Source organism: Triticum urartu, chromosome 2A, assembly GCF_056163025.1.
Source record: "Triticum urartu cultivar PI428250 chromosome 2A, HENAU_Tu73, whole genome shotgun sequence".
Lineage (NCBI taxonomy): Eukaryota > Viridiplantae > Streptophyta > Magnoliopsida > Poales > Poaceae > Triticum > Triticum urartu.
Window position 1 is genome coordinate 699,941,096 of NC_141874.1, and position 143,851 is coordinate 700,084,946.

General features: G+C 46.4%; 9 protein-coding genes and 2 pseudogenes across 10 annotated transcripts; 6 read left to right on the top strand and 5 right to left on the bottom strand.

Annotated features, from left to right (window-relative positions):
* Positions 1–25,669: 25,669 nt before the first annotated feature.
* On the top strand, positions 25,670–26,368 carry LOC147986900 (uncharacterized). Its single transcript, XM_087540191.1, has one exon. The coding sequence runs from the start codon at positions 25,685–25,687 to the stop codon at positions 26,285–26,287; it is 603 nt and encodes a 200-aa protein (XP_087396317.1). The 5' UTR covers positions 25,670–25,684; the 3' UTR covers positions 26,288–26,368.
* A 7,855-nt stretch (positions 26,369–34,223) lies between these two features.
* LOC147986901 (uncharacterized) lies at positions 34,224–34,575 on the bottom strand. The gene has a single exon (XM_087540192.1). The coding sequence runs from the start codon at positions 34,494–34,496 to the stop codon at positions 34,224–34,226; it is 273 nt and encodes a 90-aa protein (XP_087396318.1). The 5' UTR covers positions 34,497–34,575.
* Positions 34,576–35,410: 835 nt separating this feature from the next.
* Positions 35,411–53,571, top strand: LOC147986902 (uncharacterized). The gene is made up of 3 exons (XM_087540193.1): positions 35,411–35,488; positions 35,588–35,731; positions 52,960–53,571. Exons 1-3 carry the CDS (start codon positions 35,411–35,413, stop codon positions 53,569–53,571), a joined length of 834 nt encoding a protein of 277 aa, XP_087396319.1.
* Positions 53,572–54,548: 977 nt separating this feature from the next.
* LOC147986903 (uncharacterized) lies at positions 54,549–56,607 on the bottom strand. Its single transcript, XM_087542195.1, has 4 exons — positions 56,370–56,607; positions 56,083–56,297; positions 55,025–55,975; positions 54,549–54,941 (listed from the first exon to the last, which is right to left on the bottom strand). The coding sequence occupies exons 1-4, from the start codon at positions 56,605–56,607 to the stop codon at positions 54,549–54,551; spliced, it is 1,797 nt and encodes a 598-aa protein (XP_087398321.1).
* Positions 56,608–56,723: 116 nt separating this feature from the next.
* Positions 56,724–58,896, bottom strand: LOC147986904 (uncharacterized). Its single transcript, XM_087542196.1, has 3 exons — positions 58,661–58,896; positions 56,851–58,135; positions 56,724–56,741 (listed from the first exon to the last, which is right to left on the bottom strand). Exons 1-3 carry the CDS (start codon positions 58,894–58,896, stop codon positions 56,724–56,726), a joined length of 1,539 nt encoding a protein of 512 aa, XP_087398322.1.
* Positions 58,897–60,743: 1,847 nt separating this feature from the next.
* On the bottom strand, positions 60,744–63,187 carry LOC125537986 (importin subunit beta-1-like). The gene is made up of 2 exons (XM_087542197.1): positions 60,951–63,187; positions 60,744–60,846 (listed from the first exon to the last, which is right to left on the bottom strand). Exons 1-2 carry the CDS (start codon positions 63,185–63,187, stop codon positions 60,744–60,746), a joined length of 2,340 nt encoding a protein of 779 aa, XP_087398323.1.
* Positions 63,188–68,245: 5,058 nt separating this feature from the next.
* LOC147986905 (uncharacterized) lies at positions 68,246–68,815 on the top strand. The gene has a single exon (XM_087542198.1). It carries the CDS (start codon positions 68,246–68,248, stop codon positions 68,813–68,815), a length of 570 nt encoding a protein of 189 aa, XP_087398324.1.
* A 3,373-nt stretch (positions 68,816–72,188) lies between these two features.
* On the bottom strand, positions 72,189–75,233 carry LOC125539849 (uncharacterized; annotated as a pseudogene). Its single transcript, XR_015617461.1, has 4 exons — positions 73,957–75,233; positions 73,746–73,838; positions 72,781–73,658; positions 72,189–72,676 (listed from the first exon to the last, which is right to left on the bottom strand). The product of XR_015617461.1 is annotated as an uncharacterized LOC125539849 (transcript).
* Positions 75,234–84,262: 9,029 nt separating this feature from the next.
* Positions 84,263–85,653, top strand: LOC147986906 (zinc finger BED domain-containing protein RICESLEEPER 2-like; annotated as a pseudogene).
* Positions 85,654–138,958: 53,305 nt separating this feature from the next.
* LOC147986907 (uncharacterized) lies at positions 138,959–139,630 on the top strand. The gene is made up of 2 exons (XM_087542200.1): positions 138,959–139,177; positions 139,331–139,630. The coding sequence occupies exons 1-2, from the start codon at positions 138,959–138,961 to the stop codon at positions 139,628–139,630; spliced, it is 519 nt and encodes a 172-aa protein (XP_087398326.1).
* Positions 139,631–139,843: 213 nt separating this feature from the next.
* LOC147986908 (uncharacterized) lies at positions 139,844–142,390 on the top strand. Its single transcript, XM_087542201.1, has 4 exons — positions 139,844–140,209; positions 140,453–141,205; positions 141,283–141,913; positions 142,197–142,390. The coding sequence occupies exons 1-4, from the start codon at positions 139,844–139,846 to the stop codon at positions 142,388–142,390; spliced, it is 1,944 nt and encodes a 647-aa protein (XP_087398327.1).
* Positions 142,391–143,851: the final 1,461 nt, after the last annotated feature.

Here is a 143,851-nt window from a genome sequence, read left to right on the forward strand (position 1 = left end):
AACGTCCTCAAGACCCTGCCGCCGGATGCTGATCTGGAGGCGCTCAAGACCCTTGTCGCACCCATTGTGGATAAGGTGAGCGGGATCAAGAGGATTGAGGGCGATCGCGTAGACTAGGCCGCCCGTTTTCTTCTTTTCTTGTCGCTGCTGGTCATGTTATGAGAACAATCTGTTAGAGCCGCGACAAGCTACCTTGTAATATAATTCTATTCCGGGTAATGATTGCAATGTTATTCCCTTTACTTGATTCCTCCCTTTGTATGTTTTTGCCCTACGCTTTTAGGGAACTTGCCGGTGCAGGCACCTTAGCCACGAGCGCTGAGTGCGGGACGTCAGCTGCCTGCTGGCGGTGCCGCTACCGACAAGAAACCTTGTCGCAACTAGTCACAGCTCACTTAAGTTGTTGAGCGGACTCGAAACAAAGTAAGGGCTCAACTAGCTACGAGTTGGTTCCTCCGCGCACAGGTTTTCCATACAAAGTGCGGTCGTTCAAGGGAGATAACTTAAAAATTTTAAAAAATCTGATTGCTCAAACTTTGGCAACTTAGCTTTTCTGTTGTTTGCTTCCCGGTAAGGCGAAACTTTCTTGAACGACGCCTGGTCCATACCATTATCTTCTCCTTTCCCCCCCGGCAAACTTGTGGGCGAGGGAACCTTCCTTTCCTTGAGAAAGAAGAAAGAGGAGAAAGTAAAGATATGGAGCCTTACGGCTCGTTATTCCTTACCGGGGAGTAGGTGCTGCACAAAGTGTCAGATCACATATGCAAAAAATAGAAAGCATGAAATTGACAAGATGTGCGGAGCATATGAGCTTTACTTATGCACGGGTCTACGCTCGGCTTTGTACAAAGGATTACATGCAACAGCGGCAAGACTTGTACAAAAGGTGGTTGCCGGAACAGGTTCTGGCAACCGCGCCTTACGGGTAAAACTTACGAAGATGCTCAATGTTCCAGGAATTGCTCACCGGAATGCTATCTTCGGTCTCAAGGCGGACAGCGCCAGGCCTAGTGACTCGTTTCACCCGGTAAGGGCCTTCCCACTTCGGCGTCAACTTGTTGGAATTCTTGGCGGACTGAACACGCCGAAGAACAAGGTCGCCTTCCTCGAGACTTCTGGCGTTAACTTTGCGGCTATGGTAGCGGCGCAAAGCTTGCTGGTAGCGAGCAGCTCGTACAGCAGCCTGAAGACGGTCTTCCTCAAGGAGTAGCGCGTCATCTTGTCGCAGCTGCTCTTGCTCAAGCTCATCATAAGCGAGCACTCGAGGGGACCCGTATACGAGTTCCGTGGGGAGAACTGCCTCTGCTCCATAGACTAGAGTGAAAGGTGTCTGGCCAGTGGCTCGATTTGGCGTCGTCCTGATCGACCAAAGAACCACCGGCAGCTCCTCGATCCAGTTTCTTCCGCACTTGTGCAGCCTGTCGAAAGTCCTGGTCTTGAGCCCACGCAGCACTTCAGCATTTGCCCTCTCCGCTTGACCGTTTCTTCTCGGGTGAGCAACAGAAGCGAAGCAGACCTTGGTGCCAAGATCTTGGACGTACTGCATGAAGGTGCGGCTCGTGAATTGCGTACCGTTGTCGGTGATTATCCTGTTAGGGATCCCGAAGCGGCAAACAATCGACCTGAAGAACTTGACTGCTGACTGTGCTGTCACCTTCCTCACTGCTTCCACTTCCGGCCACTTTGTGAACTTGTCGATTGCAACGTACAAGTACTCAAAGCCCCCGACTGCTCGGGGAAAGGGGCCGAGGATGTCGAGCCCCCAGACCGAAAATGGCCAGGATAAAGGGATCGTCTGGAGAGCTTGATTTGGTTGGTGTATCTGCTTGGAATGGAACTGGCACGCTTCACACTTGGTTACTTGTGCAGTTGCATCCTGGAGGGCTGTCGGCCAAAAGAAACCTTGCCGGAATGCTTTGCCAGCAAGTGCTCTTGCGCCAATGTGGTGACCACATATGCCTCCATGTATCTCTGCCAACAGCTTTTGTCCGTCTTCCCGGTGAATACACTTCAATTTCACACCGTTGAGTCTTCTTCTGTACAGTGTGTTGTCGACAAACTGGTACATACTTGACTGCCGGGCTACTCTTTCCGCTTCTTCTTGCTCTTCGGGAAGTTCTCCTGTCTGAAGGAAACGGACAATCTGCTGTGTCCATGCTGGAGCTTGTGGCTCGACAACAAGGACTAAAGGCAAATCTGCTGCTGCGGGAACATCCGCTTCTACGGCGAGAACCTGCGGCTCTGCCGGAGCTTGACGTTCCCCGGCAAGCTTGCCGGAGCAAAACTTGTCGGGAGTTTGTGCTTCAACGGAACAAACCCTAGGGCTTGCCGGATCAGACTGCTCCTCAGCGCTCTTGGCGTTGATCTTGGGGACCTTCTTGGCGGCGGCTTCGGGAAGCTCTGCCAGAAAATAGTCACCAGAAATCAACTTCCTCTTCTTGCTCTGTCCAGTTGATGGCGTTACAGACGGTTGAGTCAGCTTGAGCACAAAGATCCCTGGTTCCACAGGTAACTTAAGTGCGGCGCACTTTGATAGGCCATCGGCAATGGCATTCTGAGCTCTTGGAACATGCTCCATCTGTAGGCCGTCAAAGTGCTCTTCTAGCTTTCTCACTTCGTCGACGTAGGCTTCCATCAACGGACTATGATAGCTCTTGTTCACTTGGCGGACGACAAGCTGCGAGTCACCCCTGACAATGAGCTTCTTGATCCCAAGGTCTGCCGCGATCCTGAGACCGGCAAGCAAGCCTTCATACTCTGCAGTATTGTTTGTTGCTTGCTCCTTGGGAAAGTGCATCTGGACTACGTACTTGAGGTGCTCTCCGGTGGGTGCGACAAGCAGCACGCCAACGCCGGCACCTTGCAGCGAAAAGGCACCATCAAAGTACATCAGCCACTCTTTGCTTGCTTCCTCGATGGGGATGCTCGTTTCTGGAATTTCTTCATCCTTGTCGCGGCCGCGGGGAGGTCTGTCTCCTTGCCGCTGCTTGGCCTTGCCGCGGCGTCCTCCCTAGCCGGCGCGCTTCTTGCCGGATTCTCCAGCGCCTCCTTGGGCGCTCTCCTTGTCGCGTTGCTCGTATTCAGCCTTTTGCTGCTGGACAAGCTGCTCGACCTTCTTGCAGCTCTGGAGGTCATGGCCCTTGGTGCGGTGGATCTTGCAGTACTGCTTGTCGGTGCCGTCCTGCTTGTCGGCGACCGCCACAGTCTGGCAGTTGGTGCATGCGGCAATCTCCTTGCTGGAGCTAACAGCTTTGGCTTTCTTGGCGCCACCTTCGTTGCCGGACTGCTCAATGACTAGCACATCTTTGCCTTTCTTCTTCCTGTTGTTCCGCCGCCGGTTTTTCTTTGCCGGGGCAGCATCCTCGCTGTCAGATCCTACTGCTCCTGTATTTTCTCCGGGGAGTTTCCTCCCTTCCTCAGCACGTGCACACTTGTCGGCCAGGGCATACAGCTCACTGACGTCTCTGATCTTGCACATCGCCATCTCCTCCCGCATCCTGCGGTTACGCACGTTCTGATGGAACGCGCTGATGACCGCGGCAGGGTGGACATCTAGGATGTTGTGCTGTACACGGCTGAATCTCTGAATGTACTTGCGCAGGGGCTCTCCTTCCTTCTGGGCGAGCAGATGAAGGTCACTCTCTTGGCCATGAGGTTTGTGGCCGCCTGTAAAGGCGCCGACAAACTGGCATAGGTCTGCCCAGGAGGATATGGAGTTGTCCGGCAAGTGCATGAGCCAGGACCTGACGTTGGGCTTGAGCACCAGCGGGAAGTAGTTGGCAAGGATCTTGTTGTCCCGCCCCCGGCAGCCTGCACCGCGATGGTGTAGATGCTGAGGAACTCCAACGGATGCGACTTGCCGTCGTACTTTTCTGGTACGTCTGGCTTGAAATTCTTCGTGCTGGGCCACTGGACTTGCCACAGCTCACGAGTAAACGCAGGGCAACCTACCGCGTACGGCAAGTCGCCTGGTTCCCCTGGCGCATGCATGTCGACAGAGGGCCCAGCGCGCTGGTCCGATTGACGTCGCGCTTCTCTTCGGCGCTCGATGCGAGTACGAGCGTCTTCTTGCTATCGTTCGTGAAGAACTTGGCGCTGATCGCGACGAGCTTGTGGATCTGATGACGCGGTGGAGTCGCTGTCGAGGTGGATCCGGCGAGTCGGCGATCTTGGCCTTCGGGGCGGAGAGTGCACAGTGGTTGCACCCCCACCGGTCTTGTCGCCACCGGCTCGTGCCTGGCTGACTTGCCGCGGCTGCGACGTGCTCGGCTACCGTTGAGTGTCGCCGTTGGCGAAGCCGATGAGACTCTGAATGGTGGCCCTCCAGTCGTCGATCTTGTCTGCCGTTGGAGGGTAGTCCAGGAGCAGTTGAGCTCGCGCCAAAGCTTCTGCTGTAGTGGCGGGTGGCGGTGGCGAACGGTGCGAGGAGCGGGATATGCTCGGACTTCTAACTATGTTAGAAGGAGCAGTATCCCGTCCAGGCGACCGTGCATCGCTCGTGCCAGCATGTTGGCGTGCATGCTGGTCTTGAGCACACCGAGATCCACCAGCTCGATCTTGGTCCAGCAAACGCGTGGTACCGTGAGTACCATGACGCTGCCGGTCCCGCGCCTCCTGAGATGGGCGCGGTGCATGTACGGACGCCGAGGTCTTGGAGTGCGCCCGGTCGTTGTGGGAGCCGGCTACGCCGCCGATGGGTAGCGCAGCCTTGTCCTTGGACCTGGCAGCACTGTGAGCTCCCTCGTCGACGCCCGTTCTTCTGCCGGCATCTGCCCCATCAGCCATTTGCTCCGGCGGTGGTGGGTTCGGCGCGGACGGAGCAGCCGCCTCCGAAGCCTTCTTCTTCGGCGGCATGTCGATGAAGATGATGAAGATCTAGCTCGTGTGAACGCCGGATCTGGTTCACACAACCTCGACACCCCTACCTGGCGCGCCAAGGATGTCGGGGGACTAATCCACGAGCACCTATGGGACCGGCGGACCGAGTCCCTTTCGGTTCGGCGGGGGCGAGGGTCGCACGAAGAGCGGATCGAGGCGAAGCACACGAGCAGTTTACCCAGGTTCGGGCCGCACGGATGCGTAAAACCCTACTCCTGCTTTGTGGTTTGTATTGAGTTCTTGCTCGGGAGCGCGGAGTGCTACAGTACACCCCAGCAGCTAACGAGACCGAGCGTGAGTGTTCTCTTCCTCCCCCCCCCCTCTACGTTGCGCATGGGCCTCCTTTTATATGCTCAAGGGGTCACCGACAGGTGGCAACATAGACAAGGGTAGAAATGGAAAGGTGTTGCGGTTGGTACAGCTACCTGCTACAGTGTATCATACCTAACCCTGACGGCGGGGGACCAGGGCATTAAATGCCCGTCTGCGTCGCCAAAATAGTGCAAAAGGGACCGTCAGGGATGCCACCGCTCGCCACGATGGCAATCTTGTCAGCGCCGCTTGCCACCGCGCACCGCTGGCTGCACAGCCTCCCGCCACGTACGCCTGGAAGGGTCCCAGAGCGACACGTTGGTGGATGTGCTGGAGCGCGGACACAGAGTGGCGGCTTGCCGCGGCAAGCGCCTTGCCGCGGTCGTTGTCTTGTCGCGTCCGGGAGCTTGTCGCTCACCGGGCCTTGCCGGGACGCGTGGCGCGTCGCGGCAAGTTCCTTGAGATGCCTTGGTTGGCCTTCCCGGCAAGCTCCTCTTGCCGGGGTCTTGTCTCCTTGGCTTGGATACTTTATCCTTGAATGGCTCCAAAGGAACCACGGAGGACCTTGGCGGTCACCCGGCAAGCCTTGCCGCGGGATGCTGCGACTGCCCGTGCACAAGTTCGGGATACTAGGGTACCCCTACTCTAGTACACCGACAACGCGGTTAGTCAATATGAATTTAATTTCGAAAATCTCTACTGTCAAAGGCTCCAAGTGCCAAGTATGTGTGCAAGCTAAGCAACCTCGCAAGTCACATACGACTGTAGAGGCAAGAGACTTGGCGCCACTAGAGCTTATACATTCTGATCTTTGTGAGATGAATGGCGTGTTGACAAAAGGTGGAAAGAGATACTTCATGATGTTGATTGATGACTCCACTAGATATTGTTATGTGTATCTTCTGAAATCAAAAGATGAGGCTTTGACTTCCTTTAAAAACTATAAAGCTGAGGCAGAGAACCAACTTGATCGAAAAATTAAACGGGTTAGGTCCGATCGTGGTGGAGAGTATTTTTCCAATGAATTTGATCTGTTTTGTGCAGAACATGGTATAATCCATGAGAGGACGCCTCCCTACTCACCCTAGTCAAATGGGGTAGACGAAAGAAAGAACCGAACTCTAACTGATATGGTTAACACCATGTTAGACACTTCGGGTCTATCCAAGGAATGGTGGGGGGAGGCGCTAATGACTACGTGTCATGTCCTAAATCGAGTTCCCACAAAGCATAAGACCATGACTCCATTTGAGGAATGGGAAAGGAAAAGTTTGAAACTCTCTTACCTACGTACTTGGGGTTGTTTGGCGAAAGTCAACATACCAATTCCCAAGAAGCGCAAGCTTGGACCAAAAACCGTGGATTGTGTTCTTCTAGGCTATGCTTTTCATAGCATCGGCTATAGATTTTTGATAATAAAATCTGAGGTATCCGACATGCATGTTGGTACGATTATGGAATCAAATGATGCAACTTTCTTTGAGGACATATTTCCTATGAAGGATATGTCGAGTTCATCAAATCAGGAGATACCTACTCCATCTAGTGAGGAATTCACTGTAATTCCTGAACCCACCATTGCGATGGATCACGTTGAGAATCCTGTTGAGGGTAACAATGGAACTCCTATGAGGAGTAAGAGACAGAGGACTGCAAAGTCCTTTGGTGATGATTTCATTGTGTACCTCGTGGATGACACACCCAGGACTATTTCAGAAGCCTATGCATCTCCTGATGCTGACTACTGGAAGGAAGCTGTACGTAGCGAGATGGATTCCATCTTAGCTAACGGTACCTGGTAGATCACTGACCGTCCTTATGGGTGCAAACCTGTAGGATGTAAGTGGGTGTTCAAGAAGAAGCTTAGACCTGATGGTACGATTGAAAAGTACAAGGCACGGCTTGTGGCCAAGGGTTATACCCAGAAAGAAGGTGAAGACTTCTTTGATACTTACTCACCCGTGGCTAGACTGACCACAGTTCGGGTGCTACTATCACTGGCTGCCTCACATGGTCTTCTCGTTCATCAAATGGACGTTAAGACGGCTTTCCTCAATGGAGAGTTGAAGGAGGAAATTTACATGGATCAGCCAGATGGTTTTGTAGTACCTAGTCAGGAAGGAAAGGTGTGCAAGTTATTAAAGTCTTTATATGGTCTTAAACAAGCTCCTAAGGAGTGGCATGAGAAGTTCGAAAGAACATTAACTGCTGCCGGCTTTGTAGTAAACGATGGTGACAAGTGCATGTACTATCGCTATGGTGGGGGCGAAGGAGTTATTCTTTGTCTGTATGTCGACGACATATTGATCTTTGGAACCAAACTTGATTTAATCAAGGAGGTTAAGGATTTCTTATCTCGCTGTTTTGAGATGAAGGATCTAGGAGTAGCTGATGTTATCATAAACATCAAGCTGTTGAGAGATGAGAATGGTGGGATCACACTGCTTCAGTCTCATTATGTGGAAAAGGTCTTGAGTCGTTTTGGGTATAGCGACTGCACGCCTTCTCCAACTCCATATGATGCTAGTGTGTTGCTTCGAAAGAATCGACGGATAGCTAGAGATCAACTGAGGTATTCTCAGATTATTGGCTTGCTTATGTATTTGGCGAGTGCCACGAGGCTTGACATCTCTTTTGCTGTGAGCAAGCTGAGTCGGTTTGTGTCAAAACCGGGAGATGATCATTGGCATGCGCTTGAGAGAGTTATGCGCTATTTGAAAGACACCGTGAGCTATGGGATTCAGTACACCGGGTATCCAAGAGTACTGGAGGGTTATAGTGACTCAAACTGGATATTTGATGCTGATGAGATTAAGGCCACAAGTGGTTATGTTTTTACACATGGTGGTGGCGCTGTTTCCTGGAAGTCTTGCAAGCAGACCATCTTAACGAGGTCAACTATGGAAGCAGAACTCATAGCATTAGACACTGCCACTGTTGAAGCAGAGTGGCTTCGTGAACTCTTGATGGACTTACCTATGGTTGAAAAACCAATACCCCCTATCCTGATGAACTGTGATAATCAAACTGTGATCGTCAAGATAAACAGTTCTAAGGACAATATGAAGTCCTCAAGGCATGTGAAGAGGAGACTAAAATCTGTCAGAAAACTGAGGAACTCCGGAGTTATTACGTTGGATTATATCCAAACGTCGAAAAACTTGGCAGATCCCTTCACAAAGGGTCTATCACGTAATGTGATAGATAATGCATCGATGGAGATGGGTTTGAGACCCACCGCATGAGTTGTCCATAGTGGTAACCCACTCTATGTGATCGGAGATCCCGTGAAGTAGAAGTGGGAGACAAGCTGTTGGTCAGCTGGGAGGAGAGTATCCCTATATTAATTATCCCACTCCGTGAAGATGCAATACTCTCCTGATCTGCATGGCAGGTTGATACTTATCTTAATGTGTTCCAAGTGGCTTATTCGGGTAAGCAGAGATGTTGTCCTGCAGAACATCTTCTGAGGAACACACCTATATGAATTTGACTGTTAACGTTGCAGTCTGTGAGAATTGGGTGTTCTCTAATAAATTCATGAAAGGCCCTGGAGTATGATGTATACGCTCCACCCGCGGGAAGCCTTGCGGCAGCCCAGTATCGGTCAAGAATTTGTGTGAAACTAGTTTCATAGAAAACTTGTAGTTCAAGGCATAGTCCACTATTCAAGTTGTGATCTAGTGTAGCATAAATTTCTAAGTGGAAGTTCAACTTCACAGTCTCCACTAAGCACCGATATATAAAACAATGTTTTGGAACTAAATGATGAGATGTGCCAATGAGACTTTGTGGGGGGATTGTTGGAATTTTGCTAGTAGGCCTTTGGCCCAAAGCCCAACTAAAATTCTGAAATTCTCTTGGTCATTCATGCACACATGTGAGTGGAGTGAGTGAGGCTAAAGTTTAGTCCCACCCCGGAAGTTGAGAGAGAGTTGCACCTCTTTATAAGGTGAGCTCTTCTACCACTTGTATGAGCATGAGAAGAGGAGGCATACATGCGCGCTCATCCTCCTCACTCGCCTCACCACGCCACGCCACACCTCGTCACGACGCGCCACCGGTTGCGGGATTGAGTCGAGGACAGAGCTATGCACGTTGTCTATATTTTTGCTGCATGGGAAAATTAATGAGTCATTAATTAATAATTAACGGACGCGTTAATTACTGAACCGTTTCCGATTCTTTTGGATCGTGACGACTCGGACGTGGGGTTTACTCCCATGCCCTACCCGGCCCGCACTATATAGTCAGGCAGATGTCTACCCTAGGCGCCGCCGCTTCGTATGGTTTCTCACCACCGTTCCAGATCATTGCGCCGCCAAGCAAGTCTTCTCCATCCCTCCTTTCGGCGTGCACCGCGAGAAGGGACAGCAGGCCTCCGGAACCCCGCCTCTCGTGAACCTGTACGGGAGAGGGGCGATCAGGTTTTTGGGGAGCGCACTCGCGCGACTGCTGGCAGCGACGACTTCGCGAACGACAACTTCTTCCCCGACCTCGGCAACCTCGTCCTCGACGACATGGGCGACAACGTCAACGCCGGCGGTGCTGCACCCGCTGCACCGTATGTATTCTACCCTTCCTGTTCGATATCGTGGTAGAATTCATTCTTCTAGTATGTGCCCTAGATGTGATATGTTCATCTGCTATGCTAGTTCGCATGATTAGTTTAATCTCTGCTGTTGTGGTCATGATTTATCTTCTGTTTATTCGGATTAAATCTCGTAGTAATTTGCTCATATTTCCAACAATCCAAAAACCTGATTATAGGCAATTTACTCCGAGTGGTTTTGCTGCATCTGAAGCCGCCTGCCTTTAAGGGGGCGCAATATAAGAGGTGGCGCACGAGAGCAGTCTACTAGTTTCAGACCATGGGCTGCTATGATGCCACCAAGGGCAAGCATGAGGGCGATCTTAATCCAGCACAGCTGGAAGCTTTTGAGAAGATCGATACCCTCTTTAAAGGCACTCTTCTGAGTGTTCTTGATGACTCCATTATGGATTCGTATATGTCGTTTGACAACGGCAAGGACATGTGGGCTGTGCTCGAGGCCAAGTTTGGTGCCTCGGACGCCGGCAGCGAGTTGTACGTCATGGAGCAATTCTATGACTACAAGATGACTGATGAGCGCCCTGTTGTACAGCAGGCTCATGAGATACAGTCGCTCGCAAAAGAACTTGAGTACTTCAAGTGTGTGTTGCCGGACAAATTTGTTGCCGGAGGCATCATTGCCAAGCTTCCACCTTCGTGGAACAATTTTGCTACTTCCCTGAAACACAAGAGACAGGAGTTTTCCATTGCGGATCTCATTGGTACTCTTGATGTTGAAGAGAAGGCGAGAGCAAAGGACACACGTGCTCGAGTTGCTGAGGGAGGTTCTAGTGCCCACATGGTACAGAAGGAGAACTCCCAGCCCAACAAGTTCAAAAACAATAAGAACAAAACTCAGGGCAAAGGCAAGTTTGATACAAAGAACAAGCCATCACATTCTACCAACTTCAAGAAGAATTCTCATAAGAAGGGGAAGGGACTTTGCCATGTCTGCGGTGATCCTAATCACTGGGCTCCGAAGTGTCCTAACCGCTTTGAGGAGCGCGAACATGAGAAGAGCGGCAAGTCCGCTAATGTTGTCATCAGTGATACTGATATGAAGGAATCAGGGTACGGTATTTTTCCTACCATCCTTTCAGTATTTCAATCCCCTGATTGGTTAATTGACACCGGTGCCAATGTACATGTTTGTGCTGACGCCTCCATGTTTCTTCTTACCAGGCAACAGGGACTTCACCTGTGCTGATGGGGAACGGGTCACATGCCATCGTTCAAGGTATTGGTACGGTCGATCTGAAGTTTACTTCGGGGAAGATTGTGCGTCTGAAGAACGTTCATCATGTGCCGTCCATCAATAAAAATCTCGTTAGCGGTTCCCGTTTATGTCGAGATGGTTTTAAGTTGGTTTTCGAATCCAATAAAGTTGTAATTTCTAAGTGTGGACAATTTGTTGGAAAAGGCTATGAGTGCGGAGGCTTGTTCCGCCTATCTTTGTCAGATATTTGCACTAAAGTTATTAATAATGTTTGCCACAATAATGAGTCTGATATTTGGCATTCACGACTCTGTCATATTAACTTTGGTTGCATGACGCGGTTAGTCAATATGAATTTAATTTCGAAAATCTCTACTGTCAAAGGCTCCAAGTGCCAAGTATGTGTGCAAGCTAAGCAACCTCGCAAGTCACATACGACTGCAGAGGCAAGAGACTTGGCGCCACTAGAGCTTATACATTCTGATCTTTGTGAGATGAATGGCGTGTTGACAAAAGGTGGAAAGAGATACTTCATGACGTTGATTGATGACTCTACTCGCAAGTATTGACTTTCTTTAAAAACTATAAAGCTGAGGCAGAGAACCAACTTGATCGAAAAATTAAACGGCTTAGGTCCGATCGTGGTGGAGAGTATTTTTCCAATGAATTTGATCTGTTTTGTGTGGAACATGGTATAATCCATGAGAGGACGCCTCCCTACTCACCCCAGTCAAATGGGGTAGCCGAAAGAAAGAACCGAACTCTAACTGATATGGTTAACACCATGTTAGACACTTCGGGTCTATCCAAGGAATGGTGGGGGGAGGCGCTAATGACTGCGTGTCATGTCCTAAACCGAGTTCCCACAAAGCATAAGACCATGACTCCATTTGAGGAATGGGAAAGGAAAAGGTTGAAACTCTCTTACCTACGTACTTGGGGTTGTTTGGCGAAAGTCAATATACCAATTCCCAAGAAGCGCAAGCTCGGACCAAAAACCGTGGATTGTGTTCTTCTAGGCTATGCTTTTCATAGCATCGGCTATAGATTTTTGATAATAAAATCTGAGGTATCCGACATGCATGTTGGTACGATTATGGAATCAAATGATGCAACTTTCTTTGAGGACATATTTCCTATGAAGGATATGTCGAGTTCATCAAATCAGGAGATACCTACTCCATCTAGTGAGGAATTCACTGTAATTCCTGAACCCACCATTGCGATGGAACACGTTGAGAATCCTGTTGAGGGTAACAATGGAACTCCTATGAGGAGTAAGAGACAGAGGACTGCAAAGTCTTTTGGTGATGATTTCATTGTGTACCTCGTGGATGACACACCCAGGACTATTTCAGAAGCCTATGCATCTCCTGATGCTGACTACTGGAAGGAAGCTGTCCGTAGCGAGATGGATTCCATCTTAGCTAACGGTACCTGGGAGATCACTGACCGTCCTTATGGGTGCAAACCTGTAGGATGTAAGTGGGTGTTCAAGAAGAAGCTTAGACCTGATGGTACGATTGAAAAGTACAAGGCACGGCTTGTGGCCAAGGGTTATACCCAGAAAGAAGGTGAAGACTTCTTTGATACTTACTCACCCGTGGCTAGACTGACCACAGTTCGGGTGCTACTATCACTGGCTGCCTCACATGGTCTTCTCGTTCATCAAATGGACGTTAAGACGGCTTTCCTCAATGGAGAGTTGAAGGAGGAAATTTACATGGATCAGCCAGATGGTTTTGTAGTACCTAGTCAGGAAGGAAAGGTGTGAAAGTTATTAAAGTCTTTATATGGTCTTAAACAAGCTCCTAAGGAGTGGCATGAGAAGTTCGAAAGAACATTAACTGCTGCCGGCTTTGTAGTAAACGATGGTGACAAGTGCATGTACTATCGCTATGGTGGGGGCGAAGGAGTTATTCTTTGTCTGTATGTCGACGACATATTGATCTTTGGAACCAAACTTGATTTAATCAAGGAGGTTAAGGATTTCTTATCTCGCTGTTTTGAGATGAAGGATCTAGGAGTAGCTAATGTTATCATAAACATCAAGCTGTTGAGAGATGAGAATGGTGGGATCACACTGCTTCAGTCTCATTATGTGGAAAAGGTCTTGAGTCGTTTTGGGTATAGTGACTGCACACCTTCTCCAACTCCATATGATGCTAGTGTGTTGCTTCGAAAGAATCGACGGATTGCTAGAGATCAACTAAGGTATTCTTAGATTATTGGCTCGCTTATGTATTTGGCGGGTGCCACGAGGCCTGACATCTCTTTTGCTGTGAGCAAGCTGAGTCGGTTTGTGTCAAAACCGGGAGATGATCATTGGCATTTTTGGAAATATGCCCTAGAGGCAATAATAAAAGCATTATTATTATATTTCTTTGTTCATGATAATTGTCTTTATTCATGCTATAATTGTATTATCCGGAAATCGTAATACATGTGTGAACAATAGACACCAACATGTCCCTAGTAAGCCTCTAGTTGACTAGCTCGTTGATCAACAGATAGTCATGGTTTCCTGACTATGGACATTGGATGTCATTGATAACGAGATCACATCATTAGGAGAATGATGTGATGGACAAGACCCAATTAAACATAGCATAAAGATCGTGTAGTTCGTTTGCTAGAGTTTTTCCAATGTCAAGTATCCTTTCCTTAGACCATGAAATCGTGTAACTCCCGGATACCGTAGGAGTGCTTTGGGTGTACCAAACGTCACAACGTAACTGGGTGACTATAAAGGTGCACTACAGGTGTCTCCGAAAGTGTCTGTTGGGTTGACATGGATCAAGACAGGGATTTGTCACTCCGTATGACGGAGAGGTATCACTGGGCCCACTCAGTAATGCATCATCGTAATGAGATCAAAGTGACCAAGTGTTTGGTCACGGGATCATGCATTACGGTACGAGTAAAGTGACTTGCCGGTAACGAGATTGAACAGGGTATTGGGATACCGACGATCGAATCTCGGGCAAGTAACATACCGATTGACAAAGGGAATTGCATACGGGGTTGTTTGAATCCTCGACATCGTGGTTCATCCGATGAGATCATCGTGGAGCATGTGGGAGCCAACATGGGTATCCAGATCCCGCTGTTGGTTATTGGCCGGAGAGCGATCTCGGTCATGTCTGCATGTCTCCCGAACCCGTAGGGTCTACACACTTAAGGTTCGGTGACGCTAGGGTTGTAGGGATATATATATGCAGTAACCCAAATGTTGTTCGGAGTCCCGGATGAGATCCCGGACGTCACGAGGAGTTTCGGAATGGTCCGGAGGTAAAGATTTATATATGGGAAGTCCTGTTTCGGGCATCGGGACAAGTTTCGTGGTTATCGGTATTGTACCGGGACCACCGGAAGGGTCCCGGGGGTCCACCGGGTGGGGCCACCTGTCCCGGGGGGCCACATGGGCTGTAGGGGGTGCGCCTTGGCCTACATGGGCCAAGGGCACCAGCCCCAAGAGGCCCATGCGCCTAGGGTTTCAAGGGAGGAAGAGTCCTAGGAGGGGAAGGCACCTCCTAGGTGCCTTGGGGAGGAAGGATTCCTCCCCCTTGGCCGCACCCCCCTAGGAGATTGGATCTCGTAGGCCCGGCGCCCCCCCCTTGGCCCTCCTATATATAGTGGGGAAGGAGGGCTTTCATCTCACGCCTTTGGTTGCCTCCTTCTCCCTCTCCAACACCTCCTCCTCCTCCATAGCGCTTGGCGAAGCCCTGACGGAGTACTGCAGCTCCATCATCACCATGCCGTCGTGCTGCTGTTGGTGCCATCTCCCTCAACCTCTCCTTCCCCCTTGCTGGATCAAGAAGAAGGAGACGTGGCTGTTCCGTACGTGTGTTGAACGCGGAGGTACCGTCCATTCGGTGCTAGGATCTTCGGTGATTCGAATCACGTCGAGTACGACTACCTCATCCACATTCTTTGAACGCTTCCGCTCGTGATCTACAAGGTAAGTAGATGCATCTAATCACTCATTGCTAGATGAACTCCTAGATGGATCTTGGTGAAACCGTAGGAAAATTTTTGTTTTCTGCTACGTTCCCCAACAGTGGCATCATGAGCTAGGTCTATGCGTAGTTCTTCTTGCGCGAGTAGAACACAATTTGTTGTGGGCGTAGATGTTGTCAACTTTCTTGCCGCTACTAGTCTTATCTTGCGTCAACGGTATTGTGGGATGAAGTGGCCCGGACCAACCTTACACGTACGCTTATGTGAGACCGGTTCCACCGACTAACATGCACAAGATGCATAAGGTGGCTGGCGGGTGTCTGTCTCTCCTACTTTAGTTGGAGCGGATTCGATGAAAAGGGTCCTTATGAAGGGTAAATAGAAGTTGACAAATCACGTTGTGGCTTTCACGTAGGTAAGAAAACGTTCTTGCTAGAACCCTACTTCAGCCACGTAAAACTTGCAACAACAATTAGAGGACGTCTAACTTGTTTTGCAGCAAGTGCTTTGTGATATGATATGGCCAAAGTTGTGATGAATGATGAATGATCTATATGTGATGTATGAGATGTTCATGCTATTGTAATAGGAATCACGACTTGCATGTCGATGAGTATGACAACCGGCAGGAGCCATAGGAGTTGTCTTTATTTTATATGACCTGCGTGTCATTGAGAAACGCCATGTAAATTACTTTACTTTATTGCTAAACGCGTTAGCCATAGTAGTAGAAGTAATAGTTGGCGAGCAACTTCATGGAGACACAATGATGGAGATCATGATGATGGAGATCATGGTGTCATGCCGGTGACAAGATGATCATGGAGCCCCAAGATGGAGATCAAAGGAGCTGTGTGATATTGGCCATATCATGTCACTATTATTATTTGATTGCATATGATGTTTATCATGTTTTGCATCTTGTTTACTTAGAACGACGGTAGTAAATAAGATGATCCCTTACAACAATTTCAAGAAGTGTTCTCCCCTAACTGTGCACCGTTGCTAAAGTTCGTCGTTTCGAAGCACCACGTGATGATCGGGTGTGATAGATCCTTACGTTCACATACAACGGGTGTAAGACAGTTTTACACATGCAAAACACTTAGGGTTAACTTGACGAGCCTAGCATGTACAGACATGGCCTCGGAACACAGAGACCGAAAGGTCGAACACGAGTCGTATAGAAGATACGATCAACATGAAGATGTTCACCGACGATGACTAGTCCGTCTCACGTGATGATCGGACACGGCCTAGTCGACTCGGATCGTGTAACACTTAGATGACTAGAGGGATGTCTAATCTGAGTGGGAGTTCATTAATAATTTGATTAGATGAACTTAATTATCATGAACTTAGTCTAAATCCTTTGCAAATATGTCTTGTAGATCAAATGGCCAACATAGTCCTCAACTTCAACGCGTTCCTAGAGAAAACCAAGCTGAAAGACGATGGCAGCAACTATACGGACTGGGTCCGGAACCTGAGGATCATCCTCATAGCTGCCAAGAAAGATTATGTCCTACAAGCACCGCTAGGTGATCCACCCGTCCCACAGAACCAAGACGTTATGAACGCTTGGCAGACACGTGCTGATGACTACTCCCTCGTTCAGTGCGGCATGCTTTACAGCCTAGAGCCGGGGCTCCAAAAGCGTTTTGAGAGACATGGAGCATATGAGATGTTCGAAGAGCTGAAAATGGTTTTCCAAGCTCATGCCCGGGTCGAGAGATATGAAGTCTCCGACAAATTCTTCAGCTGTAAGATGGAGGAAAATAGTTCTGTCAGTGAGCACATACTCACTATGTCTGGGTTACATAACCGCTTGACTCAGCTGGGAGTTAATCTCCCGGATAATGCGGTCATTGACAGAATCCTCCAGTCGCTTCCACCAAGCTACAAGAGCTTTGTGATGAACTTCAATATGCAGGGGATGGAAAAGACCATTCCTGAAGTATTTGCTATGCTGAAATCAGCAGAGGTAGAAGTCAAGAAGGAACATCAAGTGTTGATGGTGAATAAAACCACTAAGTTCAAGAAGGGCAAGGGTAAAAAGAACTTCAAGAAGGACGGCAAGGAAGTTGCCGCGCCCGGCAAGCAAGCTGCCGGGAAGAAGTCAAAGAATGGACCCAAGCCTGAGACGGAGTGCTTTTATTGCAAAGGGAAGGGTCACTGGAAACGGAACTGCCCCAAATACTTAGCGAACAAGAAGGCCGGCAACAACAAAGGTATATTTGATATACATGTAATTGATGTGTACCTTACCAGTACTCGTAGTAACTCTTGGGTATTTGATACCGGTGCCGTTGCTCATATTTGTAACTCACAACAGGAGCTGCAGAATAAACGGAGACTGGCGAAGGACGAGGTGACGATGCGCGTCGGGAATGGTTCCAAGGTCGATGTGATCGCCGTCGGCACGCTACCTCTACATTTACCTATGGGATTAGTTATAAACCTCAATAATTGTTATTTAGTGCCAAGTTTGAGCATGAACATTGTATCAGGATCTCGTTTAATACGAGATGGCTACTCATTTAAATCCGAGAATAATGGTTGTTCTATTTATGTGAGAGATATGTTTTATGGTCATGCTCCGATGGTCAATGGTTTATTCTTAATGAATCTCGAACGTAATATTACACATATTCATAGTGTAAATACCAAAAGACGTAAAGTTGATAATGATAGTCCCACATACTTGTGGCACTGCCGCCTTGGTCACATAGGTGTCAAACGCATGAAGAAGATCCATGCAGATGGACTTTTAGAGTCTCTTGATTATGAATCATTTGACACGTGCGAACCATGCCTCATGGGTAAAATGACCAAGACTCCATTCTCAGGAACAATGGAGCGAGCAACCAACTTATTGGAAATCATACATACTGATGTGTGCGGTCCAATGAGTGTTGAGGCTCGCGGTGGCTATCGTTATGTTCTCACCCTCACTGATGATTTGAGTAGATATGGGTATATCTACTTAATGAAACACAAGTCTGAAACCTTTGAAAAGTTCAAGGAATTTCAGAGTGAGGTTGAGAATCAACGTGACAGGAAAATCAAGTTTCTACGATTAGATCGTGGAGGAGAATACTTGAGTCACGAATTTGGCACACACTTAAGAAAATGTGGAATATTTTCACAACTCACGCCGCCTGGAACACCTCAGCGTAATGGTGTGTCCGAACGTCGTAATCGCACTCTATTAGATATGGTACGATCTATGATGTCTCTTACAGATTTACCGCTATCTTTTTGGGGCTATGCTTTAGAGACTGCCGCATTCACTTTAAATAGGGCTCCGTCGAAATCCGTTGAGACGACACCGTATGAATTATGGTTTGGGAAGAAACCTAAGCTGTCGTTTCTAAAAGTTTGGGGATGCGATGCTTATGTCAAGAAACTTCAACCTGAAAAGCTCGAACCCAAGTCGGAAAAATGCGTCTTCATAGGATACCCTAAAGAAACTATTGGGTATACCTTCTACCTCAGATCCGAAGGCAAGATCTTTGTTGCCAAGAATGGGTCCTTTCTAGAGAAAGAGTTTCTCTCGAAAGAAGTAAGTGGGAGGAAAGTAGAACTTGATGAAGTATTACCTCTTGAACCGGAAAATGGCGCAACTCAAGAAAATGTTCCTGAGGTGCCTGCACCGACTAGAGAGGAAGTTAATGATGATGATCAAGATACTTCTGATCAAGCTCCTACTGAAATTCGAAGGTCCACAAGGACACGTTCCGCACCAGAGTGGTACGGCAACCCTGTCTTGGAAATCATGTTGTTAGACAACGGTGAACCTTCGAACTATGAAGAAGCGATGGCGGGTCCGGATTCCGACAAATGGCTAGAAGCCATGAAATCCGAGATAGGATCCATGTATGAAAACGAAGTATGGACTTTGACTGACTTGCCCGTTGAACGGCGAGCCATAGGAAATAAATGGATCTTTAAAAGGAAGACAAACGCGGATGGTAATGTGACCATCTATAAAGCTCGGCTTGTCGCTAAGGGTTATCGACAAGTTCAAGGAGTTGACTACGATGAGACTTTCTCACCGGTAGCGAAGCTAAAGTCCGTCCGAATCATGTTAGCAATTGCCGCATTCTACGATTATGAGATATGGCAAATGGACGTCAAAACAGCATTCCTTAATGGTTTCCTTAAGGAAGAGTTGTATATGATGCAGCCGGAAGGTTTTGTCGATCCTAAGAATGCTAACAAGGTGTGCAGCTCCAACGCTCGATTTATGGGCTGGTGCAAGCATCTCGGAGTTGGAACATTCGCTTTGATGAGATGATCAAAGCGTTTGGGTTTACGCAGACTTATGGAGAAGCCTGTGTTTACAAGAAAGTGAGTGGGAGCTCTGTAGCATTTCTCATACTATATGTAGATGACATACTTTTGATGGGAAATGATATAGAACTCTTGGACAGCATCAAGGCCTACTTGAATAAGAGTTTTTCAATGAAGGACCTTGGAGAAGCTGCTTATATATTAGGCATCAAGATCTATAGAGATAGATCAAGACGCCTCATAGGTCTTTCACAAAGCACATACCTTGATAAGATTTTGAAGAAGTTCAAAATGGATCAGTCCAAGAAAGGGTTCTTGCCTGTTTTGCAAGGTGTGAGATTGAGCTCAGCTCAATGCCCGACCACGGCAGAAGATATAGAAGAGATGAGTGTCATCCCCTATGCCTCAGCCATAGGTTCTATTATGTATGCCATGCTGTGTACCAGACCTGATGTAAACCTTGCCGTAAGTTTGGTAGGAAGGTACCAAAGTAATCCCGGCAAAGAACACTGGACAGCGGTCAAGAATATCCTGAAGTACCTGAAAAGGACTAAGGAAATGTTTCTCATTTATGGAGGTGACGAAGAGCTCGTCGTAAAGGGTTACGTCGATGCTAGCTTCGACACAGATCCAGATGACTCTAAGTCACAAACCGGATACGTGTATATTTTGAATGGTGGGGCAGTAAGCTGGTGCAGTTGCAAGCAGAGCATCGTGGCGGGATCTACATGTGAAGCGGAGTACATGGCAGCCTCGGAGGCAGCACATGAAGCAATTTGGGTGAAGGAGTTCATCACCGACCTAGGAGTCATACCCAATGCGTCGGGGCCGATCAAGCTCTTCTGTGACAACACTGGAGCTATTGCTCTTGCAAAGGAGCCCAGGTTTCACAAGAAGACAAGGCACATCAAGCGTCGCTTCAACTCCATTCGTGAAAATGTTCAAGATGGAGACATAGAGATTTGTAAAGTACATACGGACCTGAATGTAGCAGATCCGTTGACTAAACCTCTCCCTAGAGCAAAACATGATCAACACCAGAATTCCATGGGTGTTCGATTCATCACAATGTAACTAGATTATTGACTCTAGTGCAAGTGGGAGACTGTTGGAAATATGCCCTAGAGGCAATAATAAAAGCATTATTATTATATTTCTTTGTTCATGATAATTGTCTTTATTCATGCTATAATTGTATTATCCGGAAATCGTAATACATGTGTGAACAATAGACACCAACATGTCCCTAGTAAGCCTCTAGTTGACTAGCTCATTGATCAACAGATAGTCATGGTTTCCTGACTATGGACATTGGATGTCATTGATAACGAGATCACATCATTAGGAGAATGATGTGATGGACAAGACCCAATCCTAAACATAGCATAAAGATCGTGTAGTTCGTTTGCTAGAGTTTTTCCAATGTCAAGTATCCTTTCCTTAGACCATGAGATCGTGTAACTCCCGGATACCGTAGGAGTGCTTTGGGTGTACCAAACGTCACAACGTAACTGGGTGACTATAAAGGTGCACTACAGGTGTCTCCGAAAGTGTCTGTTGGGTTGACATGGATCAAGACAGGGATTTGTCACTCCGTATGACGGAGAGGTATCACCGGGCCCACTCAGTAATGCATCATCGTAATGAGCTCAAAGTGACCAAGTGTTTGGTCACGGGATCATGCATTACGGTACGAGTAAAGTGAATTGCCGATAACGAGATTGAACAGGGTATTGGGATACCGACGATCGAATCTCGGGCAAGTAACATACCTGTTGACAAAGGGAATTGCATACGGGGTTGTTTGAATCCTCGACATCGTGGTTCATCCGATGAGATCATCGTGGAGCATGTGGGAGCCAACATGGGTATCCAGATCCCGCTGTTGTTTATTGGCCGGAGAGCGATCTCGGTCATGTCTGCATGTCTCCCGAACCTGTAGGGTCTACACACTTAAGGTTCGGTGACGCTAGGGTTGTAGGGATATATATATGCAGTAACCCGAATGTTGTTCGGAGTCCCGGATGAGATCCCTGACGTCACGAGGAGTTCCGGAATGGTCCGGAGGTAAAGATTTATATATGGGAAGTCCTGTTTCGGGCATCGGGACAAGTTTCGGGGTTATCGGTATTATACCGGGACCACCGGAAGGGTCCCGGGGGTCCACCGGGTGGGGCCACCTGTCCCGGGGGGCCACATGGGCTGTAGGGGGTGCGCTTTGGCCTACATGGGCCAAGGGCACCAGCCCCAAGAGGCCCATGCGCCTAGGATTTCAAGGGAGGAAGAGTCCTAGGAGGGGAAGGCACCTCCTAGGTGCCTTGGGGAGGAGGGATTCTCCCCCTTGGCCGCACCCCCCTAGGAGATTGGATCTCCTAGGGCCGGCGCCCCCCCCTTGGCCCTCCTATATATAGTGGGGAAGGAGGGCTTCCATCTCACGCCTTTGGTTGCCTCCTTCTCCCTCTCCAACACCTCCTCCTCCTCCATAGCGCTTGGCGATGCCCTGACGGAGTACTGCAGCTCCATCATCACCACGCCGTCGTGCTGCTGTTGGTGCCATCTCCCTCAACCTCTCCTTCCCCCTTGCTGGATCAAGAAGAAGGAGACGTGGCTGTTCCGTACGTGTGTTGAACGCGGAGGTACCGTCCGTTCGGTGCTAGGATCTTCGGTGATTCGAATCACGTCGAGTACGACTACCTCATCCACATTCTTTGAACGCTTCCGCTCGCGATCTACAAGGTACGTAGATGCATCTAATCACTCGTTGCTAGATGAACTCCTAGATGGATCTTGGTGAAACCGTAGGAAAATTTTTGTTTTCTGCTACGTTCCTCAACAGGCATGCGCTTGAGAGATTTATGCGCTATTTGAAAGACACCGTGAGCTATGGGATTCACTACACCGGGTATCCAAGAGTACTGGAGGGTTATAGTGACTCAAACTGGATATCTGATGCTGATGAGATTAAGGCCACAAGTGGTTATGTTTTTACACATGGTGGTGGCGCTGTTTCCTGGAAGTCTTGCAAGCAGACCATCTTAACGAGGTCAACTATGGAAGCAGAACTCATAGCATTAGACACTGCCACTGTTGAAGTAGAGTGGCTTCGTGAACTCTTGATGGACTTACCTATGGTTGAAAAACCAATACCCCCTATCCTGATGAACTGGGATAATCAAACTGTGATCGTCAAGATAAACAGTTCTAAGGACAATATGAAGTCCTCAAGGCATGTGAAGAGGAGACTAAAATCTGTCAAAAAACTGAGGAACTCCGGAGTTATTACGTTGGATTATATCCAAACGTCAAAAAACTTGGCAGATCCCTTCACAAAGGGTCTATCACGTAATGTGATAGATAATGCATCGATGGAGATGGGTTTGAGACCCACCGCATGAGTTGTCCATAGTGGTAACCCACTCTATGTGATCGAAGATCCCGTGAAGTAGAAGTGGGAGACAAGCTGTTGGTCAGCTGGGAGGAGAGTATCCCTATATTAATTATCCCACTCCGTGAAGATGCAATACTCTCCTGATCTACATAGCAGGTTGATACTTATCTTAATGTGTTCCAAGTGGCTTCTTCGGGTAAGCAGAGATGTTGTCCCGCAGAATATCTTCTGAGGAACACACCTATATGAATTTGACTGTTAACGTCGCAGTCTGTGAGAATTGGGTGTTCTCTAATAAATTCATGAAAGGCCCTGGAGTATGACATATACGCTCCACCCGCGGGGAAGCCTTGCGGCAGCCCAGTATCGGTCAAGAATTTGTGTGAAACTAGTTTCACAGAAAACTTATAGTTCAAGGCATAGTCCACTATTCAAGTTGTGATCTAGTGTAGCATAAATTTCTAAGTGGAAGTTCAACTTCACAGTCTCCACTAAGCACCGATATATAAAACAATGTTTTGGAACTAAATGATGAGATGTGCCAATGAGACTTTGTGGGGGAATGTTGGAATTTTGCTAGTAGGCCTTTGGCCCAAAGCCCAACTAAAATTCTGAATTCTCTTGACCCATTCATGCACACATGTGAGTGGAGTGAGTGAGGCTAAAGTTTAGTCCCACCTCGGAAGTTGAGAGAGAGTTGCACCTCTTTATAAGGTGAGCTCTTCTACCACTTGTATGAGCATGAGAAGAGGAGACCTACACGCGCCCTCCTCCTCCTCGCTCGCCTCGCCACGCCACGCCACGCCACGCCTCGGCACGATGCGCCGCGGGTTGCGGGATTGAGCCAAGGACAGAGCTATGCACGTTGTCTATATTTTTGCTGCATGGGAAAATTAATGAGTCATTACTTAATAATTAACGGACGCGTTAATTACTGAACCGTTTCCGATTCTTTTGGATCGTGACGACTCGGACGTGGGGTTTACTCCCACGACCTACCCGGCCCGCACTATATAGTCAGGCAGACGTCTACCCTAGCCACCGCCGCTTCGTATGGTTTCTCACCACCGTTCTAGATCATTGCGCCGCCAAGCAAGTCTTCTCCATCCCTCCTTCCGGCGTGCACCGCGAGAAGGGACAGCAGGCCTCTGAAACCCCGCCTCTCGTGATCCTGTACGGGAGAGGGGCGATCAGGTTTTTGGGGAGTGCACTCGCGCGACTGCTGGCAGCGACGACTTCGCGAACGACAACTTCTTCCCCGACCTCGGCAACCTCGTCCTCGACGACATGGGCGACAACGTCAACGCCGGCGGTGCTGCACCCGCTGCACCGTATGTGATTCTACCCTTCCTGTTCGAGATCGTGATAGAATTCATGCTTCTAGTATAGGCCCTAGATGTGATATGTTCATCTGCTATGCTAGTTCGCATGATTAGTTTAATCTCTGCTTGTTATGGCCGGCCGGCTTAGGCCCGCAAGTTATCTTAGTTTTTATTTTCAGATTAGGCAAGTTATCTTAGGCAAGTTATCTTAGGTTGATTCTTCTACAAGTTATCTAGGATATAAATATAGGTTGTAAGACTCTTTTTGAAGGCAAGCAATAAGAAGAATATTATCTCCTATTGCCCGGCTCCCTGAGGAGCCGGAACCCTAGCCGCCAACAGCCCTCGCCGCCGCCCTTCTCCTAGCCGCGACGGCGCTCTGCCGCCGGCGCGCCCGATCCTCGCCACGTCTCCCTCCATCCTTCCCTTACCACCTACGCCCTAGACCTGGTAGAGTACTTGATCCTACCAATTTGGTATCAGGTAACCGGGTTTCGACCATGTCTCCGCCAATTCCACCGCCACCACCACCGCTGCCCGCCAACTCCTCCACCACCGCCGCCTCTGCGCCGGGCGTCACGGCCTCGCTCTCGGCGGGCACCACTGCGTCGCTCTCTGCGCCGGTCCTAACGGCACCCGGCACCACGCCGGGCCAAGGGCAGCCACAGGCCCCCATCCAACACTCGCCGCCGCCATCACCTCCCCCGCAGCCGCAACAGTTCACGCCGAAGGCCATGGCGGGCGTCCTCAACGACCTCGTCACCGCGGTTCAAGGGATCCGCCTCTACCTGGCAGGTCCGTACGGGCCGCCCCCACCACTCCATCCAGCCATGGCCGCGGGTCAGCAGGCGCTTCCGTGGTACTCGGCACCGGGGGCCATCACCGGACTCCATCCAGCCATGGCCGTGGGTCAGCAGGCGCTTCCGTGGTACTCGGCACCGGGGGCTGTCACCAGAGGCTACCCGGCGCTCCCCGCCCCAGCGGCCGCACCGCTGCCTTGGGCGCAGTGGCCGCCGCAGATCGCGCCGGCAGCCCCGCCACTTCTCGCCACCACGGGGCCGCAGTGGCCCACCTGGACCGCGCCGGCCGCGCCGTCCTCCGTCGCGCCCTACCTTCCAGTGGCCTCGAAGCAGGGTCCTCCACCGGCCCCGCCCAGCCCTAACCTGGGCACCGGCGCCTCGGAGCAGGGCCAGACCCAGCAGCTTCTTCCGGCGTCACCGCCGGCCCCCACGCCGCAGGCGCTGGTGCAGCTCCACCAGGCGCCGCCGCCATCGACAGTACCACCACCCGCGCCTAGGGCTACGGGTCGGCCCTTGCACCAGGTGCAGTTTCCACCGTCACCATCGCCGATCCCCGCTTGGGCGACCGGCTCGTCTTCGGGGCCGGTCTACTCCACGGCGCCGGAACACCCGACGCCCTCCCTGCGGTTTGATCACCCCTCCAGCTCGGCGAACTACGCCCCGGCGCTTCCCGACCCAGCATACGCGCCGGCGGCAACTACGGCCGCCCCCGGGCACGGCGGGCCGACACCCCCTCGCTTCGCCAAACTGGACTTCGCCACCTACGAGGGCACGGAGGACCCCCTCAACTGGCTCAACCAATGCGAGCAGTTCTTTCAAGGGCAGCGGACGCTCGCTTCGGATCGCACCTGGCTCGCGTCCTATCATCTTTGAGGCGCAGCGCAGACCTGGTACTACGCCCTCGAGTAGGACGAGGGCGGCATGCCACCATGGGAGCGCTTCCGGGAGCTCTGTCTCCTCCGGTTCGGGCCTCCTATCCACGGGAGCCGACTGGCGGCCCTCGGCCGCTTACCTTTCACATCCACGGTGCAGGACTACGCCGACCGCTTCCAGGCCCTGGCGTGCCACGCGCCGGGCGTCTCCGCCACTCAGCGCGCCGAGTTATTTGTGGGCGGTCTACCGGACCATATCCGCATGGACGTGGAGCTTCGGGGACCCCAGGATCTCCAGTCGGCCATGTATTACGCCCGCGCGTTCGAGTGCCGCACGGTGGCCATCCAGCAGGAATCACCGTCCCAGACTACTGGGTCGCTACCCGGACCAGATTCCGCGCAGGGTCGGCCTGTGCAGGCTTCTGCGGCACCCCTCGCCGCGACCGCGGGGCGCTCGTTCCGCCGGCTCACCCCAGCTGAGATACTCGAGCGTCGCCGCCAAGGGTTGTGCTTCAACTGCGACGAACCCTACAAGCCCGGCCACGCCTGCCCGCGACTCTTCTACCTGGAGGTGGCAGACTACATTCCGGAGGACGTCGTCGCCGCTGACCTGGCCGCCCCAGATGTCGAGAAGGTGTTTGACGCTGGTTGATTACCTCAAAGAGTTCAAGCAAGCGCTTCCCCACCTTGCAGCTCGAGGACGAGCTGTTTGTGCAGGCGGGGAGAAGTGTTATGGCCGGCCAGCTTAGGCCCGCAAATTATCTTAGTTTTTATTTTCAGATTAGGCAAGTTATCTTAGGCAAGTTATCTTAGGTTGATTCTTCTACAAGTTATCTAGGATATAAATATAGGTTGTAAGACTCTTTTTGAAGGCAAGCAATAAGAAGAATATTATCTCCTATTGCCCGGCTCCCTGAGGAGCCGGAACCCTAGCCGCCAACAGCCCTCGCCGCCGCCCTTCTCCTAGCCGCGACGGCGCCCTGCCGCCGGCGCGCCCGATCCTCGCCACGTCTCCCTCCATCCTTCCCTTACCACCTACGCCCTAGACCTGGTAGAGTACTTGATCCTACCACTGCTGCTGTGGTCATGATTTATCTTCTGTTTATTCGGATTAAATCTCATAGTAATTTGCTCATATTTTCAACAAAATGCAGACTTGTTTCAGATTTATGAACCAAGAACGTAGTATTTAACCTTGAAAATGCTTGCTGTAACACGGATTACTCTCCGTATTAAGCTGGTAATTCTTAATCCGGCCTTCTTTGACTGACTGAATGGTGGCTGTCTGCTATACTATGTCTTTTATTTGCTGGTTTGGTCTGGTCCAATGCCCAATGAAACTGATACTTTGCTTTCTGAGCCATGACATGTTGATGCCATCATTCAGCAGAGAAAAAAAGTAGCATCTGTACAATCTTTTTCCATGTCAAATTTTATCTAGCATGCGCCGGTTTTGTTTCATCGTCTTTTTTAGTATTCTGATATGCACTTCACTGTTTAGTATTCTGATTATGCTTAGAAAATTATATCTACTGCTATATGTTTGTTCTTTCCCCTTTTGATTTATTTGCCCTTATTCTCGTAAGGTTGATTATCTTTATTACTAAATCATGTAGCTGACCTTTATTTCACAAGGAAAATTTTCAAATTGGAAAATGTATGGGACTTTGTTAGATTAATCCAAATGATTTTACTGTATTAGTCCTAGAACGATTTGTCACGGACGCTGATACTAAGCAATTACTTGTTGAGCCCGTATAGGTTTGCTTGAGTTCACTTTAGTAAGTTAGGAGTCTTGCATGCCATGGTTATAGAGTTTGTATCAGTTTTGAGTCAAGTTTGTGCCGAAGCTGTAACCTGCATAGCTTCACCTATATAAGCAGCTGCAGGTCTGTTTAGAGCACCAGAAGATGAGAAAAAGATATAAAGAAATGCACAAGACGTGCCTTTTGGCACGCTCGGGATTTGCTGACTTGAGGTGGCTAGGTTTGTGCGCATGTGTTCGTGTGAATTTTGATGTGCTCGATCTGTTGGACAAACCCAACAGACTAAATCATGATCAACTGACGAAATAAGTCGAAATCTTTTACATCGATCATTAATTGTGAGAACTAAGCCATGAAGATGGCATGAATTAGTCTTCATAACATCCCTTACTCTTCAGTCCTTGCATATCTGATGTTGTATATTTTCACAAAATTACATGTGATGCTTATATAAGCTTAAGCTTGGCTGTTGAAGCAATTGTTCTTTAGGTATCTTCCTTTACATTTTCTTTATAAGATTATTGATCTAGCCGAAATGTCTCACCAGTAGTGTTCGGTTTTCTTGGGACAAAACCTTTGCCTGACAAATGGTAGGCATGTATGTGAAATTCCTTCATCGGTTTTGCAAACATTACTTGCCCAGTATCTTCTGATCAGCAGTTTAGCTTTATTGGTGCTTATATGCTTGCCGGCTGCAGCAACAATCATGCCCTGGAAATTGTTTCCGTGCAATGCTAATTTCCATTATCACTCAGTTTAGGAGTACTCCAGCTGATTGTTAATGTTCTGCATCAGCTTTTGAATTTCTGTTGTAAGAAGTGTTAAGCTTCATGCACTAGTCAACACAACCAAAAGACCGAACTCAAGACCTTAGGCCTTGGTACCATGTTAAGCTTCATGCAGTAGCCAACACAACCGAAAGTCCAAACTAATGGAGAGGGCTAGGTAATCCACACATACACTTCAACAATAATAGAGTTTTAATTGTGGATATTGTAGCTGAATTTTATTTTTGATTGTTGCACACTTAATATCCATTCTGGCTCACATTTGTGATATGTGAATTGAGAAAAACCTTGGAGAGCTCTGCACATCAACAACTGCTGACCTTATATGGCGTGTGGTAAGACTGGTCCTCCCTGAACATCTGGAGGGATCCATAGCTGATCAGGATATCCACCAGAAGATCCAGCTCATTTCATGGTAGAATCTTTGCTGCGGAAAATAGAGGAGCTTACTAATCTGATCACACGACAGTGTGATGTGCAACCTGTTGGAAGACACCTTCTGCTTGAGTGAGCAGATTGATGACTGGCTGTATGGCTTGGCATCCGGATAGAATAGGGATTTTTTTGCTGTCAAGTCTGCTTATAAACTGGGTATTGAGATGAGAGAACATGTGATCATAATCAACGCGGACTCCTTGGCCTCGCTCACCAAGATATGGCAAATGAAGGTCCCCAACCAGGTGAGCATGTTTTATTGGCAGCCTGCTTTGAGGACAATTTTTAAGAGGCGAGGTGTGTATCTGGACACTCAATGTGCGGTTTGCTTGTGCTTTGCTTCGATGAGGGTGGCTGCCATATCTTCCTCAGACATAAGATGGTCTGTCGATGTCGGAGCTACCTCAACCTGGAAGATGGCTGTTTTCTCTTTTGAAGTGCAGTATTAGGAATGAATTAGTTAAAGAAGTGTGGAAGCTTTGATCATGAGCCGCAACTGAAGATCTGGGTCCTGCTCTGGGCCTGGTGGAATCACAAGAAACAAGTTGAATGCAGAAGGAAATGGGAAAGGCCCGAATGAGGTTTGCCTGCCATCAGGTATTCAAAATTGTGGAGCCAAAGGAGCATCAATGTAGTGCCTGCAGCAGGGTTTCCCGTGCCCGATTCTCCCAGATGATTTCATCAAGTTGGACTGTGATGGTGCGACAGCGCAGCAAGTTGACGCTTCACTAGATTAAAAGATTTTATTATACTGTTAGCCATTTGTGTGACCAAACAAACCAAGTTCCAAATTAACTGCCTTTGCTTGTATAAATGCTTGTCTGTAGCCAAAGCACCTGCTTCTATCTGTCAAAATTGCATTGACAGTCCATCAGGGTATAAGACCAAACAAATCAAATTTTCATCGTTCCAAATTCTCACTGCTTTAGGATTGTACTTGCTAATATATAATCACATGATGACTTGTACTTGCTAATATATATAATCACATGATGACTTGTACTTGCTAATATATAATCACATGATGAATTTCACGATGTTATTGTTTGCAGTTTAAGCCTATATATGCACTATACTTTCTCCGTGTCATAAGAATATATGCCGGTACAGATCCACATTTCTGTTCTGTAAAATACACTACGTCGCATACCTGTGATGGTCAACAAATTTATAATGTCATTGTTTTGGAAATACACCTTAGCCTAAACCCTGATAAGCTCTAGGTTGCCATCACATCCGTGTCTGTTTTAATTTTGTAAAACACACTACATTGCTTACTTGTGATACATCACTCTGAACTTTCATTTCTGCTCGGTCAATATGGCAAGAAAAAGAAAAAGCTCTGTTAGCTGCACCTACAGTTCCATTAGCTACAACTGTAGTTAACTGTTATTTTTAATACTGATGCTAGCACCATGTCTAATTTAAAATTATGTTATTCAATGATTTTACCGCTTAACAGAGACATAGTAACCTACTAATAGTGCCATTTCAGGAAAGCTTTTGCAGCCAAGCTATATTTAGTATATAAACATGAAGTAGCAGATATTGTTTCTATCTGTTGCTGATGTACCACCAACCAACAGACTATTTATTTTAGCTCTGTAATTTGGCTAGATGCACAATTAAAATGGACAAGTTGTCACGGCCTCCTTGTTTCCCAATGTCGGTATGTTTGGCAGTAGTATTTTGATATGATAACTTTGAGAGCAGTTGCCACAGTGAGACTGGTGACGCTGGAAGATGATAATAGGACATAATGCTGCTCTTGGAAAAACACAGGAAAGATGCGAGTGAGCATAAGTATGTGCTGAAGTATACTATATACTTGGAGTAGCAAAGTGTCTGAGAGCTGAACTGCAAACTTAGGCGACGTTGCAGCTGCTGGCATTTGTGTGAAACTGACGGTAAAAGATGAGAAGCGTCCAAGCCATCGATCTCAGGAAAGAGAGGGTGCTAGTGTAGTGTTGCTGTATCCAAGTTATTTTTCTTCTGAAGGCAGACCTTTTGTAATTGGTGGCAACTTTTTTCTAGATAATTGGTGGCTACTTTATTTTTTGAGATGATAATTGGTGGCTACTTTTGTCAAACCTGTAGCTGATATTTGAGTTGTATATCTGTAGTGGGATTATATGTATTTTGTGTGTAGAAAATGATCGTAGCAGTGCTACTTCTCTAGAAAATATGTCTGTCGTGTCAGTATCGCGTTAACATTATAATTCTGGTCAGTCCAGTCTTTATGATTGAAACTTCAGAGTACAGGAAATTTTTGAAGATATAATAATGTCGGTAGTTTGGTTGCTGACCAGTTTAGAGTCTGCTTTTTCGTTATGTTTCATGTTGCAAGTTTCTTACTACTCCCTCCGTCCGAAAATACTTGTCATCAAAATGAACAAAAAGGGATGTATCTAGAACTAAAATACATCTAGATACATCCCCTTTTATTCATTTTGATGACAAGTATTTCCGGACGGAGGGAGTATGTACTTGCAAATATTCGCTCCTTATGTTGGGATTTTTCTCCCCATGTAGTTTGGAAGTCCTACATCAGTTTTTACTGTGTTTTCAGCAATACATGTCACAACTTGTATGCCATGGCCAGCTCGATGGAAGTGGTTAACTGCAGGGATGAATGACTCTTGTCTTGATGCTTGGCTTTAGTCCGTAAGTTATAGCTGAACTTTGTAAGAAAGGGATGCGTCGCCGAAATCCCGAATTGTGTGGCAGAGCCTAAATCGTAGCTAATGAAGATTAGTCATGAGCCGCTGCAATATCAACTTATTATCAGTCGAAACTGTGCGGAATTTTTGAAAGAATAATCATTGTTGCACGCACCCAGTTTAATGTAAGTCTTTTGTGTGTCAGTGTTCATAGCAGAATTAGTTTAAGTCTTTTGTGTATTTATTTGCCCCCTCCTTTTGTAACTCGTTTTGTGTGATTTGCCAGGGAGTTTCACCAGCAAAGATAGCTGGAGTCTGTGTACCCTGGACTGGACCTTTGACAGGAGAAGTAGCATCTGTAGGTGCAATGGGTGACAGCTGCTGCTTGGCTCCTGAACTGAAGGTTTTCAGTACCGGAGTACACAACACCAGTACGTAGTAATCTATGTAGAGATATGCAAAGCAGATGTCTTGCATTTTTAGCTCCATCACAGTGAAAGCAACACACGACGAGGTAACAGCACCAGCAAACCACATCTATCAAAGAAGCTTGGCCGTACCATATCTATCAAACTGAACTTAGGCCTTGTTCGTTTAATCCTCCTCCCAAGGGGATTGGAGTGGATTGGAGAGGATTTTGGCTTGTAGGAGATCTAATCCCCCTCAAACCCTGCCATTCTCCTTCAAAATCCACCTCAACCGAACAAGGCCTTAAGGTTTTCAGTACGACCAAGCTGGTTCAGGAGTTCCGAGAGGGGCAGGCACCTGCACAAGTACATTATATTCTCTATATAACGCTGTCAAAAGTTTTATTAAGCACACTATTTCCAGTAGATTATTCAACACCTTATTCTCTCAGTCAACACACAATACCAGTAGTAATAGGCAGGGCTGATGAGTGGCCCAGGACGAAACCTGCAGTAACTGAAGAGCCGGCAGAGCAGATTGAAGAGTCAGGAAGTATAGAGATAGTTTGGGGGCTAAACCTTGTGCATCAATCAAGATGCAGATGGCCCTTCATTCTTTTTCTCTGTCAATGTGAGCATTCGAGCTACGAAGATTGGTACTAGGCGGAGGCTCTCGCGAAACCCTTCCCTCCCCAGGCCGCCACCCGCGAGGCGGCCGGCGAGGGCCCTCAGATCCGCTTGCCGCGAGCCTCCCCTCCTCCCTCGCTGCCGCCAGGGGGCACGGCCGGGCGAAGCCCGACCGGCGCCGGCGCCGGCGAGGCCTGTTCTTCCCCCGGCACAACAGGGCGGCGCGGGCCGCTTCTTCGGGTGCGGGCGCGGGGCATCGCGGCGTGGCGGCGCGCGGCCTTCTGGCGGGCGTGGCGCGGCATGGCCGGCTGCGCGGTGGTGCGCGCCTCGCCGTGGCGCCCGGATCCGTCTGGAAGGCGGCGCGGGCTGCGGCTGGGGTCCGGCTTCGGGCCCCCGGCGGCGGTGTTGGTTCCTCTCCGTCGCGGGCGTGCGGTGGTGGTGCGGCTCGGCCGATGGCGGTCTGGCAACCTGGTGGTGGTTGCCGGCGGTGCGCGTGGAGGTGGTGCTTCCACTTGGCGGCTCTCTGTGCGGGGAGGCGGGGGCGGCTTGGACAGGGGCGGCGGCACCGAGGGCGTGCCGGCTGCAGCGCGAAGGCAGGAACTTTACGGGCCTCGGAGATCCCGGACGGGCCTGTGCGGCCACGGGCCTGGTTTGTTTCTGCTATTGCGTCCGGTCAACTATTGTCTTCGGCGGTGGAGGCGGGGCCCTCCCACGTGCCGACGGTGCTGCTGCCCTTGTCCCGGCTCCTCTTCTTCATTGTGCAGGTCATTCTTCACGGTGTCGTGGCGAGACAGCGTGGGAAACTTCCTGGTCGGGTTTGCGCAGGATGGTGGTCAGTTTGGTGGCGAGCTCTGGAGTACCTGAGGTGAAGGTTGGGATCGGGAGAAATCCCTGTTGGCTTGGCCGACACCGACGCGGTGGCGCATGAGGGTGTCGCCGGACCTTCCTGGAGGGCGTCGGGGCTACCCTTCCTCTCTCCTCACCGCGTACCGGGGGAAACCCTTGGCAGCAGCGTCGTCATTGTCGCGTCCCTTCTTGGAGGTGTTGATTGGTACCGGTGCTTCAGAGGCCCAGAGCTTGGTGGGCGATCTTCGGTGGATGCAGCGGCCACGAGGCTTCTTCGTTTTTGTCAATCCGTAGTTGTCGGCATTTGTTTCTCTTGTATTTTCTCTTTCTTTTCTTTTGGGTGTGACTGTGCTGCTTCCGCCACAGCACCTATCGTTGGCTGTCTCGGTTGGTTGCTTTGTATACAAAGCGGAGGGAAATCCTTTTTCAGTAATCCTCTTGATAAAGTTTATTATCAACGCGATGATGCCGAAATCTCCCTTAGCTGAGTATTGTATCTAATTTTGATGATGAAAACATTGATTTATACTACATGGTTTTTTCAGGACTCGAATAGGAAAAACAATTAGCATTGGATCAGTGATATATGGCCTCTTTAACCCTGTGGGATATCACTAGGATCCCTTGCAAAACCACAGAAATTTAGATTTTACAGCACAGGAAAACAATTGATTTGTAAAGAGATTTGGGTGGATGGCAATTTTCTTTTAAAATAAAGTGCAAAACCTAGGAATTCACGGATCCAGATCCTCAAAAAAAACATGTAAATTTCTTTGAACCGAGCCCTATGAAGAAGTGAACAAGAATCATATTCAAGTGGAAAAAAAAACAAAAAAAAAATCATACGAAATTGCTATGGGTCGAGCCTCAGAATAAGGGAACAGGAAAAGGAAAAAAAAGAGCTCGTCTTCGATATAATCACTGGACTAATTTATAATCGACTCAAACACAATATACAGTTCCTCGAGTTTAATCCAAGACCTCAACTTTCACAACTAGTACTAATATATACTCCCTGAAACAATATATAGGCCGTCTATAGACGACGGTGGCGATGATCTACTGCGACTCGACGAACGGCGGCGTGTTGGCGGTTGAGCCGTGCTCCTTGGCGCCTCCGCCGAAGATTGGCTCGGCGAACATGGAGCTGACCTTGTTCTTGAGGCACTCCCAGTGCTCGCTCGCCCCCGCCTCCGTGAACTGCTTGTACTGGTCCTTGGCCCGCTCCATGAGCGACGCGCCCTCCCCCACCGTCCACTTGAAGCACGGCGCCGGCGCCTGCGCCTCCTTCTCCGGCACCGCCGCTCCCGCTGCTGCCCCCTGGTTCTCCATCAAGCTCGAAATCTGAGACTGAAAACTTGTCTACGTGAAGAGATTTAGACGATGTCGCCGGTTGTTGCCGTGTTGCTTTGGTGGCCATGGGGCTGCGGGGACGTGGCTACTTATATGCATGGGAATATGGGATCGAGGTCGGGGTGCCTTAGGAGGAAGCCGGGTCCGTCGCGGGCTTCGAGTAGTGGAAAACTACCGAGTCCGGATCATCATCATCATGGAAGAAAACAAGTAAACGCGGATTCTGGGCCGGACTGGATCACAAGTGAAAACGGACTCTTTTCTTCTCCGATGAGATGATGATTTCCCAAGCGCAAACGGGAACGGGAACTACTCCTTTCTCCCTGCTCCTTCCTTGTTTTAAGTTTTAACCCCCATCGTTAACAATTAGCCAAGTGCAGTCTAGCTAGGACGTAGTAGATTATTTTTCTCCGTCAGTTCAGTGATGCATTGATCACCTTGAAGAAGTTTATCGATGCGATGATGCCGAAATCTCCCCTAGTTGAGTGATGTATCTAATCTAATCCGCGCTCCTGGTTGAACGCTTATTAATCGTTTCGTTTGTTGGAGTGAATTGCAAAAAACCACCACATTTGGGGCATCGATTGTAGAAAACCACGAGGTCGTTAATCATTTGCAAAAAACACCGCACATTCAGTAAACTTTTTGCAGTGTGCACTGATCGACCGATTTGCTTCGTTTGAGTGCGTTTCCGACAGATGGGGCCCGGTTTCCCCCTACGTGGCATAACGGACGGCAAACGGCGCCGTCTGGTCGAGACGACTTGGTCGGCTCGCGTCGGACCGGCCGACCGCGCCGCCCCCACTCCACTTCTCACTCACTCGCTCCTCTGCTCTCCCTCCCGCTCTCAACCTTGCTCTGCCTCCTCTCCTCTCCGCTCGCTGCCGGCCGCCATGGTGTCTTGGAGCGACGGCTCGAGCAGTGAGGACTCCGAGGTGCAGATCATTTCTTCCTACGACTCCCCTATTAAGGTCAGTTGGTTCCACAGGGACTGGATTTAGGGTTTTGATTTGGGCATTTTGGATTTAGGGTTTCAGCTCGATTTGAACCAGTACATTTGTGTTGCCCAGATCCCACCAACAATGGATGACCCGTTGTTCACTGGTTCTGCTGACGATTTGAGGGTGATGTGCGAGCATGGCAAGCCAGGGAAGAAATGTGTTGCATTCCAGGGGATAAGCACTGGGAGGAGGTTCATTGCCTGTGCCGTACAAGTTGTTGGGGAACGTAGCATAAATTCAAAATTTCCTACGTGTCACCAAGATCTATCTATGGAGTCATCTAGCAACGAGGGAGGAGTGGATCTACATACCCTTGTAGATCGCGCGCGGAAGCGTTCAAGAGAACGGGGTTGATGGAGTCGTACTCGTCGTGATCTAAATCACCGATGATCCTAGCGCCGAACGGACGGCACCTCCGCGTTCAACACACGTACGGAGCAGCGACGTCTCCTCCTTCTTGATCCAGCAAGGGGGGAGGAGAGGTTGATGGAGATCCAACAGCACAACGGCGTGGTGGTGGAAGTAGCGGGATTCCAACAGGGCTTCGCTAAGCGCTGCGGGAGGAGGGAGATGTGTCACGGGAGGGAGAGGGAGGCGCCAGGCCCTAGGTATGGTTGCCCTCCCTTCCCCCCACTATATATAGGGCCAAGGGAGAGGGGGAGGGCGCAGCCTTGCCCCTTCCTCCAAGGAAGGGTGCGGCCAAGGGGGGGGGAGGAGTCCATCCTCCCCAAGGCACCTCGGAGGTGCCTTCCCCCGTTAGGACTCTCCCCTCCTCTTGTCCCTTTGGCGCATGGGCCTCTAGGGGCTGGTGCCCTTGGCCCATGTAGGCCAAGGCGCACCCCCTACAGCCCATGTGGCCCCCCGGGGTAGGTGGCCCCACCCGGTGGACCCCCGGGACCCTTCCGGTGGTCCCGGTACAATACCGATGACCCCGAAACTTGTCCCGATGGCCGAAATAGCACTTCCTATATATAATTCTTTACCTCCGGACCATTCCGGAACTCCTCGTGACGTCCTGGATCTCATCCGGGACTCCGAACAACTTTCGGGTTACCGCATACTAATATCTCTATAACCCTAGCGTCACCGAACCTTAAGTGGGTAGACCCTACGGGTTCGGGAAACATGCAGACATGACCGAGATGACTCTCCGGTTAATAACCAACAGCGGGATCTGGATACCCATGTTGGCTCCCACATGTTCCATGATGATCTCATCGGATGAACGCTGATGTCAAGGACTTAATCAATCCCGTATATAATTCCCTTTGTCTAGCGGTATTGTACTTGCCCGAGATTCGATCGTCGGTATCCCTATACCTTGTTCAATCTCATTACCGGCAAGTCTCTTTACTCGTTCCGTAACACATCATCCCGTGATCAACTCCTTGATCACATTGTGCACATTATGATGATGTCCTACCGAGTGGGCCCAGAGATACCTCTCTGTCACACGGAGTGACAAATCCCAGTCTCGATTCGTGCCAACCCAACAGACACTTTCGGAGATACCTGTAGTGCACCTTTATAGTCACCCAGTTACGTTGTGACGTTTGGTACACCCAAAGAATTCCTACGGTATCCGGGAGTTGCACAATCTCATGGTCTAAGGAAATGATACTTGACATTAGAAAAGCTTTAGCATACGAACTACACGATCTTTGTGCTAGGCTTAGGATTGGGTCTTGTCCATCACATCATTCTCCTAATGATGTGATCCCGTTATCAACGACATCCTATGTCCATGGTCAGGAAACCGTAACCATCTATTGATCAACGAGCTAGTCAACTAGAGGCTTACTAGGGACATGGTGTTGTCTATGTATCCACACATGTATCTGAGTTTCCTATCAATACAATTCTAGCATGGATAATAAACGATTATCATGAACAAGGAAATATAATAATAATCAATTTATTATTGCCTCTAGGGCATATTTCCAACAGTCTCCCACTTGCACTAGAGTCAATAATCTAGTTCACATCGATATGTGATTAACACTCAAGGTCACATCCCCATGTGACTAACACCCAAAGAGTTTACTAGAGTCAATAATCTAGTTCACATTTACCATGTGATTAACACTCGATGAGTTCTGGGTTTGATCATGTTATGCTTGTGAGAGAGGTTTTAGTCAACGGGTCTGAACCTTTCAGATCCGTGTGTGCTTTACAAATCTCTATGTCATCTCCTAGATGCAGCTACCACGTTCTATTTGGAGCTATTCCAAATAACTGTTCTACTATACGAATCCAGTTTACTACTCAGAATAATCTGGATTACTGTCAAAGTTTGCATCGGCGTAACCCTTTACGACGAACTCTTTTACCACCTCCATAATCGAGAAAATTCCTTAGTCCACTAGTTACTAAGGATAACTTTGACCGCTGTCATGTGATCCATTCTTGGATCACTCTTGTACCCCTTGACTGACTCATGGCAAGGCACACTTCAGGTGCGGTACACAGCATAGCATACTGTAGAACCTACGACTTAAGCATAGGGGACGACCTTCGTCCTTTCTCTCTATTCTGCCATGGTCGAGCTTTAAGTCTTAACTTCATACCTTACAACTCAGGCAAGAACTCCTTCTTCGACTGATCCATCTTGAACACCTTCAAGATCATGTCAAGGTATGTGCTCATTTGAAAATACTATTAAGCGTTTTGATCTATCCTTATAGATCTTGATGCTCAATGTTCAAGTAGCTTAATCCAGGCTTTCCATTGAAAAACACTTTCCAAATAACCCTATATGCTTTCCAGAAATTCTACGTCATTTCTGATCAAAAATATGTCAACAACATATACTCATCAGAAATTCTATAGTGCTCCCACTCACTTCTTTGGAAATACAAGTTTTTCATAAACTTTGTATAAACCCAAAATCTTTGATCATCATCAAAGCATACATTCCAACTCCGAGATGCTTACTCCATTCCTCAGAAGGATTGCTGGAGCTTTGCATACTTATCAGCATCTTTCAGGATTGACAAAACCTTCCGGTTGTATCACATACAACCTTTCCTCAAGAAAATCGTCGAGGAAACAATGTTTTGACACCCTATCTGCAAGATTTCATAAATAATGCAGTAATCACTAATATAGTTTCAACAGACTCTTAGCATCGCTACGAGTGAGAAAGTCTCACCGTAGTCAACTCCTTGAACTTGTCAGGAAACTTCTTAATGACAAGTCGAGCTTTCTTAATGGTGACATTTACCATCATTGTCCGTCTTCCTTTTAAATCCATCTGTACTCAACAGCCTCACGACCATCAAGTAGTTCTTCCAAAGTCTACACTTTGTTTTCATACATGGATCCTCTCTCGGATTTTATGGCCTCGAGCCATTTATCGGAATCCAGGCCCACCATCGCTTCTCCATAGCTCGTAGGTTCATTGTTGTCTAGCAACATGACTTCCAAGATAGGATTACGTACCACTCTGAAGTAGTACGCATCCTTGTCATCCCACGAGGTTTGGTAGTGACTTGATCCGAAGTTTCATGATCACTATCATAAGCTTCCACTTCAATTGGTGTAGGTGCCACAGGAACAACTTCCTGTGCCCTGCTACACACTAGTTGAAGAGACGGTTCAATAACCTCATCAAGTCTCCACCATCCTCCCACTCAATTCTTTCGAGAGAAACTTTTCCTCGAGAAAGGACCCGATTCTAGAAACAATCCTTTATTGCTTTCGGATCTAAGACAGGAGGTATACCCAACTGTTTTGGGTGTCCTATGAAGATGCATTTATCCGCTTTGGGTTCGAGCTTATTAGCCTGAAACTTTTCACATAAGCGTCGCAGCCCCAAACTTTTAAGAAATGACAGCTTAGGTTTCTCTAAACCATAGTTCATATGGTGTCATCTCATCGGAATTACATGGTGCCCTATTTAAAGTGAATGTGGTTGTCTCTAATGCCTAACCCATAAACTATCGTGGTAATTCGATAAGAGACATCATGGTATGCATCATATCCAATAGGGTACAGTTATGATGTTCGGACACACCATCACACTATGGTGTTCCAGGCTGTATTAGTTGTGAAACGATTTCCACAATGTCTTAATTTTTGTGCCAAACTCGTAATTCAGATATTCATATCTATGATCATATCATAGATCTTTTATCCTCTTGTCACGACGATCTTTCAACTTCACCCTGAAATTACTTGAACCTTTCAATAATTCAGACTCGTGATTCATCAAGTAAATATACTCAACATCTACTCAAATCATCTGTGAAGTAAGAACTGTTGGAAATATGCCCTAGAGGCAATAATAAATTGGTTATTATTATATTTCCTTGTTCATGATAATCGTTTATTATCCATGCTATAATTGTATTGATAGGAAACTCAGATACATGTGTGGATACATAGACAACACCATGTCCCTAGTAAGCCTCTAGTTGACTAGCTCGTTGATCAATAGATGGTTACGGTTTCCTGACCATGGACATTGGATGTCATTGATAACGGGATCACATCATTAGGAGAATGATGTGATGGACAAGACCCAATCCTAAGCCTAGCACAAAGATCGTGTAGTTCGTATGCTAAAGCTTTTCTAATGTCAAGTATAATTTCCTTAGACCATGAGATTGTGCAACTCCCGGATACCATAGGAATTCTTTGGGTGTATCAAACGTCACAACGTAACTGGGTGACTATAAAGGTGCATTACAGGTATCTCCAAAAGTGTCTGTTGGGTTGGCACGAATCGAGACTGGGATTTGTCACTCCGTGTAAGCGGAGAGGTATCTCTGGGCCCACTCGGTAGGACATCATCATATGCGCAATGTGACCAAGGAGTTGATCACGGGATGATGTGTTACGGAACGAGTAAAGAGACTTGCCGGTAACGAGATTGAACTAGGTATTGGATACCGACGATCGAATCTCGGGCAAGTAACATACCGATAGACAAAGGGAATTGTATACGGGATTGATTAAGTCCTTGACATCGTGGTTCATCCGATGAGATCATCGTGGAACATGTGGGAGCCAACATGGGTATCCAGATCCCGCTGTTGGTTATTGACCGGAGAACGTCTCGGTCATGTCTGTATGTCTCCCGAACCCGTAGGGTCTACACACTTAAGGTTCGATGACGCTAGGGTTGTAAAGGAAGTTTGTATGTGGTTACCGAACGTTGTTCGGAGTCCCGGATGAGATCCCAGACGTCACGAGGAGTTCCGGAATGGTCCGGAGGTAAAGATTTATATATGGGAAGTCCTGTTTTGGTTACCGGAAGAGTTTCGGGGTTTATCGGTAATGTACCGGGACCACCGGGAGGGTCCTGGGGGTCCACCAAGTGGGGCCACCTGCCCCGGAGGCTTGCATGGGCCAAGGGTGGTGAGGGACCAGCCCCTAAGTGGGCTGGTGCGCCTCCCACAAGGCCCAAGGGCAGCTAGGAGGAAAAAAGAAGGAAACCCTAGGCTTAGATGGGCCTTAAGGCCCACCCTAAAGGCGCCATCCTTCTCTCCCCCTCTTGGCCGCCACCCTTGATCCCCATCTAGGGCTGCCGGCCCCCCCCTAGGGGTGGGAACCCTAGAGGGGGCGCAGCCCCTCCCCTTCCCCTATATATATGAGGCCTAGGGCTGCCCATAACACACACGTGATTCGATCTCTGGTTGGTGCAGCCCTGCATCTCTCTCTCCCTCCTCTTTTGTGGTGCTTGGCGAAGCCCTGCAGGATTGCCACGCTCCTCCATCACCACCACGCCGTTGTGCTGCTGCTGGATGGAGTCTTCCTCAACCTCTCCCTCTCTCCTTGCTGGATCAAGGCGTGGGAGACGTCACCGGGCTGTACGTGTGTTGAACGCGGAGGTGCCGTGCGTTCGGCACTTGATCATCGGTGATTTGAATCACGACGAGTACGACTCCATCAACCCCGTTCACTTGAACGCTTCCGCTTAGCGATCTACAAGGGTATGTAGATGCACTCTCCTTCCCCTTGTTGCTAGTCTCTCCATAGATAGATCTTGGTGACACGTAGGAAAATTTTGAATTTCTGCTACGTTCCCCAACAGTGGCATCATGAGCTAGGTCTATTGCGTAGATTCTATGCACGAGTAGAACACAAAGTAGTTGTGGGCGTTGATTTTGTTCAATATGCTTGCCGTTACTAGTCTTATCTTGATTCGGCGGCATCGTGGGATGAAGCGGCCCGGACCAACCTTACACGTACTCTTACGTGAGACCGGTTCCACCGACAAACATGCACTAGTTGCATAAGGTGGCTGGCGGGTGTCTGTCTCTCCCACTTTAGTCGGATCGGATTCGATGAACAGGGTCCTTATGAAGGGTAAATAGCAATTGGCATATCACGTTGTGGTTTTGCGTAGGTAAGAAACGTTCTTGCTAGAAACCCATAGCAGCCACGTAAAACATGCAAACAACAATTAGAGGACGTCTAACTTGTTTTTGCAGGGTATGTTATGTGATGTGATATGGCCCAAAGGATGTGATGAATGATATATGTGATGTATAAGATTGATCATGCTCTTGTAATAGATGATCATGGAGCCCCAAGATGGATATCAAAGGAGCTATATGATATTGGCCATATCATGTCACTATTATTTGATTGCATGTGATGTTTATCATGTTTATACATCTTATTTGCTTAGAACGACGGTAGTAAATAAGATGATCTCTCATTAAAATTTCAAGAAGTGTTCTCCCCTAACTGTGCACCGTTGCTACAGTTCGTCGTTTCGAAGCACCACGTGTTAATCGGGTGTGATAGATCCTTACGTTCACATACAACGGGTGTAAGACAGTTTTACACATGCAAAAACACTTAGGGTTAACTTGACGAGCCTAGCATGTACAGACATGGCCTCGGAACACAGAGACCGAAAGGTCGAGCATGAGTCGTATGGTAGATATGATCAACATGAAGATGTTCACCGACGTTGACTAGTCCGTCTCACGTGTTGATCGGACACGGCCTAGTTCACTCGGATCATGTAATCACTTAGATGACTAGAGGGATGTCTATCTAAGTGGGAGTTCATAAGATGAACTTAATTATTCTGAACATAGTCAAAAGGATTTTGCAAATTATGTCGTAGCTCACGCTATAGTTCTACTGTTTAGTTATGTTCCTAGAGAAAAATTAGTTGAAACTTGATAGTAGCAATTATGCGGACTAGGTCCGTAAACTGAGGATTGTCCTCATTGCTTCTTAAAAGGCTTATGTCCTTAATGCACCACTCAGTGTGCTGAACCTCGAACGTCGTCTGTGGATGTTGCGAACATCTCACATACACGTCTTGATAACTACGTGATAGTTCAGTTAAACGGTTTAGAGTTGGGGCACCTAAGACTTTTTGAAACGTCACGGAACATATGAGATGTTTCGAGGGCTGAAATTGGGATTTCAGGCTCGTGCCCACGTCAAGAGGTATAAGACCTCCGATGATTTTCTTAGCCTACAAACTAAGGAGAAAAGCTCAATTGTTGAACTTATGCTCAGATTGTCTGAGTACAACAATCGCTTGAATCGAGTGGGAGTTGATCTTCCAGATAAAATAGTGATGGTTCTCCGAAGTCATTACCACCAAGCTGCTAGAGCTTCGTGATGAACTATAATATATCAGGGACATGTATGATGATCCTTGAGATATTCGCGATGTTTGACACCACAAAAGTAGAAATCAAGAAGGAGCATCAATTGTTGATGGTTGGTGAAACCACTAGTTTCAAGAAGGGCAAGGGCACGAAGGGATACTTCATGAAACGGCAATTCAGCTGCTGCTCTAGTGAAGAAACCCAAGGTTGAACCCAAACCCGAGACTAAGTGCTTCTGTAATAAGGGGAATAGCCACTGGAGCAGAATTACCCTAGATACTTGGTAGATAAGAAGGCTGGCAAGGTCGATAGAAGTATATTGGATATACATTGTGTTGATGTGTACTTTACTAGTACTCCTAGTAGCACCAGGGTATTAGATACCGGTTCGGTTGCTAAGTGTTAGTAACTCGAAATAAAAGCTACGGAATAAACGGAGACTAGCTAAAGGTGAGCTGACGATATGTGTTGGAAGTGTTCTCAATGTTGATATGATCAAGCATCGCACGCTCCCTCTACCATCGAGATTGGTGTTTGCGTTGAGCATAGACATGATTGGATTATGTCTATCGCAATACGGTTATTCATTTAAGGAGAATAATGGTTACTCTGTTTATTTGAATAATACCTTCAATGGTCTTACACCTAAAATGAATGGTTTATTGAATCTCGATCGTAGTGATACACATGTTCATGCCAAAAGATAGTAATGATAGTACCACCTACTTGTGGCACAGCCACGTAAGTCATATCGGTATAAAACGCATGAAGAAGCTCCATGTTGATGGATCTTTAGACTCACTCAATTTTAAAAGTTTGAGACATGCGAACCATGTCTATTGGTGTGTATGCATGAAGAAACTCCATGCAAATGGACCGTTTGGACTCACTTGATTTTGAATCACTTGAGGCATGCAAATCATACCACATGGGCAAGATGACTGAAAGCCTCGGTTTCAGTAAAATGGAACAAGAAAGCAACTTGTTGGAAGTAATACATTTTTGATGTGTGCAGTCCAATGAGTGCTGAGGCATGTAGTGGATATCGTTATGTTCTTACTTCACAGATGATTTGAGTAGATGTTGAGTATATTTACTTGATGAATCATGAGTCTGAATTATTGAAAGGTTCAAGTAATTTCAGGGTGAAGTTGAAAGATCGTCGTGACAAGAGGATAAAAGATCTATGATATGATCATAGATATGAATATCTGAATTACGAGTTTGGCACAAAAATTAAGACATTGTGGAAATCGTTTCACAACTAATACAGCCTGGAACACCATAGTGTGATGGTGTGTCCGAACATCATAACTGTACCCTATTGGATATGATGCATACCATGATGTCTCTTATCGAATTACCACGATAGTTTATGGGTTAGGCATTAGAGACAACCACATTCACTTTAAATAGGGCACCATGTAATTCCGATGAGATGACACCATATGAACTATGGTTTAGAGAAACCTAAGCTGTCATTTCTTAAAAGTTTGGGGCTGCGACGCTTATGTGAAAAGTTTCAGGCTAATAAGCTCGAACCCAAAGCGGATAAATGCATCTTCATAGGACACCCAAAACAGTTGGGTATACCTCCTGTCTTAGATCCGAAAGCAATAAAGGATTGTTTCTAGAATCGGGTCCTTTCTCGAGGAAAAGTTTCTCTCGAAAGAATTGAGTGGGAGGATGGTGGAGACTTGATGAGGTTATTGAACCGTCTCTTCAACTAGTGTGTAGCAGGGCACAGGAAGTTGTTCCTGTGGCACCTACACCAATTGAAGTGGAAGCTTATGATAGTGATCATGAAACTTCAGATCAAGTCACTCCCAAACCTCGTGGGATGACAAGGATGCGTACTAGTTCAGAGTGGTACGTAATCCTGTCTTGGAAGTCATGTTGCTAGATAACAATGAACCTACGAGCTATGAAGAAGCGATGGTGGGCCCGGATTCCGATAAATGGCTCGAGGCCATATAATCCGAGAGAGGATCCATATATGAAAACAAAGTGTAGACTTTGGAAGAACTACTTGATGGTCGTAAGGCTGTTGAGTACAGATGGATTTTAAAAGGAAGACGGACAATGATGGTAAATGTCACCATTAAGAAAGCTCGACTTGTCGTTAAGATGTTTTTTGACAAGTTCAAGGAGTTGACTATGATGAGACTTTCTCACTCGTAGCGATGCTAAGAGTCTGCTGGAATTATATTAGCGATTACTGCATTATTTGTGAAATCTTGCAGATAGGATGTCAAAACATTGTTTCCTCGACGACATTTTTTGAGGAAAGGTTGTATGTGATACAACCGGAAGGTTTTGTCAATCCTGAAAGATGCTAATAAGTATGCAAAGCTCCAGCAATCCTTCTGAGGACTGGAGTGAGCATCTCGGAGTTGGAATGTATGCTTTGATGATGATCAAAGATTTTGGGTGTATACAAAGTTTATGAGAAACTTGTATTTCCAAAGAAGTGAGTGGGAGCACTATAGAATTTCTGATGAATATATGTTGTTGATCGGAAATGATGTAGAATTTCTGGAAAGCATATAGGGTTATTTGAAAGGTGTTTTTTCAATGGAAAGCCTGGATTAAGCTACTTGAGCATTGAGCATCAAGATCTATAAGGATAGATCAAAACGCTTAATGGTACTTTCAAATGAGCACATACCTTGACATGATCTTGAAGGTGTTCAAGATGGATCAGTCAAAGAAGGAGTTCTTGCCTGAGTTGTAAGGTATGAAGTTAAGACTTAAAGCTCGACCACGGCAGAATAGAGAGAAAGGACGAAGGTCGTACCCTATGCTTAAGACATAGGCTCTACAGTATGCTATGCTGTGTACCGCACCTGAAGTGTGCCTTGCCATGAGTCAGTCAAGGGGTACAAGAGTAATCCAAGAATGGATCACAGGACAGCGGTCAAAGTTATCCTTAGTAACTAGTGGACTAAGGAATTTTCTCGATTATGGAGGTGGTAAAAGAGTTCGTCGTAAAGGGTTACGTCGATGCAAGCTTAACACCTATCCGGATAGCTCTGAGTAGAGATAACGGATACGTATAATGGAGCAACAATTTAGAATAACTCCAAGTAGAACAGTTATTTGGATTAGCTCCAAATAGAACGTGGTAGCTACATCAAGGAGATGACGTAGAGATTTGTCAAGCACACACGGATCTGAAAGGTTCAGACCCGTTGACTAAAACCTCTCTCACAAGCAACATGATCAAACCTAAAACTCATTGAGTGTTAATCACATAGTGATGTGAACTAGATTACTGACTCTAGTAAACTCTTTGGATGTTGGTTACATGGTGATGTGACCTGTGAGTGTTAATCACATGGCGATGTGAACTAGATTATTGACACTAGTGCAAGTGGGAGACTGTTGGAAATTTGCCCTAGAGGCAATAATAAATTGGTTATTATTATATTTCCTTGTTCATGATAATCGTTTATTATCCATGCTATAATTGTATTGATAGGAAACTCAGATACATGTGTGGATACATAGACAACACCATGTCCCTAGTAAGCCTCTAGTTGACTAGCTCGTTGATCAATAGATGGTTACGGTTTCCTGACCATGGACATTGGATGTCATTGATAACAGGATCACATCATTAGGAGAATGATGTGATGGACAAGACCCAATCCTAAGCCTAGCACAAAGATCGTGTAGTTCGTATGCTAAAGCTTTTCTAATGTCAAGTATAATTTCCTTAGACCATGAGATTGTGCAACTCCCGGATACCGTAGGAATGCTTTGGGTGTATCAAACGTCACAACGTAACTGGGTGACTATAAAGGTGCATTACAGGTATCTCCGAAAGTGTCTGTTGGGTTGGCACGAATCGAGACTAGGATTTGTCACTCCGTGTAAGCGGAGAGGTATCTCTGGGTCCACTCGGTAGGACATCATCATATGCGCAATGTGAGCAAGGAGTTGATCACGGGATGATGTGTTACGGAACGAGTAAAGAGACTTGCCGGTAACGAGATTGAACTAGGTATTGGATACCGACGATCGAATCTCGGGCAAGTAACATACCGATAGACAAAGGGAATTGTATACGGGATTGATTAAGTCCTTGACATCGTGGTTCATCCGATGAGATCATCGTGGAACATGTGGGAGCCAACATGGGTATCCATATCCCGCTGTTGGTTATTGACCGGAGAACGTCTCGGTCATGTCTGTATGTCTCCCGAACCCGTAGGGTCTACACACTTAAGGTTCGATGACGCTAGGGTTGTAAAGGAAGTTTGTATGTGGTTACCGAATGTTGTTCGGAGTCCCGGATGAGATCCCGGACGTCACGAGGAGTTCCGAAATGGTCCGGAGGTAAAGATTTATATATGGGAAGTCCTGTTTTGGTTACCGGAAGAGTTTCGGGGTTTATCGGTAATGTACCGGGATCACCGGGAGGGTCGCGGGGGTCCACCAAGTGGGGCCACCTGCCCCGGAGGCTTGCATGGGCCAAGGGTGGTGAGGGACCAGCCCCTAAGTGGGCTGGTGCGCCTCCCACAAGGCCCAAGGGCAGCTAGGAGGAAAAAAGGAGGAAACCCTAGGCTTAGATGGGCCTTAAGGCCCACCCTAGGGGCGCCATCCTTCTCTCCCCCTCTTGGCCACCACCCTTGATCCCCATCTAGGGCTGCCGCCCCCCCCTAGGGGTGGGAACCCTAGAGGGGGCGCAACCCCTCCCCTTCCCCTATATATATGAGGCCTAGGGCTGCCCATAACACACACGTGATTCGATCTCTGGTTGGTGCAGCCCTGCATCTCTCTCTCCCTCCTCTTCTGTGGTGCTTGGCGAAGCCCTGCAGGATTTCCACTCTCCTCCATCACCACCACGCCGTTGTGCTGCTGCTGGATGGAGTCTTCCTCAACCTCTCCCTCTCTCCTTGCTGGATCAAGGCGTGGGAGACGTCACCGGGCTGTACGTGTGTTGAACGCGGAGGTGCCGTGCGTTCGGCACTTGATCATCGGTGATTTGAATCACGACGAGTACGACTCCATCAACCCCGTTCACTTGAACGCTTCCGCTTAGCGATCTACAAGGGTATGTAGATGCACTCTCCTTCCCCTCGTTGCTAGTCTCTCCATAGATAGATCTTGGTGACACGTAGGAAAATTTTGAATTTCTGCTACGTTCCCCAACAAGAACATAACGATATCCACTACACGCCTCAGCACTCATTGGACTGAACACATCAAAATGTATTACTTCCAACAAGTTGCTTTCCAGTTCCATTTTACTGAAACCGAGGCTTTCAGTCATCTTGCCCATGTGGTATGATTTGCATGTCTCAAGTGATTCAAAATCAAGTGAGTCCAAATGGTCCATTTGCATGGAGTTTCTTCATGCATATACACTAATAGACATGGTTCGCATGTCTCAAACTTTTCAAAAACGAGTGAGCCCAAAGATCCATCAACATGGAGCTTCTTCATGCGTTTTATACCGATATGACTTACGTGGCAGTGCCACAAGTAGGTGGTACTATCATTACTATCTTTTGGCATGAACATGTGTATCACTACGATCGAGATTCAATAAACCATTCATTTTAGGTGCAAGACCATTTAAGGTATTATTCAAATAAACAGAGTAACCATTATTCTCCTTAAATGAATAACCGTATCGCGATAGACGTAATCCAATCATGTCTATGCTCAACGCAAACACCAAATAACAATTATTTAGGTTTAACACCAATCTCGATGGTAGAGGGAGCGTGCGATGCTTGATCATATCAACCTTGGAAACACTTCCAACACATATCGTCAGCTCACCTTTAGCTAGTCTCCGTTTATTCTGTAGCTTTTATTTCGAGTTACTAACACTTAGCAACCGAACTGGTATCTAATACCCTGGTGCTACTAGGAGTACTAGTAAAGTACACATCAACACAATGTATATCCAATATACTTCTATCGACCTTGCCAGCCTTCTGATCTACCAAGTATCTAGGGTAATTCTGCTCCAGTGGCTGTTCCCCTTATTACAGAAGCACTTAGTCTCGGGTTTGGGTTCAACCTTGGGTTTCTTCACTAGAGCAGCAGCTGAATTGCCGTTTCATGAAGTATCCCTTCTTGCCCTTGCCCATCTTGAAACTAGTGGTTTCACCAACCATCAACAATTGATGCTCCTTCTTGATTTCTACTTTTGTGGTGTCAAACATCGCGAATATCTCAAGGATCATCATATATATCCCTGATATATCATAGTTCAACACGAAGCTCTAGCAGCTTGGTGGTAATGACTTCGGAGAAACATCACTTTCTCATCTGGAAGATCAACTCCCACTCGATTCAAGCGATTGTTGTACTCAGACAATCTAAGCACAAGTTCAACAATTGAGCTTTTCTCCCTTAGTTTGCAGGCTAAGAAAATCGTTGGAGGTCTTATACCTCTTGACGTGGGCACGAGCCTGAAATCCCAATTTCAGCCCTCGAAGCATCTCATATGTTTCGTGACGTTTCAAAACCGTCTTTGGTGCCTCAACTCTAAGCCGTTTAACTGAACTATCATGTAGTTATCAAAACGTGTATGTCAGATGTTCGCAACATCCACAGACGACGTTCGAGGTTCAGCACACTGAGCGGTGTATTAAGGACATAAGCCTTCTGTGAAGCAATGAGGACAATCCTCAGTTTATGGACCTAGTCCGCATAATTTCTACTATCAACTTTCAACTAAATTTTCTCTAGGAACATATCTAAACAGTAGAACTGAAGCGCGAGCTACGACATAATTTGCAAAATCCTTTTGACTATGTTCAGGATAATTAAGTTCATCTTATGAACTCCCACTCAGATAGACATCCCTCCAGTCATCTAAGTGATTACATGATCCGAGTCAACTAGGCCGTGTCCGATCATCACGTGAGACGGACTAGTCATCATCGGTGAACATCTTCATGTTGATCGTATCTACCATACGACTCATGCTCGACCTTTCGGTCTCTGTGTTCCGAGGCCATGTCTGTACATGCTAGGCTTGTCAAGTTAACCCTAAGTGTTTTGCATGTGTAAAACTGTCTTACACCCGTTGTATGTGAACGTAAGGATCTATAACACCCGATCATCACGTGGTGCTTCGAAACGACGAACTTTAGCAACGGTGCACAGTTAGGGGAGAACACTTCTTGAAATTGTTGTAAGGGATCATCTTATTTACTACCGTCGTTCTAAGTAAATAAGATGTATAAACATGATAAACATCACATGCAATCAAATAATAGTGACATGATATGGCCAATATCATATAGCTCCTTTGATCTCCATCTTGGGGCTCCATGATCATCTTGTCACGTCATCGACATGCAAGTCGCGATTCCTATTACAAGAACATGATCAATCTCATACATCACATATATCATTCATCACATCCTTTTGGCCATATCACATCACATAGCATACCCTGCAAACACAAGTTAGACGTCCTCTAATTGTTGTTTGCATGTTTTACGTGGCTGCTATGGGTTTCTAGCAAGAACGTTTCTTACCTACGCAAAACCACAACGTGATATGCCAATTTCTATTTACCCTTCATAAGGACCCTTTTCATCGAATCCGATCCGACTAAAGTGGGAGAGACAGGCACCCGCTAGCCACCTTATGCAACTAGTGCATGTCAGTCGGTGGAACCAGTCTCACGTAAGAGTACGTGTAAGGTCGGTCTGGGCCGCTTCATCCCACGATGCCGCCGAATCAAGATAAGACTAGTAATGGCAAGATAATTGACAATATCGACGCCCACAACTACTTTGTGTTCTACTCGTGCATAGTAACTACGCATAGACCTAGCTCATGATGCCACTGTTGGGGAACGTAGCATAAATTCAAAATTTTCCTACGTGTCACCAAGATCTATCTATGGAGTCATCTAGCAACGAGGGAGGAGTGGATCTACATACCCTTGTAGATCGCGCGCGGAAGCGTTCAAGAGAACGGGGTTGATGGAGTCGTACTCGTCGTGATCCAAATCACCGATGATCCTAGCGCCGAACGGACGGCACCTCCGCGTTCAACACACGTACGGAGCAGCGACGTCTCCTCCTTCTTGATCCAGCAAGGGGGGAGGAGAGGTTGATGGAGATCCAACAGCACAACAGCGTGGTGGTGGAAGTAGCGGGATTCCAACAGGGCTTCGCTAAGCGCTGCGGGAGGAGGGAGATGTGTCACGGGAGGGAGAGGGAGGCGGCAGGCCTTAGGTATGGTTGCCCTCCCTTCCCCCCACTATATATAGGGCCAAGGGAGAGGGGGAGGGCGCAGCCTTGCCCCTTCCTCCAAGGAAGGGTGCAGCCAAGGGGGGGGAGGAGTCCATCCTCCCCAAGGCACCTCGGAGGTGCCTTCCCCCGTTAGGACTCTCCCCTCCTCTTGTCCCTTTGGCGCATGGGCCTCTAGGGGCTGGTGCCCTTGTCCCATGTAGGCCAAGGCGCACCCCCTACAGCCCATGTGGCCCCCCGGGGTAGGTGGCCCCACCCGGTGGACCCCCGGGACCCTTCCGGTGGTCCCGGTACAATACCGATGACCCCGAAACTTGTCCCGATGGCCGAAATCGCACTTCCTATATATAATTCTTTACCTCCGGACCATTCCGGAACTCCTCTTGACGTCCGGGATCTCATCCGGGACTCCGAACAACTTTCAGGTTACCGCATACTAATATCTCTATAACCCTAGCGTCACCGAACCTTAAGTGTGTAGACCCTACGGGTTCGGGAGACATGCAGACATGACCGAGATGACTCTCCGGTTAATAACCAATAGCGGGATCTGGATACCCATGTTGGCTCCCACATGTTCCACGATGATCTCATCGGATGAACCACGATGTCAGGGACTTAATCAATCCCGTATACAATTCCCTTTGTCTAGCGGTATTGTACTTGCCCGAGATTCGATCGTCGGTATCCCTATACCTTGTTCAATCTCATTACCAGCAAGTCTCTTTACTCGTTCCGTAACACATCATCCCGTGATCAACTCCTTGATCACATTGTGCACATTATGATGATGTCCTACCGAGTGGGCCCAGAGATACCTCTCCGTCACACGGAGTGACAAATCCCAGTCTCGATTCGTGCCAACCCAACAGACACTTTCGGAGATACCTGTAGTGCACCTTTATAGTCACCCAGTTACGTTGTGACGTTTGGTACACCCAAAGCATTCCTACGGTATCCGGGAGTTGCACAATCTCATGGTCTAAGGAAATGATACTTGACATTAGAAAAGCTTTAGCATACGAACTACACGATCTTTGTGCTAGGCTTAGGATTGGGTCTTGTCCATCACATCATTCTCCTAATGATGTGATCCCATTATCAACGACATCCTATGTCCATGGTCAGGAAACCGTAACCATCTATTGATCAACGAGCTAGTCAACTAGAGGCTTACTAGGGACATGGTGTTGTCTATGTATCCACACATGTATCTGAGTTTCCTATCAATACAATTCTAGCATGGATAATAAACGATTATCATGAACAAGGAAATATAATAATAATCAATTTATTATTGCCTCTAGGGCATATTTCCAACAGAAGTAAGTTAGTAAATTAGTTGCAATGTGAAACCTCTCCTGTGTAGTACAGTTCATCTGTTCTAGGGTTAACTGTTCATGTTCTAGGGTTTACTGTTCATTGCTCATAGTTCCTGTTCATGGTTCATTGATATTGATTTATGTTCATAGTAACTGTTCATGTTAGGAAACATGCTCACAATAATTGTTGTTTAGTTTTTTGAGTTGAATTGATCTAACTGAATCTGCACCTTAACTGTAACCTGAACTTAACTGAAAATGTAACATGTGACAACATGTTTGAACTACTTTATTTTGTATTGCAGGGAGTTAATAATTGTGGATTAGTGCAATGGGTAGATGAGGAGTGGCCAGATCATCTGCAGAATGCACTCCACAAACCGTGGCTTATGTATGAGGATAGCATTCAGGCCAATAAGATGGCATGCCTTGAGCATTCATTTACTATGCACAATCTAGCACAACAGAAAAAAGAGTTGCAGGAGACTTATGAGAAGCTTGTTGAAGATGTGAACAACCTCTTGGATTCTCAGGATAATCTGCCACATGAAACTGATATGAATGTTGCTGACAGCAGCATGGAAAAGGATGCTGAGATCAAAAAATTGAAGGCAGTTGTTGATCAGTTGAAGTGCATTCATGTTGCTCAAGCCAATGTCATTAGGAATTTGAAGTTCAATCATCTGAAAGAGAAGGAAAAGATGAGCTCTGATAAGAGGACTTTGGAGTTTAGCTTTGCTGACCTAAAGAAAGAGAAGGAGAAGCTGGATTGTTACATTGCTGAGTTGACTAAAGAGAAGGAGAAGTTGAGCATTGAGAAGAGTACTTTGCAGTGTGCTGTTGCTGACCTGAAGAAAGCAGGTGAAAGTAACAAGAGGAAGCTGAAGGAAATCAAGGGTATTTGTGGTGAAGAATAAATTGTGCTGTCATATGACCATGTGGGTCATTGTCTTTAGTTACTAGCTTTGAACTATGGCTTGTAATGTGTTAAGTTTGAATCTGTTGAACTAATTTACTTATGAAGCATTGAACTATGGCTTGTAATGTGTGCTAAATTTGAATCTGTTGAACTAAGCTGTGAAGTATGGCATGGCATGTAATGGGTTTAGCTTGGCTAAGCTGTGAACTAAGCTATGAATCTGTTGAATTAAGGTTGGTCGACGCCGAGACACCCTAAGTGATAAATTTGCTTCACTTAGGGGTTGGTCGACGTCGAGCCACCCTAAGTGACAAATTTGCTTCACTTAGGGGTTGGTCGACGCCGAGCCACCCTAGGTGACAAATTTGCTTCACTTAGGGGTTGGTCGACGCCGAGCCACCCTAAGTGATAAATTTGCTTCACTTAGGGGTTGGTCGACGCCGAGACACCCTAAGTGATAAATTTGCTTCACTTAGGGGTTGGTCGACGCCGAGCCACCCTAAGTGACAAATTTGCTTCACTTAGGGGTTGGGCGACGCCGAGCCACCCTAGGTGACAAATTTGCTTCACTTAGGGGTTGGTCGACGCCGAGCCACCCTAAGTGACAAATTTGCTTCACTTAGGGGTTGGGCGACGCCTAGCCAAACTAAGTGACAAAAATGGTTCATTTAAGATTGGTCGACACCGAGCCACCCTAAGTGATAAAATCCTAAATAGCTTGATGCAACAAAGTCTAAATGACAGCATCATATTCAACATAATCATTATCATAGTCTACTTGACATCCTCATGCATAAAAGTCTTGATCACAACCATAATTAGGTAACTTACATAGTGCCATCACAAAGTAGCCAAAATAGGCTGAATTAAACTGGTTTGAACATGACAAACTCACAGCTGTTTTGAACATCACAAACTTGAAATTGTTTTCAACATCAAAAACTTGAAATTGTTTTCAACATCACCATCATGAAATTACTTCTTCTTGCTGCCCTGGGAACAACTGAACGACTCAGACATCTTGTAAGAAGGTTTTCTCAGCCTTCCAGTACCTGAAGCTCTAGGTGGTATGAATGTTTTCTTTGCAGCAGTAGAAGAACTTGGCCTAGAAGCACCAGCAGTGGATGAACTTGGCCTTCTAGCTACAGCAGTAGATGAACTTGGCCTAGAAGCAGCAACAGTAGATGCAGTTGCTCTCCTAGTTGCAGGAGGAGCTGATGGAGCTGGCCTAGGTGCTGGTGGAGCTGTAGTTCTTGCCTTGGGAACTGCTGGAGCTGGCCTAGGTGCCGGTGGAGCTGTAGTTCTCGCCCTGGGTACTGATGGAGCTGCCCTTGGGGCTGATGAAGCTGCATCAACTCTTCTGTTTTCCTGCAGTGTAAACATACAAAGATTAGAACATAGTATAGGAAATATAATCATAAACTGAATTTTTTGAAGTTTGGACAATTAACCTGATGTTGGTTCCTTCTCATTGCAAGGGCTGGCTTAAGATTTTTGTGGCAGCTAGTGTACCTATGCCCACTCAAATTGCAATTACTACAAGTGATTGATGCCATCCTAGAAGTATCCTTGGGAGCTGGCTTCTCAAACTGATTCTTTCTCCTCTTTGCCTGCTTCTTCCCTGGCTTGTCTCTGAAAACAGGTGGCTCTATGTCAGGGGTCCCAGTCTTTGGCCATAGATCAGGCCCAGGCACAGGGTAGACAATTGGACTGTAGGCTTGTTGATACATTGGTTTCTTGAAGAAAGCATTAACAAAATCTTCTGGATGTAGTTTATTCTTGTTAATTGCTGAAACACCATGATTGCAAGGAACCCCAGTCATGTCCCATTTTCTACACCCACATGTGTAATCTTTCAGATTTACTGCATATGTGCTTTCTCCACTTGCAACCTGGTATAGATCAGGTCCAGCCTTGATTGACTGACATAATCTGGAATGATGTTTAGCTTCTTCCAGCTTTTCAGCATATGTTGGGCATATCTGCCACTTAGCTGTCTCTGTCTTGGTCCTATTGGCATTGAACTTAACTAACAATTTTGTTCTGATCCCATCAACCATGGTTTTAATTGGTTTTCCTCTCACATCAAGTATCATTTTATTGAATACTTCACTTATGTTGTTCTCAACCAAGTCAGTTTTACAATTTGTGTCCATGGCATGTCTAGCCCATGTATGCTTTGGTATCTTACTAAGCCATTTCCAAGCTGCTTGACACTCTTTTTTCATACCATTCATTGCTTGATTATATCCATACTCAGTATATGAATAACTAGCCTGATCCATGTATTTCTTTAACTCTTCACCTCTAAAGCCAGCTGTTTGGAAGTTCTGATAAATATGTCTAAGGCAGAATCTTTGAGGGCAATTTGGGAATACATTGGTTATTGCTTTAAGCAGACCCTGTGAAAGTAAACTAATGTTTGAATATGATGCCAGAAGACACTATTTGTAAGTACTAAGCATGTTCTAATTTGCACTATTTGTAAGTACTATGGTGTATGAGTTACCTTTTGTCTATCAGATATGATAGTGTAGTAGCCATGCTTCCCTGACTCACCACCAAGAGCATACTTCAGTTGTGTTAGAAACCATGACCAGCTGGCAGTGTCTTCCTTGTCAACAATTGCAAATGCAATGGGAAATATGTTGTTATTACCATCTCTACCAGTTGCAGCCAATATTTGCTGCCCTGTGGTCAACTTAATGAAGTAGCCATCAACACCTACAGCAGAAAATTTCACATTAGTACTAGGACAACATAAATGATTGTGTTCACACAAATTAATATAGGTACCTATGAAGGGTCTGCAACCATTTAGGAAACCCTCTTTGCAAGCATTCAGGCACATGAACAAGCCATGGAATCTAGGATTTATGCTAGGATGGGCCTTCAATTGCTTTGTTGTAACAATGCATCTACTTCCTGGATTGGTATCCAACACAGCTTGGAGGTAATCCCTTATCCTTGTGTATTGTGCCCTTGGATCTCCTTGGACAACACTCTTAGCTGATTTCCTTGCTCTGTAGGCCATGTGAATGGACACTTCTATTCCATGTTTATTCTTTAAATTGGCTATTATGGTCTGGACTGGTGTGTTTATGTCTGCCCTCAACTGTTCCTCACACTCATGTGCCAACCATCTTGCAGTCACTTTGGTGCTCTCTCCTACAGCAGCACAATTGTGGTATAACTTCATCTTCTTTATACAAAAAGTTTTCTCATGTGCTATTTGAGAAGCAGCAATGAAAAAAGGACAGTCTTCTGTACTGCAAACTGCAATAACTCTATCTGAGCAGTTCCTATGAAAAGAGTAGTTCTTGTTTTGTGAGATGTGAAATGTAAGAAGTGCTCTCCTGAATTGTTGGACATCTAGAAAACAAAGTTTCTTCACAAATTGTTCTTGTGGGTTCTCCCTCTTCTCATCATACCAAAGCCTAGGCTTCTGCTTTCTGGCCCTACTCTTCCTACCATTTGGTTGCCTAAATGTTGGAAGCTGAGCACCATCATTATCATCCTGACTTAAGTCACCTGGGTTGCTCTCTTCATCAGATGAAGGTATCCAATCTTGCTCTATGATTTGGTCAAGACTTTCATGTGATCTGGTTGTTGGCCCCTTCCTCTGGCTTCCTCCTGTGATGCTGCTTTCTCCTGCACTACTTCCTCCTATAGTGCTTCCTCCTCTCCTACCCTCCTCAGCTTGCTCATCCTGTCCTACCTCCTCCTCTCCTGCTTCATCCTCCAACTCCTCCTCATCTGGTTCATAAAGCTCTTCTACATCAGTGTCTCCTTCAAAGTGATTGAGAGGATCAGCTCTATGCCTCTTCATTGCCTCCAGCCTAGCTATTATGTCTTCATCTTCTAAAATCTCATTGTCACTATCACTGTCAGTGAACTCTTCAGCAAGCAGCTCTGGAAGTTTTCTCTTTGCTTCCTTGTACTTCTCTTTTTGTTTCTTATTGGTCCTAAACTTTTCAATCTCTTCATTCCTCCTCTGCTCCATCATCTTCTCAATCTTCTCTTGATCTTGGTCTGTCTTCATGAAGTACTCATGCCTCTCACTACCATAGTCCAATGCAAACTCTGGTTCACTTGGACCCTTAAGCTTCAAACATGAACTCTCCTGGGTGTTCATGACCTGGACAGGCTGTGGTTGGGGCTTAACTGGACTAGGGAAAAGAACTCCTGAAGTATCTACCTCATAGACAAGTGGTACACCTAATTCAGACAAAGGGACCTGCTCTTCATAAACATGACCAATGTTTAGGTCAGCTGGTGTGGGTGCATCACTTCTCATGACTGTAATGTTAACCACATTATTTCCTTTACTGCATATGTCATCCAACATTTCTTCAACCTTGTCATCATCAGTTAATTCTTCCATTCCTGGCACCCCAACTCCTGGATCTCTGACATAATACATATAATCTCTTGAACTAAAGCCTTCCAACTCTATTAGTGCAATAAGATTCCAATATGTTATGTCTGATAAGCAAATGGTTCTTTCCAAATTATCTCTATCGAAGAAATGGAACCTCACTTCCCATTCTTCATCATCCAACCTAGTTCATTTAACATAGTTGTTAACATTCAGATAAAACTTGTGTTGAACAATACAGATAAAATTCAGTAAACCTAGTGTTAAACAATTCAGTTAAAACAACTGACTATTGAGCCATTATGTTCAAAACTAGTGTGCAATTGCAGTTGAAACTACTGAGCCATTATGTTAAACTAGTGTTAAAGTTAAGTTAAAAACATCTTAGTTAGCAAGACTGAGCAGTGCAATTATGTTAAACTACTGTGTAAGTTGAAAACTAGTGTTACAGCTAATTTGCACTCCAAACCATTACTGTAACCCAATAATCCTAACCCTAGAACCCAAACATTACAGATAAAATTCAGTTAGCATGACTGAATAATTAAGGGCAAGCTAATTTGCAGTTCGCTAACATTACACACAATAATCCAAACCAAATACCAACAACATAATCCCCAACTCTGTACTTGTCCTAGAACCCTAACCCTAGAATCCAGATCGGGGAAACAGGGAAACAGTGAGGAGGGGGAGAGGATGGATGGCTTACACCACACCGCCGAAGGAGGATGCAAAGTGGTGGCTGCCCGTCGGATTTGCCTTCACCGCCTTGGCAAATGCCCTAGCCGCCGTGTACTGCGGGTCCGGGGATTGGGGAGGAGGCACCGCCTGAGAAGGATTCGAGCTCCCGCAGAGCTCCAGTGGATCTCCAGCACCACCAGCATCGCTAGCGGAAGCGCCGTCGCTGCCGCGGCCGTCGCCGCCGCCAGGTTTCGCCTTCCCCATTGAAGCCCCAGGGAGAGCAAAGGAGCGAGTGAGTGAGAAGTGGAGTGGGGGCGGCGCGGTCGGCCGGTCCGACGTGAGCCGACCAAGTCGTCTCGACCAGACGGCGCCGTTTGCCGTCCGTTATGCCACGTAGGGGGAAACCGGGCCCCATCTGTCGGAAACGCACTCAAACGAAGCAAATCGGTCGATCAGTGCACACTGCAAAAAGTTTACTGAATGTGCGGTGTTTTTTGCAAATGATTAGCGACCTTGTGGTTTTCTGCAATCGATGCCCCCAAATGTGGTGGTTTTTTGCAATTCACTCCGTTTGTTGGAACTAGTGTTTTGGAGCTCAACTTGTCCGGAGGATCATGATGCGAATAGTTACGATTTGGTTTTGTTGTAGGTGAAGCAGCATTGTTGGGGACGACCTTAGAGCATCTCTAGCTGATCTCGTAAAGCACCACCTGTAAAAAACACCTAAAACGAATTTACGGTACCACGAGGCATCGGACAGAACAGATCCTGTAAACCCGTACTGTATTTTTTTCTGTTCTCCTCACACTTCTTCTTCCCCGGAACGCACGCACGAACAGACTCAAATTCCGTCCGGCTAGAACGGCAAGCTTGCCGCTCGTGCGCCACGTCGATCCTCCAAAAGTGGCTGAAAGCCTCCATATATGATGGATGAGAGCTCGAATATAGGGCAAATTTTGTACGGGATATGCTATTTTACAGGGTCTATTTAGGACGTTTTTTCCAGCTTGTACCGTAAATGCAAAGGTTGCTATTTTACGGGATCTATTTGGGGTGTTTTTCCAGTTTGTACCGTAAATTCAAAGGTTGCTATTTTACAGGATCTATTCGGGGCGTTTTTCCCACTTGTATAGCGAAAATACAAAGGTTTGACCGCTTTTGTGGGATCTGCTAGAGATGCTCTTACAATTGCAGACCTACCATTTTGTCTTAGCAATGTTCTGTGAGAAACGAAGGAGGTGACATGTGGTTTTTGCCTTGTTTTGCAATTGAAGCTAGATATGAGAAGTATGTTTTCGAACAGCAGCTTGGTCGTACCACCGCTTTGGAAACCTCCTCATAAGAGAAAAAGCAACTCAGAAACAACAGTTAATTTCCTCCAAAAACTTCCTATATGATACTGGTAACAAATAGATAAATTGCACTTTTCTTCCTGCTCAGAGCACAAAGCTGCATCACTAAGTTCTGTCACGGACAGATAAACTGCCCAAAGTGGCAAAATGACTACACATGCATTACAGAAACAAGTTCCCACAATAACTAACAAAAAACAAGTTTACATAGTACTCCATCCGTAACTTAATATAAGACATTTTTTGACACTATAACAGTGTCAAAATGTCTTAATATAATGTAAAAAACGTCTTAAATTAAGTTAGAGAGGGGGTAACAAACTACTGAAGAGGAGTGCACTCAGCACAGAACACTTGTCAACAGATAGACATATATTCTCAGAGTTAAATGTACACGGAATTTTTTTTCAATCATTTATACCGGTACACAAAAAAGGGAGCCAAGCTAAATTGTGTGTACAAATTACACTTCAAGGAATGGTTATGGCGGCAGGGGATTTTAGTACAGAATGTCACGGTTTGAAAGTTTTTCGTGATGTTTACACATTACTTATACCAACTTGCAGCAGGTGAGCTCCTTCTACATTGCTCTTATAACAAAATTGCCTAGAAGGCTGTCTGAAAATCTGTGCAAAACCATAATAACTAGTAACAATTAGAGGAGAAAGGAGTTTCTATCCGACACCTAGATCAACCAAGTCATAAAATTTCAGCGTACCAAAATAAAGCACACTTTAGTTCCTCTCCTTCACCCTACCATTATTCCTTCATCATTTCAATCAACCCCTGTGACCAGGCCCCCACTCCGGAAGGAAGCTGAGACAAGGCATCAATTCCTGCCTTGGTCACACTTTTATCCTTTCTGTCCCAAGAACTATAAGAAAGAAAGAAAAAACCAATCAATGAGTATATGACCTATAATTGTACTGCATACTATAACCAAACCGAAAAAGAAGGCGTGCGTACCTTCTCTTGATCTTGCTGTGGTCCTTGCACACACCTTCGGTGAAGTCAACTAGAGCCATCGCTACCTTCAACCCAGACTTTTGGTCATTTATACCACCCAATATGCCATGGTAAGCCTTAAATATCCCCTCTCTAACCTTGTTACCATGATCCTTATCCTGGGACTTCAACTCAGCAGCTACTCTAAGCTTTTCCATAACTGGAGGCAGGTACTTCTCAAATTTCTCACCAATAGCAAGAGCAATCTGCCCAAAGCTCGATAAAATTGAAGGTTGAAGTGTCGATTCTAGGATACCTTGGTAGAGAACTTCCATAATATGATCATAGGATGGCACCGCCTCTTCCTCTTTTCCCAAGACACGGCAGATATCACACATCACTTCTAAATAAACTAGGGAGAGCCGCTTCACATTAAAATGCTGTAGCAGGATAGGCATGTGTTGTACAAAATCACCACCACTGGCATGAGCAAGAGCACCAATGGCAAGGGCTGCTCCATCATGTGCACTATTACTGTCACTGGTTAAGACAATGCACAATAGGAGCAATACACACTTAGCAGACCCATTAAGTTTAAATGCCACACTGGTCGCCAAGTAGCTAGTGCCAAGCCTCCGGATTAAGAGTTCTAGTAGACCACACAGCAAAACCTCAAGAAGGCCACGGTTCTTCCTCTCAATGGATGAAACTGCTTCACCTTGACGATTAATCATGATGTTCAATCTCCTAAAGATTTGAGACATTAAGCCTCCTACAGCCCTGCAAACTTCTAATTCTTCAATGTTGCAAACTCTCACAATCTCACTCAGTGCTTCATAAGCAGATGTACATGCTGGAAGCCTAAAAGGGTTCTCCTTAGCAAGTTCTGAAGCACAAAGAAGAGCATCAATAAGAGGCTTAGCAAAAGGTGAAAGCTCACATGACTTTGCATCTTCTCCATAACATCTCGCAAGAAAATATAGAGCTCTATACACTTCAATGGACACTTGACGGACATCTTTGCTCCTCTCTATCAAGACAGCCATGATCCCAGGAAGGCCCCCCTCATTTCTGATGATTCTATTTGCACCCACAAGCTCAAACATCCGCCCAAGAGTCCATGCAGCCCTGCCTCTTACACCTTCCTCAGGATCTTTCATCATGTCAAGCAACAAATGAACTACAGGAGAAAGTTGCTTGACAGAGGGACCTTCAAGGATAAAAGCTAATGGAAAAATGACTACCTTGCGACTATGACAATGTGGTCCATGGATGTTGCACTCAACAAATTGCACCACAAGGGGGACAACTGCATCCTTCATAGTTCTAGCGGCGAGGCCTAGGCATGTCATATAAATGCCTTCCACAGTCTCATCTCCCTCTTGTCCCCAAATGTCCTCAAGATTTGCTCCCTCTTGTTCCACATTTTCATCTCCCTCTTGTTCCTCACTCATGGAAATGTCCATGTCCTCTAAATTACCATCTCCCTCTTGTTCTGCACCCATGGAAATGTCCTCTTGTTTTAAATCTTCCTCTTCTTTTAAGTAAGTTTCTAGCAGAAGTGGAACAAATGAAGAGAGAGGACCAATAAAGTTAGAGGTCTCTTGTTCTTGTTCTTGTTCTTCTAAATCTTCTTCTTCTTCTTGGTAATCAACCTCTTGTTGGCAAATAGTGCTCCACAACTCAATAGATTTGACTTTAAGTGATTCCACATCTCCTTTCAAAGCTTGGGATGTAAGACTTAGTATGATTTCCTTGTACGGTTCTAAATTGGTATGATATCTGGATGCAATTGCAACAAGGCACTCAAATGCCACCTCTTTGATCTCAGTTTCGTTGGATTCAGCCGCATCACAAACTACAGCCACTACAGAATTTCTGCCAGCATGGTCTTTAAACCGAGCAAAATCATCAACCTGAAGAACGTTGAGTAGAGCTTTAACCGCTGCCAGACGGACTTGAGAACTTAGCTCTCCTGCATGGTTCTTCACTGCATTTACGACACTGGCCTTAACAAGATCCCCTTGATCCCCCTTGAGAAGGTAAGGGGACCCCTCGAAGACATACTCCAAAACTTCTAGAGTTGCTTCCTTTAGTGAAGAAGATGGCCTTGCCATGTTGTCCACTAATTTGCCAATGAGGTCCTGCAATTGATTCCTCGGTATCTCAATGCATGCAACCCTTGCAATAATTTTTGCAATAACTTTCGACCAGGGGCGCCTTGAATCAGATTGCCTTGAATCAGATTCTAGTGCCATGAGCAAATTCTCCTTGATCTTTGATCAAATAGATGGATCGAGGTTGAGCCATTGTAGAGCTGGTAGATCCTTGAGTGCGTCCTTGAGTGTAGGATCCCTTGATTCCAAGGAGTTCTTCAGGATGATGCCAGCAAGTGTCCTAGTCTCTTCTGGATTCCCCTCCCTCAAGAGATGAGATGATAAATGTAGAAGAAAGTTGGGAAGATCAAGACCATGGAGCTGCTTTAGCTTCCGTTCTGCTATTGACCGTATATTGTCATCAGGGTGCAAAGCATGTGCGAGAACATCACTAATATCAATTGATTCATCCATATCGACTGTCCTGGGCAAGTCATGGGCAAACATCAAACATCAGAACTTGTCAGATATAGGGGGGGGGGGGGGGGGGGGGGGGGGGGGGGAGCAACAAATTAACCCCCCAAAATAAGGTATCTAAGAACCACACAAGAACCAAATGGATGGAGAAATATTACAAATTTAACTCAACAATCACCATTCTCTATCAACAGTCAAAACTTCTACTCCCTCCGTTCCCAAATACTAATAAGTCTTTCTAGAGGTTCCACCAAGTGACTACATACGGAGCAAAATGAATGAATCCACCCTCTAAAATATGTCTACATACATCCGTATGTTGTATTTCATTTGAAATGTCTAAAAATACTTATATTTAGGAACAGAGGGAGTACATGACACAACCTCTCCTTTTGATTTAGCCCTAGATTGTCTATAAGCTAGAATTAGGCATGAATCATCATAAAGAGAGTTTTAAGACAACCTAACAAATGTTTGAATATTGTAGAACAAAAACATTTTGCATGTAAAGAATGGGGGCACAACACAACAGATGCATCATAATTAGCCAACACCTTAGCTTTTATTTAAGTGCACCTTCAACTCTCTTTTTCTATCACAAAGAGTATAACTAATTTTCAGAGAATATTTCCATGGTTACAAATATTCATATAGAACTAATTGTCAGTTAGAAGAACATATAACCATAGTTGGCAGTAAGAAACAAAATAACATTCAAATATGTCAATCAACAACAGTCACAACTAGCAGGAATCAAGTTGTAAATCATAGTTAAGTCATATAAACCCCGAAACATGAAACACAGAAAGCACTTGGATAAAAACAAACAGCATCAGGCTACACTTTCAATGGTAATTCAACGCTATAGCCCTAATTATTTAGAACTATATAAGTGCAATCACTGCTAATTCATGCAACTGCAATCACTGGCCGCCAAAAAATAGTTCATACAATTTCAGTAAGAAGCAATAATTCAGTTAATAGAGTGTAAAAACAACTCATTGGCTAAAATTTCTAGAGAAAAAAGGCCCCTCGTCGGCTGTTCCGTGGTATATGCTTAACCACTGCGGTTGCCTAACAATGTTATACATGTGACACATGTCCTGGGCACCCTGTGGCGCGTCCGGTCAGCCGACCTTCGAGGCCTTTTCTCGACTGGGTCAGGAAGAGATTCTTCTTAGTGCAAAATCGTGGGGGCTGTCTTCCCCCCACGAGACGAGTTTTTAAAAACAAATCATTGACTACACTCATCTGCGTGGAGGAGGGGAAGAAGTCGCAAGATCACCAAATCATATCATGAACCACCATAACATGAGCCACGACATGGAGGAGGGGAAGAAGTCGCAAGATCACCAAATCATATCATGAACCACCATAACATGAGCCACGACAGTTACCTAGAAGCAAACATTACCAACAAACCACAGGTATTGTAAATATCAACCTCCATTTAGGTGAAGTAGATGCAATTCGCATGGTCACGTTGTAATGGTAGAAGAAATTGCTTTAACTGTCAAATGATATGATATTACCCAATACGATATGAATTATAGAACTGAAAAATACTGATACCCAATTAAAAGGAGCATGATGATACCCAACATACAGACCAAAATATATTTATTAATTTGATCACCAAATACAATTTAAAAAGAAGTGTAACTTTGGTGGTATAGGACCATCAAAACATTGTGCTACCACTAGAAGTTCATTGCAAAAAGAAGAAAATACAAAATCCATATTAATTGTCACAGCTTTAATACAACTTTAGTACAAAGTTGTACCAAAGCTGCGACAATTAATTTAGATCAGAGGGAGTACTAAATTTCACGGACTAAAACACAAACAAAAGGTATGTAGGTACGTAACTTAAAGAAGGATATGAATGTAAAAACATTATGCTATGAGTAGAAGTTGAAGGTACCAAAAAGCCATAAAGCCCACACAACAATCAAACGAGATAAAATCCAGCCTAACATAAAAATTCCAACAGACGAATAGACCAATATAATACATCTACAGGATTACAGCAAATAGATGAACATAACTCTTGGTAGTACAAAAACTGTAGCTCAACTAATCTAACCTAGTTACTCCACACTACAAAATAATACACACAAAAAAAAAAGATTACATCAAGCTCTAGATCTTTATAAGTGTGACTACTAAACACCGTCAAAAGAAGATTTAAAGAAAGAATGGATCATCAACACTGCATAGAAACTGCAACTCGGGTGCTTTCTGTCTCAAAATATTATACTCTAACAATAGTGAACATTGCTTGCATCATAATTACAACACACAAGCTTCACGGATTACATGAAAGAAGAGAACAAACTATGGAGGAAAAAAGGTAAAACAGAAATAAAAGGTTATAATTGCTTATTCGTTATAGTATAACCGATGAATAATTGATAGCGTCCACATGTCAAAAGGAAAATACAGTATCCCGGAACTTTACTGATAATCATAGTCTACAACAAAACTAGGAGCAAATTTACAGCAAAGCTTCCAGCACAAAAGACTGCAATACTACTGAACTGTAAAACACTATGAGATACCATATAACTGATCATGAGTTACATGAGCAGGAGTTACATAGTAAGTCATAACTAGTTACAGCACAAAGGCTGGACCATTACACTCTAATCGATAATGACTTATAGTGAGAATTGATGGATAAATGCGTACATCTATGAACCTTAATACAAAACATATCTTTGTGCCAAAAAATAAAGCAAATTACAATAAGGCTTCCAACACAAAATACATGAAAGTAAGCAGGCCACTCTGAAACTCCTACAATTTCAAGATACCAGATGGGCTAGTCCAAAAGTCCAGTGCCTTGCAAGGGGGAAGACTGAACTAAGATCAAGAACTAAAAGCTACACAGTAATCCAAGTGGGAGCATATAAGCTACACCAAAAACTAAGAATGATGAGTAACAACATTCGCTCAGGACTAATGCCAACCCTAAGAGGACATAGCACGCATGAACTCCATTCTCTACATCATCAGCGAAAAAAACAGGTTAACGATCCGCCAAAATACAGAGCACAACCACGTACCCTAAACGAACAGCAAATTAACCATTCACTGGGAAATCTCACACCTACATCTACAGGACAGGAGATCTACAAAATTTAACAGCTACATCAAAAGAGAAAAAGTGGGCAGCCACAACCCACAAGACAGAAACTCAATAGAGAGCTCGACAGCTCCGAAGGAAAAAGTCCTTAGGCAGAGGATGAGAGAGAGCTTGTTGTTGCTGGGCCACTCAGGGTCATGTGGATAGACTATCAAAACTTAAGCTTGTTAAACTGAGGGATTGAGGCCAGTTCCTACAAATTGACATATGTTTATTGGGCATAACTAAACCAGTTTTAATACATGTACCTAGTATAGACCACATATAAAATTTGGGTGTAGAGAAGTACTACTTTCAAAACAAATTGGAAATATACTCAAGTCAAGGAATCTCTTTTGCAAAATACCACCTTTAAACAACAATGTCTCTTGCATAAACTGTAAACAACACAATCTCCAGTGATTTATTTATGCTGCCACGGACGAATACGCGATACCCTAAGTGAAATTTTAGGGGAAAGAAGAGTGAATCAAGTAAAATTACCTGTGTGCAGCTTGCAGGGATTCAGGGAGAAGGGCAGAGGATCAGATTCAGAGAAAGAGCTGCGCCGCCGGCTTGCCGCTGCTAACTGCGTGCGGTTGTGTGGCGCGGGGTCGTGGGTCGGCTGACTTGACGTCGTCGTGTTGCTTTGTGCCGGTGGGAAGGCCGGCGGTGGACGGCGGCCGATGTGTGCCGCTGGCCGGCGGCTGTTGTGCCCTCTGTGACGGTCTGTCGGGGGCGGCGGCGGTGGCTGCGTGCTTCTTCCTTTCTTTTTCTTTTTCTGAGAAAAACGAGGGCTGCTGCGTGCGCAGGAGTAGTTTTTATGGGAGGTGCTTATGTAGGAAATTCCTTTTCTTCTTCTTCTTCTTCTTATCTACTAGGAAATTAGGAAATTACTTAATTGACGTCGTTGCCTCAAAGTTGTTCTTGAGGCCCAAGCTCATGATGGTATCTCGTACTCCTGGAGGAGTATCTTACATGGGCTGCAACTGATCAAAGATGGATACATATGGAGAATTGGAAATGGAACACAGGTGCGTATCTGGAATGACCCTTGGATACCAAGGTCTTGGTCACGGCGTGTCATCACCCCGAGAGGTGCAAACATGTTAACTCATGTGACTGAACTTATGTGCCCAATTTCCGGAACTTGGGATGAACAGCTTGTGAGGGATATTTTCTATGCCGAAGATGCCCAACGGATACTCCAGATTCCGCTAAGGGATGGTGTGGACGACTTCATAGCTTGGCATTATGATAGCAAAGGAAATCACTCCGTGAAAAGTGCATATAAGCTGCAGGTTGAGTTGAGCAAGCACGCGGGCAACGGATCGACCGGTACGAGTACAAGCGCAGGGGGACAACTTGAGCGCACGGCTGATCAGACTTGGAAACGCATCTGGAAATTACCTTGCCCAGCCAAGCTGTAGATGTTTGTATGGCGGTTGAGACATGAAGCTCTTGCCCTCTGTCAAAACCTGGAGAGGAGAGGAGTTAAGTTGGAGAAGTCCTGTTGTTTCTTCTGCGGTCACGGGAAAGAAGATGGAGGACACCTGTTCATAAAATGCAAATGGGCCAAAGAAATTTGGCGTGGTCTAGGCCTGGAGAGCGAGCGCATGCGGTTGGAAAAGATCACGAGTGTGCATGAGATGCTCGACCAGCTCTGGGAGCTTAATGAGAACCAACGGGTCCTGATCATTGTATTCTGGTGGCAATGGTGGAACCAACGCAATAATGTACGTGATGGGCATCTACCGCTGCAAGCTCCGGAGATTATAAGGCGCATTAGAAGCACTGCCTTGGAGTATGAACAAGTGTTCGCTCCAGGAAATCGGAACATGCCCGTGGCCAAATGGGAACCGCCTGAATCTGATACGTTGAAGTTCAACCTAGATGGGGCTTTTACTGCGGGGCAGTCCATGATTGGATGGGGTGTTATGGCTCGAGGTGTTGATGGCCAAGTGGTGGTCGCTCGTGCCGGGCGCCAAGACCAAGTAACAGACGCCTTTGGGGCTGAGATCAACGCGCTGGCAGCGGCCATTTCAACTGCGACGGAGCTGGGTGCCACGCGAGTCGCCTTTGAAACGGATTCGCAGCTACTTGTTGATGCCATGAACATGAGGATAGCTGATTCCTTCCCATATGCTGCGATCATCGAGGACCTGAAGTTCCAAATTAAAATGTAGTTCGCCAAATATAGTGTGACCCATTGTAGGCGCTCGGCCAACTCTGTAGCTCATGAGTTAGCTCAAATAGGTCGAATGTGCTTACCTAGCGTTTGTATGGAGCGGGACTCCTTTGTACCGCCCGCTGTGGCTGTCTGCGTCTCCGGGGATATGCCCGGGCGCCGTTAATTTATAAAGCTATGCTTTGCCTTCAAAAAGAAAGTTGTCGACCAACCGCATAAACGCATAGGAACGAGCGAGCCAAGAAGGTAGTGGGCCGGCCCATTCAGCCGGCTTAGCGTAGGTTTTTCGGTAGTTTTGGAAATCTTCTGGAAGGTTTCTAAAATGGCTTTCTTCTAGGAGAAGAAAGAAAGGCGATCTCGCCTCCAACCGCCGTCGTCCTCCGGCGGCTTCCCTCCGCTGAAGACCTCGGTCCTCGGTGGTGAGGGAGGTCGCCGGATTTATGCGTGTGTATTGTTTTACGCATTAGGCTTTTAGGGTTTTGGGTTGTTCGTCATTTTTCCGTCGGCGATGACGACGGCGGTGCCGACTAATAAATCTTCAGATCCTTTCTCAACGAGGAAATCCATTTTAGGGGTGGATTTGGAAACCAGACTGTTCAAGCAAGGATGGTGCGATGACGGTGGCATCCTCGTGGTGCACCTGTGTCCTCAGGCTCCGTCGTTGCGACGGCGTTTGCTCCAGCACCGGCGCGGAGCTTGGGAGGTAGTCCAGGAGCGGATGCAGATTGTGGTCTGCATCGGCGACATCTGGAAGATGGTGGATCATGTGTTGGATTTGTGGCTCGTGGCAGGCATGTGTTGTTTCCTCCTCCAACGTCTTAGTTGGGCTGTGGTGCCGGATCTGAAGTTCGATGGCGTGTTCGGGGTGTTGCCCTGGTCTGGTTTGTTTAACGGCAATGGCTTCGCTTTTATTGGCGAGCCACCTTGAAGGTCCGCAAAGCTGCATATAAGCGATGAAGCCGCGTCGAGCTCGGGTATGGAGGTGATCCGTCATTTTTTTTCTTTGATGGCTGCTATGGTGGTGCCAGAGGCGTGACGAGCGTTGGTGTCAAGTTCAGAGGATTCTTTAGTCTTGTTTATAATTTTACTTCATGGCTAGTGTTCCTATGTACAAATACTAGTGTTCTGCTGGTCTTTTCATTTTTGTCAGGTCGGTACATATTTGGCTTGTACTTATGATCTTTACGATATAAATAAGACACATATTATCATGCAATGTTTTTTCTAAAATGACTTTACTGTTGCTCTCGCCTCAGTCTCAAAATAAGTGTCTCAACTTTGTACTAACTCTAGTACAGAGTTGCACTAAGTTGAGACAGTTATTTTAGGACCGAGGGAGTATTTTTAATTTTTTTATATTTTTATATTTACTTTTTAAGTTTATTTTTATTTTTCAAAATAAATTGCATTTCCGAAAAATATACAGAATTTTAAAAAACTTTCATGTTTTAAAAAAATGTTCAATTTTCAACAAATATACCATTTTTCAAAGTTGCCTCTCTTCATCAAACAATGTTTAGGGCCAGTCTTTTTGGGCAGCTTAAAAAAAGTTGCCTCTCTTCATCTTAAAAAAATAAGCCGCCCTCTAAAATTGTTGACAATTCTAAATTAGTTATCCCGTAACTACTCTATATAGGTAAGAGAGATTGGATGTGGAAAAAGCTGGGAAGGAGACGACTTATTTTTAAGTTGCAAAAAGAACTGGCCCTTAACTCCGTCACTGTTGATAGTTCTTGTATTCCTCTTTAACCATTTTAAAATGAGGTATAAGATACCAGATTTCAAAGCTTTGCAGTGCATGAAAAAAATGGGCATTTTCTTTTTTGGACCAGCTGATTCCTTACGTATAGATGTCGGTCCATCCCCCAAGGGTTCCTCCCCGGCCGCCGTCAACTAGATATTACGGTCCAGAAATAAGAAGAGCTTGTATAATAAACTTGTTTTTTGTAGCTGGTAGCTGAACATGCAGACAATACCTGAGAATCGCATGTACAAGAATCAATATCGGAAGGCATGCATCTGCAGCGCGCCGGCGCCTGCAATGTCCGCATCGGCGGCGCCAGACGAAAAACGTGCACTGTCGGCTGCGCTGTTGCTTCAACGGTGCCAGAACCAGGTGCAGAAGACAGAGGGTATACATAGTGAGAGGCGACGGGGCAAATTTTGCTAACCTAGCTCGGAGCTCTGAATCGTCCTGGTACATTCAGGTACAACAGGTGCTCTGTCCTCCGGCGAGTCAGCAGCCACCCGGAGGCACATACCACATGGTTAATTCGCACAGCTTCACGAGCCATATCGAGCTCGGCCGGGCCTTTGTGCCTGTTTGCTCCTCTTGTTGCGTCCGGTCGGTGACCGCCGATAGCGGTGGAGGTTGTCCCCTCCCGCATGGCTGCTAACGCTGCCGGTCCTTGTTCCCGGCTGCTTCCTCTCGGATCCGTCGGTCCCGCTTCAGACTCCATGGTGAGACGGCGATGGTGGCTCCAAGACCGTGGTGGCGCATGTTGGTGGGTGGCAAGTGTGGTGGAGCACGGCGGATCGGTCAGGGTGGTGGGTGTGTGGTGGACGGGAGAAACCCCTGCCGGCTTGGCCGGCACCGATGCGGCGACGCCCGTGGACGCCATCTTTCCTTCTTGAAGGGCGTCGGGTATCCCCCACCCATGCCTCTTCGCGTACCGGGGGAAACCCTAGGACCTGTCCAGGCAGCAGCGTCGTCATCGTCACGTTCCTTCCTGAAGGTGTTGCTTGGTATGCGGCGGTCCGAAGTGGTAGGAGTGCGGTGGAAATTTTCGGTGGGCGCAGTGGCTGTGGATCATCATTGTTTTCGTTGATCCGACTCTGCTGTCATTATTTTCTTTTTCTTCATTTTCTATTTCCTTTTGGGCGTGCTTGTGTTGTCTGCCTCATCAATGGATTCTCAGATTTATCGGGTGGTTGCTATATCTATATAGCGGAGCGAAAGCCTATTTCGAGAGAAATACAAAGATGGCTACCACTCTATGTCAAACTTTGGTTGTAACAGAATATTGTGAGGACATGTTCTTCTAAAAGAATAATCTGGGAACAAGTTTGATTATCTGGGAGTAACCTGTTGTTCTTGTAACAGAATATTGTGAGGACCCGTTGTTCTTGTAACAGAACATGATTAGAGTTGTTAAACTTGCAAAGATTGGACTTTTAACTGCACTGTTGCCATCAGTCTATTATATCAAACCACATCTATTAAACAAGTTTTTATGGAAGGGGAATGAAAACTTGGGGATATGAGGGGAATTGAGGGGATTTGATGGAAGGAAGGGATTCACCAAATCCTCCCGTATCCCTGCCTCCCAAAACCTCTCAAATCCCGGGAAACCAAAATTCTAAAGCAACAATTAATCATAATATAATCCCAATGTCCACCTACTTTAAATTCACAGTTCCAAGCAAGGTGCATACAAGTTCAGAGTTCACAGAAAACCAAGAGGATCATAGAAGTTCACTTTCACTAGCTGGTGCAATGGGAGTCTACCAAAATAAAGTACAAGTTGACTTGTGAGAATTCACAGAACCAAGAGGATCATACAAGTTCACTTGTCACTAGCTGACCAGCTGGTGCAATGAGAGTCTACCACAATAAAGTACCAAGTTGACTTCATAGCAAAAAATAGTGGGGAACGGCATCAGAAAGAGAGAGCACAGCATCTGGTACTGATTACTTCCTTTTGATCCATGGTTTCCTCTTGATCAATGAGACGTGTAGCAGAGACTACATGCCTAATTCCGACCGGTTTCATGCTCTTCCTGGGTGTTTTCTCAGTCTCAACCTCCACTGCTGTGATCCATAATGTATTATGGTGGTCACGGTGCTTGATTTGCAAACCTATATATACAAAGAACATTAGAGGTGATGGCAAGAACATTAGAGTTGATGGCATCTTTCATGAAATGCATGAGAGAGAGAGAGAGAGAGAGAGAGAGATTCACCTTGCACCACCCAAAACAAGATGGCACCCGAGTTGACATCTTTGCCAGCATAATCCAAACACATCCTTTCAGTCTTCCAATTTTCACTCTCCCATGAGAGTGGCAAAAATATTGGGATGTCTAGGTACACACAATGATCTTCATCGACTAGTTCATAAGCAGCAAGCCCTTTTCCTGAGCATGTGTAGATAAAACCATCCACAAATACACATTTGCCATTTAGAAAGCGGTATCTAGACATATCCCTTGGCAGGTATTTTCCCCATGGAGCCCAAGGCATAACAAGATGCCACTTCTTGGAATCCAGGTCAAAGTGAAAACAAGAACATGTGAGAGTATCACAGACTACAAAGGAATTATCACTCACTACTACATATCCGGACAGCGCAACCTTCCTGTCAAGAATATTAGAGTGATCTGTCATGCAGCGCACCCATGAGATGGATCCAGGAGGACAAACAAGGAAGGCCTTACGGTAAACTTGGAGAGTTTCAGTAAGAGCAAGAGTTGTCCTACCAACTTGGATAACCATGACAAAAGGATCAATAGGAGAAACAGGCCGCCGTGCTTGCAAATCTAAATGCTCACATCTGGTGTCCAGGTTAAGCACATCCATGCCATCTTTTAGGAACGAGACAGCATGTAGTTTTGAGTCAAGGAGAAAAAAATGCCTCGGACCACGATTATCTCCATGTACAATGTAATGTGGCTTGAGAGGGGTCGCTATTCCTAACCTTGAACTCAGATCTGGACTCAGATCCATGAGACTTGTTTTATAGATAAATGATTGTGAACCAGCTTGGCAGATGATAAACAAGAGCTCATTGTCCATATGTGGCTTCACATAGGGAGGAGGAGGACCTGGTGGTAGAAGATGCCTGCATGCAAGAAGCAAAATATGTGTGTCATGCACAAGAAACTTGAAATAAGATATCTAAGCTAAGCTCAAGCTTGCGGAACAAGACCTGCAAGGATCATGAAGCACTTTCTCTTCATGGACTTCCTCTGCATCATGAACTTCATGGACTTGATGACGCACCTTGTCATCCTTATACTCTCTAAGTGATTGATTGGTGGACACAAGATTAATATTAATTTGTAAGCAAGATGACCAACATGAATGAATGGATTAATGGTCAAAATAAATACATGGCTTTAGTGGACGGAGAAACTTACTGGAGAAAGGAGAATTCAAATTCATTGATGTCTTTCATGGGTAACATGTCCACCTGGCGGGAGGTGGAGTGCAGAACCTTGATATGGGAGGGGTCAGGACCAAGGTGGAAGGTGGTGATAATGGCGTGTAGGTGGTCTGGCCAGCATGGGAGCCCCACACTCATCAAGACAGAGCACATGACCCCAGAGCCCAGATGGGTGAGGAAGCCATGGGCTGTGCTTCTGTCAACATAAGGAAATATAATGTCCACAGGGGGATCCATCTTCAGACTTCCCTCTTCATATCTCAGCTTGTATGCATAGATGGCATCTTTGCGGAGCATGTAGATGGCATTGCTTTCTTGTGCATAGAGGCCACGGCCAAGGATAGGGACGTAGTCCTTGGCGTCTGAGGTTTGGGTTACCTTGGTCCAGCCCAAGTCAGTGGAGGAACAGTTGAAAGTGAAGAAAAGGCCGTTTTGGAGGGAGAGCAGGATGAGGGTGCCCCCCTCACGGCCATGGCCAGGGAGCACCGCGTAGCCCTGAAGGAAGTCAATGCCCCATATGCTGGGGCGGTAGGGCTCGAATTTGCAAAGTTGGACCAAGGGGATCCCGACCTGCTCCCAACGTTGTGCGGCTGCGCCCTCTTCCTCTTCAATGACCAGGCGTTGTACTCGGAGACTGAAACTCGTGGCAGAAGAGTAGGTAGCCGACACGGCCCATATGTGGCCGTCGGCCGAGATGGGCATGCACCGGCCACGCATGCTTGGATCCAGCGGGGGAAGCGCTACTTCGGCCGGCGGTTCCTCCTCGGCCGGCAGCAGCAGCTGCAGGCCGTCGGCTTGCGCATTCTCGACCAGCTGCAGGAGGCAGAGTGAGCGGCCGTCAGGAGCCAGGGTTGCGCTGGCGCTCGAGCTGCACCCCTGCCGCTTCTTGAGGTCGTGGAAGATCTCGAGCGTGTCGTCGCTCTGACCTGAGATTCGCCCGGATCTCGCTACGCGAAAACGGTGGACGCGTAGGGCGCCGCTCTTGACGCCGACGAGCAGCGACCAGGCGGGGCTCTCGTCGGCGTCGGAGGGAATGTCGACGAAATCATTGCCGAATTTGACCTCAATGAAGGGGTCGGAGGGGCCAGGATAGGAGCGCTCCCTCTCCTCCGCCCCCGCCATCGTCCCCTCCCCTTTGCTCTCCTCAGCCGCCGCCATCTTTGGGTTAGGGTTAGGGATTTGGGGACGAGTGGGGCGACTAAATCCAGGGTGCTCGAAACACGGGTGTTTGCTTCTTTTTTTTTTTAGGATCGACACGGGTGTTTGCTTGGTGCTGCAGTATGAACCGTGCCACCACCAGCCACACCAGTTGGGCCGGCCCAACTTTTGCTGCTGGATTTTAGGGCAACTGGGCTCCGGCCATGTCCGTTTAGGGGTAAACGGACACAAAACACGGCCCAATGCGTGGGAACAAAAGGGGACAAATGTCAATTTTCGGACCGCTTTTGACCCATTTCCCGCCTAACTTTGGGCCGTCTTTGCGTCCAAACGGACACGCGCGAACGGGTGCGGCGTGTGCCCTTGTCCTCTCCTGGCCCGCCCGTCAAGGACACAACGCCCCTTTTTCTATCCTCTCATATGCCTCCCTCCCCGCCCCACTTTTCCCTGTCGTAGCCACCACCGTCGTCATTCTTCTTGGTCACGTCGTTGTCCAGCACGGTCGCGCGCTCCCGTGCCTACCCTTGTCACAGCCCCATCGGACCCCCGAGCTGTCCAACCCCGGGAGCCTGATTTACGTGCATCCGGCAGATTTGGAGCGGAGGCTGGATTTGAGTGCACCCAGCCGCCGGAGGCTGCCCCGTGCCATGGATTGGCTGGGTACCGGACCGCATGCAGGTATTGACTCCGCCTCTAGCCGCTCAGATCTACTCCGTCGCCGGTTCGCCGACAAATAAACTCGTCGTCTGGGCTCGGTGCAAGCCCAAAGGCTCGTCGGCACACCGTTGCCGCTTATAAAGTGCGACAACTATCCGCAGAAGGTTGTGCGCCATGTGTCTACAATGTAGGAACATCCCGGATGGGTGTTCATCAAGTGCAAAAACGATAGGGTATGTGCTAGTTTTAGCTTTGGTTGTGCTCCCGGATTCGGCGCATTTTCGATAGCTCTTTGCTTATACTTACACTTTTGTGTAGGATGGATGCAAATTTTGATATTGTGAAGAACAATACATCGATCTATTGATAGAACAAAATTTGATAGATGTCTGTTGTGACGCCCCCGCCTCGATTGTGCACTAATCTATAACACCCCTGTGTAATGAGCTATAGTGATCTTCAAATTAATGCTAAGCTACTCTATTTTGAAAAGAATGATCATAGTGAAATCATATCTCATTTCTAACTCCTTCATTGAATTCAAATTCAATTTGCAAGTGAAATATGAAGTTGCACAAAAGTTGCTGCAAAATAGTTCATCATTTAGCCAAAATTCCATAACAAATGATTATTAAGGAAAACAACATCACCTCCAAGCCAAGATGGACTATAGCAATTAAAACAGTGCCATTTCAGCATTTTAAAATGCTTTTTTATTTATGCAAAATCCAAATGGATTCAGTTGTCCCTCAAACTTTTTGTGGCAGTGCCAAATACTACAAAGAAATTAAGTGGCCTAGTCCCACCTTTTTTTTCAAAGTCTTCTGGTAGCCCAAACCTTTCCCTAGTTGTCTCTGTTTTAAATATAAAGGGAAAAGCAGAAAATCATAAAAGAGAAAGGGCCTACCTGGCCTCTAGCCTAAGGCACGGCGCAGCCCAGCCCACCATGCGCCCCTGTCTCCCTCCACCTCTGTTCACGGGGCGTCGTGGACGTCGTGCGGCCGCACATGGCCAGGATGGCCACGTGCCGGCCATCTGTTGTTGTCTCGCGCGGCTATGGTCGCTAGTGACGCCACCTGCCAACCCTAGACCGCCTACTACCCCTTCACGCCGCCCCCACGCTCTTTCTTCTCTTCCCCCCGAGCTTGCCCACCACTGTCGTCGCCTTGGCCTCGCCGCCCACGTAGCCACCGGCCGCCCTACACCGCACTGCCATGCCCACAAGCTTTGTTGTTGACTGCTACGCCTTCCTCGCCCACGAGCCCAAGCCGAACGCATCTGCATCATCGAGTTTGAGTCATCTTCATCCTCTGCATCGCTGGAACTCGCCGCCGTCTCGCTCCACCATACCTCCCCCGAGCCCGCTGCCCTCCCCGTCCGGCTCCCTGTAAGCTTCTCGCCAGCCCCCTCTGCTCCCCCCTTATTTCTAGCCCGTAGTTGATGTACGCTGTCGTGCCGTAGCCGTGCTCCCGCCTGCGCTCATCGCACCGTGGCCAAGCTCACTCCCCGTGCGTGAATGACACTCGTCCGCGCCCCGTGCTCGCCTCGTCGTCCTCCTGCGTGCACCACTAATAACCCACAAGTATAGGGGATCGCAACAGTTTTCAAGGGTAGACTGTTCAACCCAAATTTATTGATTCGACACAAGGGGAGCCAAAGAATATTCACGAGTATTAGCAGCCGAATTGTTAATTCAACCACACTGGAAAGACTTAATATTTGCAGCAAAGTATTTAGTAGAGAAGTAGCGTGGAAGTAACGGTAACAGTGGAAAAAGTAACAGTAGCAGTTTGTAGTGATTGTAACAGCAGCAACGGCAAAGTAACTTAGCAAAGATCAATATGTGAAAAGCTCGTAGGCAATGGATCGGCAATGATAATTGTATTGGATGATATTCATCATGTAGCAGTCATAACCTAGGGTGACACAGAACTAGCTCCAATTCATCAATATAATGTAGGCATATATTCTGTATATAGTAAGACGTGCTTATGGAAAACAACTTGCATGACATCTTTTGTCCTACCCTCCCGTGGCAGCGGGATCCTAATGAAAACTAAGGGATATTAAGGCCTCCTTTTAATAGAGAACCAGAACAAAGCATTAGCACTTAGCGAATACATGAACTCCTCAAACTACGGTAATCACCGGAAAGAATCCCAATTATTGTCACCTTGGGGTATGCGGATCATAATTCGTAATAGGTGTCTACAACTTGAAAGATAGGATCAAGAACACAAATATATTCATGAAAATGTAATAGGTTCAGATCTGAAATCATGGCACTTGGGCCCTAGTGACAAGCATTAAGCATAGCAAAGTCATAGCAACATCAATCTTAGAACATAGTGGATACTAGGGATCAAACCCTAACAAAACTAACTCGATTACATAATAAATCGCATCCAACCCATCACCGTCCAGCAAGCCTATGATGGAATTACTCACGCACGGCAGTGAGCATCATGAAATTGGTGGAGGAAGGTTGGTGATGAATCCCCCCTCTCCGGTGCCCCGAATGGACTCCAGATCAACCCTCCCGATGAAGAACAGGAGGTGGCAGCGGCTCCGTATCATAAAATGCAATGAATCCCTCTCTCTGATTTTTTTTCTCCCCGAATAGGGTCATATAGAGTTGGAGTTAGGGTCGGAGGAGGTCCAGGGGGCCCACAAGCCCTCTAGGTGCGCCCCAAGGGGGGCGCCGCCAGGCTTGTGGCCTCTGGGTGGACCCCCTCTAGTTAATTCTTGCACCAATATTTTTTATATATTCCTTCAATTTTTAGGTCAATTCGAGAACTTTTATTTCTGCACAAAAATAACACCATGGCAATTCTGCTGAAAACAATGTCAGTTCGGGTTATTTCCATTCAAATCATGCAAATTAGAGTCCAACAAGGGCAAAAGAGTTTGGAAAAGTAGATACAATGGAGACGTATCAACTCCCCCAAGCTTAACCCATTGCTTGTCCTCAAGCAATTCAGTCAAGAAACTGAAAGTGACAAAGAAAAACTTTTACAAACTCTGTTTAATCTTGTTGTTGCAAATATGTCTAGTCAATATTCAGGTTTTCAGCAAAGATTACGAACTAATCATATTCACAATACCATTTAGGTCTCACATTTACTCATATCAATGGCACAATCAACTAGGGAGCAATAATAATAAATCTCGATGACAACACTTTTTCAAAACAATCATGATATGATATGACAAAATGGTATCTCGCTAGCCCTTTCTGAGACCGCAAAACATAAATGCAGAGCACCCCTGAAGATTAAAGACTGACTAGAAATTATAATTCATGGCAAAAGAGATCCAATCACACTCATACTCAACATCAATTAAAAACAAAGCATATAAATGACAGTGCTGCTCTCCAACTAGTGCTTTTTATAAGACGATGATGACTCAACAATAAAAGTAAATAAATATGCCCTTCACAGAGCGAAGCAGGGATTTGTAGAGGTGCCAGAGCTTGAGCTTTTAAAACAGAGATGAATATAATTTTGAGCGGTATGCTTTCATTGTCAACATAACAACCAAGAGATATCACTATCTTCCATGCTAGATACATTATAGGAGGTTCCCAAACAGAATGGTAAAGTTTTTACTCCCCCTCCACCAATGATACGTCCATTTTGCATCATGTTTTCCTACTGTTATTTATAATGTTTTTATGCATATTAATGCTTTATGAAGTAATTATAATGTCTATTCTCTCATAATATGCAAGGTTTGGACAACGAGGGAGAATGCCGGCAGTTGGAATTCTGGACCTGAAAAAGCTACGTCAAGTTACCTATTCTGCACATCTCCAAATGAGTTGAAAATTTACGGAGAATTGTTTTGGAATATATGAAGAATATTGGAGCAAACAACTACCAGAGGGGGCCCACAGCCCACCCGGGCGCGCTGGGGAGCCCAAGCGTGCCCTGGTGGGTTGTGCCCTCCTCGGCCCACCTCCGGTGCCCGTCTTCTGGTATATAAGTCATTTTTGAAGAAAATATGCCCTAGAGGCAATAGTAAACTTGTTATTTTATATTTCCTTATTCATGATAAACATTTATTATTCATGCTAGAATTGTGTTGATCAGAAACCTTAATATATGTGTGAATACATAAACAAACACCATGTTCCTAGTGAGCCTCTACTAGACTAGCTCATTGATCAAAGATGGTTAAGGTTTCCTAACCATGGACATGAATTGTCATTTGATAATGGGATTACATCATTGGGAGAATGATGTGATGGACAAGACCCATCCATTAGCTTAGCAGAATGATTTTTCAGTTTTATTGCTATTGCTTTCTTCATGTCAAATACATATTCCTTCGACTATGAGATTATGCAACTCCCGGATACTGGAGGAATGCCTTGTGTGCTATCAAACATCACAACGTAACTGGGTGATTATAAAGATGCTCTACAGGTATCTCTGAAGGTGTTTGTTGAGTTGGCATAGATCGAGATTAGGATTTGTTACTCCGAGTATCGGAGAAGTATCTCTGGGCCCTCTCGATAATACACATCACAAGCTTGCAAGCAAACGACTAAGGAGTTAGTCACGAGGTGATGTATTACAGAATGAGTAAAGAGACTTGCCAGTAACGAGATTGAACTAGGTATGAAGATACCGATGATCGAATATCGGGCAAGTAACATACCGATGGACAGAAGGAATTACGTATGTTGTCATAACGGTTCGACCGATAAAGATCTTCGTAGAATATGTAGGAGCCAATATTGGCATCCAGGTTCTGCTATTGTTTATTGACCGGAGAGGTGTCTTGGTCATGTCTACATAGTTCTCGAACCCGTAGGGTCCGCACGCTTAACGTTCTATGACAATATAGTATTATATGAGTTATGTGATTTGGTGACCGAATGCTGTTAGCAGTCCCGGATGAGATCACGAACATGACGAGGAGTCTCGAGATGGTCGAGAGGTAAAGATTGATATATAGGATGATGGTATTCAGACACCAAAAGTGTTTCGGGGGGTACCGGGTACTTATCGGGTCACCAGAAATTGCCCCGGGCATAAAAACCGAAGACAGAAACCGAACCCAAAAAGACCAAGACCGAACCCGAAAAGACCAAATTAGAAAAGACCGTATAAAAAACGGTCTGTGCAAATAGAAGACCGAACTAGTTTCAGTCTGATCGGCCATGCTTTGTTTAGGACCGAATAACCCGTATAGACCGATTAATAAAAGCCCATCCTAAGGCCCGTCCGGCCAAGCCCAATGGTCACGCACAACACCCAACTACAAAGTCTAGTACACGACCTCACATCCCGATTCATGGAAGCCACCGACAACAAATCTCTCGTTCTCCCACTGCTAACCCTAGCCGCCGCCTGCTGCTTGGCTCGATGCGCGCCGCGCACCCCAGAACAAAGACCGACGCCTGAGCGGCGGCCCTGGCCGGTGAAGAACAGCGCCCAAGCGGCAGCCCTAGCAGGTGAAGACGGGCGCTGCGAGCGGCGGCCCTGACCGTGAACACTGTCGCCTCGCGCCGCCGCCAACCTCAACCTCCCGTCGGTCGCTCTACCGCCTCGCAGCTGTTCTCCGCCGGTGCTCCACCTCCCGACAACCAGTTCAACCACCGCAGTACGTCACGACTCACCACTACCCGTCCTCTTCCAGGACACTCACAGCTGAAGGTGGGCTACGCCATCTCTCTGTAAACCTGTGATTCCAACGAAAATAAGCACTCCTGCAGAATGTATTTTGTAGGCAATACATGCCCTTGCTTTGTGTCAAATGTTAGCACTTGGGGACAACAAATAGAACACTGTATTTGTGCTTGTTTTGTGTCAAATGTTAGCAGCTTCAATACTTTAGTACTGCATACATAGTAATGCATTTGTGCTTGTTTCCTGAAAAAATATATATACATGGTGTATATTTATGTTGTGATTTGATCAGGTCAATGTTGTTTGACAAACCAATGTCCTCTTTTTTTAGATGTTTTCTGAACATGATGAGGAACTAAATGAGAATGAAGATGCACTTATGAGTGTAGAGGCAGAGGCGGATGAAGAAGCAGCAGCTGCAGAAGCAGGAGATGAATCCATTTTGCGTAGTATTATTGAAGATGAAGATGTTGAACCAACAATCGTCGAGGATGCCAATCTAGAAGCTGCTCAAGATGACAAGCCAAAAGGACGGAGGCAGATGGCGTCAAGATCACTAATCTGGGAGCATTTCACCAAAGTTTTTGATGATTAGGCGTTAGTGAAGGAAGGAAAGTGCAAGTATTATGACCGACCAATTCAAGCTACTACATCATGCAATGGGACAACAGCAATGCGTAGGCACTTCGATATATGCAAGCGCAATCCGAGTAGGAAGATGGATCCAAATCAGACCACTTTGCAAGCAACCCCGGGAAATGGCATCAACACTTGGAGATATGATGCAGAGGCAGTTAGGAAGGCATTTGTTGTAATGGTCATAGAAGATGAGCTGCCTTTTGCATTTGGTGAGAAATCTGGATTCAGAAAGTTCATTTCAGTTGCTTGCCCCCGCTTTAGTCCACCATTAAGAAGAACTTGTACCAGGGACACTGTCAAGATCTATCTAGATGGGAAGGCGAAGTTGAAAAGGTTTTTCAAAGAGAATTGTGGAAGTGTTGCGTAACTACGGATTGCTGTACTTCCGATGTCTACTATGAAACCTTCTTCTTGTAGACGTTGTTGGGCCTCCAAGTGCAGAGGTTTGTAGGACAGTAGCAAATTTCCCTCAAGTGGATGACCTAAGGTTTATCAATCTGTGGGAGGCATAGGATGAAGATGGTCTCTCTCAAGCAACCCTGCAAGCAAATAACAAAGAGTCTCTTGTGTCCCCAACACACCCAATACAATGGTAAACTGTATAGGTGCACTAGTCCGGCGAAGAGATGGTGATACAAGTGCAATATGGATGGTAGATATAGGTATTTTTAATCTGAAAATATAAAAACAGCAAGGTAACTAATGATAAAAGTGAGCACAAATGGTATTGCAATGCGTCGAAACAAGGCCTAAGGTTCATACTTTCACTAGTGCAAGTTCTCCCAACAATAATAACATAATTGGATCATATAACTATCCCTCAACATGCAACAAAGAGTCACTCCAAAGTCACTAATAGAGGAGAACAAACAAAGAGATTATTGTAGGGTACGAAACCACCTCAAAGTTATTCTTTCGGATCGATCTATCATAGAGTCCATACTAGAATAACACCTTAAGACACAAATCAACCAAAACCCTAATGTCACCTAGATACTCCAATGTCACCTCAAGTATCCATGGGTATGATTATATGATATGCATCAAACAATCTCAGATTCATCTATTCAACCAACACATAGAACTTCAAAGAGTGCCCCAAAGTTTCTACCGAAGAGTCAAGACGAAAATGTGTGCCAACCCCTATGCATAAGTTCACGAGTGGAACCCGCAAGTTGATCACCAAAACATACATCAAGTGGATCACGTGAATATCCCATTGTCACCAGAGATAAGCACATGCAAGACATCAAGTGTTCTCAAATCCTTAAAGACTCAATCCAATAAGATAACTTCAAAGGGAAAACTCAGTCCATCACAAGAGAGTAGAGGGGGAGGAACATCATAAGATCCAACTATAATAGCAAAGCTCGCGGTACATCAAGATCGTACTATCTCAAGAACACGAGAGAGAGAGAGAGAGAGATCAAACGCATAGCTAATGGTACATACCCTCAGCCCCGAGGGTGAACTACTCCCTCCTCATAATGGAGAGCGTCGGGATGATGGAGATGGCCATCGGTGAGGGATCCCCCCTCCGGCAGGGTGCCGGAACGGGTCTAGATTGGTTTTCGGTGGACTCAGAGGCTTGCGGCGGCGGAACTCCCGATCTAGGTTTCTTTCTAGAAGTTTGGGTATATATAAGAGGTTTTGGCGTCGAGAACAAGTCAGGGGGGTCTCCGGGCTGTCCACGAGGCAGGGAGGTGCGCCAAGGGGGGTGGGCGCGCCCCCACTCTCGTGGGCAGCCTGAGACTCTTCTGGCCCAACTCTTTGACTCCGTGGCCCTCTGGTCCAAAAAATAAGCTCCATCAATTTTCAAGTCAATTGGAATCCGTTTGGTTTTCCTTTTCTGCGATACTCAAATACAAGGAAAAACAGAAACTGGCACTGGGCTCTAGGTTAATAGGTTAGTCCAAAAAAATCATATAATATAGCATATAAATGCATATAAAACATCCTAGAAGGATAATATAATCGCATGAATACTTCATAAATTGTAGATACGTTGGAGATGTATCAACTTCTCAGCAGCAAGACGACTATATGGTAGTGACTGCACACTTTATTGACGAAGACTGGAAATATCATAAGAAGATTATCGATTTCATTATGGTGAAGGGCCACAAGGGGAAGGATCTTGGGAAGAACTTGCAGAGATGCTTGATGGAATGGGGGTTAGAGAGAGTTATGACAATCACCATGGATAATGCAAGCAATAATGATGGCTGCATTGTTCACTTGAGAAAGTGCTTGGTTGACGCTAAAACTAGCATAGCTGTTGGAAAGTTTCTGCATATGAGATGCGCGGCACACATTGTCAACCTCATTGTACAAGATGGCCTAAAAGAAGTTGAACTTTCAATCAAACGTGTTCGAGCTGCTGTGCGATACATCAAGAATGGGACTTCTCGATTGGTAAAATTCGAGGAGCTAGCATTGGAAGAGAAAGTTGAGAGCAAGGCATTCTTGAACCTAGATGTATGCACTCGATGGAACTCAACTTACATAATGTTGAAGGCTACCATCATCTATGTGAAGGTGTTTACAAGGTATTGTGAAGATGACCCATTGTATGCATTGGACTTGTCTGAAGAGAAAGGAGGATTTGGGTATCTAGATGAGATGGATTGGGAAAATGCTAAGAAAATGGATGCCTTCCTTGGGCATTTTTATAATCTTACCGTTCATGTGTCATCCTCACTTCATGTCACTTCCAACAACTTTATTTTGAGGTTGGCAATGTACACATCTTGGTTCAAAATTGGATGAGCAGTATAGATCCATTACAAAAAGCTATGGCAGAAAGGATGAAAGAAAAGTTTGACAAGTATTGGGGGTCTTGGCATGAGAATGAAAAGGCGAAGGAGAAGGATCCTATTGTGAATGAAAGAGGTAAAGGGAAGAAGGAGAAAGAGGAGAAGGTGAAGGAAAAATCTCAACTTGCTAATTTTCGTTGCTGCAGCTCTTGATCCAAGGTATAAGCTATCTGATTTCACTAGGCTGACTACTTTGGAAATATTTGGTATTGAGTGTAAAGAGAAGGTGTGGTATGCTGTCAACAAATGTGTTCATGAGTTTTTTGAAGAATACCGAGTAAGATTAACTACACCAGAACCAACAACACCAACCTATAGCCAAGTAACATTAGAAGGAGGAGGAGCAAGTATGATGAAGTAGCTGATTGCAAACAAGTTGAGGCAAAATAATAGTGGGGGAAGTGCAAGTAGTAAATCCGAGCTTGAAGAATACCTTGCTGAAGACTCCGAAGACCCTGACAAAAAATTGACATCCTAGGATGGTGGAAAGAGAATTCATCTAGGTTCCCAATCTTGGGAAATATGGCTCGTGATATTCTTGCTATCCCCATTACAATGGTTGCTTCCGATTCAGCCTTTAGCACAAGTGGACGCATACTTGATGACTTTAGGACATCTCTAACTCCATTTATGGTACAAGCTTTAGTTTGTACGCAAGACTGGCTGAGAAGGTCAACAGATCCCGTCGACATCAAGGAGAACTTGGAAGAATTAGAAGAACTAGAAAAAGGTAAAGCAATCTGCCAAGTTCTCCATACTTAGCTTTTATTGTAGAGGTTACTAATATGCATGATATACTAGCAGATTACTTGTACCAAACTAGTGACATACTAGCAGATTACTAATATACGGATACTTTTGTACACATGACTGTTTTTATATTTTCACATTACTAAAACCTATATCCACCATCCATATTGCACTTGTATCACCATCTCTTCGCCGAACTAGTGCACCTATACAATTTACCATTGTATTGGGTGTGTTGCGGACACAAGAGACTCTTTGTTATTTGGTTGCAGGGTTGCTTGAGAGAGACCATCTTCATCCGACGTCTCCCATGGATTGATAAACCTTAGGTAATCCACTTGAGGGAAATTTGCTACTGTCCTACAAACCTCTGCACTTGGAGGCCCAACATCGTCTACAAGAAGAAGGGTGCATAGTAGACATCAGGTTTCACTAGTGGCTTCTCTCAAGATAGCATAAGTATTACGGTGGGTGAACAAATTACTGTTGAGCAATTGATAGAAAAGTGCATAGTTATGAGAATATCTAGGTCTGATCATGTATATAGGCATCACGTCCGTGACAAGTAGACCGAAACGATTCTACATCTACTACTATTACTCCACACATCGACCGCTATCCAGCATGCATCTATAGTATTAAGTTCATAAGAACAAAGTAACACATTAGGCAAGATGACATGATGTAGAGGGATAAACTCAAGCAATATGATATAAACCCCATCTTTTTATCCTCGATCGCAACAATACAATATGTGCCTTGCTGCCCCTACTGTCACTGGGAAAGGACATCGCAAGATTGAACCCAAAGCTAAGCATTTCTCCCATTACAAGAAAGATCAATCTAGTAGGCCAAACCAAACTAATAATTCGAAGAGACTTGCAAAGATAATAAATCATACATAAAAGAATTCAGAGGAGTTTCAAATATTGTTAATAGATAATCTTGATCATAAACCCACAATTCATCGGATCTCGACAAACACACCGCAAAAAGAATTACATCGAATAGATCTCCAAGGAGATCAAGGAGAACTTTGTATTGAGATCCAAAGAGAGAGAAGAAGCATCTAGCTAATAACTATAGACCCGGAGGTCTGTGGTAAACTACTCACCCATCATCGGAGAGGCTATGGTGTTGATGTAGAAGCCCTCCATGATCGATTCCCCCTCCGGCGGAGCACCGGAAAAGGCCCCAAGATGAGATCTCATGGGTACAGAAGGTTGCGGTGGTGGAAATAGAGTTTCGTGGTGCTCTCGGATGTTTTCGGGGTATATGAGTATATATAGGCGAAAGAAGTCGGTCAGGGGAGCCACGAGGGGCCCACGAGGGTGGGGGGCACGCCTACCCCCTGGGCTCGCCCTCCTTCCTTGTGGCCTCCTCATTTCCTTCTTAACGTCCACTCCAAGTCTCCTGGATTGCGTTTGTTCCAAAAATCACTCTCCTGAAGGTTTCATTCCGTTTGGATTCCGTTTGATATTCCTTTTCTGCGAAACACTGAAATAGGCAAAAAAACAGCAATTTGCACTGGGCCTTTGGTTAGTAGGTTAGTCCCAAAAATAATATGAAAGTGTATAATAAAGCCCATTAAACATCCAAAACAGATAATATAAAAGCATGGAACAATAAAAAATTATAGATACGTTGGAGATGTATCAACAACACTTCAACACAGTTCAAGAAAGGTTAGCCCGACCCAGGAGCTATTGCACACGCAGCTTAGCAACCTGATGAGACTGTGCTCCTTTGGCCCTTATATCCACCAACTTAAGTTGCATAGCATCAATAGACGTCATGTACTTACGGTTAATCTTGCATAGAGATTGGAGTTCCAGTCGGATTTGAGCGGAAGCATGTCTTTTTGCTTGAATTTCAGACTGAAGAAGTCGAACAGATTCAGGCGGCGACTTCATCGAGCTTGTGTCACTGAGTAAGTTCGACACTACATCAAGATATGACTTCGTGGTTGTATCCCTACCCTCAAGATGTGTTGCCTTCTTCTTTGGAATATGTGTTAGAGGGACAAACAATGGGTTCGTCTCACTATCATTGTGGCAGTTCTTCCTAGCAGCAGTGTTGTCACCCTGAAAGAGAAACAAGTAGGTAGATAACATGTTTTGCATGTATAAGCATCAACGCTGTCAATTCATCTCATTTCTTTGTCAGAAATAAAGAGACACGGTTTAAAATAGCATTAACATAATAGGCATTATTCATAGTTAAGATGACAGGAAATGGCATTGTGCAGGAGCGGCTAGCTTCACCAGACCACTGGATTATAGATCAAGAACACAAGCATACATGTAGTTCTAAACAACATATAAGCATGAATGGTGAGTGTACTGTCAATTTATACCATTTCAGATTGGTAAATAAAGAGAAACGATTTAAATAACATTAATACAATATGGCATTGTTCATAGTTGAGACATAGCAGGATATGACATTGTTCTGTTGTTGGTAGTTTCACCACACCACTGGATTACATATCAAGAACACAAGAATACACATAGTGCTAAAGAAGATAACTTGCTATGTTTAGTTTAATTTACATGGTTCGAGTAAGGAACTAGGTTGTACAACTAAAGACTGAAATTGAGAAGGACAAACTTATGTTTATGTACTTCTTCTTTATAAACTTTGAACAAGCAATTTGATGTAGACGACAAAAATAATTAGCATTTGCGCTCATAGCTATCCAAATATACACAACAAAGTTTGAAGGCTCGAGGAGGACAAACTTACATTAGTAGTGAAGACAGGCTCTATAAAGCCCTTGTCCATATTGATGGGGGGGGGGCAATTCAAGAAGTTAACCGCACACTCTTCTTCAAGAGCATTGGCTTTATTCTAAATTTTGTTAAGAGTAAATAAAGATGTGAAAATAGAGGAACAAATGGCGATTATTTAACTTAAGATGCAGAGTACAAATGTAAATACATCATACAAGGAAAAGGCATTGACAAGAGCAATGTAGAGTTAAACTTCTTCAGTAACATTGGTTTTATTTAATATTTTGGCAAGAGTAAATCTAGATCTGATGTGTAGAAAATGGAGGACAAGGGAAAATAAGCTGCAAAGTGTACATGAAGAACTAGCTGACAAATATAAGTACAATGATGAAGGACATCATATACTTACAAGAACAATGCAGAACTAAATTTCTTCATAAGCATTGGGTTTATTCTACATTAATTTAAGCATTAATATAGATCTGATAATTTGGAGCGAATAGTGGATAAGCTAGCTATAATGCACAATGATGTTACATAATCCACCTAGTATGAATGTAAGGACAACGATAGGACAGTAGGTACTCACAAGAGCAAAGCAGCGACCAGCATAGTTGCGATATCCTAGGTTTTGCGGCGCTGGTTCTATCACCAATATACGTGGGGTGCTATGTGATTTCTCCGGTAGCACCACCTTTTTCAAGGACTTTGCTTGTACTCCTTCAGATTCTGCAATCACCCTCTTCCTTTTGGATGTCTGAAACACAAGAACAACATTTGAATGGAAAAACATGGTATGACGACAAATGGACACTACTAGGGAAAAGGCTAGCAGCAGCGCGGGTTTTGTGCTCACTAGTAGCGCGGGTAGGCGCGCTACTAATAAGGCGCTACAGCTATTGCTTAGCAGTAACGCGTGCTCGCACGCGCTACTGCTAGGGAAAATAGCTGCAACATTTGTTCACTCCCGCGCTACTGCTAATGTAACTACTGGCAGCGTGTTTTCTCGCCATCACTACTAGTATTCTTTTTTTATTTTTTTTATTTTTAGTGTATTTATGCACCATAGGACAAATATTGGTATAATACCAGTTATGAGGTTTACATCATTATGTCCATAACAGTGTGTCAAATGAAGGTGGATTAGGTTCAAGTGGAGGCAATATGTGGTGCATGTCAAAAGTATACAACTAATCCAAGCTTGATCTAGTTTGGACTAGTAGTACTTTCGATGTGCACCACATGTTGCCTCCACTTGAATCTAATCCGCCAGCACAAGCTATTTAATCATCATCATAGTCATTACCACCAACAGTATTTATTTAATCACCACTAACACTAGCTAATAATAATCATCATAGTCATTACCACCAACACTAGCTATTTTATCATCATAGTAATAGTGTAGCACATCATCATCGTCAAACTCATTTCTAGCTAGCTAATCACTCCTGCTGCTCTCTCTTAGGTAAAATAACGTAAAATATGTGTAGCTCTCCTCCTTGATCAAGTTGGAGCATGCAGATGAACCTGTCTCCTAATCGTGGGTAGCGCATCTGTTTGCTGCCCCCTAGTACTTCTCTGCGCTCCCCCATCGCATATTTGGTCCAGTCTTGCACTATTAAGCATCCGTCGCTAATCTTGAATGCACTAAAGTAATCTGTAGGATATCTTGGCCGTAAGCTAATAATACTCATGGTACCTTTAGTCTCGATCCCATAAGGCACAACATTCATCGGGAGTCCCTGTTGAAGAACATCGTATGGTAACATACTTAGAAATGAAGTTTAGCTTCAAAAATAATGTATGGAAAAGATGCACTGAGGACAAATAGTAAAAATCTTACCATCCTTCCTAAATAGATGTGACCGTAGTTCATTACAAACACTATTGGTCGCACATTTTCAGTACTAACATTTCTAAATGCAGGAAGAAAATTTGTCTTGACAGTATCAAGATCCTCAAGTCATGAAACATAATGACTTAGCTCCTCGCAGTTGAGTTCAGCCTCGGGACAGTAGTAGGTCCTGTCTACCAAGCCCAGGACATGTTTGCTTGCATCGAAATAAGCTGACAATACAAATTAGTTGTCAACTATTTTTGAATAAACAATATCAAAGACATAAATATGGTTGAGAAACTTACATAATGGTATAACTGGAGGCGTCTGCACATCGACCCAGATGTCGGTATTACCTTCAATATCATCTTCCGGATGAATATCAAAGGTGATAAACATACTAGGCTCAAATGCATAAGTCTTGCATAGTGCTCGCCATGTTTTGCATCCAAAATAGGTGTAGTCGTCTGAATTGTATAATTTTGCGTGGAAAATATAACCATGCTCGGTCATCAAGTAAACTTTCTTTACCTCCATAGTATGACTGAAACCTATCTTATCCAATACAAAAACTCTTGCATGGAAGGGGATACGCTAGTACAATAGTAAAAAAATATAAGTTGAAGCAAATGAAGCAGATGTCATGCTTAATTACGAAAAAAGACTTGTCGTTGTGACTTACTGTATCCACTTCAAAGTTCTCGTCCAGCTTGATGCTGAAGCGCCTATCATCATCTAGGAAGATTCTGTCGCATAGGCCGCGCTCGTCTTCACAGTATTTGCAAATACCGAAATCCTTTTCGTCGTCAGACATTTCCTATGTTCATAGTTAAAACATTAATTGAAAATCGATCGAAGACAACTACCAGGATACTCAACACACAAATCTGGGGCACTCGATATTTCCTACATATTCTGGCACAACTCATGCCAAAATTCACGGAAAAATCTGGCATGACCTTTGCTAAAATAGGACATATCGAGCGCCTGAAATTTGTCAGAAGAAATGAATCAACACTCCGGCAAAACATAGGCCACTCGGAGGTGTAACCTGCAAACATGACCGGCCACTTGGATATTGAGTAACACAAGATATACATTTCAAAATATCTTATAGGACTCAAATTAGCATGCATTCAATAAGCAAAAGTAAATCATCTCATGCGTCCGTACATCGTTGAATATTATCACTAATACATCCCAAATAGTGTCATACATATAACATCACTAATACAACTAAAACCCTAGCACACGACGGGTATCGGCGCGAGCGGTGGACACCCACAGAGAAGGAACCATCACGGGATCATAGCTCCAGTGAGATCCCTGGAGAACCTGTGCTCCAACGCAAACAAGTAGCGACGGACGTGCACATCCTCCTCACTGACACGGTGACGCACCACCTCCGTGGAGTCCTCGAGCCTCTGGACAGTCACTGGCCCACGCGACCGCCACCAAAGAAGGTTCGGGTTAACGACAGGCTGCCTCCTCACCAACCTGCGCCCCCGGTAGGTAGCGCCTCCCAGTACCACCCCGGCGGAGCCCAGTCCCGGACATGGCCCATCTGGTCAAGCAGGTGTCGTCCTCCGCCGACTCGACGATGAGGATGCAGGATAGGCATCGTCCACGTCGATGCGAGAAAAATGGCTTTAACTAAAAAAATAGCAACAAGTTCTTACTAACTAGTTCTATTAATTCAACTAGTTCTTACTAAAAATAAACTTACTATAAATAAAAATAGCAACAAGTTCTTACTAACTAATTAGTACTCCCTCCGTTCCTAAATATAAGTCTTTGTAGAGATTACACTATGGACTACATATGGAGCAAAATGAGTGAATCTACACTAAAATGCATCTATATATATCCGTATGTGGTTCATAGTGAAATCTCTATGAAGACTTATATTTAGGAATGGAGGGAGTACCTAGGAACTACTACCCTAATTACCATCTAATTTGATAAACCTAGGGGTGGAAAGTGGTAGCGGATATTCCAATTATCCAACTATAAAGTGAAATAAGTGGTCAAATTTTACTCGTTTTATGATTCATCTTAGAAATTTGATTCGTTTCCACCCTTACATGAACCCTAACTCATTTGAGCCGCATCCGCATCCGATTCGTTTCAACCCTTACATGAACCCTAACTAATTTGATGCAACTAAAAAATAAAGAAACCCTAGGCAGAGGTAGGGGAGAGGGAGGAGCAGGCGTGCTCACCTCGATCGGGTGCCTGCGACGAGCGAGGGGCAGGCGGCGTCGAGGTCGGGGTCGGGGGCGGCGTCCGAGGCGGCGTTGAAGGTCGGGGGGCGGGGGCGGCGTCCGAGGCGGCGTTGAAGGTCGGGGGCAGGGGCGGCGTTGAATCTGGGGTCGGAGGCGGCGTAGAGGGTGTGCGGAGAGCGCGCGGCGGGCGACGGGCGACAGCGGCGGTGAGAGTGGAGAGTTGGATTTGGGGGAAGTGGCCGTGGGGAAGGACGAACCCCGTGGTTAAGTCAGAAGTAGCAGTAGCGCGTTCCAGAAAAGGCGCTACTGCTAGGTTAGCTAAAGCGCGTTCTGGGATACACGCTACTGCTTTCCTTTCTCTTTTCCCCCTTTTCATTTAGTTTTCTTCACATTTTATTTTTTTCCTTTCACCTTATTCTATTTCTTTCATTTTCAATTACCTTTCTATTTGCTTTCCATTTAATTTTATATCCTTTAGCAGTAGTGAGTTTATATTAAAATGCGCTGCTACAAATAAAGTAGCGGTAGCGCGGTTCGTTTTAGGTCGCTACTACTATGTGTAGCCTATCGGCTAAGCCGTGGGAATTGTTGTAGTAACGTGTTTAGGACGAGACGCGCTACTGCTAGAACTTTATCTGTAGCGCGGTTTGCAGAGGGGCGCTACTGCTACTTAGCACCAGCGTGCTTTTTTGACCCTCGCTACTGCTAAAGTTCTGTGTATAAGGTTTTCCCTAGTAGTGGGAATAGGTGTTGATAATGGATGGGCATGGCATCTTCACATATATCATGAGTAAACTAAGCAGATGGAGGTGCAACGAAGAAAAAGAAATGCAAGACACCTTATGCAAGATATGTGCAACCAATAAATCCTTGCCAAATTAGAACAGGCACCTTATTGGGTGAACATGATAGGCCATCTGCCTTTGACTCCTTGAGCTTAGAATAGTCATTAGGATCATATTCTGAATACGAGTCTATAGGCCGGGAGCATGTGGGTTTCATTGCATCCATAATGGACCTCAAGCCCTTGATGCCAAGTTTGTTATCCATTGAACTGTTCTGCAATATTCTTCTGATGTGCACACTCTTATATTCATTGTGATTACGTACAATATCAAAAAAGCATGAAAACATAAATAATAGTGAGATTATCTTTGTAATGCAGAGGATATTGTAATATAATAGGGGCTCCCTGTAAACCCTTGTGTGCTATCACTGGATTCTGATGAGAGAGCCCATGTGTGTTGTAATATGGTGAGTAGATTAATATAATCTGGCACAACTACACAAAAAATAGGCCCCCTGTTGGGAGGTCCATATGTAAGGATAGTTGGCAGATGATAGGTTCATAATATACCGTATAGAAAGTTTATTGCCAAACCATGATAATGAGAGCGCAGATCCAGTAGGCAGATCATAGTGTAGATAATAGGGGTACACCATAACCACCATAAATAAATCGGGAAAGCGGAACTGGCTGGAAAATACAGGGTTTTGCCGCTACTAATATGCAGCCTATCGATCACCTACAGGCCAGCTATATTCATCTGAAGGCGCACAACTACTACTATCAGTTTAGTCTATCAAAGACCGCATGGCTCCCACAATTCCCGGGATATTATGACAGACCAACTCGAAGTGCAAAATCATGTAGCAGAACCGGCCTAATAGAGTTGTCGACTGCAGATGTCCCTGCTCCCCTTCGTGACAAGGAACATACTGTACTTACTAAAGAAGAACAGAAGACAAACATGTTAAAGAATAGAAGGGGAAGCATATTATTGAGATTCCCCTTCTTTCTATGCAATGTTGGTTGCCCACCCATGATGAGTCAGAGCGCCTTAAGAAATGCAATTCCATGATGTCTCTCTATATGTGGCCAAATGCATTTGGAAACTCAAGTGGGAGCATTAGCTAACCAATTAAATGTGTGTCTGTTAGCTAATGTTAGTATCATATCACATTCATATTTGAAGAACCTTAGGACGTATGATTGGTGTGTTATTTAGCTTTAAAGGGTGGACTGCTGCTAGTAGGACACAAAGCACCTACACAGATCGTAGTGTAGATATAATGGGAAAACCCTAAGCATCAGGAGTAAAATCAGGAAAGTTGCTGGAATATATGTGCTAGTATTGCCGGTACGGCTAGAAAGGCTTCGCATACCAGCTCTCTACAACTGAAGGCGCGGTACTGTTACTATCAGTCTAACTCTCAAAGGTGACACATACGATCGAATACGAAGAGTTGAAAGCGTCCATGACAATCGACATGAAGACCAACACAAAGAGTTGAAAGTGTCCATGACAAGCGACCGAATAGACCTGTACACTGCAAATGTCCCTGCTCCTCTTCACTACAAAGAACATACTATACAACTATTATACTCCCTCTGTTCCTAAATACAAATCTTTGTAGAGATTCCACTATGGATCACATACGGATGTATATAGATACATTTTTGTGTGTAGATTCACTCGTTTTGCTCCATATGTAGTCCATGGAGGAATCTCTACAAAGACTTATATTTAGGTACGGAGAGAGTACTTACAAAGGAAGAACAGAAGAGGAGCATGCTAAAGAAGAGAAAGCAGATTTTGGATAATAAAATGTTGGTTGGCAACACATGATGAACCAGAGCGCATAAAGAACGCAACTCCTTGCTGTCCCTCGATATGTGGCGCATGTGCTTTTCGAAAGTAAAGTAGGAATATTAATTGACCAATTAAACATTCTCTGTTTTAGTACATGTCAGCATCATAACAGATTCGTATTTGAGAAACTGACTTTGGAATTATGAGTGCATGTTGTTTAGCTTGATGGGTTGAGGAGCACTGCTTGCACCTACAATAGTACTGAATATATGGGAATGTCTACATGCAAGTCGCCTGACTTCCGTCATTTGGGTCAGTCGACCATTTCAGGCGATTGGATGAAGATCCTACGTCTCCTAACCCTTGTTCTTCCTTGCCTCTTATTCTTCCCCTAAAGACCACCGCACGGGTCGCTGGCCAAACCACTGGCCCCCGCCCTCCCCATAACCGCCCACCACCTCCGATCTTCCGCCGCCCCCGGCCATCCCTCTAGGTAACCCCACCCCTACTGATATGTCTCCAACATATCTACTTTTCCTCATGCTTTTCCTCTTGTTTTGGACTCTAATTTGCATGATTTGAATGAAACTAACCCCGGAGTGACGCTGTTTTCAGCAGAACTACCATGGTGTTGTTTTTGTGCAGAAATAAAAGTTTTCGGAATGAAGTGAAACTTTGCGAGGATTTTTTATGGAATAAAAGAAGATTTTTGGAGCCAACAACCACCATAGAGGGGCCCCTGGTTGGGCACAACCCACCAGGGCGCGCCCCCCTCTCCTGGCGCGCCCAGGTGGGTTGTACCCACCTGGTGGCCCCGCTGACGACCCCCCTGATACTATAAATTCACATATTTCCAGAAAAAAATCAAGGAAAAAGAATTATCGCATTTGACGAGACGGAGCCGCCGCCAAGCCCTATTCTTCCTCAGGAGGGCAGATCTGGAGTCCGTTTGGGGCTCCGGAGAGGGGGGTCTTCGTTCTTCGTCATCACCAACCAATCTCCATCGCCAATTCCATGATGCTCCCCATCGGGAGCGAGTAGTTCCTTCGTAGGCTCGATGGTCGGTGAGGACTTGGATGAGATTCATCATGTAATCGAGTTAGTTTTGTTAGGGCCTGATCCCTAGTATCCATTATGTTCTTAGATTGATGTTGCTATGACTTTGCTATGCTTAATGCTTGTCACTTTGGGCCCGGGTGCCATGAACTCAGATCTGAACCATTTATGAATTCATCATTATATCCATGTTTTAGATCCGATCTTGCAAGTTATAGTCACCTACTACGTGTTATGATCCGGCAACCCCGGAGTGACAACAACCAGGCCCACTCCCGGTGATGACCATAGTTTGAGGAGTTCATGTATTCACTATGTGTTAGTGCTTTGTTCTGGTTCTCTATTAAAAGGAGGCCTTAATATCCCTTAGTTTCCAATATGGACCCCGCTACCACGGGAGGGTAGGACAAAAGATGGCATGCAAGTTCCTTTAATAAAGCACATATGACTATTTATGGAATACATGCCTACATTATATCGATGAACTGGAGCTAGTGCCGTATCAACCTAGGTTATAACGGTCACATGATGAATATCATCCAACAAGTCACCGATCCAATGCCTATGAATTTATTTATATTGATCTTGCTGCGTTACTATTACTGTTATCACTGTTACTGCTACCATTGTTGCTGTCACTACTATCAAAACTATCGAACTACTTTGCTACTGATCACTTTGCTGCAGATAATTAATCTCTAGGTGTGGTTGAATTGACAACTCAGCTGCTAATACCTTCAAATATTCTTTGGCTCCCCTTGTGTCGAATCTATAAATTTGGGTTGAATACTCTACCATCGAAAACTGTTGCGATCCCCTATACTTGTGGGTTATCACCCACCCGCGTCGAGTTTTGCCTCCGGCGAGCACTACAAAAAGACACATCCGTGACATTTTGGGCCAAACGAATTTTTTTATGTCATGCTTATGACACTTATATAACGATAATTATGACAAAACCCAGTATCATCATAGATGTGGTGGGCTCCTACTTCTATGACAAAAAATCATGATAGAAAATGGGCTTTTCGTCCTGGGTGGGCCGAGGACGCAGCTGCATGACATTCTTTGGGCTTCCATGATGGAAAAAACCAAGGTAGAAGTGAGGGCGAGGAAAATATTGGGGAGTTCCCGGTTACGGTGGGTGCTCGGGGCCGAGAGATGCATGGAGGTTTCCGTGTTTCTCTAGTGTACACACATATGTTCGAGGAGTTGGCTAACTGAACCCGAGCGATCGCACGTTACTGAACCCGAGCGATTCATTCACTGCTAACTGAACCCGAGCGTTTCCTTCGCTACTGCTGCTAACTGAACTCGAGCGATCAATCACTGTTGCTGCTTACTGAAGCCGATCGAGCCCCCGTGCGAGACGTAGCCAGCCGGTGTTGATTTGCCTCTCGATGAATAGTGACCGTTGCTACCGTGCACGCGGTACGTAGAACAAGTCGAGACGTGGTGAGTCGAGCCGGTTGGTTGGCTGTGGATGAACAGTTCCCGGTGGGGGTTGGATGAACAGGCCCCCGTGGTAGTACGCCGTTGCCGCTGGATGAACAGGACCCCGAGGAGGCCGCAGCACCCCAGCCGGTTGGGGTGGATGAACAGGACCCTGTGGAGGCTCTATGAATAGCAGCCGATGGAGGCTGGATGAACAGTAGCCATGGATGAACAGTAGTCCGTGGAGGCTGGAGGAGGTCGAAGGTGCCTGAACAGTAGCCCGTGGAGGCTGGAGCGAGGCAGTAGACGGTGGATGAATAGGACCCTGTTTCACCGTAGGCGCTCCAACACAAGTCCATTTCCTCTGTTTTGCGGTACACCACACCCCTCCCGATCAACAGGTCCTCGTTTCGATGGTAGGCACCCAAACAGAAGTCCGTTTCCTCCGTTTTGCGGTACGCCAGACCCTTCCCAATGAACAGGACCCCGTATCGACTATACGAGGTCGAACAGAAGGCCTGTTTCCTCCGTCTATGGTATGCCAGACCCTTCCCGATGAACATGACTGCTACCTCTTGAGCATGCGTTGGTTTTCCGTCGAAGAAGAAAGGGTGATGCAGCAAAGTAGCATAAGTATTTCCCTCAGTTTTTGAGAACCAAGGTATCAATCCAGTAGGAGGTTACACGCAAGTCGCCTCGTACCTACACAAACAAATAAGAACCTTGCAACCAACGCGATAAAGGGGTTGTCAATCCCTTCATGGCCACTTGCAAAAGTGAGATCTGATAGAGATAATAAGATAAATATTTTTGGTATTTTTATGATATAGATTGGAAAGTAAAGATTGCAAAATAAAAGACGGAAGAAATAGTAAATTGATAGGAAAATAATATGATGGAAGATAGACCCGGGGGCCATAGGTTTCACTAGTGGCTTCTCTCAAGATAGCATAATTTACGGTGGGTGAACGAATTACTGTCGAGCAATTGATAGAAAAGCGCATAGTTATGAGAATATCTAGGCATGATCATGTATATAGGCATCACGTTCGCGACAAGTAGACCGAAACGATTCTACATCTACTACTATTACTCCACACATTGACCGCTATCCAGCATGCATCTAGAGTATTAAGTTCATAAGAATAGAGGAACGCATTAGGCAAGATGACATGATGTAGAGGGATAAACTCAAGCAATATGATATAAACCACATCTTTTTATCCTCGATGGCAACAATACAATACGTGCCTTGTTGCCCCTGCTATCACTGGGAAAGGACACCGCAAGATTGAACCCAAAGCTAAGCACTTCTCCCATTGCAAGAAAGATCAATCTAGTAGGCCAAACCAAACTGATAATTCGAAGAGACTTGCGAAGATAACAGATCATACATATAAGAATTCAGAGGAGAATCAAATATTGTTCATAGATAATCTTGATCATAAACCCACAATTCATCGGATCTCGACAAACACATCGCAAAAAGAATTACATCGAATAGATCTCCAAGAAGATCGAGGAGAACTTTGTATTGAGATCCAAAGAGAGAGAAAAGCCATCTAGCTAATAACTATGGACCTGAAGGTCTGTGGTAAACTACTCACACATCATCAGACACTGGTAGAAAAAGGGCTTGTAGTCCCGGTTCGTAAGGGCCTTTTGTACCGGTTCTGGAACCGGGACTAAAGGGTCAGAACTAATGCCCTGTCCCTTTAGTCCCGATTCAATCTAGAACCGGGACAGATGGGCCTCCACGTGGCCTGTGCGCGGAGCCCAGGCAGGAGACCCTTTGGTCCCGGTTGGTGGCACCAACCGGGACCAATAGGCATCCACGCGTCAGCATTTCTTTGGCTGGGGTTTTTGTTTTTTTTTGAAAGGGGGGGGGGGGGTTGGGGGTTTTGGGGGGTTAATTTAGGTGTTTCATATATTGTGTTAGGTAGCTATAATTAATAGAGAGAAGTGTCCTCTCTTATGTCCGTGCTTGGTCGACGCTACGTACTATACATACGTATAGAGAGGACTAGACACGCTAGCTAGCTAGTAAGCAAACGAAGGAAACAGAAGATCATCATGAACATATATGCATACAGAGAGAAGTGATATCGACCACCTCTCCTTCTCCGAGAGATTGGTCGAACAACAAGTTCTCGTATATCTATCCGACACTACCGGCTACATATATACAATAATTATCTCTTACAAATATAATCATACGGACTCATGGTTCACATAGTATTCTCCGTCTTCAGCGATCACGTGGTCAAGAAAGAATGCCGCCAATTCCTCTTGAATTGCTCGCATGCGAGCTTGTGCTAGGAGTTCATCCCGCTTCCGGAACATCTAATTTGAAGAAGGGGGTCAATACATATATATATGAATAAATGAAACTCAACACAGATGATGGTAATAAAATAAAATTGTGAATGTTGTTATTTACGTACTTCATATTGTTCGTCAGAGTACCCGTCCCGCTCACAGGTCGTGTGGCGGATGGACTCGCAGACGTAGTATCCAGAGAAATCATTCCCTTGTTCCTGCCACAACCACTTTATAAGAAATAGAGGTCAATCAAACTGATAAGCAAGAATGCTAAATGGTATTGATGAAACTAGCGCTTGAATCACTAGCTAGGAGATGCGCGGAACATGCTACTATAGTACTTACTTTCGAGTGTCTAAATTCCAGCTCCTTCGGCAGTCCCGGAACTTTTCTGGTGAATTTTCTCCAAACCCTGCCGGACAAAGAAAACAATTACTTGATATCAGGAAATGAAGAAAGTTGCTGATATGGTGGATAATGATCGATTTAACTTACTTCTTGAGGATTTCAGTCATGTCCGCATACTCCTGGGGATCTTTTCATTTAGAGTCCAAGACAGTTACTACTCCCCGCTCAAGCCTAATCTCTAGGAGAATATAGTGGTACCTACGCACGCATGCATAACTCATCAATTACATTACTATAACCTGGACTAATATATAAGGGAAACTGAATATGCACAAGACAGTAACACTCACTTGAAGTTGTAAGGAAAGAGTATTATATCTTTGTTTTCATTTTTTTTGAATGATCGTAGCAAGTTAGCCTCGGTATCTTTAGGACGATGTTCAACCTCAGTTGCATCTATGAGATATGCGTTAACGAACCCAATATCACTGATTTGTCTTTTCTTCAATTCGGTGATCTTCAATCTGCATAATATAGTGAGGATAATTATAAATACGTGCAATGAAAGAGATGAGCTATATAGAGAGACTTAATGACAGAAGTAGTAGTACTTACAAACAGTAGCAGGTGACCGTTGTTTTATCGAGGGCCAATTGATTGAAAAACTGATAGAACTCCTCAAATGGAATAGGCAACAGTTCAATTCCAACGAGGTCATGCTCCGGTTTAACTCTCGCATACAAAGTATTCCTCCCCTCAGACTCTCTGCAGATTTTCGAGTACCAATCATGTAATCTTCGCATCATCGTTGTTAAAGATTTTTCATCTTTGACGAGAGGCTTCCCGTACTCGTATCTGTGTATCTGCACCTCCATGGGATCATAATGTACATCGTCGGGCAGGTAATCGTCAACATTGCAATAACCGGGCACCATCCTCGGATCGACGATGTCGCTAGGCACCTTGAGCGGGGGGCACGATTGCTTCGCTTGTTCGCCGAGCTGGGCAATTTGTTTCCTAGCTGCTCGTCGTTCTTTCAGCCTTTGATCACTGACTGTACTTCCCGACCGCTCCGCTTCGGCCCATGTCTTTGCAATAATGCGCTCATAGTTGCCTTTTGGCGGAGACTTGGGTGGTTTTGCCAGGGCAGCCAGAGTGCGCTTCACTTTCACCGGATCTACCTTCTCCTCCAGAGGTGGATGTCTCTTTGCTTTCAACCCTTTAAACCAGTCATCCACTTCGGTTCGCGCGATCTTCGCGTTCTCCTCCGGGGTCCTCTCGTATGGTAATTTCTGTGGACTCTTCAGAGAAGGACCGAATCTGTATGTCCTCCCGCCTCTGGTTGTACTGCTAGACGCCGGCCGAGCAGACGGAGTGGTTGTCTTCTTTACTTGCTTACGAGGCGGAGGAGAAGGACTACGACGCGCCGGAGCAGCTGCCGGAGCGGCGGCGTGTCTCTTCCGCCCATGCTGACGAGGCGGAGAAGGAGGAGGCTGGCTTCTCGGGTGCGCCGACGCAGGCGGAGAAGGAGGCGGAGTGCCGCCACGCGCCGGAGAAGGAGTCGGCCGAGGGCCCTGGTCGTCACTCGCCGGAGGAGGAAGCGGTGGAGGAGGCGGAGTGCCCTGACTCGCTGAAGGAGGAGGCGGAGGTGTCCAGTTCGGAAGGTTGATGAGCTCCTTCCGCCATAGGCATGGAGTCTTTAGAGCAGACCCCAGCCGAGTCTCCCCTTCACCGGTAGGGTGGTCAAGCTGGAGGTCCTCAAATCCCTCCGTTATTTCATCCACCATCACCCTAGCATATCCTTCTGGAATCGGCCGGTAGTGAAAAGTTGCGCCGGGTTCAGTAGGATAAACAGAGCCAACAGCCACCTTGACCTTCAAATTCATCCATTGTGTCATAAGGTGGCAATTTTGAGACTCCGTGATAGCATCCACGGGATAGCTGGCAGGAGCCGTCAAGGCATGCTCCGGCTGAAGCAGCTCGGTGGAAGCCACGCTGCTTCTGCGCTGAGATGGCGGGGTAGCTTCGGGGGAAGCTTCGGCAATACGTTTGCTGCGATTTGCTTCTCGTTCCTCTATCGTGTCTACCCTTGCCTGCAGCACCTGCACTTGGGGCTGCTGCACTTTTTTCCTCCTCTCATGGGATTTGTAGCCGCCTGCGTCCGGAAACCCAACCTTCCATGGAATGGAGCCTGGCTTGCCTCGTGTCCGTCCAGGGTGCTCAGGATTCCCAAGGGCCATTGTGAGCTCGTCGTTCTCTCTGTCTGGAAAGAACGTCCCTTCCTGCGCTGCTTCGGTATACTACTTAAGCTTCCTGACTGGTATGTCCATTTGATCGTTCTTCCAAATGCACTTCCCTGTTACAGGGTCCAAGGTTCCGCCAGCCCCAAAGAACCAAGTCTGGCAACGGTCTGGCCAGTTAATTGTCTCTGGTTCGATCCCTTTATCAACCAGATCATTCTCAGTCTTGGCCCACTTAGGCCGGGCTACGAGGTAGCCACCTGACCCCGTGCGATGGTGAAGCTTCTTCTTCGCAGCATTTTGCTTGTTTGTCGCCGACATCTTCTTACTCTTTTCCGATGTCTTGTGGGCCACAAATGCGGGCCAGTGATCTCTGATCTTCTCATGTCTGCCCTTGAATTCTGGTGTCTCATTATTTTCGACAAACTTATTTAGCTCTTTCTTCCACCTCCTGAATAGTTCTGCCATCCTCTTAAGAGCAAAAGACTTGATTAATTGCTCTTTAACTGGGTTCTGTGGATTATCCTCTGGCGGTAGGGTGAAATTTGACTTCAGCTCAGTCCAAAGATCATTTTTTTTGCATATCATTGACGTAAGACACCTCAGGGTCTTCTGTACCCGGCTTAAACCATTGCTGGATGCTTATCGGGATCTCGTCCCTAACCAGAACCCCGCACTGAGCAACAAATGTGTTCTTTGTTCGGAGGGGTTCAATCGGTTGGCCGTCGGGCGCGATTGCTATGATCTCAAACCTTTCATCCGAGCTCAACTTTTTCTTCGGGCCTCGTCTCTTTGCCGAAGTTGTGCTCGATCCGGAGGGCTAGAAAAAAGAAGAAAGACTTAATTAATATGTGTACATACCAAAATAGTGAATGCATCAATCAGCTAGTCAGCACAGGCTTAACTAATATATATACCTGGCCGGACTCGGTTCGGTCACCGGAGCCGTCATCACGGTCTCCTTCTTGCACCGGCATTGGGTCACTGGAGCCGTCCTCATGTTCTTCTTCTTGCACCGGCATTAGGTCACCGTAGCCAGCTTCTTCACCCTCTCCTTCCAGACCATCGGTGTCATTGAGAAACAACAAGACGACATCACTTCCTTCTGCGATTATGTCCCTCAACAACGCTTCTTTTGCTTCGTCTCGGACGGTGTCCATAGTTTCTACAAATATTTACAACATGGCAATTATTATTCAAACATGACAGATGGATATATTAGTGGCAAACGTAGAACTAGCTACCTAATCATAGTAAGGAATCATATATATTAATTAGTGGCCTCGACGCTGCTTCTCTAGGGTTTGGGGTGGCCTCGACAACGCTTCAAGGGTTTGGGGTGGCCTCGAGAACGCTTCAAGGAGGGGGTAAATATCGACCCCCACGTGTTGAAGCTATCGGGAGGGGGTATATATCGACAACGACGACACTACATCTATGTCCCTCGACGACCCTCGTTCCCGATAAAAAAAAGAGGAAGAAGAAGAAAAAAGAGGAGAAGAAAGAATAGAGGAGATCTTCTCCTCTATTCTTTCTTCTCCTCTTTTTTTCTTCTTCCTCTTCTTTTTTATCCTCTTCTTCCTCTCATGTTCGAGAGGATCGCCGAGGGGTCGGGAGGTTGCCTAGTGTCAAAGGATTCAACAAAACCATGTCTTCATCATTAGGCGAAAGTAACATGTGCATGATGGTACGAAGCTCTCCAAAGTTATTTTGGAACGGAGTCCTAGACAGGATAATTTGCTTTTTGGTACAAAGTTCAGCAAGAACCTTCCAAATATCGTTATTTGGAAGGCCTTTGCTGAAATTCATACAAAAAGGCAAATTATCCTATCCGGGACACCATTCCAAAATAATTTTGGAGGACTTCGTCATGCCCTGGTTACTTCCGGCTAATGATGAAGCCATGGATTTCTTCAATACTTTGACACTAGGAAACCTCTCTCGACCCCTCGGTGATCCTCGACCCCTCGAACCCTCGACGACCCTGGAACCCTCGACCCCTAGACGGCCCTGGAACCCTCGACCCTATAGAACCCTCGAACCCTCGACCCTGGAACCCTCGACCCCTAGACGGCCCTGGAACCCTCGACCCTATAGAACCCTCGAACCCTCGACCCTGAAACCCTCGACCCTTGACCCCTTAACGACCCTCGACCCTCTACCCTAGTTCCCGACCCTCGACCCCTCGGCGATCCTCGACACCCTCGTTCCCGATAAAAATTAAGAAGAAGAAGAAGAAAAAAAGAGGATAAGAAGAAAGGAATAGCTAGAGGAGAAGATCGAAGAAAAAAGAAGAAAAAAAAGAGGAGAAGAAGAAAGGAATAGTGGAGAAGAAGAGAAAATAGGATATATTCTATTTTCTCTTCTTCTCCACTATTCCTTTCTTCTTCTCCTCTTCTTTTTCTTCTTTTTTCTTCTTCTTATTTATTTCTCCTCTTCTTCCTCTCCTCTTCTTCTCTTTTCTTCCTCTTCTTATTTTCCTTTTTCCTCTCATTCTTTTTCACATAAATTTTTGACATTTTTGACATATTTAGCACATTCTAAATTTTCCTAACTCTTTTACAACCACAAAAATTACTCCAACTTCATGACAGTACCCACACTCCATTTCACCAAAAACCTTCTGATCCATAGTTTAAATTTTTTAAATTTCATTCAAATGAAATTTGAACCAGATTCAAATTCCATGCTGAAAACCTATTCTAAACCAATCAAAAAATTTGATGTTGCTCCACTCCTTCAAGTTTGCTGCTGCTCCACTCCTTCTCCTCTCCTCTCCTTCTCCTCTCCTTCTGCTCTTCAATGCGTCGGGGCCGGCGGCGACCATGGAGCAGGGGCAGAGAGCAAGGGCCGCACTCGATCGGGACCATGGGAAAGGGGGGGGGGCTCACTTCGAGGGGGGCGGCGATGGCAGGAGTCCCGGTTGGTGCCACCAACCGGGACCAATGGCCTTGTGCTGCCCCGCGCCCAAAAGTTTAGTCCCACCTCGCTAGTTGAGAGGGCTCGGGAGTGGTTTATAAGCACTGCTGCGCCCACCCTCCCGAGCTCCTCTTAACTGCAGGCTTTCGGGCCTAATCTGTCACTGCAATGCTTGTGGGCCTACTGGGCCTGCTGCGGGCCTGAATCCTGGCCCATGGTAGGGTTTCTAGTCGTATTCAGGCCGTGGTGGCCCAGTAGGTGGCATTTTTTGTTTTTTTGTTGCTTTATTTATTTTCTATTGATTTTTACTTTATTTTTTAATTCTTTATGCTTTTAGTTTTAGAAAAATTATGAACTTTTTGTTAATGCCATTAGTTTTCAAATTTGAAAACGCTTTTTTAGTTTTTTAGTTTTCTTTGTTGCTTTATTTATTTTATTTTGTGATTAACTTTACTATAAAAATAGTTTTTCCTGTTTTTTTGATTTGTTTTTTGCATTATTTATTTTCTTTTGTTTTTTGCTTTAATTTTTAATTATGTTTGCTTTTAGGTTAGAAAAATTATAAACTTTCTGTTAGTGCCATTAGTTTTAGAAAAATTATAAACTTTCTGTTAGTGCCATTAGTTTTCAAATTTGAAAACACTTTTTTAGTTATTTTGTTTTCTTTGTTGCTTTATTTATTTTATTTTCTGATTAACTTTACTATAAAAATAGTTTTTTTCCTGTTTTTTGATTTGTTTTTTGCATTATTTATTTTCTTTTGTTTTTTTCTTTAATTTTTAATTATGTTTGCTTTTAGGTTAGCAAAATTATAAACTTTCCGTTAGTGCCATTAGTTTTAGAAAAATTATAAACTTTCTGTTAGTGCCATTAGTTTTCAAATTAGAAAACACTTTTTTAGTTATTTTGTTTTCTTTGTTGCTTTATTTATTTTATTTTCTGATTAACTTTACTATAAAAATAGTTTTTTTCCTGTTTTATTTATTTGTTTTTTGCATTATTTATTTTCTTTTGTTTTTTGCTTTAATTTTTAATTCTGTTTGCTTTTAGGTTAGCAAAATTATAAACTTTCTGTTAGTGCCATTAGTTTTAGAAAAATTATAAACTTTCTGTTAGTGCCATTAGTTTTCAAATTTGAATAGTTAAAATTTGAATTCTTTGAAAATTGTTTGAATCACAAGTTTGTGATTAACTTACTAAAAAATGAGAATAGATGCGCTTATAGAGAAAATTCAACCTAAATTCCTAGTAAATTTGTATGAATTTCAGAGAAATTCACTATGAATTTAGGTTAAACTTTTCTCTATTAGGGCATCTATTTTCACTTTGAGAGGAGCTCAACAAGGCAGAGAGGGAAGGGCTTATAAACCGGTGTGAGCCCCCTTCGGTTGGCGAGGTGGGACTAAACTCTGCCCGCAACGAGGACCAACCCTTTAGTCCCGGTTTGTGGCACAAACCGGGACTAATGGTCATGGGCCAGGGGCGAGGAGCAAAATTATAAACTTTCTGTTAGTGCCATTAGTTTTAGAAAGTTGAAAGTTGAAAGTTGGCATGGGCCAGGGACTAATGGTCATGGTATTACGAGGGCCGAACCATAAGACATGAAAGCATTTCAAATGAACTCTGAAAAAGTTGAAAGTTGGGATGGTATCATAGTTTCATCCACATAGCATGTGCATGTACAAAACGGACAATGGTAGCATGTTCGTGTGTTACAAAGTTGCGGGACAAAATCTTCACTTTTTCTTCGCTTGTGTCATTTGCTTATTGCGCCGTAACCATGGATAATCTTCATTGTTTATCAGGATGCTTGGGTCAGCCTTGACATTGAAGGGAGGAATTTCATGAAACTTTTCATAATCTTCAGACATGTCTGTCTTGCCGCCCACTCCCAGGATGTCCCTTTTTCCTGAAAGAACTATGTGGCGCTTTGGCTCATCGTATGATGTATTCGCTTCCTTATCTTTTCTTTTTCTCGGTTTGGTAGACATGTCCTTTACATAGATAACCTGTGCCACATCATTGGCTAGGACAAACGGTTCGTCACCCGCCGCCTAACAGATTGACCCATTTGCACTAAAACAAAGGGACCTTAAAATCAGGTCCGTAGTCAAGTTCCCATATGTCCACTATGTAACCATAATATGTGTCATTTCCGCTCTCGGTTGCTGCATCAAAGCGGACACCGTTGTTTTGGTTGGTGCTCTTTTGATCTTGGGCGATCGTGTAAAATGTATTCCTATTTATCTCGTATCCTTTGTAAGTCAATACAGTCAAAGATGGTCCCCTGGACAACAAGTACAACTCATCACAAATAGTGTTGTCACCTCTGAGACGTGTTTCCAACCAACTGCTGAAAGTCCTGATCTGTTCACATGTAATCCAGTCGTCGCACTGCTCCGGGTGTTTGGAGCGCAGACTGTTCTTGTGTTCATCGACATATGGGGTCACCAAGGTAGAGTTCTGTAGAACTATGTAGTGTGCTTGAGACCAAGAATATCCGTCCCTGCATATTATTGAGTCTCTTCCAAGAGTGCCTTTTCCAGTCAGTCTCCCCTCATACCGCGATTTAGGGAGACCTACCTTCTTAAGGCCAGGAATGAAGTCAACACAAAACCCGATAACATCCTTTGTTTGATGGCCCATGGAGATGCTTCCTTCTGGCCTAGCGCGGTTACGGACATATTTCTTTAGGACTCCCATGAACCTCTCAAAGGGGAACATATTGTGTAGAAATACGGGCCCCAGGATGACAATCTTGTCGACTAGATGAACTAGGACGTGCGTCATGATATTGAAGAAGGATGGTGGGAACACCAGCTCGAAACTGACAAGACATTGCGCCACATCACTCCTTAGCCTTGGTACGATTTCTGGATCGATCACCTTCTGAGAGATTGCATTGAGGAATGCACATAGCTTCACAATGGCTAATCAGATGTTTTCCGGTAGAAGCCCCCTCAATGCAACCGGAAGCAGTTGCGTCATAATCACGTGGCAGTCATGAGACTTTAGGTTCTGAAACTTTTTCTCTGGCATATTTATTATTCCCTTTATATTCGACGAGAAGCCAGTCGTGACCTTCATACCGAGCAGGCATTCAAAGAAGATTTCTTTCTCTTCTTTCGTAAGAGCGTAGCTGGCAGGACCTTTATACTGCTTCGGAGGCATGCCGTCTTTTTCGTGCAAACGTTGCAGGTCCTCCCGTGCCTCAGGTGTATCTTTTGTCTTCCCATACACGCCCAAGAAGCCTAGAAGGTTCACGCAAAGGTTCTTCGTCACGTGCATCACGTCGATTGAGGAGCGGACCTCTAGGTCTTTCCAGTAGGGTAGGTCCCAAAATATAGATTTCTTCTTCCACATGGGTGCGTGTCCCTCAGCGTCATTCGGAACAGCTAGTCCACCGGGACCCTTTCCAAAGTTTAAGTAGTGTAAATCATTGACCATAGCAAGCACGTGATCACCGGGGCGCATGGCGGGCTTCTTCCGGTGATCTGCCTCGCCTTTGAAATGCTTGCCTTTCTTTCGACATTGATGGTTGGTCAGAAGAAATCGACGATAGCCCAGGTACACATTCTTCCTGCATTTGTCCAGGTATATACTTTCACCGTCATCTAAACAGTGCGTGCATGCGTGGTATCCTTTGTTTGTCTGTCCTGAAAGGTTACTGAGAGCGAGCCAATCGTTGATGGTCACGAATAGCAACGCCTTAAGGTTAAATTCCTCCTGTCTGTGCTCATCCCACGTACGTACACCGTTTCCATTCCATAGCTGTAAAAGTTCTTCAACTAATGGCCTTAGGTACACATCAATTTCGTTGCCGGGTTGCTTAGGGCCTTGGATGAGAACTGGCATCATAATGAACTTCCGCTTCATGCACATCCAAGGAGGAAGGTTATACATACATAGAGTCACGGGCCAGGTGCTGTGATTGCTGCTCTGCTCCCCGAAAGGATTAATGCCATCCGTGCTTAAAGCAAACCATACATTCCTTGGGTCCTTTGCAAACTCATCCCAGTACTTTCTCTCGATTTTTCTCCACTGCGACCCGTCAGCGGGTGCTCCCAACTTCCCATCTTTCTTTCGGTTCTCACTGTGCCATCGCATCAACTTGACATGCTCTTCATTTCTGAACTGACGTTTCAACCGTGGTATTATAGGAGCATACCACATCACCTTCGCAGGAACCCTCTTCCTGGGGGGCTCGCCGTCAACATCACCAGGGTCATCTCGTCTGATCTTATACCGCAATGCACTGCATACCGGGCATGCATTCAGATCCTTGCATGCACCACGGTAGAGGATGCAGTCATTAGGGCATGCATGTATCTTCTCCACCTCCAATCCTAGAGGGCATACGACCTTCTTTGTTGCGTATGTACTGTCGGGCAATTCGTTATCCTTTGGAAGCGTCTTCTTGAATATTTTCAGTAGCTTCTCAAATCCTTTGTCAGCCACAGCATTCTCTGCCTTCCACTGCAACAATTCCAGTACGGTACCGAGCTTTGTGTTGCCATCTTCGCAATTGGGGTACAACCCTTTTTTGTGATCCTCTAACATGCGATCGAACTTCAGCTTCTCCTTTTCACTTTCGCATTGCGTCCTTGCATCGACAATGACCCGGCGGAGATCACAATCATCGGGCACATCGTCTGGTTCCTCTTGATCTTCAGCAGCTTCACCCGTTGCAGCATCATTGGGCACATCGTCTGGTTCCTCTTGATCTTCACCAGCTCCCCCCGTTGCAGCATCACCGTATTCAGGGGGCACATAGTTGTCATCGTACTCTTCTTCTTTGCCGTCTTCCATCATAACCCCTATTTCTCCGTGCCTCGTCCAAACATTATAGTGTGGCATGAAACCCTTGTAAAGCAGGTGGGAGTGAAGGATTTTCTGGTTAGAGTAAGACCTCGTATTCCCACATTCAGTGCATGGACAACACATAAAACCATTCTGTTTGTTTGCCTCAGCCGCTTCGAGAAACTCATGCACACCCTTAATGTACTCGCGGGTGTGTCTGTCACCGTACATCCATTGCCGGTTCATCTGTGTTCATTATATATAATTAAGTGTCCAAATTAATAGAAGTTCATCATCACATTAAAACTAAAGTGCATACATAGTTCTCATCTAACAACATATAGCTCTCCAGAGCATCTAATTAATTAAACCATACATTGAAACTATGTAAAACATTTCAATGCGAAAACAAATGCGATCATAATCGCAACCAAGGTAACAATTGATCGAACGGCATAATGATACCAAGCCTCGGTATGAATGGCATATTTTCTAATCTTTCTAATCTTCAAGCGCATTGCATCCATCTTGATCTTGTGATCATCGACGACATCCGCAACATGCAACTCCAATATCATCTTCTCCTCCTCAATTTTTTTTATTTTTTCCTTCAACAAATTGTTTTCTTCTTCAACTAAATTTAACCTCTCGACAATAGGGTTGGTTGGCATTTCCGATTCACATACATCCTACATAAATAAAATCTATGTCACGTTGGTCGGCATAATTTTCATAAACAATAAATGAACCAATAGTTATAAAGATAATATATATACCACATCCGAATCATAGACAGGACGAGGGCCGACGGCGGCGGATACCAAAACCATCGCACTATATAAGATGCAATAATAAAAGTAAGAAAATAATACAAGTATCTATGTAAACATACAAGTAAGAATATTTTTCCTTTCAGAAAGAAGATAAGAACAAGAGGCTCACCACGGTGGTGCCGGCGATGAGCTCGGCGCGGGTGATCGACGGCGGTGAAGACGGGGACGGGGCATGACGGACCGCTAAAACCTAGACAAATATTATGGAAAATGGAGCTTGGAGGTCGAGCTTGGAGAGGAGAAAGCTTAAGTAGTGTGGCTCGAGCATTCCATCGAACACCTTGTGTGCATAGGAGGTGAGCTGGAGCACCACCAAGCCCTCTCCCCCTCGGCCAGAGAAAAACAGAGCACTGGGGTGCTCTGCTCGCGAGCGAGGGGTATATATAGGCACCTCATTGGTCCCGGTTGGTGGCATGAGCCGGGACTAAAGGGGAGCCTTTGGTCCCGGTTCAAGCCACCAACCAGGACCAACGGTGGTGGGCCAGGAGCGAGGCCCATTGGTTCCGGTTCATCCCACCAACCGGGACCAAAAGGTCTAGATGAACCAGGACCAATGGCCCACGTGGCCCGGCCGACCCCCTGGGCTCACGAACCGGGACCAATGCCCACATTGGTCCCGGTTCTGGACTGAACCGGGACTAATGGGCTGAGGCGGCCTAGACCAAAGCCTTGTTTTCTACTAGTGAGAGAGGCTATGGTGTTGATGTAGAAGCCCTCTATGATTGATTCCCCCTCCGACGGAGCACCGGAAAAGGCCCCCAGATGGGATCTCATGGGTACAGAAGGTTGCGGCAGTGGAAATAGGAATTCGTGGTGCTCTCGAATGTTTTCAGGGTATATGAGTATATATAGGCAAAAGAAGTAGGTCGGTGGAGCCACGAGGGGCCCACGAGGGTGGGGGCGAGCCTACCCCCCTGGGCGCGCCTCCCTGCCTCCTGGCTTCCTCGTTGCTTCCTCGACGTCCACTCTAAGTCTCCTGGATTGCGTTTGTTCCAAAAATAACTCTCCCGACGGTTTCATTCCGTTTGGACTCCGTTTGATATTCCTTTTCTATGAAACACTGAAATAGGCAAAAAAACAGCAATTTGCACTGGGCCTTCGGTTAATAGGTTAGCCCCAAAAATAATATAAAAGTGCATAATAAAGCCCATTAAACATCCAAAACAGATAATATAATAGCATGGAACAAACAAAAATTATAGATACGTTGGAGACGTATCAAGCATCCCCAAGCTTAATTCCTGCTCGTCCTCGAGTAGGTACATGATAAAAACAGAATTTTTGATGTGGAATGCTACCTAGCATATTTTTCAATGTAATTTTATTTATTGTGGCATGATTTTTCAGATCTGAAAGATTCAAAACAGAAGTTTAATATTGACATAAAAATAATAATACTTCAAGCATACTAACAAAGCAATCATGTCGTCAAAGAGAGTTATCCCTACAAAATCATATAGTCTCGCTATGCTCTATCTTCATCACACAAAGTATCTAATCATGCACAATCCCGATGACAGGCCAAGCAATTGTTTCATACTTTTGATGTTCTCCAACTTTTTCAATATTCACACAATATATGATCGTGAGCCATGGACATAGCACTATATGTGGAATAGAATGGTGGTTGTGGAGAAGACAAAAAGGAGAAGATAGTCTCACATCAACTAGGCATATTAACGGGCTATGAAGATGCCCATCAATATATATTAATGTGAGTGAGTAGGGATTGCCATGCAACGGATGCACTAGAACTATAAGTGTATGAAAGCTCAACAAAAGAAGCTAAGTGGGTGTACATCCAACTCGCTTGCTCACGAAGACCTAGGGCATTCTAGGAAGCCCATCATTGGAATATACAAGCCAAGTTCTATAATGTAAAATTCCCATTAGTATATGAAAGTGACAACATAGGAGACTCTCTATCATGAAGATCATGGTGCTACTTTGAAGCACAAGTGTGGTAAAAGGATAGTAACATTGTCCCTTCTCTCTTTTTCTCTCATCTCTTTTTTGGGCCTTTTTCTCTTCTTTTTTCTATGGCCTCTTTTTTTCTTTTTCTTTTTTTTCTTTTTTCCGGAGTCTCATCCCGACTTGTGGGGGAACCATAGTCTCCATCATCCTTTCCTCACTTGGGACAATTCTCTAATAATGATGATCATCACACTTTTATTTACTTACAACTCAAAAATTACAACTCAATACTAGAACAAAATATGACTCTATGTGAATGCCTCCGGCGGTGTACCGGGATATGCAATGAATCAAGAGTGACATGTATGAAAGAATTATAAATGTGGCTTTGCCACAAATACGATGTCAACTACATGATCATGCAAAGCAATATGACAATGATGGAGTGTGTCATGATAAATGGAACGGTGGTAAGTTGCATGGCAATATATCTCGGAATGGCTATGGAATGCCATAAAAGGTAGGTATGGTGGCTGTTTTGAGGAAGGTATATGGTGGGTGTATGATACCGCCGAAAGGTGCGCGGTATTAGAGAGGCTAGCAATGGTGGAAGGGGGAGAGTGCGTATAATCCATGGACTCAACATCAGTCATAAAGAACGCACATACTTATTGCAAAAATCTATTAGTTATCGAAGCAAAGTATTATGCGCATGCTCCTAGGGGGATAGATTGGTAGGAAAAGACCATCGCTCGTCCCTGACCGCCACTCATAAGGAAGACAATCAATAAATAAATCATGCTCCGACTTCATCACATAACGGTTCACCATACGTGCATGCTACGGGAATCACAAACTTTAGAACAAGTATTTCTCAAATTCACAACTACTCAACTAGCATGACTCTAATATCACCATATTCATATCTCAAAACAATTATAAAGAATCAAACTTCTCATAGTATTCAATGCACTTTATATGATAGTTTTTATTATACCAATCCTGGAAGTTCATCATATTAGGGCTAATTTTATAGCCAAAGCAAACTACAATGCTGTTCTAAAAGACTCTCAAAATATTATAAGTGAAGCATGAGAGATCAATTATTTCTATAAAATAAAACAACCACCGTGCTCTAAAAAGATATAAGTGAAGCACTAGAGCAAAATTATCTAGCTCAAAAGATCTAAGTGAAGCACATAGAGTATTCTAATAAATTTCGATTCATGTGTGTCTCTCCCAAAATGTGTGTACAGCAAGGACGATTGTGGTAAACTAAAAATCAAAGACTCAAATCATACAAGACGCTCCAAGCAAAACACATATCATGTGGTGAATAAAAATATAGCCTCAAGTAAAGTTACCGATAGATGAAGAAGAAAGAGGGGATGCCTTTCGGGGCATACCCAAGCTTAGGCTTTTGGTTGTCCTTGAATTTTACCTTGGGGTGCCTTGGGCATCCCCAAGCTTAGGCTCTTTCCACTCCTTATTCCATAATCCATCAAATCTTTACCCAAAACTTAAAAACTTCACAACACAAAACTCAACAGAAAATCTCATGAGCTCCGTTAGTATAAGAAAAAAAATCACCACTTTAAGTTACTGTAATGAACTCATTATTTATTTATATTGGTGCTAAACCTACTGTATTCCAACTTCTCTATGGTTCATACCCCCCGATACTAGCCATATATTCATCAAAATAAACAAACAACACACGAAAAACAGAATCTGTCAAAAACAGAACAGTCTGTAGAAATCAGATTTGTTTGAATACTTATGGAACCCCAAAAATTCTGAAAAACTAGGAAATCCTGGAAAATTTTCGTATTGATCTAATGCAAAACGAATTGGTATTTTATCACGCTCTAGTGAATTTTAACAATTGGTTTTGTGAGCGAAAAGTTTCTGTCTTTTTCAGCAAGATCAAACAACTATCACCCAAGAAGATCCTATTGGTTCTACTTGGCACAAACACTAATTAAAACATGAAAACACATCTTAACGAAAGCTAGATGTATTACTAAACACAACCAAAAAGTAAGAAACAAAAATAAAATTGGGTTGCCTCCCAACAAGCGCTATAGTTTAACGCCCTTAGCTAGGCATAAAGGCAAGAATAGATCTAGGTATTATCATAATAATGGTAGGGCAAATTGCGGAAACTCATCTCATATTCCCTACATTCAGCAGAAAGTTTTCTTTGTGGCAAACAAAAGTAATCAAAAGGGCTAAATTTAATGGGACAAAAGTCCCCAAGATCAAGCTCGGGAGGTATGGGTTCCTCCTTTGGCCCCTTATATTGCACAACGAATTCATCATTATAAGCATTCTTTTGGCAATAAGTCATAAGCCTTTGTTCAAGAGAAAAACCTAACCCATTGTTCTGAATAGCAAAGTCATCATTGAGTTTAGAAAATTTATCAACTAGAACATCGGTAGGAACCTTCTTTCTAAGGTTTTCATTGTAAGCAACATGATCTAAAGATCGTAAATACATTAAGTCTTCTTGATTAAAAAGGATAGCTTCTATGGGGGGTCGACCAACGTCCACCCTATAATGCGAAAAAATTTCATTGGCCTCTTTCATTATAAACCTGAACTCATGTGCCAAAAAGATAGTAGCTGCTCGCTTAACAGAAGAATGCTCGATATTGGAAAATTCTAGAAAAATCCTTTGTATGCAAGGATGCATGTGAATAAATTGTCTTTCAAGTTCAACTACGAGCGAGGATATAGCATCCGCAAGACTACTAGTTCTATGAAGAATAGACCCACCCATAGAGGGCAGGGCACCGACACAAGTAAATAAATCTTGAATAACTCCTTTTCCCATAATATTACCGCTACCAATCCAAAAACTTTTAGTGTGTAAAATAGTAGGTTCTTCATGAGGATCATCAAAAGCATCAAAGTTTTCCATGTTATTACCACTATCCTTATCGATGATAACCTCCAAAATTTTAGACATGATGGCAGCAAAAAGCACAAAGAACGAGCACACAAAAAGCAAGAAAAAGGGCGAACGAAAAAGAGGGCGAATAAAACGGAAGGGTGAAGTGGTGGAGAGGAAAACGAGAGGCAAATGGCAAATAATGTAATGCGAGGGATAATAGTTTGTGATGGGTACTTGGTATGTCTTGACTTGGCGTAAGCCTCCCCGGCAACAGCGCCACAAATCCTTCTTGCTACCTCTTGAGCATGCGTTGGTTTTCCCTTGAAGAGGAAAGGGTGATGCAGCAAAGTAGCGTAAGTATTTCCCTCAGTTTTTGAGAACCAAGGTATCAATCCAGTAGGAGGTTACACGCAAGTCGCCTCGTACCTACACAAACAAATAAGAACCTTGCAACCAACGCAATAAAGGGGTTGTCAATCCCTTCACGGCCACATGCAAAAGTGAGATCTGGTAGAGATAATAAGATAAATATTTTTGGTATTTTTATGATATAGATTGGAAAGTTAAGATTGGAAAGTAAAAGATGAAAGAAATAGTAAATTGATAGGAAAATAATATGATGGAAGATAGACTCGGGGCCATAGGTTTCACTAGTGGCTTCTCCCAAGATAGCATAATTTACGGTGGGTGAATGAATTACTGTCGAGCAATTGATAGAAAAGCGCATAGTTATGAGAATATCTAGGCATGATCATGTATATAGGCATCACGTCCGCAACAAGTAGACCGAAACGATTCTGCATCTACTACTATTACTCAACACATCGACTGCTATCCAGCATGCATCTAGAGTATTAAGTTCATAAGAACAGAGTAACACATAGGCAGGATGACATGATGTAGAGGGATAAACTCAAGCAATATGATATAAACCCCATATTTTTTCCTCGATGGCAACAATACAATATGTGCCTTGCTGCCCCTGCTGTCACTGGGAAAGGACACCACAAGATTGAACCCAAAGCTAAGCACTTCTCCCATTGCAAGAAAGATCAATCTAGTAGGCCAAACCAAACTGATAATTCAAAGAGACTTGCAAAGATAACAAATCATACATATAAGAATTCAGAGGAGAATCAAATATTGTTCATAGATAATCTTGATCATAAACCCACAATTCATTGGATCTCGACAAACACACCACAAAAAGAATTACATCGAATAGATCTCCAAGAAGATCGAGGAGAACTTTGTATTGAGATCCAAAGAGAGAGAAGAAGCCATCTAGCTAATAACTATGGACCCGAAGGTCTGTGGTAAACTACTCACACATCATTGGAGAGGCTATGGTATGGTGTTGATGTAGAAGCCCTCCGTGATCGATTCCCCCTCCGGTGAAGCGCCGGAAAAGGCCCGGAGATGGGATCTCACGGGTACAGAAGGTTGCGGCGGTGGAAATAGGGTTTCGTGGTGATCTTGGATGTTTTCAGGGTATATGAGTATATATAGGCAAAAGAAGTAGGTCAGTGGAGCCACGAGGGGCCCACGAGGGTGGGGGGCGTGCCTACCCCCTGGGTGCGCGTCCCTGCCTCGTGGCTTCCTCGTTGCTTCCTTGACGTCTACTCCAAGTCTCCTGGATTGCGTTTGTTCCAAAAATAACTCTCCCGAAGGTTTCATTCCGTTTGAACTCCGTTTGATATTCCTTTTCTCCGGAACACTGAAATAGGCAAAAAACAACAATTTGCACTAGGCCTTCGGTTAATAGGTTAGTACCAAACATAATATAAAAGTGCATAATAAAGCCCAATAAACATCCAAAACAGATAATATAATAGCATGGAGCAAACAAAAATTATAGATACGTTGGAGACGTATCAAGGACCCCATTTTGACTATACGTGGTCGAACAGAAGGCCCGTTTCCTCTGTTCTGCGGTATGCTAGATCACGTTTCGGTTGTTTCGTCCAAGCCGGTTGGCTCCCAATGAACACGACACCGTTGCTGCCGTCTGCTGCCTCTCCATGTACACGAGCCCTGGCCGTACGTATGCGCGAGTAGCCGTTCGAGACCCCGCCCGTATGTATGCACGTGGCCGTATTTTTTGGCATATGGCTATACGTACGTGTAGACAGTTTAGAAGGAACTGCCTGGACTACTACGTTAGGGGCATGCTGAGTCTTCCTCCGCCGCCAACTCGACGTCGTCTACTGCTACACGTGCCACTGCTTGCTCGGCCATGGTTCATCGTTGCAGAGAGACTGATTGAGCAGTATGTACGTACATGTTTGATACGTCTCCGTCGTATCTACTTTTCCAAACACTTTTGCCCTTGTTTTGGACTTTAACTTGCATGATTTGAATAGAACTAACCCGGACTGATGCTGTTTTCAGCAGAATTGCCATGATGTTGTTTTATGTGTAGATAACAAAAGTTCTCGGAATGACCTGAAACTCCATGGAACATCTAGTTAAAAATAATAAAAAATCCTTGCCAAAGATGAAGACCAAGGGGCCCACACCCTGTCCACGAGGGTGGGGGGCGCGCCCCAGAGCGCGCCCCCTAGCTCGTGGGCCCCCTGGATCTCCTCCGACACCAACTCCAACTCTATATATTTGCTTTCAGGGAGAAAAAATAAAGGAGAAGAAATCATCGCGTTTTACGATACGGAGCCGCCGCCAAGCCCTAAAACCTCTCGGGAGGGCTGATCTGGAGTCCGTTCGGGGCTCCAGAGAGGGGGATTCGTCGCCGTCGTCATCATCAACCATCCTCCAACACCAATTTCATGATGCTCACCACCATGCGTGAGTAATTCCATCATAGGCTTGCTGGACGGTGATGGGTTGGATGAGATCTATCATGTAATCGAGTTAGTTTTGTTAGGGTTTGATCCCTAGTATCCATTATGTTCTGAGATTGATGTTGCTATGACTTTTCTATGCTTAATGCTTGTCACTAGGGCCCGAGTGCCATGATTTCAGATCTGAAGCTATTATGTTTTCATGAATATATGTGTGTTCTTGATCCTATCTTGCAAGTCTATAGTCACCTACTATGTGTTATGATCTGGCAACCCCGAAGTGACTATAATCGGGAACACTCCCGGTGATGACTATAGTTTGAGGAGTTCATGTATTCACTATGTGCTAATGCTTTGTTCCGGTTCTCTATTAAAAGGAGGCCTTAATATCCCTTAGTTTCCATTAGGACCCCGCTGCCATGGGAGGGTAGGACAAAAGATGTCATGCAAGTTCTTTTCCATAAGCACGTATGACTATATTCGGAATACATGCCTACATTACATTGATGAATTGGAGCTAGTTCTATGTCACCCTATGTTATGACTGTTACATGATGAACCGCATCCGGCATAATTATCCATCACCGATCCAATGCCATCCTGAGTGACTTTAGATCTTCTGTACTCCGAGTGACTTATGATGCGGTCGAATGAGTATATCCTGGTCGAATGGAATTGGGTTATCCGAGTGAAATGCTAATGGTCGAGTGAGTTGCACTCTGAGGTGATTTCAGTTGGTAGATGCTGCTGTGCTTTGAATGTATTTGACTTTAGGACAATGTCCTTGGGAAGGGTGTCTAGGTCAGGCCCATTACCCTACCCTAGGTACATGTCATCGTCATTAGCCCCCGACTAGATAAGGGTCCGAGTGGAGAAGGGGTTGAAGATGATTCTGACCAAATTTTTATGCCTCAGGGGCTTTTTACCTGGGTCGGTTAACCATGCTAAAACTTTCGACTCCATTTTCAGTCGCCTTGATCCATTCAGAGTTTGTCGAGTGAACTTACGCAGATATGCTTTGAGTGTTGGAGCGGTATGAAATCTTTGGCGCGATTGATTGTGCTGCCATTCCCGGATCTTACGGGATTCAAAATTTGGAGAAGCGCGCGGGATGGAGGGTACCATAATAAACGGAACAGATTAGGCAGGGACGCCTCAATCCTCGCGCCACCTTTTTTGCTACGTACGGAGCGTGCAACTGTTGCGGGATTTGACACGATCACTTGGGCCCACCGGTCAGCCACTCGGAAATAGGCCTATATAAGGCGTTCGGGCCGATGTGTTTTGCACAGTGCGCCTCGTTTCCCTTCTCCTTCCTCTGCTTCCCCACCACATTATCCCTCACTCTCGACGCTGCCGCCCTGTCTGTGCGCAACCTGCTACAATGGGGAAGGACAAGACGGCGGCTCTGGAGTGCGGGAAGAAGGCGACAACCGCAGTGAAGGGCAAGAAGACGAGTCGAGGGGGATCGCCATCGAGGTCTAGCTTGCCGCCTGGCTGGATCTAGGGCGACTAGATCCGATCCACGATTCAGAAGGAAGACATGGAGGATCTGGTCGAAGGGGGCTTGATAGCTCATGGGTTTTGGCGGTTGCCAGGAATTGAGACCGAGTCTCGGCCACAAGAGGGTGAGTGCGTCCTCCTCGCGACTCATGTTGACTATGGTTTCTCCTTGCCCCCTCATCCTTTTTTCCGGGGTTTCCTGAACTTCTTTGGAGCCCAACTCCATCACTTTTCCCCCAACACCATCACATATCTCGCTGCATTTGTTTCTCTATGTGAGAATTTCTTGGGCTGTCGACCACACTAGGGTCTTTTCAAACACATCTTTACTTGCCGCTCACAGTCTGTAAAAAAGGCTAATCCGAGTGATGAGAGGACGCACGTGATCCAGATGTGCGGAGGTCTAGGAATCCAGATGAGAGGTAGGAGCACTTTTCCAGCTATGAAACTTCCCGATTCAGTTAGAGGGTGGTAGTCGACCTGCTTTTACTGTAAAGACCAACCGACTGGCCTTCCTCCCTTCTCCATGGATCAAGTTCAACCGCCCTCTCCTTTGAAAGTGACCCCAGTAGAGAAAGCAGAGGTGAACATGCTAGTCGAATGAGTAGTCCAATTAGTCCGTGACAGCGTGACTGGCATGGATTTGCTTAAAGTGTTTCTCAGTCAACGCATCCAGCCACTCCAGGACCGCAATCATCCTTTGTGGATGTACTCGGGTATTGATGACACCACTCGGATCCACACGGAGGAAGTCACCGAGGAGGTAGTAGAGCAGTGGCTGCAGCGCATCACTGGAAATAAAGACAACCCAGGGGGTCCAGAAGGGTTCCACCTTTTGACAACACCAATGAACGAGACAAGGTCTGATCTTTACTGCCGAATGCTTTTTGCTCTGATTTGTAACTGTGCTTGAACCCAATTGACATTTGTGCAATTCTTTGCCTCGCAGATCTATACTGAGATGTACTCGATGCCCAATGGAGAGCAAGTCCAGGAAGGAGAGGAAAGTGGAGGTGACTGGAATTCTGATGGTGAAGGTGATGAAGAAAATGAAGACTCAAGGAGCGGCGAGGAGGTCGACTCTCCACCTCGCTCGGAAAGACGCTCCAAGCAGAAGCACGACCCAGCAAGTGCTCATGGCAAAATGGTTGCACCAAGTACGCAGACCTCGAAGTGCACTCGGACTTCCTCCCCCGTTCCGACTGAAAAGGCCCCGAAGCAGCTCAAGGTAGCACCCTCAAAGCCTCGGAAGGCCTTGCCTAAGATCAAAGTGGACGTCCCTGTCGATTCTGGGTAAATATTGTGCTTTATCTCTTTGCTTTTGCATAGTTTGACCTTCAGTCGACTCACTCTCCTACTTGACTGAGTGAATTCTGAAATTTGCAGTGCTGCTACTTCTAGGACTTCCATTTACAAGGATGGTGATGACGAGGAGATGGAAGACGCGGCCACATCCAAAGCGGGTATGACTCCTGCTATCTTGCCTTTACTTTGTCAACTATTTTCACGGTCGACTGAATTCTTGCGGTCGATTCTTTTTCAGCTTCGCAGAATGTTATTGAACTCCCAGACGATGATGAAGATGTGCCGCAGAAGCCCCACTGGAAGGAGGAGCAGAACCTCGGGCAGGAGGGTGCCAGCCACCAAGACACCCCAGACGGCGCCAGTGTTAGAACCAGTGATCCAGCAGCCCGGAGATTTCAATCGAGCTCCTGTTACTTTTGCGGATCCTGTGTCAAGTGAACGTCCTTCGGCGTCGACTGCACAAGTTCCTGTTTCGTCTGTGGAACTCCATGCCTCAGACCCCCAAGCTGCTGCAACTATTCCTCCAGCTCCGCTTTTTGCCACGCATCACGTCCCAGAGGATCAGGTGAGCGCTGCCAAGGAAGCTATACGCCAGGCAGGCCTTATGATGGAGTAGATGAAGGTGGTGCACAAGGCTAGTTAGGCTGCATATGATGCCAGTTCGGCTCTCCAGACCAACATCCAGGTTAGTTGATTGCCGACTGATCTTTAGCTTGATGCTTGTTCTGTTAGGATATGATACATGAAAACTGCTGCTTTATTATCCGTAAGATGTCCATGGATGAGCGTTCTGGAACAATAATGTGCATCTATCAAGAGTCTGCATCTTGCATCTGTCCACCCACTTGGTGTTTTCAATTTTTGCCGAGTAATTTTCCCACTTGAGTCGACTAGGTTAGGTCGAGTGTGTCTTGAACTAGTGGGGGCATGCAGAGTGCACCTACTGGGTTTAGTCTCCGAGGCCACCGTCGAATGTTTGATTCGGCGGGGGTCTTTGAACAAATTTTTTCTTGACATGCTTCCACTCGGCCTGGGTGGACCATGTCGAGTGGAACCTGGACCAGTGGGGGCACGCTGAGTGCACCCACTGGGTGTAGTCCCCGAGACCATAGTTGATTGCGGGCAGTCGGCTATGGTCTGAGAACAACTGTTGCCTTTCTTCTCTTTTCTTTTCTCGACTGGACGGACCAAGTCGATTGAAAAGTCAAACCAGTGGGAGCACGCTAAGTGCACCCACTGTGTCGGGGGGATGGACCTCGGGCAGGCAACGGAACCCGGATCCTCTTCAAAAAACAACGGGGTTGGCATTGCCCCTCAATAACGGCACGCGCTTGGCCGGGTTGCTCGACCCGGCCAAGCCCCGCAAGCCGGCCAGCCTAGCCGACCCGGCAAGACATGTCGACTCGGCCCCAACAACTAGCACAAGACAGCCGAACCTAGCACGAACAAAGCCTCCTCAACAAGCCAGCGCCACCCGTGGCGTGCTACACAATCCAGCCGCGGGTCAGCTCCCATCCCATCTAGGCCGTATGATGGGGACGGGACTTCAATCAACGATGACCAAGGCAACAGTGCCCCGCCCATGCCTCTGGTCAGCAGGAACGTGGCAACAGTGCCCCTCACCTACACGCTGACCAGGCACTACAAAAAAAATACATTTCTGTGATGATACGTGTTTGTCATAGTAGGTCGCGTTTTCTGTCATGTATGTACATCCATGACGATTTTATGACAGAATCAAGGTAGTCATACCTGTGTTGTCGTAGAAGTGTTCCATGACATTACCAAAATTATCATCACGGAAGTGTCCACTTCCATGACGATAAATCGCGCGTCACAGAAGTGCTTTTGTCAAGGGTGACCGACACGTGGCATCCACTGTAAGGAACACCGTTGAGCTATCGGGTCGGGTTTTGGATCCGATAACCCGTTAACAGCCCCGGCCAATGGGGATTTTCCACGTGTAAAATCATCATTGGCTGGAGGAAACACGCGTCGGCTCATCGCTGGGACAGATGTCATCCACTCATTGGACAGCAGGCGCCTATGATACGTCGACACGTGGCACAAGCCAACAGAGGCCCATTCCTATGAAAAGGCCGGCCCGTTTGACTTGGTCAAAAGGTGGCGGGCCGGCCCATGGAAAGCCTGTTAACGGCCTGTTCGCATATAACCCATTTACAGCCCACTAACCCAAGGCCCGTTACGCCCTATTCGAATTAGGCCTAGTAGCGTCATCTGGGCCATCCAATATGATTCCAGCCCGTTTTCATTTCTGGCCCATGTATGGCCCATGACGTCTTTCGGCCCATATGAGGCCCTGTGTAACTCTTGGCCTATTAACGGCCTGTGGTGAAACTGGCCCATAATGAACAGTGTATCACTTTGCACCCATTAACAGCCCGTGGTGAAACTGGCCCGTAATGAATAGTGTATCACTTTATACCCATTAACGGCCCGTTTTATTCCGTTGGGCTGTTTCCAGCCCATGTTATCTTTCGGCCTTCTCAGAGCCCATTTATTCTTGGGCTATTTTCCAGCATTCGTTTACTTATGGCCCGTTACTGTCATTTTCTGCTTGTGGGCCAAATTCAGCCCATGGTTATAGTCAGCCCGTTTATGGTCCGTTAATACATTGGGCCGTTTTCATAGCATCATCAAATACGGCCTGTTAACGATGGCCCGTTATGGTCGGCCCATGAACGGACGATTCCAACTCTAGCCCGTTTACGGCCAGAATGCGGTCTGTTTGGCCCATGTTTGGCCAATCGATCATACGGCCCGTATAAGGCCCATTGATGATATGGCCCGTAGAAGGCCCATTGTTTCTACGGCCCGTAGAAGGCCCATTGTTTCTACGGCCCGTAGAAGGCCCAATATTTCTACGGCCCATAGAAGGCCCACTATTTATACGGCCCGTAGAAGGCCCACTGTTTCTACGGCCCATAGGAGGCCCAGTGTCACTACAGTAAATATTAGCCCATGGTTATTGTGGCCTAGTTTTAAAAAATAGGTTAATGCAGCCACTAGAAACCGCAGAAAAAGAACGGCACTGACTACAAGCAAACAAATAAACAAGACAACAAGGAAATAAATAAGCAAGCAACTTACACTAGGCTATCACGGCTATTACACATATTACATCCACTGGGCATCAAAGTTCGCCACCAGTGCAAATATAGGGAACACAACAGCATATAAACGCTGCAACAAAACAAGTCCAGAACTGAAACCACTTCAGAAGAGCTCAAGAAACAATATCCTGGGTACGCATAATGCTGGCAAGATGCTTAGCAAGCTTATTAACTTTATCTTGTTTGGCGCTTAAGTCCTCCAGTGCTTGCTGTTGCACCAGAAAGTATGTATCTGAATTCTGCAGGGACTTCCTCAGTCCTTCGGCTTCCTGTCGCATAACATCTGATCGATGTCTTTCAACTTGAAGTTGAGACTCAAGAAGCCGAACTGATTCAGGCAACGAGTTCGAAGAGCTGGTGCCAGCTGTGGTAGCCAGTAACTCGAACACTACACCAAGATAGGACTTTGGGGTTGTCTCAGTGTCTTCAATATAGTTTTTATCAGCTTTCTTGGAGACCAACAGGGATGTCTCACTATCTTGAACCTTATCTGCATTACTTCCTTTACCATTGCATAACAGGGTACTCTTCTCCAATATTTTATACGCGTTCTAAAAGAGAAACAAACAAACACATCTCAGGTTTACAATGTAGTATATGAAACTCATTTTGGTAAACTAGTTCAGTACTAAGGTGGACAGGATAACAGCATGAAACAAACATATATCTATGTAGTATGGTCACTGTATGGTCTATATCATTCTAGCTTATGTTGCCAAATCAAGATAGATACAGTTCGAATCATATCTATTTAAGACAAAGAAGCATAGACAGAATATAAGTGTGGGAAACTACAGAGCAATAACAACACTTGTAATGTGCATGGCATGAGAACATAACTGTTTATTCAATTGAAACTGAAATCAACATAGAGCAAGTTACAACAGCAAACAGCCAAACACATTGAAGAAACAGGTTTAAAACATACATGTTGCGCCATTGGAGTTTCAATTGCATCCTTCAAATTTGAAATTAGTTGGTATCAGTAAATACAGTGATGCAAGAGCAAAGTAGTATGAACCATAGCTACGAAACCTGACCTGAGAACAATTCTTCTTCTGCTTTAAGCGTTGACTTTGGGTTCGGAGTGGTGGTCCTCGTGATTTGGGCACTGCAGTTGCCTTACTAACTGCTCGTGTTTGGGTGCTCTGTGGTGGAGACGGTGTTGTGTCAACGAGAACTAGGTGTCTATCTGCTAGGGTTGGGGTTAGAAGGGGTGTAGCTGGTTCTCTGTCCAACTGGGTAGGGGTACAATCTGCATGAGTGTGGGTTATGTGTGGTGGGGCTGGTTCTTGGGCAAGTACAACCGTGGTTCTATCTGCATCGACAGGTAGCACGATCTTTTCTGAAGACCGTGTTTTTACTCCCACAGATACTGCCATCACTCCCTCCAATTGAAATGGCTGATAAACAAGAAAAGTAATTGAATGTATAGACATTGTAAGATAGACAGGTGCAATGGATAGTTGGGAAGAAAACAGGGCATGAAATAATTCACATTTATGTTGTCTAAGCAAACAGAATAGCAGGACATAATTTCACATATATGATGGCTAATTAAACAGGATAGCATGACACAATTTCACGTGTATGATGGCTAACTAAACAGGATAGAATGACATACTTCAAAATATGATGACTATGTAAACAGGATGACATGATATAACTATACGATGTGTCTATTGAAGTGGTTGGCATGCCATAAATCACAAACACGCCGTCGATGGAAATGTGATGGCATGATATAATTCACGGATAGAATGACATAATTTAAAATATGATGACTATGTAAACAGGATGAGATGATATAACTATATTATGTCTTTAGAAAATGGGTTTGCATGCCATAATTCAGATACATGCTGTCTATGTAAACATCATGGCATGACATAATTCAAATATATGATTTATATACTAAGGAAGTGAGCAGAGGGCAATCGCATATATGATGTGTCAACTAAGGAGATGGCATTCAATATTGTGTATATGATGTAAAAACTAAGCATTGCCATACAACATATGCATTATATGAGTAATATAACCCTGCCAAGTTTGAGCATACACCTCAGGGGGATAATAGGACTGGTCATCTGCCTCTGAATCCTCCTTTGAAGAGCTATCTGTAACTAGGAAGATATCTGCTTCAGCAGGTAGCATTGTCTGCTCTGAAGACCTTGTTTTCCCTCCAGATTTCTCCATCACCAATTCAAATGGCTGATGCATAGGAAGAGCAGTTGAATATACAAACATTGTCGACAAAAGTAATGAGAAATACAAAAAAAGGACGGCATGATATAATTCACATATATGACGCTTGCCTAAACAACATGGCATTGCATAATTCACATACATAATGCCTTGCAACAAGATAACATTGCATAATTCACATATATAATGTCCTGCAACAAGATGGCATTGCATAATTCACATATATGGTAATTAGACACTAAACAGGTGGAATTCACACAAAGCATGTCTAAACTAAGCAAATGACATAGCAATGCAAGATACCATCCGCATGATATGAGCAACATAACCCTGCCAAGTTAGGGCATGCACCTCAGGGGGGAAATATGACTGGTCATCTGTCTCTGAATCCTCCTCTGAGGAGCTATCGGTAACCAGCAAGACATGCGCTTCGTCAGATAGCATTGTCTGCTCTGAAGACCTTGTTTCCACTCCAGATTTTTTCATGACCGTGCCGAATGGCTGATGCACAGGAAGAGTAATTGAATGTACTAAACTTGTTGACAAATTTAACACGTAATAAAAAAATGATGGCATGATATAATTCACATATAAGATGACTGGCTAACCAGGGTGGCATTGCAAAATTCACATATATGATGCCTGGCTAGACAAGATGGCATTGCATGATTCACATATACAATAAAGAAACTAAACAGATGGCATTGACACAAAGCATGTCTAAACTAAGCAGATGACATCTTTAATGTATACAGTAAGCAATGCAAGGCACCATATGCATGATATTACCAACATCAGCATGCCAAGTTAGAGCGAAGACCTCATGGGGTAAATAGGAGTGGTCTTCTCCTGCTGAATCCCCCTCAGAACAATTACCTTCCTCTTGATTACGATCCGAAATGGGTGGAGGGGGGCTGCCTTTGCGCCCACCATGGAACGGCGTCTGCATGAAATTTTATTGCCATGCAAGGCTCGTCTCTTTTGCTCTACATGATCAGTTCCATTGTGTACAATAACTGGCATGCATAGGAATAAAACATAGTGAGATTATGTAAGGAGTGCATGCACAAATCCAGAGTGATGGTAGCAAACTGTGGATAGACCAAAAACCAATGATAGAAGGCAGATAATAGCTTTAGTTAAAAAATACAGATAATGGCTCCTTTAATGTTTGTTTGCACCCAACATGAAACTCATAGTAGACACCGGAGATTAACTAGATAGTAAACAGATAGTACTGATTGCTGCCCAATATGTACCCCATAACCATTTAAAAACTCAAGTTTCAGCATTAGTTTGGACCTGACTCGGAGTCTAATAGGTGAACACGACGATAATGTAGCATGTCATCATATTAAGCGACTCATGATGTAAGCAGACACGGAAGAGTGCGACCTCTCTTGCGGACCCGTGTAGTCCTCAAGGTCATCTGCTCAGTTGATGATGGTAATGTAGTTGCCATGGCTGCCGGCGGCGGAGAAGAAGATCTGATGCGGCGAAAGACAGTCTAGAGAGCGGATCCCTGCTGTGGTGAACCCTTCTGTCATTGGAGCAGCTAAGCTGGGGTGGAACACAGCGCCGTAGGAGCAGGAAAAACCACACAAGGTTTTCTTTGACACATATCTGTAACAGAAGTAATTGAGTAAGGGCTTGTTTGAATTTGAGGATTCTAACAATGCAGGGATAGGAAATAGACAGGAATAGGATAGGAATGCACGTGCAAAATAGAGAATTTAAAAACACAGGATTTCTGCCAATCTGGGTGTTTGATTCACAACAATTGGAAGATCACAGGATGCAAAAAAGCATGGTGAGATTAAGTCCAACCACAAGAAAATGTACGGTTATAATGCTATTATGCTACTATCTCTTAGTCTTGTGCTTGATGAATAGGAATATGAAAAGGAGGAGAAGTGGAAATTAGAATTCCTACGGTTTTTCTTTCAAGTAGACACTAAAGGAACAAATCCTACAGTTTTCCTTTGCTCCATTCCTTTGCACCAAATTCATGAAAAGTAGTACCATAGGAAACTTTCCAATTCCGATGTTTTTCATTCACTTTTCCTTTCAAGCACTGGCGATTCTAGTAGGAAGGCTTGAGCAAGGAAAATCCTACACTGAAAAAATGTTTTTGTGCTACTTTTGTTACTTTGGACCCAGGCCACTACCATACTAGCTCAACTCCCAGGCCCATCGACAAATGCACAGCTCAAACGCGCAGAGATAAATAATGATGACGTTCAAGAGAGTCCATCACGGATAGCTAAGTTGCCTGGTACCTCACTGCTTGTCATATAGTAGGACAAAATAATCGTATTTCCCGTTACTACGAGTGCTCAGTGGACAATATATATAACATGTAGAGTAAAAAAGAGATGCAACAAGTGTACAACCTCTTTGGCGAAGCCATGTCGATCTCAGCGTGATTGGGTTGGCCGGTGAGGATGCTCCGGCTGACTTGGCTGTCAGAGGAGGGGAAGAAGATCTTAGGCGTCTGGAGATGGAGCCCAGGTACTGCTCTGCTGTGATGGAAGGTTTCGTCGTTGGAGTAGCTCCGGTGAGTTGTACGACACCGAGGCTGAAGCAGGACAAGAGAGACAACGAACAACGTTAACCTGAGTGGAATTCTAATAGCATCTCCAATACATGACGTAAAATACATAACCACGAAGTGCTAGATGTAAAATACATCAGCCGCTCATCTCTGAACTTAACTATCGAAACTGAATTTAACTGTCGAAACTGAACTTAACTGTCGAACTGAACTTAACTGTCGAAACTAAATTTTGCTGTCGAAATTGAATTTTGCTGTCAAAACTGAACGCACTAGCAAGGTGAGGCTACATGTCGGTCGACTGACTTTTTCATCTCTGGTGAGTCGATTTTGCAGCCGTTGGATACAAAATAAAGGGCCCGCTGCTCATCTTCAACCTCCACCCCCTGAGCCGCCAACCACCACCGGCCAAACAGCAGCCCCCGCCGCCCACGGCCGGCGGTGCGCCGCCCCGCCCGCCCCGAAAACACTCCCCACCGCCGGTCCGCTGCCGCCCCGGCCATCCCTCTAGGCCCCCCCGTGCCGAGCTTTTTCTCTGGCGATCCCCACGCCACCGCCCCGCCAACGCCGGCGACCACCGCCCCCATCCTGAACCCTAAGATAGATAGTGGGGTACCTCTCCGGCGAGCCCCTCTCCCCGCTGCGGCTGGTTCTTCCTTCACCCCAGCGAGCCCCCCCACCCCCTGAAAATCGACTGACCCAAAAGTCGATTCAGTCGACTAAAGTGTAGCTAAATCGGAGCAGCATCGCAAGCAAGAGCAAGAACGAGAGCAGCAGCGCGAGCAAGAGCAATAGCAAGAGGAGACCAGGCAGGGGACCAAGAGCAAGAGCAAAGCAGCAGCGCGAGCGAGAGCTAAAGCAGCAGCAGCTCCTACTGATGTGGACGTCGCCGCCGAGGGAGCGACGCCGTGGAGGAAGTGGCCGGCGACGCCGTTGTGGATGGAGCCGCGCCGTGTCGGCTCGGGACCGAGCGCCGGCAGCACCATGAGATCGAATCAAGAAGAAAATGCGGCGATTAGTGTACAACCTCTTTGGTGGCGCCGATTAGGCCGTAGCTTCATCCAAGGAAACGGTGATGATGATGCTCTTCTGGTGGTGCAGGTGAAGACGGCGGTGTGAGAATGGAGGTGGCGCGAAAGACAAGGGGAACGTCGGGGCAGCTCCTTGGAGGTGGAGGACGGGATGGCTGAACCGGCAGGACGATGAGATCGACGACGGATCCTCATACGGTACGGTGGATGAGGGAAGTCGAGGTGTTGCTGCGGACGACGTCGTCGGGGAAGAGGCTCCGGCTGGGTGGCGGACGGAGCAGGGTGTGGGGCCTCGTCGCGGGTTTTCGCGGCCTCAGTGTATGAATGGGTGGGCAGATGGGATGGCAGTTGGAACCATGGCTTAGAGACGCGCTTGTACGAAATGTGGGGTAAGTTACGAAAGTACCCCCACCGATTTGAGGCGATTCTTTCGGTTCAGGGGTACCACGGGCATTTTGCGTGTCGGGATTTCACAGGAGGTGGGATTTTTCGCGCGTGTTGTAATTTTGGAATAGCAAGGCGCGGGTTGAGATGGAGGGAGTTGTCAGAGCACAACGAGACAAAGGTATATCTTAAATATTTCGGGATAACAAGGCGCGGGTTGAAGAGGCGGGAGTTTCGCAGCACGATAGACAGAGACGCTAGCTTGAATTTTTGGCATAACAAGGCGCGGCTTGAAATTTCGGAAGAACAAGCTTAACGTGTACCCAAAAAAGACAATTTGCACCTCAACACACACAACACACACACAAACACCATTTAGACTAGAGTAAGGTACACGTGCATTGCACGCATGAGATTTGGCAACCAAATTATGAATAAATACCACATTATAGCATGCAAGCTTTGAGTCATATATGCATGATGTAGATGTTCGTTTAATTCTTATAGTTCATTTCATTCAAAATAATCTAGTTTTTATAAGAAAGTTAATCTATTTTAAGATTAATGGGATTGTGCGTCGTAAGACATAAAGTAAAAACAAATAATGGCAAACATGTAGAAAAACATTTGGGCAATTCTGATACGGAAGATTCTAGAACAAATAAGAAGTGCTTGTGTTTTGATGTTTGTGCATTATGCTTAAGTTCAACCATGGAGTCTTCTAGATTATACATGTGGCAAAATCTGGTGGAATCTAGATGATATCCAACGGCCAGTAGTGCTCAAATTTGCCATCTTTGGACCATCAGATTCGCCTCATTCAACGACCATCTTTCAAAGTTAAAGTTACCCGCACACAATATAAAAAAATGTAAAATATAATATATATATATAGGGGTATAGATATAGATATGTGATGCGAAAGCCGCCCATCATCTCCAATTAGAAGTGTGTCCATGCACGGATGCGACGTGGCCAAATGATGTCTGCCATCGGTATCTCAAATTCAAATCAGTCTGACCTTGTTCAATGTGTATACATTGCAACATGCTCGTTTCCAAACCACACCGCGCAGATCTCCGTTATATTCATGCATGCCTGGGTTTCAAACATCAGGATCTCTTATTCAAATATTTGAATTCAACTTTACATTGATTATGACCTCACCTATTATTTTACACCCACACAGTAGTCTTCTCTTTATAATTGTACCACTAACTTTCTCTCGTGCATGCATGCACACACACAACCAGTCGGCATTATCCATCGCACGCATGCAATCTTTTTCTTCAGGTCGGTCTCCCATGAAGGCACACACCCACACACATCCCCCTCTCCATCATATCGGGCATTCTTTATCTCTCACGCGTGCATGCGCAACAATCGATGTTCCTCTATGTATGTGTGTATAGCTAGGTCTTTCGTAGTTTTCCACACAAACCGATCAATCGATATATCCAGTGAGGTCTCACCCTCTTTCCCACGTCCACATCGATCAATCTATACCTCTCTATATAGGATTAACATATATAGCTAATACACCCACATTAATTATATATCCAACGTCCCCCTCTCATAATCCATGCCTTCCGCTTCATCTCTCAGACGCATGCACAATGGCGAAGACAGGGGGCAGTAAGGGCCCTGCCCCCTCCCCCCTAACATCACTATATATCGAGGCTAATATGAATGTGATCATTAGACAATTGCTGCTAAAAATGGTTTAAGTTCATGAATTGACCCTCCTCGTAAAGGATTAGCAATGCTTGGCCCCCTAGCTCATTTATTTTTCATGGCTCCGCCACTGCGCGCAACAGCGCACGTGTTTGCCCCCTCTCTCTAAATATCGATCTCGCACTTGTGCATTCCTTCATAGTCTCCCTCCACTCGGCCCCTCGCACCATCTTCTAGCCCCCCACCGGATTTTGCCACATGTACAATCTAGCAGACTCCATGGTTGAACTTAAGCATAATGCACAAACCTCAAAACAACAGTGGTTCTCTTTTGTTCTAGAATCTTCCGTATCATAACTGCCCAAACTTTTTTTCTAGTTGAATTGCCATTATTTGTTTTTACTTTATGCTTTACAACGCACAATTCCATGAATCATAAAATAGATTAAGGGCTTCTTTGATTCAAAGGATTCTCAAAGGAATTTTGGAGGATTCTAATCATTAGGAATTTTTCCTATGTTGGTTGTTTGATTCGTAGGATTGTAAACCATAGGAATTTTTCCATATGATTCATTTGCACTAGATTTCATAGGAAACATCCCATCCACTCTAACCTCTTTGAAAGAATTCTGCGTTTTTTCTATGCACAATCAAACACTCATACAATCCTGTATGATTCAAGACGACATTCCACTATAATCCCATGTTTTTCCTATTCCCGCGTTCTTAGCTTTTTTATAAAAACTAATTGATTTTGAATGAGATGAACTATAAGAATTAAATGAAGGGCTACATCAGGCATTTATGACTCAGAGCTTACATGCTATAGTGTGGTATTTATTCATAATTTGGTTGCAAAATTTGATGCATGCAATGCATGTGTACCTTACTAGTACTTCGAGTATGTGCAAAACACGTAAATTAGAATACCAATGGCACGCTACACTGTGTCTCTCTTACAGTTCATGAAGCCACGTGGCACATGTGGAGGCATTGTCGCGACCTCCTTGCATGGATTGATCACAGTGACGTGCTGCTGGTTCCAGAAGAATGTACTCGTCCTCCCTGAGCCATACTGGCGGTACATGCACGAAGCGAAGATCTGCACGCACGCCACACATGCACTCATTCCCTCGCACGCACACGCGAGTACACGGGCGGACGCAATTTTGTACCAAGATCCACCCCATGTGATAATTTGACGCGTGTAAAGTTGTTCACTTCATTGATGGTTAATTAATACAGCGCATGCAAATTGAGTGGACGTGAGGGCGGAAGAAAGACATTATTACTCCACTACGCGCATGTGATTAGTTAATCGTGGGTTGCCAGTAGTACTTCCATTGGTCTCCTTCGTATTTTGTGCCAATTTTTGGCACTAACATAATATTTACGCATTTGAGCAGTGTAGTACTTGAAATTTATGTTCCGCTAAACTCATCGGGAGCCGTTTCGGGCCTCGAAACCAAAACCATCAATTAATCCTTACCTTGTTCCCATCACATTCGAAAGCCTGCTCACACCTACTAGTACGTACCAAACCTGAATGTGTTCCCACTATGCAGGTATTAGTACTAGTGCTAGTACTTAGGTTATAAAAAGGGGAACTACCTAACCGAAAATTACTCTACCTTTCCTCCTCATAAGTGTTTCTTCTTCGTCCGTCGTTGCCATGGCCAGTGTGCAGAGCTCTAGGTCGAGAACTACTCGTAACAAGGGAGCGGCAACCAAGGCTGTGGAAAAAAAGAGAGGGCTCGCTGCCACGCAGAGACCTCGAAAGATCTCTCACGGGCAGGCGATGGCTCCCAGGAGCGCCCTAGCCGTGGAGGCGAACATGCCGAGCCGGCGGAGCTGGAGTCGTTATCCCTTGACGGCATGCCCGATCAGCTCAATAAGCACCTCAATAAGCAGAAGGAGTTCATCCAAGGCTTGATGGAGTTGCTGAAGGAGAGCCTCGACGACATGCCCGCTGAGCTCAATCAGCAGGGGGAGTTGACCGCCGGCTTGGTGATGCTGCTGAAGAAGAGCATTGCCTCGGAGAAGATGGCGACCGGCAAAATCCTGTGACTTCAGGAGGACAAGGCGAAGCTCTGCCACGAGATCGGCCTGTTGAAGGAGAAGAACGCCGGCTAGAAGAAGCTGCATGAGAATAGTAGTTCCTTGATGAAGATGCTGCACGCCCTCGTCATGGAACAGAAGGAGGAGTTGGCGAAGCTCCGCATCGAGCACCCGACTGCTGTCAAGGTACGTAATGCGGCCGTGGAACAGATGATGAAGTCTCGCGTCGAGAAATACGGCCACGTATGTGTACATACGGGCGGGGTCTCGAACGCCTACTCGCGCATACGTACGGACAGGGCTCGTGTACATGGCTGGCTCGGAACGGAGAAACAACCTCGTCATCGTGTTCATGGGGAGGCAACGGAATGCGTCGTGTTCATGGGGAGGCAACGGAATGTGTCGTGTTCATGTGGAGGCAACGGAATGCGTCGTATTCATCGGGAGGCAACGGAACGCATGGGAGCCAACCGGCTGGGTCGGAACGGAATGCGTGGTCGTGTTCATCGGGAGGGCTTGGACGGAACAAGCGATGGAAACGAGGCCTGGCGTACCGCAAAACAGAGGAAATGGACCTCCTACGTTCTGAACAGGGTCCTGTTGACTGGGAGGGGTGTGGCGTACCGCAAAACGGAGGAAACGGACCTCCTACGGTCGAAACGGGGGTCCTGTTGATCGGGAGGGGTGTGTCGTACCGCAAAACGGACCTCCTATGGTCGAAACGGGGGTCCTGTTGATCGGGAGGGGTGTGGCGTATCGCAAAACGGACGAAACGGACCTCCTATGGTCGAAATGGGGGTCCTGTTCATTGGGAGGGGTGTGACGTACCACAAAACGGGACTCCACGGGATACTGTTCATCTCCACCATCGACCTCCTCCAGCCTCCACAGGCTACCTTCGACCTCCTCCAGCCTCCACGGGCTCCTGTTCATCCAGCCTCCACCGCGCGCTACTCCACCAGCTACTGTTCAACCACCCCTCCACCGTCTACTGTTCATCCAGCCCTCCACACCACGGGGTCCTGTTCATCCACCCCTCCACGGGCACCCCTCCACCGTCTACTGTTCATCCAGCCCTCCACACCACGGGGTCCTGTTCATCCTGAGGCAACGCCACCGCTCACTATTCATCCACCCCCTGCAACGCTCACTGTTCATCCAATCGATCGGCTTCAGTTAGCAGCAGTAGCAAATGAATCGCTCGATCGGGTTCAGTTAACAGCCATCGATCGATCGCTCGGGTTCAGTAACGCGTAGCCTGCAGTGCGATCACTCGGGTTCAGTTAGAGCTCAATGCCTCGCTCGGGTTCAGTTAGAGCCAACGCCTCGCACGCATGCGCGTAGGTGTACGAGAGAAACGCGCATTGCTCGGCCCCCGACCTCCCACCGTAACCGGGAACTCCCCAAAATTTTCCTCCCCCTCGCTTCTACCATGGTTTTTTCCGTCATGGACGGCCCAAAGCGTCTCTGGCCCGCCCAGGACGAAAAGCCCATTTTCTGTCATGATTTTTTGTCATAGAAGTAGGAGCCCACCACATCTATGATGATACCGGGTTTTGTCACAATTATCGTCATAGAAGTGTCATATGTATGACATAATTTTTTTGTTCGGCCCAAAATGTCACGGATGTGTCTTTTTTTTGTAGTGAGGGCCGGCGTGGCTACAGTGCCCCCGCCCTCACCGCTGACGACAGCAAGCGGCAACCTGACGGAGAGCACTGTACGTGACTCGACTCGGCCATGCCCTGACGATCGACAAGACGGCGCACATTCCCCCTAGGCATGCGGGGCCGGCACCTAGGGGAAGCCGGCGAACCACAAGCCCTCAGTGGGACCCAGCCCGGGTCCCCGGACACCAACAATACGGACCCACCGACTTCTAACATTACCATTGTACCCCCGGGGGGTTGGACTATAAAACCCCCCGGGAGCCCACGATCATACAGGGCATGCGAGCGAGAGGGCAAGTAGAAAACACATACAAGAGAAAAGTAAGTAAGCATAGGACTAGCCACAAGACAGCAACATCGGAGAGAAGGAGCAGCCCAAGCCTTGGCCAGCTTCCTTCCTCCTCCATACAGCTCCAGGAGCAACATTGTACTATCGATCATCCAACTACACTCGGCAGGACTAGGGGTATTATCTCTCCGGAGAGCCCCGAACCTGGGTATATCCGGCGTCCCATGCCCGCTCATGCCAACCCCGCCTCTGGAGTCCACCAGCGCCCTCGAGCCTCCTCCTCTCTTTAGCCATCCCTTGGCATCTGTCGTGCGCCCACCACGACAGTTGGCGCCCACCGTGGGGCAGCTCGAAGAGCTGGCTGGGAGCATGCTTCAGACGGGGCCCTTCTCCTACACCGACGAGTCCATCGCGCTGGCGGACGACGTCGTTGGCGCACTTGCCGCCTCCTTCGCCGTGCTGCGCATCTCCGATGCGTTCGCGGCCGACGAGTACCCCAGCGAGGTGCTTAGCTACTCCGACTCTCCCCTCTCCCTCGGCGGCGGCATTTCCGCCGGGGCGATGGACATCCATGTGGAGGTATTCATCACCCGTGATGGCGCCTCCTCCTCATCGAGCAAGACGAGGAAGGCTGCCGAAGCCAGGGCCGCAGCGGATCGGATCGAGCCGTTCGATCCGTTGCGTGCCGTGATGCAGAGCCTCCGCATCCCCATCGACATCGATGTCGACGCCACCAACGTCGCTGAGGCCCGAGTCCAGCTCGAGGAAAGGCGCCAGCAGATGCTGGACCTGTCCGAGACGCTCACCGCCACTCAGCGTCGCCTGGACGCCGCTCGGCTAGAGTGCGATGCCGCCTACAGATTCACGCCCGCCGCGGCCGAGCCAAACTGGGTCGCCGATGTGCGTGCCCGAGGAGGAGCGATCGGCCGGGCCCTCGGCACCGTCCCAACCGTCTACGAGACCCCAACGAAGAACATGCGCTCTGCCCAGGCCGCCGCAGCCGGCCTGGACCAGCTCGTAGGTGAGGAGCTGAAAGAGCGCATCGGGCGGATGCGTGAACTCCTCCACGCCGCCAACACCCAGCAGGACCGCCTCAACCAGCTCGCCAAGCCGGCGGGATCCGGCTCCGCCCGCCTTGGCGGCCCCGGTGAACTTCTGCACACCGCTTCCTCGCCACCCAGCAAGGCGCACTCCGGCCGAGCCCGTACTCGGCGCGACCCGGCCGCTACAGCCGCCGGCGGATTGGGTGACGAGCCCGTCCTAGAGATCCAGCGCGGACCTGGCCAGCATGACCGGCATCCGGCTCCAACCGACCCGGCCCCCTGTGGCCTGGCTGCAAGTTGACTCGGCCCGCGCTCCATCAACGACGCCGATGCTCGCCACTGCCTCGATCAGCTCGCTCGCTCCCTGGAGGTGGAGGAGCGCGGCACTATCGGGCCGGCGTGCTTCGGCCCGCGCATCCGGGAGGAGCCCTTCCCCAAAGGATTCATGCTCCCCCGTGACACCCCCAAGTACAATGGGACGGTGAAGCCAGAAAACTGGCTCACCGACTACACCACGGCCATTCGCATCACCGGTGCCAATCGTCGTCTCACCATGCGCTACGCACCGCTCATGCTCCAAGGATCGGCCCGCACGTGGTTGAACAGTCTGCCGATGGGTAGCATCAACACGTGGGTGGACTTCAAGGAAGCCTTCGTTCGCAACTTCACGGGGACCTACAAGCGACCCGGCCGCCCTAGCTAGCTCTCCATGTGCGTGCAAGGGCCTACGGAGACCGGTCGCGAGTACCTCACCCGCTGGACCGAGCTCCGGAACAGCTGCGAGGGCGTCCATGAAGTCCAGGCGATCCAGTACCTCATCAGCGGGTGCCGAGATGGCACCCTCCTCAAGCACCAGCTCTTATGCTCCGAGCCGGCCACCATGGTCGCGCTCATGGTGCCGGCGAACAAGTACGCCAACGCCGACTCCGCCATGAAGATCCAGGTGGCGCTGGATGAAGCCGGCAAGGCGAAGCTGGTTCCCCCTCCGAAGCCGGCCGGCGAAAGCAGCCGGCAGCAGCATCACCAGAACAACAAGCGCAAGGCCGACCAGCCGGCACCGCGTCACGACAACCGGCTCGTCGCGGCCACCGAGCCCGCGGCGGACCCGGCGGCGAAGCGCCGGCAAACCGGCAAGATGGCATGGCAACCCGCCATGAGCTTCGAGGAGATGCTCGACACCCCCTGCAAGCACCACAATGGCGCAAGACCCTCCGCGCACACGCTTCGGCAGTGCGCCATCACCAAGTGCATCATGAGGGGCGACATCCCGCCCCCTCTGGCTCCGGCTCCAGGCGCGGGACAACCGCCTCCGCCTCCAGCTGGCGGTGCGATGCGCGACGACGCCTACCCGGACCAGAGCGTGGCCTACATCGTCTTCACCAGCCTCGGCGACGACAAGCGCAGCAAGCGCCTCCTTCGGTAGGAGGTGAACACGATCGTCCCGGCCAAGCCGGAGTTCATGCATTGGTCAGATCGCCCGATCACCTGGACCCGGGAGGATCACCCGGCAGTCATGCCGAGTCCGGGTGGTTACGCCCTCGTCCTCAACCCCACCATCGTCGCGCGGCGCACATGCAAGTTCTCCCGAGTCTTCATCGATGGTGGCAGTAGCATCAACATCCTGTACCGCGACACGATGACCAAGCTCGGCCTGAAGGCTGAGGACTTAGAGCCGACCCGAACGATCTTCCACGGCATCATGCCCGACCTCTCCTGCTCCCCCATTGGCCGGGTCCGGCTAGATGTCTTGTTCGGTGACAGCAGCCACTTTCGGCGCGAACCAATCTGGTTCGAGGTGGTGGACCTGTCCAGCGCGTATCACGCGTTGCTGGGCCGACCCACGCTCGCCAAGTTCATGGCGGTTCCCCACTACGCGTACCTGAAGATGAAGATGCCGGGTCCCAAGGGCCTCATCACCATCACCGGCGATTACCGCAAGTCCCTGGAGTGCGCCCGAGACGGCGCCAAGTTGGCCGAGTCGCTGGTCATTGCCGAGGAGCGGCGCCAGCTCGACCGGATCGTCGCCCTGGTAGGCGAGGCCTCCGCCGCGTCGATCCCGACCCCGGACCCGGCCGACGAGGCCACCTTCAAGCCCTCCAAGGCGACCAAGAAAGTGAAGCTCAACCCAGAAGACCCCAGCTGCAGCAAGTGCATTGTCATAGGTGCCCGCCTCGATAGCAAATAGGAAGGCGAGCTCGTCGACTTCCTCCGTGAGAATCGGGATATCTTCGCATGGACCCCCAAGGACATGCCGGGTATCCTGAGGAAGTACGCCGAGCACAAACTTCACGTCCGCAAGGACGCCAAGCCTGTCCGTCAAACCCTATGATGATTTTCCGAAGAGAAGAGAAGAACCATTGGTGAAGAGCTCGCCAAGATTTTGGCGGCCTGCTTCATAATGGAAGTGTTTCACCCCGAGTGGCTGGCCAATCCAGTCCTTGTCCTGAAGAAGAACAAGACCTGGCGCATGTGTATCGACTACACCAGCCTCAACAAGGCCTGTACCAAGGATCCGTTCGCCCTCCCGCAGATCGACCAAGTCATCGACTCGACCGCCGGGTGTGAGCTCCTGTCCTTCCTGGACGCTTACTCCGGCTACCACCAGATCAAGCTGGACCCGGCCGACGCCCTGAAGACATCCTTCATCATGCCCTTTGGGGTGTATTGCTACATCACCATGTCGTTCGGCTTGAAGAACGCTGATGCCACCTTCCAGCGCTGCATGCAGAAATGCTTGCTGCCGCAACTCAGCCGCAATATCCACGTATACGTGGACGACATCGTGGTGAAGACTAAGCAGCACCTCACGCTCCTCGACGATTTGAAGGAAACATTCGCCAACCTCCGCGAATACAAGGTCAAGCTAAACCCGGAAAAATGCGTCTTCGGTGTCCCGGCCGGAAAGCTACTCGGCTTCCTCGTCTCGGAACACGGCATTGAGGCAAACCCGGAGAAGATCAAGGTCATCGAGCGCATGCGCAAGCCGGCTCGGCTATGCGATGTCTAGAAGTTCACCGGATGCTTGGCCTCGGTCAGCCGGTTTCTAAGCCGGCTGGGCAAGAGGGCGCTACCCCTGTACCAACTGATAAAGAAGACGAGCCCGTTCGAATGGAACGGCAAGGCAGACGAGGCCTTCCAAGACCTCAAGCGCATGCTCTCCACCGCACCAGTCCTGGACGCGCCGACCGACAAGGAGCCGATGTTACTCTACATAGCCGCGACCTCACGGGCGGTCAGTATGGTGCTAGTGGTCGAGCGACCAGAGAGGGGCAAGATCCAAGCCGTCCAGCGCCCAGTCTACTACCTGAGCGAGGTGCTCTCCATCTCCAAGCAGAAGTACCCGCATTACCAGAAGATGTGTTACAGCGTGTACTTCACCGCCAAGCTGAAGCAGTATTTCCAAGAGCACGGTGTCACCGTGGTCAGCACGGCGCCCATCGGAGAAATCATCGGGTGCCGGGATGCCTCTGGCCGGGTTGCCAAGTGGGCGATCCAGCTAGCTGGCCACACCATCCTCTACGAGCCCCGCACCATGATCAAGTCTCAAGCCCTGGCCGACTTCCTCGTTGACTGGACCGAGACCCAGTACTTGCCGCCGCCTCCCGACTCGACGCATTGGCGCATGCACTTTGACAGGTCCAAGATGCGACTCGGCTTGGGGGCCGGCATCGTACTGTCGTCCCCGAAGGGCGACCGGCTCCGCTACGTGCTCCAGATCCACTTCGCCGCCTCCAACAACGTCGCCGAGTACGAAGCTCTTGTGCACGGCCTCCGGCTTGCCAAGGAACTCGGTATCCAGCGCATCATGTGCTACGGTGACTCAGCCTGGTGGTGCAGCAGTGCTCCGGCGAATGGGACGCCCGCGACTCCAACATGGCAAGCTACCGCTTCCTCGTCCAGAAGCTGTCCGGATCCTTCGAGGGCTGCGAGTTCCTCCACGTCCCGCGTGCGGAGAATGAAGCAGCCGACATGCTCGCCAAGATCGCCTCATCACGACAAGCCATCTCGTCCGGCGTCTCCCTCGAGCACCTGCGCAAGCCGTCCATCAAGCCATCGCCGGACTCCGAGTCCATCCATGTTCCAGACGACCCGGCCGCACCTCAACCCGGCCCGGGCACTGCTAAACCCGTCCCAGGGGCTGCTCAGCTCGACCCGGCCACCATCATTCCGGACCCGGCCGTCGCCATCCCCGACCCGGGGGCTGCTCAACCCGGCTCGGGGGCTGCCGACTCGGAACCCACCCTGGTGGCTGTCTTCGCCGTGGTTACGGCTCCATCTTGGGACCTCCCAATATCAGATTTTTTGGAGAATGGGGTTCTCCCCATGGACGAGACCGAAGCTCAGCAAGTGCAGCGCCGGGCGTCCGCCTACAGCATCATCAACAACGAGCTCGTCAAGCGCAGTTCCACCAGCGTGTTCCAGCGCCGCGTCGAGCAGGAATGGGGCATCGATATCCTCCTCGACATACGTCAGGGAGAGTGCGGGCACCATGCCACATCACGATCCCTAGGGCCAAGGCGTTACACCATGGTTTCTACTGGCCCACGGCCCACCAAGATGCCGAGTCGCTCGTCCTCAAGTGTGAGGGATGCCAGCGCTTCAGCAAATGCAGCCACCAGCCGGCGTCAGCACTCCGCACCATACCGATCGCCTGGCCCTTCGTGGTCTGGGGACTCGACATGGTGGGACCCTTCAAAACCGCTCGAGGCGGCATGACGCACTTGCTGGTGGCAGTGGACAAATTCACCAAGTGGATCGAGGCAAGACCAATCAAGAAACTGGACGGGCCAACAGCGGCCGGTTCATCAAGGACATAGCGGTGCGCTACGGCATGCCGAACAACATCATCGCCGACAACAGCACCAACTTCGCCAAGGGCACGCTCGAGCAATATTGTTCCGTCTCCGGCATCCGCCTCGACCTAGCCTCCGTTCCGCATCCGTAGTCCAATGGGCAGGTCGAGCGGGCCAATGGACTCATCCTGTCCGGCGTCAAGCCGCGACTCGTCGAGCCACTCATCCGCTCACCCGACAACTGGCTTGACGAGTTGCCAGCCGTTCTCTGGAGTCTACGCACCACGCCGAATCGGTCGACTGGGTTCACCCCGTTCTTCCTCGTCTACGGAGCCGAAGCCGTCATCCCGACCAACGTCGAGTTCGACTCGCCGCGCGTCGCAATGTACACCGAAGCCGAAGCCGAAGCCAGAGACACTACTAGGAAAAGGCCTACTAATGGCGCACCAGTTTTGCCTACTAATGGTGCACTACTGGTGCGCCATCGGTATCACGCCACTAGTATATTTTACTAATGGCGCACCACTGGTGCGCCATTAGTATACCAGATACTAATGGCGAGGTGTGCCATTACTATCTGACTTAGTAATGGCGCACCACATAGAAGTGCGCCATTAGTAATAATATTTTTTCAAAAAAAAATTCAAATTTTTTTTATTTTTTTTATTTTTTTCTTAATCACGGGTCACTATGGCTTAATCTTGGGTCAATATGCTTAATCTCAGGTCAAATCGCACTCCATGGTCAAACTTCTCGAAAGGTCACCCATCCTCACACTACTCCAGCCCAAGCACGCTCAAACTTTCCGAAAGGTCACCCATCCTCACACTACTTCAGCCCAAGCACGCTTAACTTCAGAGTTCTATCCAACCCCAGCACCAGCTCACTTCACACGCACTTGTTGATATATCTAGCATATCAATCCTATTAAACATTGTTGATGTTTAGGACTTTGTTCATGTTCATGAGTGTGATGAAATTTTGAAAAAATATTTCAAACTTCCGTTCATATTACGTATCATATTTTGAAAAAAAATTCCCGAAAAAAATTGAAACTATTTTTTTTTCTATTACTAGTGGCGCACCTACCATACGGTGCGCCACTAGTAAGTTTGAAATTTTCTGAATTTTTTTGCCTCCGGATCTTAAAAGCCCCATAACTTTTTTCTGTTAGGTTTTTGAGGATTTTGAAAATGTTTAACGGATGTAACTTTTCGAGTAGATGATTTTTCATATAGAAAACTTTTTAATACGAGTTCGTATGCAAAAGTTATGCCCATTTTACAAATTCCAGAGAGATTTTGCAAATAAAGTCGAAATTCATATTTGTAAATTTTCCCAACAACTAGACCACATATCACATGGGAAACTTATTTTCTTTTATTTTTTTGACATTTTCATCATTTTCTTTTATTTTTTTAAACTGAAAAGGCGGTCCACAGGGGGGGGTGCATGCGAGGGAATTTTTGGGCCAAGTTAGTAATGGCGCACCGTGGGAGTGGTGCGCCATTACTAGTTCAACTAGTAATGGCCCACCACTCCCACGGTGCGCCATTACTAGTTTTCAAAAAATATAAAAAAATTGAAAAAAAATTACTAGTGGCGCACCGTGG

What these genes read in the sequence shown, in the direction of transcription:
- LOC147986902 (XM_087540193.1), top strand. Translation starts at nt 35,411, where the DNA reads ATGGTGTCTTGGAGCGACGGCTCGAGCAGTGAGGACTCCGAGGTGCAG. An exon ending in CCTACGACTCCCCTATTAAG is followed by an intron (nt 35,489 to 35,587) that starts GTCAGTTGGTTC and finishes TGTGTTGCCCAG; the next exon opens with ATCCCACCAACAATGGATGA. An exon ending in TCATTGCCTGTGCCGTACAA is followed by an intron (nt 35,732 to 52,959) that starts GTTGTTGGGGAA and finishes TTTGTATTGCAG; the next exon opens with GGAGTTAATAATTGTGGATT.
- LOC147986905 (XM_087542198.1), top strand. Translation starts at nt 68,246, where the DNA reads ATGCGGTTGGAAAAGATCACGAGTGTGCATGAGATGCTCGACCAGCTC.
- LOC125537986 (XM_087542197.1), bottom strand. Translation starts at nt 63,187, where the DNA reads ATGGCACTAGAATCTGATTCAAGGCAATCTGATTCAAGGCGCCCCTGG. An exon ending in CACAGCAAGATCAAGAGAAG is followed by an intron (nt 60,847 to 60,950) that starts GTACGCACGCCT and finishes TTCTTGGGACAG; the next exon opens with AAAGGATAAAAGTGTGACCA.
- LOC147986901 (XM_087540192.1), bottom strand. Translation starts at nt 34,496, where the DNA reads ATGGAGAACCAGGGGGCAGCAGCGGGAGCGGCGGTGCCGGAGAAGGAG.
- LOC147986907 (XM_087542200.1), top strand. Translation starts at nt 138,959, where the DNA reads ATGCCGAGTCCGGGTGGTTACGCCCTCGTCCTCAACCCCACCATCGTC. An exon ending in CCTGCTCCCCCATTGGCCGG is followed by an intron (nt 139,178 to 139,330) that starts GTCCGGCTAGAT and finishes GCGTACCTGAAG; the next exon opens with ATGAAGATGCCGGGTCCCAA.
- LOC147986908 (XM_087542201.1), top strand. Translation starts at nt 139,844, where the DNA reads ATGGAAGTGTTTCACCCCGAGTGGCTGGCCAATCCAGTCCTTGTCCTG. An exon ending in AACTCAGCCGCAATATCCAC is followed by an intron (nt 140,210 to 140,452) that starts GTATACGTGGAC and finishes TGCGATGTCTAG; the next exon opens with AAGTTCACCGGATGCTTGGC. An exon ending in CGATATCCTCCTCGACATAC is followed by an intron (nt 141,914 to 142,196) that starts GTCAGGGAGAGT and finishes AAATTCACCAAG; the next exon opens with TGGATCGAGGCAAGACCAAT.
- LOC147986903 (XM_087542195.1), bottom strand. Translation starts at nt 56,607, where the DNA reads ATGGCCTACAGAGCAAGGAAATCAGCTAAGAGTGTTGTCCAAGGAGAT. An exon ending in TGGTTGCAGACCCTTCATAG is followed by an intron (nt 56,298 to 56,369) that starts GTACCTATATTA and finishes TTTCTGCTGTAG; the next exon opens with GTGTTGATGGCTACTTCATT. An exon ending in TGAGAAGGAACCAACATCAG is followed by an intron (nt 54,942 to 55,024) that starts GTTAATTGTCCA and finishes TTTACACTGCAG; the next exon opens with GAAAACAGAAGAGTTGATGC.
- LOC147986900 (XM_087540191.1), top strand. Translation starts at nt 25,685, where the DNA reads ATGCCACCATGGGAGCGCTTCCGGGAGCTCTGTCTCCTCCGGTTCGGG.
- LOC147986904 (XM_087542196.1), bottom strand. Translation starts at nt 58,896, where the DNA reads ATGGGGAAGGCGAAACCTGGCGGCGGCGACGGCCGCGGCAGCGACGGC. An exon ending in TCCTCCTTCGGCGGTGTGGT is followed by an intron (nt 58,136 to 58,660) that starts GTAAGCCATCCA and finishes TAAATGAACTAG; the next exon opens with GTTGGATGATGAAGAATGGG.